General features: G+C 42.3%; 2 protein-coding genes and 1 non-coding gene across 10 annotated transcripts in view; 1 reads left to right on the forward strand and 2 right to left on the reverse strand.

The window, feature by feature from the left end:
- Positions 1-40,828: 40,828 nt before the first annotated feature.
- RCL1 (RNA terminal phosphate cyclase like 1) lies at positions 40,829-98,440 on the reverse strand. Of its 5 annotated transcripts, none has more exons than XM_045840705.1 (9): positions 98,126-98,436; positions 79,484-79,555; positions 76,878-77,053; positions 71,183-71,257; positions 68,749-68,873; positions 59,877-60,002; positions 57,234-57,390; positions 50,986-51,089; positions 40,829-41,154 (listed from the first exon to the last, which is right to left on the reverse strand). In XM_045840705.1, exons 1-9 carry the CDS (start codon positions 98,259-98,261, stop codon positions 41,004-41,006), a joined length of 1,122 nt encoding a protein of 373 aa, XP_045696661.1. In that variant the 5' UTR covers positions 98,262-98,436; the 3' UTR covers positions 40,829-41,003. The 5 variants fall into 5 exon arrangements, with proteins under 5 accessions (XP_045696661.1, XP_045696663.1, XP_045696664.1 ...); XM_045840707.1 differs by lacking the exon at positions 98,126-98,436 and adding an exon at positions 90,464-90,503; XM_045840706.1 differs by lacking the exons at positions 40,829-41,154; positions 50,986-51,089 and adding an exon at positions 53,888-55,572 and having other exon boundaries at positions 98,126-98,440.
- A 6,039-nt stretch (positions 98,441-104,479) lies between these two features.
- Positions 104,480-104,586, reverse strand: LOC123820337. The gene has a single exon (XR_006785954.1). It is a non-coding gene; the product is annotated as a U6 spliceosomal RNA (small nuclear RNA).
- Positions 104,587-128,952: 24,366 nt separating this feature from the next.
- AK3 (adenylate kinase 3) overlaps positions 128,953-144,179 on the forward strand; it is a 20,970-nt gene continuing 5,743 nt past the window's right edge. The window contains exons 1-2 of one of the 4 annotated variants that reach the window (XM_045840031.1): positions 128,953-129,304; positions 143,693-143,812. In XM_045840031.1, the coding sequence (XP_045695987.1) occupies positions 129,154-129,304; positions 143,693-143,812 (271 nt within the window). In that variant the 5' untranslated portion in view covers positions 128,953-129,153. The remainder of the gene's footprint in view (positions 129,305-143,692; positions 143,813-144,179) is intronic. The other 3 variants (XM_045840034.1, XM_045840035.1, XM_045840033.1) reach the window with 3 other exon arrangements.

A 144,179-nucleotide genomic window follows, 5' to 3' on the forward strand; every position in this document is an offset into this window, starting at 1 on the left:
CTTTTCATTTGGATGTTTTCTTTAGCTGTACAGAAGCTTTTTAATTTCATGTAGTTCCATTTATTTCCCTTGCCCTAGAGGGTATATCAGTGAAAATATTGCTGCATAGGATAACTGAAATTTTACTGACTATGTTTTCCTCTAGGATTTTTATGGTGTCATGTCTTATGTTTGTGTCTTTTATCCATCTTGAGTGTGTTCTGGTGTATGGTGTAAGTTGGTGGTCTAGTTTCACTTTTTTTTTTGCATGTACCAGTCTAGATCTCTCTCAGCACCATTTGTTTAAAATGATATTTTTACTCCATTAAAATAGCATTTTCAACAAAAATAGATGAATTCCACTTGATAATGGTGTATGATCCTTTTAATGTATTGCTAGATCTTGTTTGCCAATATTTTGTTGAGGATTTTAGCATCTATGGTCATCAGTGACTGTGTCCTGTAGTTTTCTCTTTTTTTAATATATTTTATTGATTATGCTGTTACAGTTGTCCCATTTTCCCCCTTCACTCCCCTCCACCCTGTATACCCTATCTCACCCATATCCCCCCCTTTAGTTCATGTTCATGTGTCATACTTATGAGTTCTTTAGCTTCTACATTTCCCATACTATTCTTACCCTCCCCGTATCTATTTTCAACCTACATTCTATGCTACTTATTCTCTGTACCTTTTCCCCCTCTCTCCACCTCCCACTCCCCTGTTGCTAACCCTCCATGTGATCTCCATTTCTGTGGTTCTGTTCCTCTTCTAGTTGTTTGCTTAGTTTGTTCTGGTTTTCCTTTAGGTGTGGTTGTTAATAATTGTGAGTTTGCTGTCCTTTTACTATACATGTTTTTTCTTTATCTTCTTTTCTTAGATAAGTCCCTTTAACATTTCATAAAATAAGGGCTTGGTGGTGATGAACTCCTTTAACGTGACCTTATCTGAGAAGCACTTTATCTGCCCTACCATTCTAAATGAGAGCTTTGCTGGATAGAGCAATCTGGGATGTAGGTCCTTGTCTTTCATGACTTGGAATATTTCTTTCCAGTCCCTTCTTGCCTGTAAGGTCTCTTTTGAGAAATCAGCTGACAGTCTGATGGGAACTCCTTTGTAGGTGACAGTCCCCTTATCTCTTGCTGCTTCTAGGATTCTCTCTTTCATTTTTACCTTGGCTAATGTAATTATGATGTGCCTTGGTGTGTTTCTTCTTGGGTCCAACTTCTTTGGGGCTCTCTGAGCTTCCTGGACTTCCCGGAAGTCTATTCCCTTTGCAAGATTGGGGAAGTTTTCCTTTATTATTTGTTCAAATAACTTTTCCACTTGTTGCTCTTCCTCTTCCCTTTCTGGTACCCCTATAATTCGGATGTTGGAGCGTTTAAAGATGTCCTGGAGGCTCCTAAGCTTCTCCTCATTTTTTTGAATTCTTATTTCTTCATGTTTTCCTGCTTGGATGTTTTTTGCTTCCTTCTGGTCCACTCTATTGTTTTGAGACCCAGTTTCCTTCCCATCACTATTGGTTCTCCGTGCATCTTCCTTCATCTCTTTTATGGTAACCTGCATTTTTTCATCTAATTTGTGCCCAAAATCAACCAATTCTGTGAGCTTCCTGATAACCAGTGTTTTGAACTGTGCATCTGATAGATTGGCTATTTCTTGGTCACTCAAAAGGATGAGTCCTGGGGGACTGATCTGTTCTTCTGTTGGAGACGTGTCTCTCTCTGTCTCTCCTCCCCCCCCCCACCCAGTCGCTCTTGTTACGGTGAGGGGCGGAGCCTTAGGTGTTTACTTGGGCTGGGCACCCCTGTCGCTAGATTGTGACGTTGTTTGTGGGGACGGGTGAGGGGGCGGGAGGGAACAATGGCAGTAGTTCTGTTCCCCCCCGGGATCACAGTCCCTTCTCTGGGATCCTGGGTTGCGCGCTCTGACCTGGTCCACAATCGCTGCTTCACTGGGTCCGCCAGCTGCTGCTTCCGTACTCAGGGTCCACTGCTGCAATTTTGCATGCCCCGGATGGCTTACGTGCCGAGTTCACGCCGAGTTTGCACTGAGTTCTCCCTGATCACCATGCGCCACTGCCAACCCGCACCCGCCCAGCTCCGCCCCTCCTACCAGTCTGGATGAATGGGTCCACTTCAACTTCTTGGCTGTCCGACTTCCATTCAGATAAATTCTCTATCAGTTCTGGGTGTTATTCTAGCTCTAAATTGTTGTTGTTCTAATCTTGGTTGTGCATGGAGGTATGGTCCGTCCACCTATGCCTCCATCTTGCCGGAAGTCCCTGTAGTTTTCTTTCTCTGTTGTGTCTTTACCTGGTTTTGGAATTAGGATGATGCTGTCCTCATAACAAGAGTTTGCAAGTCTTCCCTCTTATTGGATTTTTTTGAATAGTTTGAGAAGTGTAGGAGTTAACTCTTCCCTAAACGTTCAGTAAAATTTGCCTGTGAAGCCGTCCAGTCCAGGACTTTTGTGTGCCAGGAATTTTTTGGTTACTGCTTTAGTTTCACAAACTGTTTCCAGTCTATTCAGGTTTTGTGGTTCTTCTTCATTCAGTTTTGGAAGATTATATGTTTATAGAAATTTGTTCATTTTGCCCAGTTGTCAAATTTCTTGGCATATAGTTATTCATCGTAATTTCTTATAATCCTTTGTATTTCTGTGGTATCAATTATAATTTCTCCTCTTTAATTTCTGATTTTGTTTATTTGGGTCCTCTCTCTTTTTTTCTTGATGAGTCTGGTTAAAGGCTTGTCAATTTTGTTTATCTTTTCAAAGAACAAGCTCCTGGATTTATTGACCCTTTGAATAGGTCCTTTAATCTCTATGTCATTTACTCCTTCTCTGATCTTGGTTAAATCCTACCTTCTACTCACTCTGGGCTTTGTTTGTTGTTGTTCTTCCAGTTGTTGTAGATGTAGGGTTAAGTTGTTTATTTGAAATTTTTCTATCTTTTTTAGATAGACCTGTATTCCTATGAACTTCCCTCAGGACTGCCTTCGCTGTGTCTCATATGTTTTGGGCTGTGGTGTGTTTATTTTCATTTGTTTCCAGAAACTTTTTTATTTCCTCTTTGATCTCATTGTCAATCCATTCATTATTTAACATCATGTTATTCAGTCTCCATGAATTTGGATGTTTTTGAGTTTTTTTCCTTGAGGTTGGTTTCTAGTTTCAAGCTATTGTGATCTGAGAAGATGATTAATATGATTTCAATTTGCTTGAGTTTGTAGAGGCTTGTTTTGTGATCTACCATATGGTTTATTTTTGAAAATGTTCCATGTGCATTTGAAAAGAATGTATATTTTGCTTCTTTGGGGTGAAAAGTTCTGTATATATCATTAAGTCCATTTGATCTAGAGCGTGTTCCTTGACAGAATATCTTTGTTTGGAAAATCTATCCATTGTTGACAATGGAGTGTTAAAATCCTTTACTATGAGTGTGTTTCTATCACTATCTTTCTTTAAGTCCTCTAAGATTTTCCTTACATATTTGGGTGCTACTATTTTGGGTGCATATATGTTTACCAGGGTTCTATATTCTTGATGAATTGTTCTCTTGAGTATTATGAAGTGACCTTCTGGGTCTCTTTTTATGGCCCCTGTTTTGAAATCTATTTTGTCTGATATAAGTATTGCTATCCCAGCTTTCTTATCAGGTCTGTTTGCTTGGAATATTTTTTTCTTCACTTTCAGTCTGTATAGATCTTTTGTTCTGAGGTAGTTTCTTGTAGGCAGCTTATATGCAGGTCATGTTTTCTTATTCATTCAGCTATGCTGTGTCTTTGGAGCATTTAATCCATTTACATTTAAGGTTATTATTCATAGGTACTTATTTGTTGCCAGTTTTCCCTTTGCTTTTGTGTTCCTCTCCTCTCCCTTTCACTTCATCTTCTTAAAGCAGTCTCTTTAACATCTCTTGGAATGCTGGCTTGGTGGACATGTGTTCTTTTAGCCTTTTTTTTTTCCTTTGGTCTGGGAAGCTCCTTATTCCACTCTCCATTTTAATTGAGAGCCTTGCTTGGTAAAGTAGTCTTGGTTACAGCCCTTTGCTTTTCATTACTTGGAATATTTCCTACCATTGCCTTCTGGCTTGTAGTGTTTCTGATGAGTAATCAGCTGATAGCCTTATCAGGGCTCCCTTTAATGTTACTAGCTGTTTCTCCTTTGCTGCCTTTAATATTCTCTCTTTGTCTTTAAATTTTGCCATTTGTATTGTGAAGTGTCTTGGTGTGGGCCTCTTTGGATTCATCTTGGTTGGGACCATCTGTGCCTCCTGGACTTGTGTGACTTTTTTTCTGATCAAGTTAGGGAAGTTTTCTGTCATTACTTTTTCAAACAGGTTTTCTATGCCTGTTCTCTTCTTCTCCTCTGGTATTCCTATGATACAGATACAATTATGTTTCATGTTGCCTGCAGCTCCCTTAAACCTTCTTCATTCTTTCTGAGTGTTTTTTGGTTTTTTGCTGCTCTTTCTGGGAATTTTTTCCTACCTTATCCTCCAGCTCACTGATTTGGTCCTCTGCCTCATCTAGACTGGTTTTAATTCCTTCTACTATGTTCTTCAGTTCATAAATTGTATTCTTCATTTCCTCCTGGCTCTTATTGATAGTCTTATGCCCTTTTTCATGCTGATGTAGTTTGCAGTAAGTTCCTACTAGCTTCCTTGTAGTTCTCGCTGAGCTTATTGAGCTTCCTTATAACCATTACCTTGAACTCAATGTCTGACAGTTTACTTGCCTCTATTTCACTTAGCACTCTTTCTGGGGATTTCTCCTTTCCTTTTGATTTCGGGTTGTTTCTTTGTCTTTCCATTTTAGGGGAGACTCTTCTTATTTGTTTGTGCTTTTTAGATTGATCTGCTTTAACTCCCTGTCTTTGTGGTGTAACCTTCTATGGTAGGAGACCTGTGGGATTCAGTGGTGAATTCTTTCTGATCTCCTGAACTTGATGCTCTTAGGATGCCCTATCTGCCATTTATGTAAGCTCTCTAGTTGCAACTGAGTTTTGCTTTTTGTTGGGTCATTCTTTGGTGGGTCTTCCCCTCCAGCTGGCTGACTGAGAGTCACTCCACCTACCACATCTTGTATGCTGTTGTACAGGTCCTGCCAGAACAAAAGAAAACAACCCATGAAACAAAACTCACACCTGCAATATTAACCCCTACCCACAATCACACTACCAACCGCAAATGAGCCAATATTAATAAGGATATAAAGAGATTAAGGCAAGATAAGAAAGCAGAAATGAATATGAGATGACTAACTGAAATAAAAATGATTTTGAGAGAGTAAAGGGATGAGTAATAATAATAGTAGGGAATTGGGGCAAGGTGAAGAGAGAAAGTAAAGTTTATATCATAAACAAAAAAAGGAAATGAAGAAGCTGGAGAGGAGCAAGAGAAGGTAAGCATATAGTATTATGTTTAAACAAAAATTAAGAAAAACATAGTATGAGAGAAAGAAAAAGGAAAAAAAATGAATAAATGAATAAAAAAATAGAAACCAAATTGGAGAAAAAGATCCACCACAGCACTATCAACAAATGAGCTAAGATTAATATAGGTAGAATGGGAATAAAGCAGGGGAGAAAGAAAGAAAAGCTTAAAAGATGTCTAGAAGAAAGGGAAGTGATTTTGAGCTGATGGAGAAGGAACACTAAGCGTGAGGAACAAAAACCAGGTTAAGATCAGGAAAAACTAAACTTTAAAACAAGAAAAAGAAAGGGCAGGAGGAAGGTAGAATGGAGTAGGAAAGGGGAATAGTAGAATCTGAGATTTTAAATACCCAAATAGTGAAGATCTAGAGATAAAACTGAAGAACTGCAACAATAATTACCCTATCTACAACCAATGAGCAAAGATTAATAAAGGTGGAGAGAAGACAAGGGTATTTTAAGAGCAGGAAAAAGAATGTGAGATGATAAATGACAAGAAAAATTATTTTGAGAGGCTGGAGAGGGGAGAAATAGTAAGTGTGGGATGGAAACAAATCATAGCAAGAGAGAAAACAAAATTTAAAATGAAAATAAGAGGAAAGAATAAAATAAAATAGGATAAGAGAAGGGAGGAGCAAAATGTGAGATTTGAAGTAAACTATAATATAAAATCTAGTGACTTAATATGCACAAACTCGAAGGATAAGAAATGAATGTTAAAAAACTTTGCAGGAGAGATAATATCACAAATCATGAAGAAGACTGTGGTGGAATTTGTCTTGGTAGCATCTGGTATTTACCATTTGTTTTTCTTTCTGGATCTGCCTCTGGCAATGTCATTTGGTGTCCCAGTCTGGTCTTATGCAGCCTGTTCAAGACTACCAGGGATTTACAGTCTATGGCTGACTGCTTCGGTTGTTAATCTAGTCACTCTGTAATCAGCAGTCAGGTTTAAGCACTACAGGGTGGGGCAGAGTAATTCCTGTGAGTGGGGCTATTGCTTCCACTCAGGCTGCTGACACTTGGAGGGGAGTGGTCTGCCTGAGCAAGATGGTTCCTGCTGTATAGGGGATGACTCAGTGCCAGGATCCTGGCAGCTGCTTTCTTAGTTCTCTCCCCAAAGCCACCATCCCCAGTCTCTCTTCAAGTATCTCTAGTCCACTTTGCACCCCCTTTGCCAGAGCCCACAATCAGTGGATGCATATGTGTTGGCCCTTTAAAAAGGTCTGTGTCTCCAGCTGTCTGTCCCTGGTGGAGAGAAACCCTGCCACTTTTCACAGCTGGATGTTATCTAGGTTCTTTTCAGTGCCATAAGCTAGGGAGCCCAGCTGTGAGTTTAGACTCCACACTTCTCAATGGGAACCTCCCAGTCACTGAAATATACCTCTGGCACTTCCACTGCTGCCCATAGGAACCCAGCCAGCCTTCTTACATCTCCTCTGCACTCTGTATCAGTCACATTGTGGTGAAGTTGTTTCTTCTGTCTGTCCATGGTTGTTGGGAACCGCCCTGACTGGTATCAGAGGCTGAAACCCCCACCTAGCTAAGGCTAAGGGAACGCCCTTGGAACCGTGAGCCAGCAAGGAGACAAAAGCTTATCTTCCTGGCAGGAATGCTGCTTCCGCTGCTGAACCCCAAAAAGCTTGGTCGGTTAGCCAAAGACGGGTAAGATTCCCCACGGGGGGAACGACCCAAGCCAGGCACGATCACTTTGGGAGGCCCCCCAAAAGAAGGACTTGGGGGGCTGCAGCAAAAGGGGGTGATGGACCCTCGCTCCTCGGCTTTGACAAAGTCTGAGTTCTCATCGTCTGGGAGAAAATCTCCTTATCTCTTGGTTACCTAGTTCCCTTGCTCCACCTAAGCCTAAAACAATGACAGGGTGGTACAGCTCGGTACTGAGAAGTGTGGATTTCCCGGGGTGATCAGGCCTAAGAAAGAATATGTAAATTACTGTGAAACCTTCTTTGTTTAGAATGCTCTCAGTTGAATGAGAAGGGTCTTAGGAGGAAGTTAGTTTGTTCCTCAGTCTTACAGCTCTTTGACCCCCCAACTCAATAGACCGGCAGAGTTCTTTGTTTTCTATAGTTCCTTACTTCCCCAAATGAGTACTGTACTTTACCTGAATTATTATGCAAAATGAGCCCAATAAAAGCAGGTATGGACGGTAAATCAGCGCGCTCCCCACTAGGGGGGGTGGCCATTCTGTCCCTACTTCCCCACAGAAACTAGTCTGTCTCTGTGCATGTGTTGTTTTTTCTCGCGTGTTTATCGTCGAGCCATCCACAGCGTTCCGTGGTCACTGCTGGCCGGTGACCCATGCGCAACACATGGTTATAAGTCTTCTTTTCTGCTATTGTTCAGTTGTTTATTCTGGATGATTTCTCTGCAATTTAGTTGTAATTCCAGGCTGGTCCTAGGAGGAGGTCACTGTGGCTTTTACTTACTCCTCTACCATCTTGGATCTCCTCTCAAATCTTAATTCAGTCACTTTCTGACACTGTGAACTTAAGTTAATCAATTAACTTCCCTGTGCCTCATTTTTCTTATTCATTATGGGTGATAATCATACCTACATCATAGGATTGATGTGAGGATTGAGTGAGATAACATAAGTCCTGAGTACATGGCCCAGCACACAGTGAGCCCTTAATAGATGTTAGCTACTATTTGTAATAAGCATTTGCTTGTATCATACCTAGAGAGTTCTTTCCCTCCCTAAGATTTTTAAAAAGATTTTATTTATTTATTTTTATACAAAGGGGAAGAGAGAAAGAAAGAGAGAGAAACATCAATGTGTGGTTACCTCTTGAGTGCCCCCTAATGGAGACCTGGCTTACAACCCAAGCCTGTGCCCCAACTGGGAATTGAACCCAGGACCCTTTGGTTTGCAGGCCAGTGTTCAATCCACTGAGCCATACCAGCCGGGTCCCTCCCTAATATTGTATGTTCACTCATATTTCCTTTTATGGTCTTATGGTTTACAATTAAATCTTCAAAAATGTTTTTAAATTGTGGTAAGAACATTTAGCATGCCCACTTCTTATCAACTCCTCATTTCCCTCTCCCCATAGCCCTCACAACCACCATACCACACTTCGCTTCTGTGAATTTGACTGTGTCATATACCTCATATAAATGGAAAGATACAGCATTTGCCCTTCTGTGACTGGCACACTTCACTTAACATAATGACTTCAATGGTACATGTTATGGTCTCAAGTTTTACATTTAAATCTTTTATCTACTTGGAATTTATTTGTATATATAGAATAAGGAAGGGACTTACTTTTTGCCAAATGGTTACAAGGTAATATTTTTTTAAAACAAAACTATATAATATACAATTCCCAGAAAAAATAAGGATGGGCAATTCTTTCATACTGAAATTAGTTCAACTTTTTCTTTTAAAAAATAATTTCTGCTTAGGGTTTTTTTAAAGACTATAAATGTATTAGATTTTCTTAGTGCATCCTGGTTTCTGTCATCAAAGATAATAAAGCATTTATTTGCCTTCTCATAATATTAGCTTAAGAAGAATATTCCAGAAGGGAGTGGAAATAAAGTGAGAACACCACTGACATGCTGGTGGCAGGAAAAAGCTATAAAAAACTAACTCCATCTATGGGTGGCAGGAAAAAGCTATAAAAAAATCCATACTTAGGGATATTTACAGACAAAACAACACAATGGAAAGGGAAGGAAGCACCTTACAAGTAAAATATCTGTTTTCTATTTGCTTAAGCCTACTCTGTTTTAATTAATGCGGTTTAATAAAATATATAAAACAGAGAATAAATTAGAAATGGACAAGAAAGATGAGGCCAAGGAAAAGTGAAAGTAGGAGCAGGAATGAAGCTCTGTGCTTTTCCTATGAATAGGTCACAGATTTATCTCCAAGCTTTCAACTGTCAGTGTACAATCAAACATAAGCTCAGCCAAAAAATGCCAAGTACCTTTAAGAAAAAAGCAAGGTAATTTCTCAGAGCATAATACACAAAGGTGGATATTGTTGGTTGTCTTGCCAGAATTCGTTCTCCCCTTCATCCTTCCTAACATAACTTCAACTTTGTTCAGGTGCTTCCTTATGCAGCACATGGAATAGAAGGATTCTGACCCTAGAGGTGGACTGATTAGTATAAGCCAGTCAGTGATTGACTCAAGAATGAGCATATGATTGAATTTTAGCCAACAAGATAACAAGGAGATAGCTGCTAAAAACTAGCCAAGTTCTTTCTTGGCCTTAAGAGACCAAGGAGAAGTTCATATCTCTTACTTGCTGGATATCAAAAGAAGCTGCAGTACTGCTGGAACCATCTTGAAACCATAAGGGAAAGCAGACTGAGGGCAGGCAAAGCGTGAAAATGGAAGAACCAAGACAGTTGAAGAGAAATGTACTGGAAAGCCCTGACCATACTGCACCTGAAGTCTACACTACTGTTAGACATCTACCCATATGAGTCTTATTGTTTACCAACTTGACAATGGTTTCTGATACTGCACTCTAAAACCCACTAATACATATACCCTCCGGTGTATGAAAACATGCCCTTTTTTCTACTGAGAGTTTTCTATTTGTACTTCTATGATGAGAATATTTTCCTTTATCACCATAAGTTGTTAAAATAACTGGTTTTAGAAATTTTGGGGCTTCCGGCCAAGATGGAGGCATAGGTAGACATACTGTGCCTCCTCACACAACCAAAATAAGGACAACAAAAATTTAGAAACAAAATAGCAACCAACACTGACAGAAAATTGAACTGTATGGAAGTCCGACAACCAAGGAGTGAAAGTAGACACATTCATCCACACTGGTAGGAGGGGCAGAGTCAGGCGGAGAGGGGTTGCAGCAAAAAAACAGTGGTGGCTGGTGGACCCGGGCACACAATGCAGCATCTGGTGGGCCCAGTGAGGCGGCAGATTGTGGAGGGGTGTGGCACACAAGGTGGCTTATGGAACCAGGTGGTCCCACATTCACACACAGAAAAACCAGGCAAAACTGGGGAGCAAGACAGACCATGCAACCCAGGGTCCCAGAGTGGGGAAATAAAGTTTCAAAACACCAATTGAAAACACCTGTGGGAGTTGACGTGCCAGGAAAGACTCCCAGCCTGACAGAAGAGTTTGTTGGAGAGATCCACAGGGTCCTAGAACGTACGCAAGCCCACCTACATGGAAATCAGCACCAGAAAGGTCCAATTTGCTTGGGGGAAATGGTAGTGTTACAGGGTACAGCCAAGAGTGGGGACCCCAAATGGGCATTTGAAATGGGGTCCAGAACTTAAGGTGTCCAGGAGATTTTAAGATGTCTCCAACTCCCCCCCCCCCCGCCCCCAGGGTGTGGGTTGGGGGAAGGGACAAATGGAGCAGGGTCATTGAGAGCTGTTTTGCATAGCAACAGCCTTGCAGCTAGGCTCTGGTGTGATCATTTAACATATTTATAGCCTTTGGCTGGTTGCATGGATATGTTAAATAGCTGTATCATCTCTGAGCCAGGGGAATGGAAGTAACTTCCCCACCAACACGTGACTGGGGGCAGATCCCCCAAGCTACAGCGCCTGCGTGGGAGCTCGGAGAAGATTGGCTCCAGGACATGGGCCACACCTGCCCAGACTCAAGATGGCAGCCCAGTAAAGCTGGAAGGATACAGTTCTGGCATGTGAAGCCGAGTGTGGGAGGAGTCGGAAATGAGGCTGCAGAGGAAGATTGGCCGCGGGGATTTAAAACCCAGACTTGCGGCCATTAGGAAGGGAGAACCACGCGGCTTTGGCAGAGTGAGGACTCTCCCTTCCTGCAGCCTTTAGAGAGAGCACCATGCTGCCCTGAGAAGGAGAGCCATGTGCAGCCCTGAGAGAGAGAACCATGCTGCTTTAAGAGGGAGAGCCATGTACAGCCCTGAGGAGGTGAGCCATGTGGCTTTAGCAGAATAGGGAGGACCTCAGCCATTGAGGGAGAACCATGCGCAGCCCTGAGAGAACCATGCTGCTTTAGGAAAGAGAAACACGCGGCTTTGGCAGAGTGGGTGTTACAGGGTGCAGCCAAGAGGGGGGACCCCAAATGGGCATTTGAAATGGGGTCCAGAACTTAAGGTGTCCAGGAGATTTTAAGATGTCTCCATCCCCCCCACCCAGGGTGTGGGTTGGGGGAAGGGACAAATGGAGCAGGGCCATTGAGAGCTGTTTTGCATAGCAACAGCCTTGCAGCTACCCTCTGGCGTGGTCATTTAACATATGTATAGCCTTTGGCTGGTTGCATGGATATGTTAAATAGCTGTGATCATCTCTGAGCGGGGGGCGGGGAATGGAAGTAACTTCCCCACCAACACGTGACTGGGGGCAGATCCCCCAAGCTACAGCGCCTGCGTGGGAGCTCAGAGAAGATTGGCTCCAGGACATGGGGCCACACCTGCCCAGACTCATGATGGCAGCTCAGTAAACCTGGAAGGATACGAATTCTGGCAAGTGAAGCCGAGTGTGGGAGGAGTCGGAAATGAGGCTGCAGAGGAAGATTGGCCGCGGGGATTTAAAACCTAGACTTGGTAACCATAAAAGAGAGAACCACGCGGCTTTGGCAGAGTGAGGACTCTCCCTTCCCGCAGCCATAGAAAGAGAACCACGCGGCTTTGACGGAGTGGAGACTCCTGCATCCCAGAGAGAACCGTGCTGCTTTAGGAGAGAGAACCACGCGGCTTTGGCAGAGTGGGGACTCTCCCCTTCCCGCAGCCCTGAGAGAGAGAACCACGAGGCCTGGACAGAGTGGGGACCCCCGCAGCTTTAGAAGGGGGAACCACCACCTGGTTTTAGCAGAGATCCCGGCTACTCAGCGGAGGTTGCTGGGAACCCAGGGAGGTCTCCCAGTCGGATGGAGGACTAACTGGGAAGAACCAGAGGACTGTCTGAGCCATGGACTTCATTTTCCTTTCCTGAGTTACGGTACTCTGGACTGGGCAAAGGGGGAAGGAAGGAAGGACTGTGTTTGTGGGTGTTTTGGGGGACTTTGGGATTTTTGATAAAGACATTAGGTCACTACTTTAAGTTTGTATAGCATTAAATAAACATTTCCTTTCCTTTTCACGAATCTCTGGCATTGAGAGATGTCTTTCCTCTGGCGGCGGACATAACGGACCCGGGGCCTTCTTTCAATACTAGTATATCGTTCCAGGCCCCCCTTGTTCTGTTCTGTAACATGGGGACTCTCCCCTTCCTGCAGCCCTGAGAGGGAGAACCACGAGGCCTGGAGAGAGCGGGGACCCCCACAGCTTTAGAAGGGGAACCACCACCTCGTTTTAGCAGAGATCCCGGCGACTCAGCCGAGGGTGCCGGGAACCCAGGGAGGTCTCCCAGTCGAGATGGAGGACTAACTAAGAACCAGAGGACTGTCTGAGCCATGGACTTCGTTTTCCTTTCCTGAGATACGGTACTCTGGACTGGGCAAAAGGGGGAAGGAAGGAAGGACTGTGACTGTGTTTGTGGGTGTTTTAAGGGACTTTGGGATTTTTGATAAAGACATTAGGTCACTACTTGAAGTCTGTATAGCATTAAATAAACATTTCCTTTCCTTTTCATGAATCTCTGGCATTGAGAGACGTCTTTCCTCTGGTGGCGGACATAACGGACCCGGGGCCTTCTTTCAATAATAGTATATTGTCCCAGGCCCCCCTTGTTGTGTTCTGTAACAGTAGAAGTGACTGAAAACTGGCAGAGAGTGGAGCAAGTGCCATTGTTCCCTCTCAGACCCCTCCACCACATACAGCATCAGAACCCACTGACTGGGTTGCCCCTCACTATGTAACAAACATGTCAGGATAAAAAAAAATGGCCCAAATGAAAGAACAAATCAAAGCTCCAGAAAAAATACAACTAAGCAACAAAGAGAAAGCCAACCTGTCAGATGCACAGTTCAAAGCACTGGTGATCAGGATGCTCACAGAATTCAATGAATTTGATCGCAAATTAGATGAAAAAATGAAGGCTATGCTAAGTGAAATAAAGGAAAATGGGCAGGGAACCAATAGTGATGGGAAGGAAACTGGGACTCAAATCAATGGAGTGAACCAGAAGGAAGAAAGAAACAACCAAACAGAAAAGAATGAAGAAACAAGAATTCAAAAAAAAAGAGGAGAGGCTTAGGAACCTCCAGGACATCTTTAAACATTCCAACATCTGAATTATAGGGGTACCAGAAGGGGAAGAGGAAGAGCAATAAGTGGAAAAGTTATCTGAACAAATAATAAAGGAGAACTTCCCCAAACTTGATGCGTGGGTCCCCGGCCAGCAGTGATCATGGAATGCTGCGGATGGCTCGACGAAAACACACGTGAAAAAACACATGCACAGAGACAAACTAGTTTCTGTGGGGAAGTAGGGACAAAATGGCCACCCCCCCTAGTGGGGAGCGCGCTGATTTACCATCCATACCTGCTTTTATTGGGCTCATTTTGCATAATAATTCAGGTAAAGTACAGCACTCATTAAGCTGTAAGACTTTGAGGAACAAACTAACTTCCTCCTTGGACCCCTCTCATTCAACTGAGAGCATTCTAAACAAAGAAGGTTTCACAGTAATTTACATATTCTTTCTTAGGCCTGATCACCCAGGGGAATCCGCCCTTTTCAGCACAGAGCTGCACCACCCTGTCATTGTTTCAGGCTTAGGTGGAGCAAGGGAAATAAGGCAACTGAGAGACAAGGAGGTTTTCTCCCAGACGCTGAGAACTCAGGCTATGTCAAAGCCGAGGAGCGAGGGTCCATCACCCCCCTTTTGCTGCAGCCCCCCCAAGTCCTTCTTTTGGGGGGCCTCCCAAAGTGATCGTGCCTGTCTTAGGTTGTTCCCCCCTTGGGGAATCTTACCCATCTTTAGCTAACCAACCAAGCTTTTTGGGGTTCAGTTATGAATAAAGCAGCAGAAGCAGCATTCCTGCCAGGGAGATACGCTTTTGTCTCCTAGCTTGCTTATGGTTCCAAGGGCGTTCCCTTAGCCTTAGCCTAGGCGGGGGTTTCAGCTCCTGATACGAGTCAGGGCGGTTCCCAACACAATCTCACAAAGGAAATAGACTTCCAGGAAGTCCAGGAAGCTCAGAGAGTCCCAAAGAAGTTGGACCCAAAGAGGAACACACCAAGACACATCATAATTACATTACCCAAGGTAAAAATGAAGGAGAGAATCCTAGAAGCAGCAAGAGATAAGGAGGCAGTTACCTACAAAGTAGTTCCCATAAGACTGTCAGCTAATTTCTCAAAAGAGACCTTGCAGGCAAGAAGGGGCTGGGAGGAAGTATTCCAAGTCCTGAAAGGCAGGAACCTACATCCAAGATTGCTCTATCCAGCAAAGCTTTCATTTAGAATGGAAGGACAGATAAAGTGCTTCTCAGATAAGGTCAAGTTCAAGGAGTTCATCATCACCAAGCCCTTATTTTATGAAATGTTAAATGGACTTACCTAAGAAGAAGAAGATAAAAAAACATGTACAGTTAAATGACAGCAAACTCATAATTATTAACAACCACGCTTAAAACAAAAACAAACTAAGCAAATAACTAGAAGAGGAACAGAACCACAGAAGTGGAGATAGCATGGAGGGTTAGCAACAGGGGAGTGGGAGGAGGAGAGAGGGGGAAAAGGTATAGAGAATAAGTAGCATAGATGGTAAGTAGAAAATAGGGAGAGGGTAAGAATAGTATGAGAAATGTAGAAGGTAAAAAACTTGTAAGTATGACACATGGACATGAACTAAAAGGGGGGATGTGGGTGGGAGAGGGTGTGCAGGGTGGGGGGAGTGATGAGAGGAAAATGGGAGAACTATAATAGCATAATCAATAAAATATATTTTTTTAAATAGCTGGTTTTAAAGTCGTTATCTGCCAAATCCAACATCAGAGTAATTTTGACATTGATCTCCACCGATCCTTTTTTCTTGAGTGTGGAACCACATTATCCTATTTCTTATAAGCCTAGAAAATTTGGAATTTATATAGGCATTGTAAATAATACACTGTCTTTGTAGAGGTTCTTGATTCTGATATATGTTCCTCTGAAGAGTATTAATTTTTTTCTTATTTAGATAAACTCATTGTCTAAACTCTGCTTCTCCTGCAGTGAACAGCTAGTCTCCATTCAATAGTTCTCACCTCAGTTGGGCTGGTTGGAATCTACCTCTAGTGAAGATTCCAAGTAGGTAACTGGCAGGATACATGGATTTGGAGCTCAGGAATGAGGTTTCAACTACAGATAAAAGATTGAGAAAAATCAGCATATAGTTAGCAAATGAAGTCATTGGAGTAAATGAAATCACTGAAGCATACAGGTAGAAGAAAGGAGAGTATATCAATTTGTCAGGGCTGCCATAACAAAGTACCACAGACTGGGTGGTTTAAACAACAGAAATTTTTTCTCTTACAATTCTGGAGGTTGGAAGTCCAAGATCAAGGTGTGGGTAGAAATCATAGGTTTCTTCTGTGGCTTCTCTGCTTGGCTTGTAGATGGCTCTCTTCTCCCTATGTCTTTCCTCTGTATCCATCTGTGTCCAAATGTCCTCTTCTTACAAGGATACCAGTCATATTAGATTAGGGCCCACTCCAATACCTCACTGTAGCCTTTTAATTGTCTTTTTAAAGGTCTTATCTCCAAATACATCACATGATAATATACTAGGGGCTGGGACTTCAACATATGAATTTGGGAGGACCCACAATGCAGCCCATAACAGAAAACACTTGCAAAGGCCAAAGCAACCCCAACATTTGAAGGTCAGAAAGTAGAAGAGAAAACAGCAAAAGAGACTAGAAAAAAATTGCCAGAAAGGTAGGAAGGTGATCAGGAGAGTGTCCCAAAGTCCAAAGGAAGAAAATTTCCAGGAGGCCATGGTCAACAATGTCAAATGCTGCTATGAGGTTAAACTTGTAGGACTAAATGATACCCAACGGATTTAGTGAAAGACAAATCACTGGTGACTTTGGTGAGAATGCCGTGCATTGGCACGGTGGAGTGAAAGTCTGACCGAAATACAGAGGGCAGTGATGAAGAGAAGAGAGAGGCATCGAATTTCTCTGGACTTGGAAACTGAGAGGAAAGAATAGGAAAGAGGTCAAGCTTTATTGCATCACTTATTGTAGATTGGCTTGTGAAGCCCCCACTTCAATCCCCTTTTAGCTTGTTTCCTTTACTACATTCATTAGTCCATGGAATTAATATTTATTACATGTCTAATAACAGTGCCATACACTGTTTAAGAGCTTGGTGTACATCTATGAACAAAACAAATATCTCTGCTCTCATGGAGCTTAAAAGAGACAGACTGTAAGCATTAAACACAACAATAATAATAAGTATATTATAATTAAACACGAATAATAAATTATAAAATTATAGAGTATACTAGGAGGTATAAGTACTTTAAAAAAAGAAAAAGTGAAAAGAGAAGGGGGAAGGGGAATTCCAGGAAACATAAAGGGAGGAAAGTTGCAGTATTAAATATCAAATAATACATTTAACAAAAAATATGCAAGGTTTCTACACTTAAAACCACCAGTCAAAGAAATATTAAAAGAGCAAATACATGGAGAGATGTGCCATTATGTGGGTTTTTCTACACCAACCAATTCTCCAAGTCTGTGGACACCAACTGGGTATCCAATTCCCATTGAATAATCTGATTTAATCCTGACAGTAAATGCCCAGAGTTAGTACCTGACTCCACTGCTTAGTGGCTCAGCCTGCCCTGACTTCAGACACCAGTCGAAAGTCCCAGGCCTCCCATACTTCTGACTAACCTGCTATAAATCAGTGGTTCCCACACACCCCTCCTCAGGTTCAGTTATTTGCTACAACAGCTCACAGAACTCAAGAAAGCACTTTACTTACAATTACCCATTTATTATAAAGGATATTATAAAGAATACAAATACACAGCCAAATGAAGGAGTACAATGGTCAAGGTCCAAAAGGGTTTTCAGTATAGGAGTTTCTGTCCCCAGGGAGCTGGGGCGCACCGCTCTCCTAGCAGGTGGATGTGTTCAGCAACCTGGGAACCCTCTGAACCCCCTGGTTTAGGGGTTTTAATGGAGGTTTCATTATGTAGGCATGATTGATCAAATCATTGGCCACTGGTGATCTCCAGCCCTTCTCTCCTTCCAGGAGTTCAGGGGTGGGGGAAAGCCAAGAGTTCCAATCTTCTAATCATGCCTTGGTCTTTCTGGGAACCAACCCCTCTGAAGCTCTCTAGGGCCCCAAGCTGCCAGTCATCTCATTAGCATACAAAAAAGGTACTCCTAGCACTCTGGAGAAGTTCCTGTGGCAAGAACCAGGAATGAATACCAAATATGTACTTCTTACTACATCACACTATCACAACTGTGTTCATGGATTGAAAAACTCAGTATTGTTAAGACATTGGTCCTTCCCAAATCAGTTAAGATTCAATGCAATCACAATCAAAATCTTAATCTAATTTTAAAATGTATATGCAAATAAAAAATTCTGGAATAGCCAAGATAATCCTGAAAGAAAAAAATGCAAAACAAACTTGGGAGAATTTCAAAACTTACTATAAAGCAACAGAAACTTATCTGTTCCCACAGATGTACAGGTCTCCCTCATGTTCAACCAAGATCTGTACTTCAGTTTCCCACACTCCAAAGCATCCTTTTTGCAGTGAGAGAACATCATAGAAATAACCTAAGTTAAATCAAAGCCTTCCCAAAGACACACATTGACTAAATACACTTTCATGGTATCATCTGGGAATTCTGTGGGCAGCATAGAACACAACCAAAGTGTTGAGCTCTTGATCTCAGAGGAAAATTATTGACCTACCGTAGAGTATTTTTCAATTCTCTTTACCTTAATCTAATACTTCCCAAAGTGTTTTACTTGGTATTTGGTGTTTCATGAAAAGGAAGGAAAGAAGCAAGGAAGGAGGAAAGGAGAGAGAGAGGGAAAAAGAGAGGGAGACATTTCTTAACCAAGTAACATGGGGGATTGCTGAGTTCAACAAACTTTGATTTTATTGTTGCAGGACTTTCCAGAAGTTTTAAGATGATAATGTACACCATAGGTCTCCAAGATGGCAGAGAGCAGACTTTTGTGTATGAAATCCTTCTAAAAATAACTAGTGTCCATTGGAATAACATACTTTGAAAAATGCTCTCTGGCCAATGGGGAAATGCTACAAATATAAATTTTTTATTTTTCTCTGACTCAAGAGGAAACAGCTAGTCTTCAAGCTTATTAAGGTAAACTTTATAGTTTTAGTAATATAAATGTCTACTTTCTAACAAAAAAAAGAATAGGGTTAGGAGCTAGCAGGTGTGCTCTCTTCTAAATAACTGTGTGACCTTGGGAAAGGATCACTTTAATCCATTCTAATCCTATTTCTTTGCTACCACTGCAAAAGCAGAAATCCCCTGGTCACAGAGTCCTTTTGAGGTAGCAGAATTTAAATAAATTTGAATAACACTGAATTAAAGAGAATACAAATATTAGGGTGGAAATCCCCAGACTATCCAGTTAGAAATTCCCTCCAATTGTTCTGATTCTTGCTGTTGGCACACTGACCACAGTTTGATGTTGGGCTTCCTCCCAGCGTCCCCACAGGCAGAGCGAGGTCAAAGGTGGACATTGCCGGGGCAAAGCCACCAAGAATGGGGCAAATCAGCAAAGGCAGAGAAAAGGCCCACTTTATAGACCTTCCCACCCACAGCAGTGCTCATTCAAATGTTCCCTTGTCAACCAGTCCTGTGGGGAGAAAGGGGCAGGGAGGGATCTTTAAGAACCTAAAATTATATGCAGCATTATTCACAATAGGCAAGATTTAGAAGCAGCCCAAGTGCCGATCAATAGGTAAGTGGATAAAATAGCTGTGGTACATTTACACAATGGAATACTACTCAGTCATAAAAAAGAAGGAAATCTTAGCTTTTGCTACAGTTTGGATGGACCCAGGGAATATTATGCTAAGTGAAATAATCCAGTCAGAGAAAGACAAATACCATATGTTTTCATTTATATGTGGAATCTAATAAACAAAATAGAAACAGATTCATAGATAAAGAGAACAGACTGACAGCTGTGAGAGGGGAGGGAGTTTGGGGGCTGGGTCAACAAGGTAAAGGGATTAAACAAAAAGTAAAAAGAAAAACCTCATAGACAACAGTATGGTGATTACTACAGGGAAAGGGACGTGGGGTGGTAGGAGGGGTAAAGGGGGGTAAATGATAGTAAAAGGAGACTTGACTTGGCGTGGTGAGCACACAATACAATATACAGATGATGTGTTGTAGAACTGCACACCTGAAACCTATGCAATTTAATTAACTAATGTCACCCCCAATAAATTCAATAAAAATTAAATAAATAAATAAGAACATAAAATCATAAAAATTCAGAATATTCCAGATGATTAGTTGTAGGGGGAGAATCTGGGGTAAAAGGCTAAAGAGCTGATGAGAGTACCTGCTCCAAAAGATCTTTCATTATATATGTTTTCTTCATTTCATCTTGCTACAGCAAATTCTACTAATTAAAGATTCATGTATGTTGATTTTTAAAAAATAGAAATCTCTCTAGGAAGATTGAAGGGTTATTAAACATACACCTGGGCTGTGACTTTGCTCAGTGAGGCCACTTTCCTCTTAATGTCTGAAAGCATTTGCACTCAGGGGACCGGAGTGTGACTGGCAGTGTGAGGAAGGGAAGGGGGAAGGCAGGGCCAGGGACAGGCGCAGATGAGGCATTCACACAGTGACGGAGAAATTCGAGACAAAGTGTGAAAAAGGAAGATGTTAATAAGAAATGACCCAATTCCGAATGGCTCCTAAGGCCTATCCTTCCATTTCTTCCTCTTCCTCCTTCATCTTATGCTCTCTTGCTCAAGGGAACCAGGAAAGTTAGGACTACAGTTAGGCTACATCATGGATAAACTTGGTTTTTCTAAGCTAGTCTGACAAGCTAAAAATCACCCATCATTGTGATGGCCAAATGTATTCCAAATTCCAAAGACCTCTTTTCGAGAGAATCTTTGGCAATATAAGTGTTCATGAGGTTTCTGATACTATCCAGTCAGTATTTACTGGGTGCCTACTGTGTGCAAACAGTGCCAGGTGCTGAAGAAATGATTGTACAATGTAGACTCAGAGGCTTCATCTCTGCCTTCACAGAGCTCAAGGACCATGTTTGCATTTCAAAGTCACTGAAGTGCAGTAAACCGGTTGAAGGGAATCAAGATTGGAGTCACCAAATCGAGCAGGAGGCAGCTGCAGAAATGCAAGGAAGGCCTTGGTCCTTAATCTTCACTGAACATTTCTGAGTAGGAGGACATTAACAAGACTATTATCTTTTGTATTTTAGTCCAAACTTTCCATTATTGGGATGATGGGCATTCTTTGCCTCTAGGTCGATAGTAAATAACTGGTTTGGTTTTAATACTCTATACCAACACCTGTCAGTCTTTGGTTAAGGGCTGCTTCCTCTACAATGGGCATGGCCACAGAAAGCCCCCAGGCATAACAGAGGATGCTGGCAGATGGATATTCTGTCCTGCACTAAAATGATAAGGACAAGAGAGTATGGTTATAGTATACATATTTGCTATCCCCCATTGGGGCAGGCAGTGACTTATTAATCACCCTATAGGCTGTGGGAAGAACGTGGAATCAGGAAAACTGTCGTGGGCTCACCCACTTCCACACCTCTCTCAGCCATCTCTCACCGCTCACCTGGGGATTTCACATGCTCTGGTGACCCACTGTTTGAGAAACACAGTTCCAGTCAAGCAAACAACAAACACTGGTTGAAAGAGTAGATATCCAGTTTGTTTATGGAACAAGCATGTGTTCTATTCTCCGTGGGGTTTGTCTTGGTTTCACAGTTTTAATTGTTTCTCCTCTTAGTACTTCTCCTTCCACACTTAGAAGTCTGGCTTCTGTGTTATCATTTAGCCATCCTTCCTCCAGGTTGTAATCCCAACATTATCACTGGCACTTTGATTCTGTTTAGATAATATTCTCATCTGTAAAACTCTGCCTTGAGTGCTATGACAGCCACAAAGAAGACCAGGAGGAATGTGGGGCCATCCTTCAAAGGGCATTTCTTTTGACCTTTTCTGGCTCCATTGAAATTTTCTTTAATCCTCTATTATTAACTCCCTAGCTCTCTCTAGCTCCTGGTTGCCTCTGTAACATGAATTCCAGGCTCGGATAGATTGTTACCTTAATGGTCACAAATGAATCACAGATCTAATGACTCACACCATTTCCTGAAGATAGCTCCCTCCCACCTTGAATCGGAACCTGGCCTTGTGATGTGTGTTTAGCCTGTGGACACCAGCAAACACAATGTAAGCAGAGGCTTAATAAGTGCATGCACATTGCAGTTTTCTCTGTTGGAACCCTGCCACTGCCAGGCAGACAAGCCTGCCCCAGCTCCTTGAGGAGGAAAGATCAAGGAGAAAGAAGCCCAGCTGTCCCGGCCACCCTAGTAGAGTCCAGCATCCAGAGGATCTGTCCGCTGAATGCAGCCACATGAGAGAGCCCAGGAAAGACCGTCAGCAGAACCACCCAGCCCTGCCACAGCTTCATAAGAAACAATTGTTTAAGCCAAAGTTTTGCTATGAGGCAATCAGTAACTGAAATATATGCCTTATTTTCAAGGCCCTTCTCTGACTGTCATGCAAGTGCTCTGTTTTAGTCCTGAAGGTCTTCTGCCAACTCTTCAAGCTGCTATGCTTAGGCCTACTCTGCAAGGAGGAAGAGCGTGGGCCCGTGAATCCCCTTCTGCCATCAGCCTTCTTGGCTGTGTGGCCTTGGACAATTTGCTTAACCTTTCTTAATTCAGTTTTCTGCATGAGAACAGTATTGTTCAAAACGTGGTCCACTTGCATCAGAATTTGCAGGAGTGTTTGTTTAAAAAAATAGAGTTAAGCAGCTGTTTTCGTAAGAGCCACAAACTGGAAATAGTGTCAACATCCACTCACTGGTGAAAGGATATGATGCATCCATGCCATGGAGCACTTTTCAAACGACAGAGCTACTGATAATGCTTAACGTGGCTGATTCTCTCGGACATTATTTTGAGCAAAAGAAGCCAGACACAGGAGAATACATATTGTATTGTTCTATTTATTTGAAGTCCTAGAATAGGCAAAACTGATTTGTGATTATCGGGCCAAACAAATGGATGGAATCGGAACAGTGGAACATTTGAGTGGGAGAGAGGACAGGCTAGAGAGAGGCATGAGGGGACTCGCTGGCACTGTGGAAGTGCTCTGTATCTTGATGCAGGTGTAGGTTACATGAGTACATGCATTTCAGAACATCAAGCCATACACTTAAAATGTGAGCATTTTTATATGAAAAGTATATTTCATTAACAAATAAAGACATTGCAGGAAACATGCAGCTTTGGGTGGGCTGCATACTTTGGTTGGCTCACTCGAACTCTACTTCATCTCCTACGTGGAGAAACTGGGAAGCTCCTGGATGTGAATTGGTTCTGCCAGTTAGGTGTGTTCATGAGAGCTTCAGAGGTGGAAAGAAAGCAATTCTGCTTCGCTGTTTTTCCATGGGCTCTGGCCAATGGGACTGCTGGCAGGGGCCAGACTCCGTGCTCCACCATCAGGTGGGTGGTGGCAAGGGCAACGGTGACAGAATGATGGTCAGCAAGCCTCCAGATCTCAGCTGTGGTGGAATGACCTTGACACCAAAGGCCCAGTGGCTTCCTCTCCTCCAGCCTTTCCAACGATTTTGTAGGCACCTCATTCCTTGTTCTAAATCCCTTCCTGCTTTATAACTGCCCAAAACTAAATGCCTAGGTAGTATCTGTTTCCTGCACTAAGCCCAAAGACAGAGACCCACCCCAGACCAAACAGGGCAATGACAACACCTAGTTCAGGGGGTGATTGTGAAGCTCACATGAGGTCCTACAGTTTAAAACATAAAGCACTTGGTATACAGTAGGTGCTCAATAAATTAAGCATCTACTAAGTATTGGAATTTCTTAGAATTCATTGATTTTATAGAGGAAGGGAAAGGGAGAAACATTGATTTGTTGTTCCACTTACTTATGTGCTCATTAGTTGACTCTTGTATGTGCCCTGACCAGGGATCGAATCCCTTGGTGTATCAGGATGATGCTCTAACTAACCAACTGAGCTACCTAGCCAGGGCCAAGTATTGGGATTATTGGGTTAAATTATTGAGATTATTACTGGACAATATGTAGGAATCCAGGAAAGCCTAGGTGTCGGGTGCAGACATGGTCTTTCAGAAAAAACTGGAATGAAACTTCTGGGGTCTGGGCTCCAGTTCTAGTGGAGTGGTTACCAGGCCTCTGTGTGTGTAGACAACATGTTGAGTCAGTCTTAACCTTTCTGAGCTTCTTTTTCTTCATTGGCAAAATGAAGGTCCTAGAGTAAGTGATCTTTTGGATAATCCTAGGGACTTCTGATACTTGCAGGAGATTAATGTACAGTTGGGTATTTACTTCTCCATGTATGCTGTGTTTCTGGCCTGTGGCCCCCACCCCCCTCAGCGTAACTAACAGCTTTGGGGGTGGGAACTGACATAGGCTGGGTGGGTCAGACCCCACCCTGGGGATTTTAAATTAGGCTGTTCCCTGAATGAAGAAGGTAAAAACCGGGAGAGGTTGTAGGCAAACCACTTTCTTCTCACTAGGTAGACTAAGAAGCAAAAAAAAAGGAGAATTTCAGAGAGAAGAATGAAGCATATCAGCAGAAGGAAGCTGCCTAGGCCCTGATAGCTTTCAAATTCTTTCCTAAGGCTTAGCTGTATGCCTGCTCTTGCACTCCCTGAGACAACCCCATATCCTTATAACAAAGTCCTCCTTTGGGCAGATAAAGTGCTTCCCAGATAAGGTCAAGTTAAAAGAATCCATCATCACCCAGCCCTTATTATATGAAATGTTAAAGGGACTTATCTAAGAAAAAGAAGATCAAAACTATGAACAGTAAAATGACAACAGATTCACAACTTTCAACAACTGAACCTAAAAACAAAAAGCAAGCAACTAGAACAGGAATAGAATCACAGAAATGGAGATCACATGGAGGGTTATCAGTGGGGTGGGGGGGGGAGGGGAGAACAGGGGAGGGGAGAGGGGAGAAATGTACAGGGAATAAAAACCATAAATTGTAGGTATGAGATAGACAGAGAGAGGCTAAGAATAGTATAGGAAATGGAGAAGCCAAGAACTTATATGTATGACTCATGGACATGAACTAAGATGGGGGGAGGTGCTGGTGGGATGGGAGATGCAGGGTGGAAGGGAATAAAGGGGAGAAAAAAATGGAACAACTATAATAGCATAATCAATAAAATATACTTAAAAAAATAAAGTACTCCTTTTTCTTTAAGCTAGCTTGAAGCCTATAGGGAATCACAGCAATTATAGTGTTTATCTAACAATGTAGCTCCCCATCCCTTCTTTTGATTTTCCCCTTTTTCTTAAATTGAGAGAGTTCCTCCCCCAATCTGCATGAGGTTGTAGGAGGGCAAACCATCACGGGTGCTTCCTCTTAAGGGTGGGCACGATTCAGGCAGGCCAATCGTGGCCCCCAGCCCTCTGGCCACAGTGATTGGTTGGTGTTCAGGTACATCATCCAATCAAGGCCAATCAATGCTTTCCCTGGTTTAATCTAGGGAGTTAGAAAAAGAAGTCTCTTTTCTGCTGAGGCAGCTGCTGAGAAGATGTAATTTTGGGACACTCAGCACCATTTTACCCTCTTTGTGAAGAAATGCTGTCTGAAACCAAGCAGAGACAAGCCAATCCAAGAGAGGGACCTCTGAAGACATCATTTGAGCCTTAGATTCTATCCTCCCTAAAGTCAGATCCATCTTAGACTTTCTGCTTACATAAGCCAATCAATTTATTTAAGCCAGCAGGAACTGGATTTCCATCACTTGCAACCCAAACAGCCCTGACTCATTAAGTTTATGCCTATTACTTGCCACCAAAATTCTAATAGAGCAATATATACAAATACAGGATTTTATGAAGTCTTAGAGTTTAGACAACAATCCCTGTAGAATTAACAAGACCACCAGGGCGACAGGCTTTCCAAATTATGCTCATAATTCCTCCAGGTCCACTTGCTGCAGCTCTGTCAGCCTTGGGTCTTTGTTATGGTTTGAGCTGTGTACTTTCACACCACCCTCCCACCCACTCCATAAAAACAAGAAAAAAAAAAAACATGTTTGAGTCCTACTCCAGTACCTCAGAATGTGACCTTATTTGGAAAGACAATCATTGAAGATGTACTTAGTTAAGATGGGGTCACACTGTAGTAGGGCGGGTCCCTAATCCAATAGGACCGGTGTCCCTGTAAGAAGACAGCCATGTGAACACAGAGTCCAGGGGGCAATGCCACGTGGAGAGGGAGGAGCACAATGATGCAACTGCAAGCCAGGGGACACCGAGGCCACCAGGCCTGGGAGACAGCCATGGCAGGGATTCTCCCTCCGAAGGTACAAGTCTGCTGACCTTGACTTTGGAGTTTTAGCCTCCATCTAGGTTGTGGTAACTTGTTGCAGCCGCCCCAGGGAATTAAAACACTTCCCCAACCAGGAAGCACCATTTGGGTGATGGTGGCAGGTACAGGACTGTAATTTTATTTAGGTCGGAACAACTGTGCTTATACCACCTTCCTGCTCCTCCACTTCCCTTTCACAGTTTGTTTTTCTTTTGCTCTAGGGAAACTGGAGGCCTAGCTGGAAATTCTGATAAGGTGACCCACAGTCCACCCTAGTGTAACTGAGTTCAGAGGTCAGTTTCCAAGGGACTCAAACACCAGAAGAAATTGGCATTCGTGACTGACTAGAAGGTAGGAGAATGGAGGCAGGGAGAGCCACACACCTTGGCAGAGCCAGCAGCAAGACAGGCACCCGCCAGCTGGCACCCAAGGCCCCCCTCTCAGCATCTGCGTCTGGGCAGTGTATGTGGTTGCCATCCCAGAAAACCCAGACATTTCCTTCTCTTTAACCAGCAGCCAGTCTCATGCCCAGCCCTACTGCTGGAGAGCAAACCCAGGACACTGGAAAGGGAGGGAAGAGGGTGCAGAACAAGAAATGAAGCAAGCACAAAGCCTGACCTCTTCGAGGAAAGACCCCAGCTCGCTGCTTGCTCTCCACGGCGAGCTGACAGAGATGGGGTTGACCTGACACATCACCAGCACAGGACAGAGGCGGCTCTGCTGAGAGCTGCGTGGCTCTGTTGGAAATGTAGCCCCAGAGAGCTGCAAGAGAGATTCAGAAGATGAGGGGCTAATTGTTATTCAGATATTTTTCCTCTAGAGTTTTTCTCCTAAAGAGACCATAGCCTCCTTCTTCATCAGCTAGCCCCTCACTCTACCTGCTGGGAGGACCTCCCGCCCTAGACACCCCTGACCCTCCAGCTAATTGTCCGAGCAGCCACTAAGTACAGTTTCAAGTCTCATCAAAGAGAGTCAGTGTGGAGGGGGGTGGAGACATCTTCCTACTGAAAAAGAATACTAATACTAATACTTACTAAAGAGTAAGAAAATGCCAGTTGTGGCTTAGAAAAAAGTTTCCTAGGAGATGTCAGATACTTGATTCCCAGCAACGGCTCCATTCAATTAGATTTATTAATTTAATGTTGAAGTGAGATCCATACCAAAGAGTAGGTCAAACTGTTCTTGTCCTTTACTCCAGACAGGTTTTGGTGACTGAGCTCCCACAGCAGCCAAAGCATCCAAGTCAGGCTTCAGTGTAAGATGAGAGCCTCCCCCAGGCACTATCAGTGAGGGCAGCCTCTGCTCTCTTCCCTTGCCCAGAACTGCCTGGCCCAGAACTGCCTGCCTCCGGGCCCTGCCCCGCCCTGCCCTCTCCCTCCTCTTTACTCTCCTCAGAGCCAACCTGAGCCCTCAGCCTTTGGAAAATGAGAGAACTATGGGATAGGGGCACACCACAAATTTGCCACCAGCTTGAGAAAGGTTGCTATCTCCAAGGCCACCAAGATTGTCTTCAAAGGATGAGGGCTTTTCCCTCTTCATGGAGGAGAGAAATTAAATCCTGGGCCTGGGATTTATTTTTTATTTTTTTGGCATTGCTTTTGGTTTTTGACATACTACTTAAGCATGCCAAATCTGGAAGCTGGAATTATCCTTAAGGACAACCTACCATACCATGTGCCAGCTTTGCTGTAGATCCCGTGGAAATTCAGCCAGAAGACCCCAAGGGGATGCACAGCAGAGTTCTAGGCCAGCTGCTCTGGCCCAAACTTACGTCCGCACTCCTGTGCGCCCATCTCCTTCTAGTGCCCATCTCTTGAAGGATTAGTTTCATCTCATTCTAGGTACCTCTCTTTTGCAGTTCTAAAAGGTTTTGCTTTTGTTGATAAGAGAAAACAGAAAAAAAAGACTCCCTTTTATCCCCCTTCACATAGACTCTATAAGAAAAAACCCAGTGGCCTGAAACTATTAGGTCCTTAGTGACTCAGAACTACAGTATCCATGTACCAATGATGCAAAAAGATATACCCACAGCAACCACCAGCCTTGCCACTCTAGATTTCACTTAGTGCAAGATAAGGAATGAAGTACAGGTGGAGATAGATCCAGGCCCCTCTGGGAAGCAATCATCAAAGAGAGAAGAGCAAGAAGGGGAGTCCCAAGTATAGCCGTGGCCACCAGGCATTCTCAGGTCAGTGATGTGAAGGGCGTTCCCACTCAGGCAAATAGATAGCATCTTCCTCAGGGTAATCACCTGGGAAGATGAGATTCTTATTCTAAAAGCGGAGCCCTTTGTTATAAATACCTAAGAAATCCTCCGCAGCCTTTAGATTTCACACTTTATTATTCTTGATGTCCTCAGTAATGGCAAGTCTTCAGGACACATTTGATGATGAGCAAGTCTAAAGGCATGTGGACTGAAGCTTAACCAATAAGCTGAGCAATTCCCTTTCAGGTCAAACTCGGGCTGTGGCTGGCTCAGTGATTCTCTCTGAGGCCTTGTAAAGTGGCCCAGAGGGAAGGAGGCCAGGCCTGTGGGACGCTGATCATCATGCCCACCTGTCAGCAGGGCCTTGACACCGTTAGGTCCAGTGTACCAGGTGCGCTGTCTAGTGGGGTCAGTGCCACTGAGAGGAAAAGCCCTCATCCTTTGAAGACAACTTTTCTGGGTCTGTGGAAGCCTCATGTTTGAGTCCCGAGTCTTGTCTCCAGCCCCAGCTCTCCACTAGAGGTCCTTTGCCAGCCCTCCTCAGACCTAGCATTCAGGACCATGAGCAACTCCTCCAGATACCCCCCTGCGGCTCAGTGCCTCCTTCTAAGTCACTCCAACAACGGGAACTACCCAAAGCAAAAAGTAAGTGTCCCTTCCCCAACCTCACATGCTTGGCTACTCCTATTAACAACCTAGAGTATATTCTTCCACTTATTTTCTCTCTGGGGACTCAAGCCTGCTCTTATACCTAGACCAGTGCCCATATTTTGCATGCTATAGAGAGTCCACTTTGGTTATAGTCAATGACTTTTGGTTGGGTAAATGACCCAAATCAATTCCGTTTCTCAACTCTCTGGGGATATTGTTGGGAACTGTTAGAGACACTTTCTGTTGGGGCTACTGAGAAGATAAACTGTAAGCCAAGAACTTCACATGGTCTCTCGACACCATCAGTAGGGGACCCTGCTGGAGAATGGAGCATGAGAAAGAAGACCAGAGACACAGAGCAGAAATAATGACCCTTAATGACATCAGTTAAGCCCCTGGATCCAGCTAGGCCCAAAATGAGATGCATCCTTGGACTTTTCCTTTAAATAAGTTAAGGAGTTAAGGAAACACACAGCAACACACATCATAATTAAATGACCCAAGATGAAAGATAAGGAGAGAATCTTAAAAGCAGCAAGAGAAAAGGAGACAGTTACCTACAAAGGAGTTCCCATAAGACTGTCAGTTGATTTCTCAAAAGAAACCTTACAGGCAAGAAGGAGCTGGAAAGAAGTATTCCAAGTCATGAAAGGCAAGGACCTACATCCAAGATTGCTCTATCCAGCAAGCTTTCATTTAGAATGGAAGGGCAGATAAAGTGCTTCCCAAATAAGGTCAAGTTAAAGGAGTTCATCATCACCAAGCCCTTATTATATGAAATGTTAAAAGGACATATCTAAGAAAAAGAAGATGATCAAAAATATAAACAGTAAAATGACAACAAACTCACAACAATCAACAACTGAACCTAAAGAAAACAAAAACAAAAACACACTAAACAAACAACTACAATAGGAGCAGAATCAAAGAAATGGAGATCACATGGAGGGTTATCAGCTGGGAGTTGGTAGGGTAGATAGAATGGGTGTAAAGGTGCAGGGAATAAGAAGCATAAATGGTAGTACAAAATAGACAGAGGGAGATTAAGAATAGTACAGGAAACATAGAAACCAAAGAGCTTACATGTACAACCCATGAACATGAACTAAGGTGGGGTGGGGGGAATGGGGGTGGGAGGGGAATAAAGGGGAGAAAAAAAAGGGACAATTGTAATAGCATAATCAATAAAATATATTTTAAAAAACAAAAAATAAATAAATAAATAAATAAATACTGAATAGTTAAAGAACATCATTTGGAAGGCCACCGGCAAACAAACAAGACCAGTAGGACAGCCTCAGAGGGACCGGGACCTGAGCAGCAGACCCACTGTCATTCTCCCACTGGCATTCTCAGGGCAGCCCCCCTTGTTTTGCCAAAGCTGTTTTCTTGGCTTTGTTAACAAAGGCACTCCTCTCGCCACACGCCACACGCTCTTTTGCTCTGAGGTTGTTTTCCGCTTCCTGTTGCGCTCTTCTTCCTCTCAGGTAGTTGGTCAGGAAGTTCAAGTTCTCTTCATTACTTCCTAACCGGGGTTGCAAATTCACGTCTCGGATTGAACCGTTGTTGCTGTTTCACCTTCTGAACTCCCAAAAGACAAAACTCAGGACTGCAAATAGCACCCCCTCAGGTTGTGAAGAACTGCAAAAGTTTATTTATCGTCGATGTACAGCAGGGAGTTTCAATCTTTTTCAAGGTATGACCTGCTAGACATATTCACATGTCACAGTTCAGAGCTCAAAAGTGTTGAGTTCATGTTCCAGTTTCTCCACAGATCAATGTGGCTTTGAGTGCATTTCACAGTGTCTCTAAACCTGAACACAGTGTATCTGCCTGTGAGCATGAAATGAGAAACGTTCACGGAAGTGTGCTGAAATCCACAAAGTGGCCAGGAAAACCCGAACACATGTCGCGCTGGAAGGATGCTGCTTTGAAGAGAAGACGTCCTGAAAGGAGAAAGCAGCGCTTCATCTCAGAGGGAGAAGGCTCAGTGCAAACAACAGTTCAGCAATGACAGACAAGTGATGCCATTGAACTTCATCTCTCTGAGTGATGACTGAGAATGACTCAGTCACTGCACTGACCTCATCCTCCCCCTTCTTCTCTCGCCTGACTTACCCCTGACCCACCCACACACATAAAAGCAGAGAGTCAAGGTTTGTGACAAGAAGTTCAAACCTTTCAGACCATTCCAGAATGATCACATGGCCAGGGTAGGTAGCCGAGAGGAGACTACTACTGGGGAGAAAATACTTACACAAAGCATGGGACCTCTATCAAACATCTAGAATTCTCATACACTTGTTTTCCACATGATAGAACCTGTTGACTGAGAAACTACTTAATGGAACAAGTATGAATTAAGTAATGCTTTGAATGAATTCATGGATTATTTATAATAGCAGTGGTTCTTACCATTGGCAAAGAGAGTCAAAAAGAATGGAAAAGTCCTATTACACATGCTGTGCTCACAGCCCTCTGGGGTCACATGAGCCCCGGCAAACAAACAAGACCAGTAGGACAGCCTCAGAGGGACCGGGACCTGAGCAGCAGACCCACTGTCATTCTCCCACTGGCATTCTCAGGGCAGCCCCCCTTGTTTTGCCAAAGCTGTTTTCTTGGCTTTGTTAACAAAGGCACTCCTCTCGCCACACGCCACACGCTCTTTTGCTCTGAGGTTGTTTTCCGCTTCCTGTTGCGCTCTTCTTCCTCTCAGGTAGTTGGTCAGGAAGTTCAAGTTCTCTTCATTACTTCCTAACCGGGGTTGCAAATTCACGTCTCGGATTGAACCGTTGTTGCTGTTTCACCTTCTGAACTCCCAAAAGACAAAACTCAGGACTGCAAATAGCACCCCCTCAGGTTGTGAAGAACTGCAAAAGTTTATTTATCGTCGATGTACAGCAGGGAGTTTCAATCTTTTTCATCTCATGGCACACTGAAACTAATTAGTAAACTTCTGTGGCCACAAAAATAAAAACATTTTTTGCCAATCTGACTAAAAAATGAGTGTCATTTTGATTCATTTACACTGGATGGCTATTATGTTGGCTGTTGTCATTTTTAATTTGACAATCTGAGGAAAAAGAGGTCAGCACCCCTGAATAGTCAGGGGTTGCATGTTTTAAAAATTCTTGTGGCACACTGGTTCCACAGTTGAAAATCACTGACATACAGCTTTAAAAAGCACCCATGTTAAGTTCTACATTTTAAAAAAGACACTCAGAGAGTATTTGGGCAGGCTCTTTTCCGGAAAGCCCCTCGGCAGAGAAGTAGGGGTGGCAGGGGCTTGTTTTAAGTGCAAGTCTCTTTTTATAAGCCCATTTAAAAAGCCCAAGCCCTCTTCCCATTCCCAGGTCTGCTGCCTCAAGGACCCTGTCTTTGTGTCTTAGTGGTAACTGGCAGGTGGGGCCCTAGTCAGAGCTCTCAGAAAACCCAGGTGTTTGGGGGCTCGGGCTTGGCCTAAGAAGTACAGCCAATCATTTCTCCATGACACCCCCTCTCCAGGGGTTTCTCCCTGACCCGTTACCAACACTTGGACTAAGCTGCCACAGCACACTGGCACTTCCCTGGGCCTCGCTGCCCCCAGACAACAGAACTTCTACACACACATTCTGACCTCTTCTTGCCGAGAGCATAAGTGGGCTCCACTGCCATCTTAAGGCTCTGAGCCAAAAAGAAAACAATGTGACTCCCAAGAAACTGAAGACATTGTAATTATCACGTGATGGAAACAATAAATAAAGTCCCAGCCTGTCCACATCCCTGACCCCTCTAACTCCTAGAAGCCCAGACAAGCAGGGTGGATGGCAAAGGGCTGGGTGGGCCAGTGGCCATGGGTGTGAAGCTCATGCTGGCAGAGGCGACGCTATGGGGTGGGGCCAGGGTTCGTTAGATATGGGCTTGGGTTTCCCACCAGGTTCCATATAACTGCTTGGCTTCACACAAACTGTAATAAAGAATGAAACAGTTCATCTTCTCCTAAAAACTCCTGTTAGGCCAGGAATCCTTAGAGTATGATCTGCAGAGTAAGAGCACTGAATGCAATTCTTTTGTGGGTGTGTGGGGGGAGCAGGGTATGGAAGCTTCCATGGTCAAGTCAGCTTACGAAGTGGCAGGTTAGACAAAGACAGTTTCAAAGGCAGGACTTCTCGGAACCATGCTAACGTGCACTGTGACTCTCCGAGTCCGGACTCAGGCTGCAGTGTTGTCCACACCTCTATGGAGCCCCTTCCAGGGACAGCGCCATGATGCTCCGGGAAGTGCTGCAGTGGACCCAATGGGCCCTAAACTGGTGGCGAGCACAGTGCTCTGGCCCCTAACCTTGCTGCCAGCCTTGTAAGAGGGCCAAGGTGCAGGAGCCTAAGGCACTCATCCAGCATTCTATCAGGCATCCCCGCGAAATTACCTCCACTGGTGGTACGTCCTTCCCCAGGCCCCAGCTACATCACAAATCACTTGTGTGTTGCCTGTCTTTGAGGAAAGATGCAGAAGAGTGGGACAAAGGGGATATCTGATCTATATTTACCTTGGAGCTACTGGAAAATCACAAGAGTTGTGTTTGAAATTCTTAGTATAACTAAACATGCATGCATTAACCCATAAGCGTATATGTATACGAGGGGGGACCCCAAAAACCTGGAATTATCTTTTGGAGGGTGGGCCTCTTGTAGTACAGGCTTCCCCCACTAGGGTATTCTAGGAACTCATTTGTATCAGTGTACCAACTGGTGTTGCTGTGAGAGGCTGTGGAGAGGGGGTGTCATGGAGAAATGGTTGGCTGTACTTCTTAGGCCAAGCCCGAACCCCCAAACACCTGGGTTTTCAGAGAGCTCTGACCAGGGCCCTACCTACCAGTTACCACTAAGATGCAAAGACAGGGTCCTTGAGGCAGCAGCTTCAGTGAATTGTTTTGAAGACTCAACACAGTTGCCCATTTCATGACGGGGGATTTACAAGCACACCTGCCCACACCATGCTGAGTGTTCAGCAGTTTTCAACCAAAAACAGCATGGCCCTGTGCCCCACCCTCCCTATTCACCAGATTGCACTCCAAGCACCTTTTTTTGTTTCCCCAGATGAAAAAAGTTCTCAAAGGGGAATGTTTTGCCAATGTGGAAGAGGTGAAACAAAAAACAGCAGAAGCATCAAAATCAATGTGTTCAAAACCTGTTTTGAGCAGTGGAAAAAAACATCTCAACAGGTATACTGCATCAAATGGAGAGTACTTTGAAGGTGACTGAAGTTTAAACACATAAGAATAAACACACAATTGTTTATAAATAAATCCTGGGGGCGGGGGTTGATTCCGTGTGTGTGTGTGTGTGTGTTGTATATATAATAAAACCATAAAAACAAAATAATGCAAGTCATTTGAAAATAAGAGCAACCGCAATTGAGCTCCCCTCCTTACACTCTGTCACCACTTATCCTCATATGTTTTCATTGCTCTTCCACAGGCAGCTGTTTCTGTTGTTATCATTTTAATTCTTGTATCCCTGGAACTGGAAAAACAGTCCCGATCTTCACCTGCCACTCCTGAATCTGCCTTTCCAGGGGCTGGGCGAGGAAGAACCAGTAGAAAGTACCAGCTGACCCTGCATGGAGACCCCCTCCTTCCCTTAGGGCGGCCCCCTACCCTCCCCCTGCCCCACAGCCCACAAGCTGCTCCCACACCCAGAACCGGCCACGACCACTTCTCCTCCCTGTGCTACCATCCTGGGTATGCTCCCACTTTTAGTTCAAGAATACCACTGGCTAAAATGATGCACTTTTGCCCAGTGTCCATATTAACCTTGACCTTCTCAATACAAAGATCTGGCCTTTGTTAGGTATTATTTATTGAATTGAACTCATCCTTGTCCACCTAATTCTATACCTTAATGCTGAAGGATGGTGGTGGGCAGGCAGTTATGTGGGAACATCCTTTCAAGAATATTCAGGGAATTGTGAAATGTAACCTACAGTGGACAACTGTTGTCTCTGCCTTCCCAGCGTCTGCTCTCTTCTTTGTACAAGCATTCAACTTTTCCTTTGGAAACCACCTCTTACTCCACATGTCTGGGTGACGCTGACGTCAGTACCAGTGGGTCAGTACCACTCCGGGGAGAGAACAGAACCCATGACCATCAAAGTGCTGCAGTTAGCAGAGGGAGACAAAATTCTGGGATTTTTCTTTAAAGATTTTATTTATTATTTTTAGAGGGGAGGGATGGGGAGGGAGAAAGAGAGGAGAGAAAGATCACTGTGTGGTTGCCTCCTGAGCACCCCTCACTGGGGACCTGGCCCCCAACCCAGGCATGTGCCCTGACAGGGAATCAAACCAGTGACCCTTTGGTCCCCAGGCCAGCACTCAATCCACTGAGCCACACCAGCCAGGGCTTTAAAAAAACTTAATTTTTAAGTATCGGGTAACGAGAATCTGTCTACCGTGGTGGGGGAATAGAATATTAAAGGGAATGCCTGTGAGAGAAGGAAGAGAACACTGAAGAAAGCAGAGCTGAGGGAAGGAAGAGGGTTTTCTGATGACAATGTAGTTTTTTACACAGTACTTGTGGACGACGGCATTGTAGTCTGAGGATGTTGCAGACCCTCAGTTTGGTTCGTACACACAGCAGCTCTGGGCTCTAACAGCCCTGAGGTAGCCCTGAGGTAGCCCTGCCTATGCACTTCACCCTCCGTGGATGGGTCCTGTTGGAACCTGGTGAGCTGGTTGGAGTGTCGTCCCAATGTGCCACGGTTGTGGGTTTGATGCCCAATCAGGACACATACAAAGAATAAATCAATGAATGCCTAATTAGGAAACAACAAATTGATGTTTCTCTCTCTCACTCCCTAAAATCAATAAATAAAAATTTTTAAAAATAAAGAGGCTTTCAAAAACAACTTTAAAATCATGGCTATACCAAACCTAAAAAGATGAACCCAGTTCATACCCGCATAGGTTAACCGGAAGGAGAATTACAGAAGAGTGGAGTGTGGTGAGAACTACCTTACGGGAGGCAGCCAGGGGCCCATGAGAATGTGCAGCATGGTGAGGGCCACCTGGGCAGTGGAAGAGGCTTCGAGCTTGGCAAGGTGGCTCGAGGAGGGGAGCACTCACACGGCTTCGCTCTCTAGGTCTCTTATGATAGCACTACCAAACCACACACTAACATGTATTCACGCCCCACAGTTTTGAAGTGCTTTTTGTAACTTTCCCTTTTCAATTGTTTGACCAGCAACTCATTTAATAGATGATTAACTATGATTCCTTGGCAACTGCGTGTGCCTGGAAATGCTTGTGAAAAGAAAAATTCACACCTATGTTGTTTTCAATACTCTAAAGATTAAGGTGGGAACAACTTATTTTGTGAATATTTAACATAATTATTTTTGCTCTTCTTTTTGCATAATTTTGCATAACTTGAAGCCAGTGCTGTTTTTCTTTTTGCAAACATCCCTATTGGTTTTTCAAAGTTTACAGATCTTAGGCACAGTGCCTTTAATTGCCTAACAGGTAAACGAGCAGAGAAATCAAAACGGCGGAGTATGCGGGCAGGTCCAGAAACTGAGCACATGCAGCACTTAAAATAGCCCGAGGTGGTTTGTCATGACCTGATATTGGATCCCTACATGTAGCAAGCCAGGCGCCTTTTCAAAATACATAGTCCCCACCGATGTCTTCCCTCAAAGACTAGAAATAGCCTCCGAATGTCCTACCATTCCCAGATGCAGCAGGGAGAGGCAGCCACCCCCACACTTCCCTTCCTTTGGACCACCCTCCTCTCCTAAGACGGAGATGGGCCACCAGAGAGCCCAGCAGCAGTCCCTCCACTCCCTTGGCTGTGGTGGCAGCGAGTTGCTGCGTGTATTATTGCTGGGCTGGTTCATTGTCTTTGTCTTTAAGTTGGCTTCTGGTTTCTAGAAATTCCACTACTTTCATCAGTTTGAATAAACATTTCCCAAATCATAGCAGAAAGTATTAATCAATGTGAATATTTAGGAATGGGGACGAAACCCAGAAATAGAGTGCCTGGAGACGTCAGAGAACACATGTGTGTTGAAAAACTACTCATGCCAACTAACCTTCCTGCCGCCCCAAATAAACACATCTAAGAGCAGGGGAGGGGTAGAAGAGGCAATGAGGGGCATCTTTCTTATTTGTCTGGCACCAACTCACACATCTACCCTGATTCCGCATAGGAAACCCAAGTGTGGAGAGGTGAATTACTTAATGTCATAACTGCTAGTCAGCAGCTGAGCTGGGCCAGAAAGCAGGCGTGCCTCACCTGCTGAGACCACCATCACCTCCTTTGCAGACCCAACGGGAGGGTCTCAGCAGAGCAGGATGCACATCCAGAACCACTAGCATGGGATGGACCAGAAAAACTCTGACCTGGCCCATCAACAGGTGCTGCCCCCAAGGCCCACGTCTCAGGCTTGGGGTCAGACTATCGGACAGGTATGGGCCAAATGTGACAAAGAATTAAAGCAGCTTTAAATCCAGGCAGCCCCTGACAAAATGAGCCTTTATTTGCGTGAGTAAAGAAATGATGTGGTTTGGCCTCTGTAAGATGCCAAACATTGATAAGTTGTTCCACTCGAATGTCTTCCTGGAGCTAGCCAACTGGAGTGCAGAAAGACCTGGCTTGCCGACTGGCATTCCCACGAACTATTAGTCACTGCTGTAAAACAGGCCAGAGTGGTCTGCACACGGACACCACCCAAGCATGAGTTACTACTTCTCACCCACTCAAGCCAGGTAAGGAGCATGGGAGCTCCAGGCTGGGCACACCGCCTGTGGCGCTGCCTTCACTCATCTCAGCCTGGCTGCAAGGGTGCACGGGCACCTCTGCAGGTCTCCCACCACGTCCCAGCAGGAAGTCCGTGGACACCCGCATTCTGATCCTCTCACCACGACCAGGGCCCCCAGTAAATGCACTGCTTCACTCCACCTCGGTCTGTCCCCTCACCTCAGGTGAATCTCTTGGGCATAGCCCAAACTGAGGTAATTTTTTATTTCCATGGTGCTTCCTTTTCTCCATGTATTTTTTTATCTTATCCACTTCTTAAGTCTCTCTCCTCCAGCCTGCCTACTTCTTTCCCCGCATGTAGCACTATCAGCTCTTCCCCTCAGTCACCATATAACCAACCACCAGCCTGGGCCCCTCCTGAGTCTCCCAACACAAAGACCGAAGGGAAAATGGCCATTTCGTGGGCTTCGGTGGTAAAGTGACAGTGAAAGGACGGGTGCCATGGTGCAACTTAACTGTTGGTTTCTTTTTGTTTGGTCTGTAATCAGTAATGTCCTTTACCACTTTTTATCAAAAAAGATAAAAAAAAATCATCAACAAAAACCCACGAGGGTTGGCTGTCCTATGAGGGAGATTTGGATTTCAGCAGAGCCTCCGTTTCCCCATCAGCATGTCGTGTTGCAATACCCTAGTTCCTCCCACCCCGTATCAACTGTCCTGATGAATACCGTAAAATAATCTTGATGGAGGCTGGCTGGCTGGCTGGTGTTTACACAGCATGGAGTTGAAGGGTGTTGACAAGCAGAAACATGGCCTGGTGAATGACGGGAAGGCAAAGGCAATGATTCTGCCTTGACCCCAATAAGGTCATGCTTAAAAAAAATCACCAGTTTCATTGAGAGGCCTATCTATCTCAGTGGTCTGTCTCCGTCGAAGGAAGCAAACAAGCCACGGCAGAAAGCCAAGCTCAAAACGCTGATCTCCCACCCAACTACCCCGGGGTAGCTAGACCAACCAGGAGCTAAGCTAAGAATAAGGCAGAGACCATGGGAGCCAAATGTCACTAAGATGCATCAGCAACCTGCACAGGATGTCTTCATCCCAAGAAGTGGTATTGTTTCTCTTGGGCATTTGAGAAAAGGGGCTGGGAGCAGACTGTTTAAATAAATATTAAATTTGTTCTCCTTTTGGCAGTATCATCCCCACTACTGCCAGATGTTCCTACTCCAAACGTAGCTGTGCCAGATAGAAGGCTAGAAACCAACAGACGCTTCCGTGTTCACGGCAGATAGGAGCACACGTACCTTCTACTGCCTGCAATCATCTGCCTGGAGTCTACGTGCCACCCTAAACTGACCAACAGTACCATTGCCACAGCTTCTTCTAAGAGATGGAAAGCTCCTGCAGAATAGTATTCAACATGTGGCCCCTTAGCATCCACATGTTGGAAGATCTGGGTCCAACCATCAGCAGCACTATGTCAGACTGCAGCATGTGTAGTATGCAAAGTTCTCAGATGGCTGATCAAAATTCCCAACTCCTGGCTATACAAACTCTAATCTAGGTTCTGTTGTGATCAGGGGACCTTAAGGCAGGGAGACTATCCAGGTAGGACAATGATGAGTCGTCTAAAAGCAATGTTTTCTTCAGCTGATACCACAAGAGGAAGTCAGATTCAAAGCACGTGAAAAATCTGATGCAACAGGATTTGATGCACCATTGCTGGCTTGAAGATGGAGAGAACCAAGTTATGAGAAATGTGTGCAGGCCTTGTAAGCAGAGAGCTGTCCCCAGCCAGCCAGAAACGAAGAACTCCAGTCCTTACAACCTGAATTCTGCCAGCTGAATGACCCAGAAGCACAGTCTTTCTCAGAGCCCAGCCTGGCTGACACCTTGGGATCTCAGCCTTGAGACCCTGAGCAGGGAACCCAAGCAAGCCCACCAGGACCTCTGACCTACAGAAGAGTGAGATGATCAAAGAGTTATTGTAAGCTGCTGAATTTGCGGTAATTTGTTACGCAGCAACGGAAACTAATGAAGCACATAAAGCTCTCCACAAGTAGAACACACAGTTCAAAGTGTCTGGCCTTCTTCAATGCTAGCCCTCCAACTCCACATCCCCCTGCACTCCCAGCCACAGAGCACAAACTTCCTCCGGCCCAATCACCGAAAAACAACAGGGTACCCAGAGGGCTGAGGCGGCAAAGACTTTTCATACTTCAAAAACCCACCCCAGGGGGAGAATACATTTGGAATTCCCGTAGAAAGAATGAGATCTTCCCTCTTCTACCAACTCCAACCCCGCACACACAACCCTGAGCTCGTGCACATTCTCCCTGGGGAGGCCTTTACCTGCACCCCTCCTCGTAACTGTGTTCACAGCAAGCAGGCCGGGGGATGAAGTAACGTCCGCGTCTGGAGCAGGAGCAGGCGTGCTGTGCGGGGAGGAGTCCCCAAGCACGCCTGCTGCTCCGCTGTGATGCAAACCCACTGTGTGCGTGGCACCTGCCTGGGGCCCTCCGGGTCACCACTGTGGGACTTGGGAAACAGGAGAAAGCAACACAAGAATGGAGCTCTTGCCCCTCGCTGTGCTCTGAGTAAGGAAGTTCACTGTCTCTGACCGAGGCTCTCGTGTCTTCTGCAGCATCCATGGAAAAGGAACAATCTGACTTATTAGCTAGTAAGTAAGGCAACGTCTCAGACTCGGACACTATTATAATTCCATCTTTAAATCAGGAGAGCTAATGTCTTCACATTATAAATTTCAAAGGAACAAAATATCCTTTTAAATTTTACTTGTGGAGATAAAACCTACATCACATGGTTATTGTGAGAATAAAAAGTATGGCACACCTGAGATATAGAAAATATCTGAAGACTTTAATTGGACCCCTGCCCTTCCCAGGCACTTACCGCCTCACCCCGCCCCACACACAGTGAACAGACAGGGAGCAGAGTCTGTCTCCAAGACAGCAGAGTCCATTCCGAAGACAAGGAATGAAATAGTCTGACAGGCCATTTTCTAAAACTTGCATAACACTGAACTACTCATAAAGACTTTCCACCGATACTACCTCATTTAGCCCTTACACAGAAACCAAGGTTCAAAAAGGTCAGTCCTTGCAGAAAGGACAGTGACAGGAGCCACAGGTCTGGAAGACAGCCGCACGACGGAGCCTGTGCGTGGGCTGAGGAAGCACTGCCGGTATGCAGCTGTGGCAGAGGTCTGGCAGCGTGGCTGAATCTGGAAGGCACGCCCTTTGTCCAGGTGAGCCGTGGGGGCTCTCATCACGACAGGACCTCCTAAGGAATGTCACTGCTACTAGAGAAATGGCTGGAAACCACATGATACAAAAATGTCTTTTATTTGGATGTTCTGATTGTTTTTCATTGGAAAACTTTTAAAGGCCTTAATATAAGAGGTTATTCTGTCCTGGATGAATTTGAACTTAGTTCCCTTTGGGTCCTTGGCAGCTTCTGCTTTGCCTGTGGGCGTCAGGGCCTTCTACTCTGTGACAGCATCACTTGAGGGTCTTGCTAAGGTTGGAGAAGCCAATGCCAACACAGGTCATCAGCACTTTATCCCCACCCTTGCGTTCTTCACCACATGGCTTCGTTTCAATTTTAAACATTATCTGGAAAAAGCTCTTCAAATGCCGCAAAAATTCTATCCTAAAAAAAAAAAAAAAGAGGAAGGAATGAAAGAGGAATTAGATTTTTAAAGAAACTCTCCTCTCACCTAGAACCCAAGCTTTTAACTTCCCAGATCAAGAGTGACCAAAACTAAGAAATTCTCAAAGCTGATTAAATTGTACTTATTTATAGCCTACCAGTCTCTAAAGAGGACTTGTATTTGTGTAGAGATGCACACAATACAACAACATGAATTAAATAAAGTTAGGTTAGTACACGACACACAAGTTTTGTCCTATACACTATTGCTGTGGACATAAACATGGTGTTAATCTTTTGAGTGGCTCCTGCAAAGTGAGAAACATGCAGTTATGATTCATAGGTTCGTGCGGTAGAACCAAGCAGAACGACTACTGCTGATGTCAGACAAGCTTGGGTCTCTCTCTTCATCCCTCAGCATCCACAGCACCTTCCATTCACTAAACAAATGTTCATCGACCTCCTGCAATGTGCCAGGCACTGTTCTTGCTGCTGGTGATGTTGCAGTGAACTAAAAATCCCCTCTCACATGAAGTTTTCAATCTAGTGGGGCAGACAAGGTAAGTTAAATATTCTTGAAAAGGGAAATTTAAATAATTTTAAATTATTAAATTTATAATTATTATATTTATAATTCATTTATTATAATTATTAAATTTATAATTAAAATTATTAAAGTAAGCAAGCAGATGGGAAGGAAATGTGGGTAAACAATATCTGTGTATATATGGCAGGAGGCAGTATTAAATAAGGTGGCCAAGAAAGGGCTCACAGGAAGTACAGTGAGAAATTTCATGGGGGCTGTTTGTTGTCATCTTCCTTAAGACAGAGCTATGGCTTCACCTCCAGAGTACCCTGGGAACAGCAGTGCTATGGAAGGACCACGGTCTGGGTATGCAGGCTTCTACTGGTCTCGCCTAGCAGATCTAGCACCGTCCCAGCTACCCTGACCACAACACCCACCTGGAGAATCCATTAAACATGACAGGGAAGGCATGTCCATGTGGAAGAGCCCAGAATCACAGGCCATATGCAAAGACGTCCCCTCTCCACCTTTTCCAGACCCTGCCTTCCTGCTGCACAGGAACCAGGTATCTGTTATTCATAAGCACCCCCAGTGATTTTTATCAGGCAAGTCTGAAAACACTGGTTCAGTTATGAACAGACGTTCTGCATATCTGTGATAAAGTACCAGCAATCCTGTGTGTGCTCCCTGCCCGTTGAAGCGCCCAAAGTCCCTGCCCCAGCCAGACGGGTCTCAGAGCCAAACGCACATGGAATCGTCTGAGGAGCTTTCAAAACACTGATCCTGACATGCAGATCAATGGAACAGAATTGAGACTCAAGAAATAAGCCCACTCATTTTATGTTCAACTCATTATCAAAAAGGGTGCCAAGACAACTCGAAGAGGAAAGAATAACCTTCTCAATGAATGGTGCCGGAACAGCTTCACACAGGCAGGCCCTTTCTTCACTTCACGCACACAAAGTAACTCAGTACGAATCGAAAGATCTGCATGTAAGCGCTATAACAATGACACTCACAGCAGTAAATCTTCATGGTCTTGGACTAGGCAATGGCTTCTTAGAACACAAAAGATAGAGTGATGAAAGAAAAATAAATTGGACTTTATCAAAATTAAAATATTTTGTGGACACTATCAAGAAAAGTGAAAATACAATCCCCAGAATAGGAGAAAATATTTGCAAATCATGTATCTGATAAGGGATTAATATCTAGAATATATAAAGAATTCTTACAACACAATAATAAAAAACCAAATAACCCAATTTAAAAACAGATAAAGGGTCTGAACAGAGAGCTCCCTGAAGACGACACGCACGAAGCCGGGGAGCACATGAACACTTGCTCCACATCACCAGTCACAGGGCGGCGACACCGAAACCGCTGTGAGCTGCCCCTTCACACCCAGCAGAATGGTTACCATCGAAGAGACAGATAGTAACTAATGTGCGGTTCGGGCGGAAAACAGAAAATTATCACCACTATGGAAAACAGCCTGGCAGTTCCTCAAAATGTTAAACAAAGAGTAATCATATGATCTAGCAATTCCATTTTTAAATATATACACAAGATAAATGAAAGCATATACCCACACAAAACCTTGTGTTTTTAGAACACAAATGTTCAATACGGCATTATTCATAACAGTCAAAAAGTGGAAACAACAGTGCCCACCAACTAATGAACTTACAAATGCAGTCCATCCATACAACGGGATATTATTCAGCTATAAAAAGGAACAAAACACTGACACACGCTACAACATGAGTGATCTCGGAAAACACTGTGCTAGGTGAAAAGAAGCTGGTCACCAAGAAGCCCGCACTGTCGGAATCTGTTTACATGGAATGGACAGAATAGGCCAGTCTACTACAGGCAGAAGGCAGACCGGGGGCTGCTTAGGCTGACAGAGAACAACCACTGATGGGCAAACGATTTCTTTCTGGAGTGGTGAAAATGTCCTAACATTAGACTGTGGTTATGTTTACACAACTTTGTGAATATACTAAAAACCACTGAACTGTACATTTTATTAATATCATTTTTTAATTTTTGTAAGAGTTTGATCCAATTTGATGACATACGCCGGGGAACAAGATCTCAAATGTTCCTGAACTGTACAGTTTAATGTGCAGCATATGAATTATACCTCAACAAAGAGATATAACTTCACAAAACATTTGTGAAGTTTAACAAAAGTATTGATCCTGGCTCCCACCCTTACAGTATATACCAAACTAAGTACAAAGCCTAAAGCCTACTGCGATGAATTTTCCCCTTTCCCTATTCCCGTTCCACTTGATTTAGCTAAGGGAGGGAGAGACAAAAAGGAGAAAAGGGGGCCGAAACAATTCCTCACCCCGTCTGGCTGACTGACGTGACCGGCAGGCATGTCAGGGGTTAACAGGAACTGCCCTAGAGAGTAGTTCTGGTAAGCGCTGCATGCTCACAGATAAATTCCTCACTTCTTTACTCCTCTTCCACCTAGGATCATGCTACTTCATCTCTTTCTTTAAAATATAAAATAACTTACCATTTTTCAACTCTTCTGCAAAGCATTCCCTGGCCAATAACCCTCCAGCATTCTTGGCTCTGCTTGTGGCATCTAATTAAACGCTTATGTGTAGTTGTCTCACAATTGCCCCCCCCTTGGTAAATTATATAAGCATCTCAAAGGCAATGACCTTAAGATATCATTGAAACCCACTATAACTGCTAGGCATTCAATAATGAGGCACAAACGAGAATTTAGGAGTAAGGACTAATTTTGAGAAATGACTTCAGCATTCTTAGCAATTAAGGGAAGTCAGTTCTTCCCCTGCTGGCTTTCCTGTCTTACTAACCAATTTTCAGTTTTTTTGCTCTTCACCCCACCCTGTCCTTAGGAAAAAAGAAAACAAACACATCAAACCCACAGATAAACAGTCCACATCTGTGGGCAAAGGGTCCAGCTGGCAGCAGTGCAGATGGACAAAGCCAGCCACCTCACCCACTCCCCTGCACTCCAAGGAGAAAACAGCTTGTTCTCTCTCTCGGCTCTAAGGCAGGCCCGCTCCCAGAGCCGCCCCAGCCCAAGTTACTGTGAATCGTTCAACTGTGCTGGGAAAGCCAGACACCCTCCCCAGCTGGCAGGACTCCTAAGAGGCCTCAACTTGCTTCTGATCTCTTGGAGAAGGACAGGAGAAACACAGGTTTGAGTGTGAAGGCCTACATATTTGCAGCTGTGGGGTATTTGTAGTTTTTGGAATAGTTAGAAAAAGTAAAGTCTGTTCCATTTTTTACATAATGTTCTGCCAACCCCTCAACCTATCTGAGAAAGACCGTATACGGAAAAGGATTAAGGTATGTTTCAGAATGTCCTCCCACCTCCAGCCCCACATTCTCTGTCACCTATAGCTGGGTTGTCAAAAAGCAAATACGCTCAGAAGCGGAGAAATAACCACAGACAATATTAAATCCTAACAAATAGTGTCTTTAAGAAAACGAAAAGCAAACAGAGTAAACCTGCCCCATATGGGCACACAGCCGAACAGTCACATCCAGTGCTGATCCGCAGCCTTCTCTCCACAGCCCCACGGGTCTGCATGGCTCCAGCCACACACGGCCCCACCACACCCCACCCCTTCCCATCCCTCTCCTTCCAAACGCTGTTCTGCAGATCCACACTTGCCAGACACAACCACGTGGCTGCACAGCCAGGTAGCGAGTGCCCCAGCATGCTGAGGGCAGTGCTGCTCCCTGACAGAGAACCCTCGCACAGTGTGACTGGTAGCTTTTCACACTAACCATGTCAGGCAGATGGGACTGTGCAACTCCCCTGTGAAGGACTTAGAGAACTGTATCTGTAGTAAACCACCCCCCAATACAAAGTGATTTATTCAAAAACAAACAAACAGTAACTGACTTCTCATGAAAGCCTCCAGGCCACCCACAAAAGCAGGTTTTGGGGAACCCTGGAACATGGAGATAATTTCTCCTGTGCATCTTCCCAGAGCAGGCTGTTCCTGCCAGCACTGCTGGTCAGCAGGTGACAGCCGCTGGGGTTCAAAGTTGTCTGTCCAGTGAATCCCAACTGCCCAGGACTGGCCAGGTTGCTGGGCCCTGCCCCTTAAAATACAGCCCCTCACACCGAGTTCCTCTTCTGACACCTGTTAGGGGGTGGGGGAGAAAGCAATCCTGGGGAGCTCTCTTCCTCTGGCAGCTCCCAAATGACAACAGAGGGTCCCAATTCCTGCTCCACCAAGCCACTTGGATATTGGAGACACTACTTCTCAGGTCTTGGCGGGGATAAGAGATCTGGGTGGGCCCCCTACAGTCATCACGCCTCAGCTTTTAAAATGTATTGTCAGTGCTTTTTCTGCCAAATAGTGGCTTTTCCAAAGCCCAGCTGGCCTCTGATCTAAAAACTAAGTCATTAAACTGGGTTATAAAGGCAGAAGGAGGCAGACAGGCTGGTGGCACTGTTGGGAGATGTGGGTCCCAGGACAAGTTTGGTTCAAAACTCACTAAGGCAGCAGTTACACACTCACTGACCTCTCTCTCATCTGAAAAGTAAAGACATCACTTGCTTTTACCATATGCCAAATATATTCTGGGGTTCAAACAGCTCAATGAAGGCAACAGGGCTCTGCAGCAATTTAAACACAATTAAATCACAAATGTAAGGTGGCATGGCATCCTGCTGGCTCAGGAGAGCAGTCAAACAACCGAACCCAAACAGCCGCAGGCCCAGCCAGCACATTAGTCTCCCCGCACGGTTTCCTGTGATCTGCACGCTGCTGTGCGACAGGTGGGCAAGCCAAGAACCCCCAGCCAGTCCGTGTTTAACAAGGACCCTGGGCTCTCACTCCCCAGCACTTCTCAAGCAGCAGAAAGGGGTCATTTATTAAAGGGACAAAAATCCCAAAGCAGCACGGTTCATTTTAGACCTCCAAATAAAGATAGAAGGAGATCATTTTACAGCAGCATCTGAAATGAGAACTCTCCGAAAAAATGTAGCATGGCTGCCTGCCTCGGGCGGGGAAGCGTCTGGAGTCCACCAGTGTGGATGGAATCCCAGCACTTACATAAGAGCAGTGGGTCAGGGAAGCATGGACTCTGGACGAGACTGCCTGGGTCTGAACTCCAGGTGCTGACCGCGTGATCCTGGGCCTGCAACTCAGCCCCTCCGTGCCTCAGTCCCCTCACCTGCAAAGTGGAGTGTGTACTAGCACCTGTCTCTGTCACCCTCACTGGGTCATTATGAAAACTAAGTGAGTTCATATTTGGATAGCCTTAAGACCACATCCAGCCAACAGTAAATTCTATTAAGTTTTTGTTAAATAAACACCTACTTTACAGAATACTTGGAGACAGTAAATAAGATGTGCATAGTTTTGTTTAGCAATATGACTGCAGGAAGCTAGTCATACATTTAAAAATTAACAGATATAAATTTACAGATATCTGAGCAAATTTACAGCTGACTCTAGCCCGGAAACTACCCAAAGCAAGTTTACTGGGCCTCCTAGTGTTCAAAGTGACCTTAACAGGAGCCTGGATGTCCCAGACTGCAGCAGGACAAAGGGGTGTCTGGGTGGAAACCGCAGTGGCCAGCATGGCCAGCACTGACCGAGCTCTGCCAGGCATACAGCACTGCTGGGAACACTAAGTGCCTGATCTTATTTAAGCTTCGCTCCATCTCCACAAGCCCATGCCTGCAGGCCCGTTTGCCTTCTCCGCAGACAGGACCAAGGCTCAGAGATGCTCATGACCATGATCTCCCGGGGCCCCAGGGCGGAGCCAGGCCTGAAATCAGACGGGCTGCACTTCAACCTCCACGTACCAACAAAATGTAGAAAGCTCTGGTAACCACAGTCAGCAACCATAATTAATTTGTGAAAGTTGCTATTTTCTTGCTGTTGATTCCATTTTTAAGTATATAAAAGTATAAACCCTCCCTAAACTGTAATATTAAGCTTTCCCAGGGGAAGATAGAACCACTGTCACCAACTGTAAACCCTTAAAATTCAACCAATTGAACGGAAATAGATTCTTCAGGTGATACCTCAAAAAATTAAAAATGGATCTGCCTTTTGACCCAGTGATCCCCACTTCTGGGAATGTAACCGAAGAAACCCACAAAACTAATTTGAAAGAACATAAGCATCCCTATGTCCTTTGCAGTGTTATTTAGAATTGCCAAGACAGGGCAGCAGCCCGTGTCCATCTGTGGGTGAGTAGATAAAACAACTATGGTACATTCACACAATGGAATACTACTCAGTCATAAAAAAGAAGAAACTTTTACCCTTTGTGACAGCATGGATGCACCTGGACAGTATTATGCTAAGTGAAATAAGCCAGTCAGAGAAAGACAAATACCATATGATTTCACTCATATGAGGAATCTAATAAACAAACTGAGCTAACAAGGAAAATGGGGACAGACTCATAGATGGAGAGCAGAATGATAGCTGGTGGAGGCACTGAGCAAAAGGAAAAAGGACTCATGGATATGAACAACAGTGTGGTGATTGCTGGGAAGAGTGAGGGAAAGGAAACTAAATGGTAATGGGAAAAAAAACAACAAAGATTAAATTAGCCCTGGCTGGTGTGGCTCAGTGGGTTGACCACCGGCCTGCAAACCAAGGGTCACCAATTCAATTCCCAGTCAGGGCACATGCCTGGGTTGCAGGCCAGGTCCCCAGTGGCAAGCACGCAAGTGGCAACCACACATTGATGTTTCTCTCCCTCTCTTTCTCCCTCCCCTCCCCTCTAGAAATAAATAAATAAATCTTAAAAAAGAAAAAAAAATATTAATTTTATAAAAAGAGATTCTCCACATACCAGTATGTTATCCAGCACTATTTTAATTCTACTGAAAAAACTCTCTGGATTTTGTGAGGAATTTCATACATAGACTTGCCTTCTCAAGTAACATAGCTGGATGAAAAAAAGAATAACTCAGGAAGCCCAACATAAGCAGGACAGAGGGAAGAATAAAAGGAAGAACCCAGACCTTACTTTTCAGAAAGGGTTTGAAAGCAATATTGCAAGAAAAAGCATCCTCCTTAATCTCCATGCTCTGTTAAAAAAGACACATTTAAAAAGCTATTTAGACAAATCAGAATGTGAACACTGCCAAAACAACAACACATTTTTTTAGCCCAAGGAGGGTCTTGCTTCTAGTTTTCTTGAGAAATTTGAGATTTCAAAAAACGGACCTTTATGACTTTAACCATACGTAAAAATAAATGGTAGTTTGCTCTTCAAACTCTTGAATCCAGCTAGGATAAACTGACCCCCCAACCATGATTATACTGAAGATAGACTCTAGGCCTTTTTTACCCTGAACTGCACCCACAAATACGACGTTAACTTTGCCCACTGGGTTCCTGAAGGATATGTATTTCTTCCTATCTTCATCCTTCATCATTTTGGGCCACTGCAACCTCCCACAATGAGAAAGGGGAAAAGGGTCCAGAACAGATACAACTTTCAAAAACAAACTCCTTATAACCCCCACACCGCCCCCCCCATGCCAGCTTACCAAAGAGAAAGGAAACTTGCCCTTTCCCACCCCACAGCAGCCCCCCTTGCATGAAACCCGGAGAGGCAGGAAATCCAGAGAAAGATAGCCCAAGTCTCACACATAATTTGCGTTTTGCCCCAGTCCTGTAAAACTCCATTCAGAGTACACCACTTTGTTTTCCTGGGAGACGCAGTAATTTTAGGCAACGTTTCTGAAGACTAGACACTACAATTAATGTTTGGTGAGAGAGTATGTCAAGGAGAGCACAGGAACTTAACAAAATAAAATCCAGTCACATCTTGACGATCTCCACAGGGGCTGCTGTCTTGAAAAGGTATAAAGGCCCTATAGCTAAACTGGAAAAAAAAAATCTCTAAGGGCAAAAAAAAAAAAAAAGTGTCAAGGAAAAATAAAAACATGCATTCCATTTCTCACATAATGTTCTGCCAAACCTCATGCCCCACAACTACACACGTCTGGACACAGTCTCAGCGCTGTGTGAGCAACCAGCCCTGCTGCTGCCCCGCAGCCGAGGCTGGGAGAGCAGGAGCAAAGAGAGAGCCGAGAAGCTGATGGGGCCGTGGTGGCCACAGACTGTCGGCCGCTTCCAGCAAATTCCCTGCAGGAAGCGAATCTCTGCACGTAGGGTGCTGTACTCCCAGTCCTCACCTCCCCTCCAAATGCCTTTTAACTGCACAGTCTATTTTAGCAATGCTGATTCCTGGTGCTGGCGTGCCTCGGAGGATTACCCAACTTCAGGCTTCCTGTCCTGTGAAACACTTTACACAAGTTGTCAGCAGATAATGCAGTCCTCATCAGTTTGCTGCTTATCAGTCTTCTCCCATTGCTAACAGAATGTATTTTCTTCCATTTCCTTTTTCCAAAAAGATCTTCACTACCAACACAAAATTTAAAAAACCCCTGCAAAAGAATCTGTCAAGCTCCTGGTCTCCATGCCCCCCAGCAATGACCCAATGGTGCAACGCCCCCTCAGCAGTGCTTGCCCTTTCTCAATGTGATGGCACCACCATTCTTCAGTTATCACAGTACTGTACCTTTCAGATATACAGCATCGGTACCATGATAACCGAAAAAGGACAGTTCAGTCTCTTATCTACCTGAGTATCTCCTCCCACGCAAGGCCCAACCCACCGATGGCCATGTAATGATTTCTGGCACACATACATACAGCCAGATGTCAGCGCTCAAACAGGCTGGTACAGCAAACTCATTCACTAATTCAAGTCTTTGATGAGCTGCTCTTTTTGGAGAGTGCTTGCTTTAATACCTCAGCCGTCAACTTCCGGTAACATCCAACGGCCACAAACTCACCTTTACAATTTCCCTACCAGTCCGACGGCATTACTATACATATTGCCTTGTTCTTCATCTTTCCAGTCAGTTTATACCCTATCATCTTGGACGAAAGGACAGCCCTATTTGCCACAGCTACGGAAAAGAGGGATTAAAAAAACTCAAAAAATCCAAGCTAAAATGGAAATCTGGAGTTTACCTCCAAAATGGGAAAAAATCTAAAGCATAGACAAAAGAACTGCCTAGTATACCACACAACTTCAAGGACATGGAAGTGAGAGATGGAAATGATGAAACTACAGGAGGGGGAGAAAGGCAAGAATCTTGTTAAACACCAGGTTAAGAGCGACAACCTCTGGCTTATTCAAGGATCCGAACAGGCAGGTGTTCACACTGATAAGCTGTGCACAGTACAACACCTCTGTCATTTCATGCCATTGGAATTTCAGCATAACGAGGCTGAAAGAAAACAACTCACGTGTAGGGAGAGAGTGGTCCGAGCAGGACTTTGGAGACATCCTGTTGTCCCAGGGTCATAAACAATAGAGCCAGGCTCTGGTTGGTCGAGTCCACACATCCACCCTATAAATACAAACACTTTAAAGATTAATCGTTACACCAACCAGAAAATGGAAAAACAAGAAAACAGCCACAAATACCAAGGATATCAGAACCACAGAAGAGCAAACTGCAAACTTTAAGCAATTATAAAACAGAATACGAGTCTTTTAAGAGTCATTCCTATATCACTTAACTGTGGGGGTTAAACTAATAGTTAATTGAAACAACTGTATTAGCTGAGACTATCAGAATAAATAGAGACACTGAGTTTACAGAGGTGCATCTAGAGAAAAGCAAAACTTTCCCTTCTAATTAAAGCAGCAGTAGGACATACAAACAAAACAGCAAAATCAGTTTCTCGGAAATGTATAGGTAACTAATGAGGGCAAAGTGAACGCACTTGTAGTTATTTACTTTTGTGGAACACCACAGTCAATGTGACATGAAAGGACCTTTACCTGTAAGACTTAGTCACATTCAAAAACTGCTCGCCAAGTTACATTAGTTCCTCCTCTCTACCCTTTCTGTGTGCCTTAAAACTGAAGAACTATTAAGATTGGCTCCATCCATTCTTATTACTTATGCACTATTTTCCCCACTGTTCATTCCTTTTCTTTCAAACCAATAAGCAGAACAGAATTCTCACGAACTTTCTCCTGAGAAACGTTTTGGTTGCCTTTCTTTCATTTTTTAATTTCCCAACCATTTTAGCTATTCTGCTTCTACTAGATGTATGCATTACTACTGTTTACATGCGTGCCTTAAAAATGTCTTCCTTTCTGATCATTCTTTCTGGGAAAACTTTACTTAAAACAATTCAAACTTACACTGTACACAGTGAAAGTAGGATGACCTTGAATTTCTACACATTTTGTACATGTCACAAAAAGAACCCAGTTTCTGATGATGGCACATCACTGGCCAAGCCTCGAGTCCCAGACTAGAAGCAGAACAGGTGGCCACTCACTGCGGCACACACCTCTCTCCTTTTTAAATGCCTGTAGTGTAGGGAATAAATCGATTCTCAGGCACAGACACTCACTCTTTGCTGTCAGACTTCATTTATGACAATGGCGTAGGAAAATAAAGTGGCTTTATCCTACAGCTAGCCTTTAAGAAAATCTATTGCTCTCCCTACACTTAAAGGGTATTTAAAGGGTATTTAATACCCTACCCTTTAAAGGGTATTTTAAAACACCCTTAAAGGGTATTAAACACCCTTAAATGGTATTTACCCCCACTAAGCAAATGTTAGGACAAGAGCAAGTATAGCATACATATTTCCATCCAAAAAAGAAAGTGTGACCAATAGAAAATATGAGGACCAACAAAAGTGTTTTATAAAACTTGTTGCTTTTCACTTGGGTTGGCTAAAAAGATTGTTCGGTTTTTGTAAGATGGCTCTAGTAGCGCTTAGTTATCTTTAACTTTTTCATTCAGAACAATTTTGTTAGATTGTATCGTGACAGCTGTCATATTGGTACGTGTTTTTAATTGGTGAATTTTTGTGCAGCCATTTTAATATTGAAGATGGAAGAAAATATGCAACATTTTTGGCATATTATGCTCTATTATTTCAATAAAGGTGAAAACACAACTAAAACGCAAGAAAAGATTTGTGCAGTGTATGGAGAAGGTGCTGTGACAGATCGAATGCGTCAGAAGTGGTTTGTAAAGTTTGGTGCTGGAGGTTTCTCGCTGGACAATGCTCCATGATTGGGCAGACCAGCCGAAGTTGAGAGCAATCAAATCAAGACATTAACTGAGAATATCCAACATCATACCACATGGGGACAGCTGACATACTCAAAATATCCAAATCAATAAAGTTACTGGTGCAAATGCAAAATGAATCTTATTTTACAGAAAAAACTAAATGTACTTTTGGGCCAACCCAGTAAGGCGGTCTAAAATTAAGCTGTCCTCTTCGACTTCTGCTTCCTATCACTACGCTGCTATTCCATCATTCTCAACCGACTTGTATCAATTTTGACTATGTGCTAGACCAGCATTTTGCACAATAAATACTTTGGGGGCTCTGTGTACAGGATACCATGGAGGGCGTGGTGGGGTCACCCCTCAGCAGAGGATACAACCCTTGTGGGCTGAATCTCACTGGCTTCAATCTCACTGAATGTGGCTTCAGTCTGGCTAAAAGATGAAATACAAGCAGGAAGCAGAAACAATCTGAGGTGAAGCCAAAGCTCTGCAGCCACTGAGGGCTGTGGACACCGGACGGCCAAGGGGAGCCGGGAGGGGCTGTCACTCACCGCACCAGGGTAAGGCGTTGGGGAGGTGGGGACTTGAACTGACCCTGGAGGGAAGAGGTTTGGAGAAGAAGGAAAAGCAGGAGCGTGAGGGAAATAGGATCTAGGGCCAGCAAGGAACCACGAGGAGGCCAGCCTGAAAGGGCTGTATGCTACTACCTGCAGGGGAGAAGTATGTGAGGGGGAAGAAGGTACAGTGGACACACTGAGGGCTTTTCTGAGTCTAGCAAGGGTTCTGATCTATCTCTGGAAAGTGAGAAGCTACTCAAGGTCTTTTGAGCACAGGAGTGAAAAGATCAAGTAAGTGTTTTAGGAGATTCAGAAACGAAGGGGATGTTGGAGCAGATGTAGAAAGGACTTCCCCTCAGCAAGTGGGCAGAGCCAACCCACGCAATGGTAGGAGATGGAAGCAGCAAAGATGGATAGGAAAGGCAGTTCCAGAGAGCCTGGGACAGAATCAAGAGGACTTGGTAATGATGAGACACAAATAGACCAGGAGGGATTAGAACAGAGGATTAAAACTGATAAAAATAAACAGCGCCTTCCAAGGGGATAAGTTTTTATTACTTATTGAAACCATGTCACAACAAGGGCCTATAAATTACTCACAAAAACATGAAGCATTTTCATCCTTTTAACAAATGAAGACCACAGACAAACAATAAGGAAGTTTTCTTAATGATTTAAAAAAGGAAACTTGGTGCAGGCACAATAAAATGGTTTTTATATAGAAGTTAACTAGAGTAAAGAGAAAAAACAAAATAAAATAACCTAATCCAGACTGCATGCTTTCTCTCTTGTGAACGTGTAGCTTGTGTTTCCACCCTGAGGCCTATAATGTGCTATTTACGGGATAAAACCCCACACTCCAGTGGGGCTGCTCTGTGATGTGGTGCTTCCGGTTCCCCCAGCTCTGCTGGAACGACATGGAAGGGTCCCCAGGGTCAGAAAGGGGGCCTCCAGCCACCACGGATGGGAACCTGAACAGGTCACCAGGGGCTCAGGGACACAGGCATCACACGCACAGCCTGTCTTCAAAGACATCCAGATGACAAACTTCCTAGATGACATGACAACCTCTTGATCGTTTATTTACTTTCAATTTCTGGTTATTACCCACCTTTAAAAAAAAATCACTAAATTAAGCATCAAACATTGAGCTGATTTAGCATCAAAAAAGCTAACACCAAGACCTTGGCTACACAAAAATTGTAAGAAGATTGTTCCCCTTCAGGAGGATTTCATTTGATAGGATACTTCTTTCTGCCACTATCTGCTGGCTGAATGGTGAGCAGAGGGAATAGAGTCACAATACTGAAGACACAATTGTAGGTTCTTTGTCTTCCAGTTTAATTAGGGGAACATTAAAAAAACACCTTTAAGACCTGGATATTTTCATGAACTCTGAAGCAGTTTACTCTTACTTCTTCCACCATGCAACCAAGGAGAGGTACTACTAAGAACAGTGACTAATGGGGACAGCGCTGTGGCTACAAGCTGCTTTCCTTCGTGAGGCCAGCGCAGGGATCAATACCCATGAGCCAAACCAGGCCTCACTCCACCGCAGTGATGAATAAACCACAGTGACAGAAAGAATTAAAAAATAAAATCAGGTCCTGGCTGGTGTAGCTCAGTGGACTGAGCGCGGGCTGGGAACCAAAGTGTCCCAGGTTCAATTCCCAGCCACGGTACATTCCTGGGTTGCAGGCCATAACCCCCAGCAACTGCACATTGATGTTTCTCTCTCTCTCTATCTCCCTCCCTTCCCTCTCTAAAAATAAATAAAAAATATATTTTTAAAAAAATTAAAAAATAAAATAAAACCACCACTGTACCCCTGCCTTACTCATTTTATTTCACTGAGATCACATATGATTTTTGCTACTAAAGGGGGCAAAGATTCCTTGGAGACCTCAGGAAAAAAACCACAGAGATGTCTACTAGCTGAGAATAAACACACAGAAATACAGAGATGAAAACTCTTCAGCTGAATAAAAAAAACAATTCACAAACATTGTACACCACACAAAAGCAAATCACACAGAGTATAGTTCTTGCTAGTGCTCAGCTCAAGACTGCAGGCCTCACACACACAGCGGAGAAATGACCGTCCCTGGGAGTCTGCCCTGGATTCTGCGTGTCAAGGAAACGGCTTCACCTTCCCAACACGGATCCAAGGCAAAAGACAACACAACCAGCGTCCTGGAAACAGACTGGGGACTTTCTTCCAGCCAAGCCTATAGGATTTAGAGAATGTGTTTTCAGGCAGCTTTATCTTATTTTCCCGGCCATCATCTTTGCTTCCCTCCCAATTTCCTTACTTCAGGTCACCTCGACTCATTTTGGGAAGCAGAGTAAAAGTGCATGTACGAGAGGGAACCCAAAAAACTAAAAAACTTATTTATTTAAAAATTCTTTATTTTTACATGTTTAAACTTCAGTCACCTTCAAAGTACTCTCCATTTGATGCAATATACCTATTGAGACATTTTTCCACCGGTCAAAACAGTTTTTGAACTTGTCCATTTTGATACCTTTTAGTGCTTCGGCTGCTTTTTGTTTCACCTCTTCCACACTGGCAAAATGTTTCCCTTTGAGGACTTTTTTCATCCGGAGAAACAAAAAAGTCCCTTGGGACAAGATGGGGTAAATAGGGAAGGTAGGGCCCAGGGGTCATGCTGTTTTGGGTCAAAAACTGCTAAACATTCAGTGCAGTGTAGACAGATATGCTCACAGATCACCCATCATGAAATAGGCAAAAGCGTCAAAAGACTCTTCAAAATAAAATTTACTGAAGCCAAACACAGCCTCTCACAACAACGCCAGCTGGCACACTGATACAGATGGGTTCCTGAAACACTCACCTACTGGGGGAAGCCTGTACTACAAGGGGCCCAGCTCCCAGAAGATAATTCCAGCTTTTTGGGGGGTCCCCCTTCATATGCCTATGTGTATGTTGCTTATATAAATCGACAGAGAAAAAACTGTGGCAACTTACAGGACAGGTTGGTCCAGGCTGGTCTGAGCCATGGCCCATCCACAGAAGCAAATGGCAATCAATGAAGTCTCACCTTCGGCTTCATGTCCCTTCTCTTTCCTGTGTTCTCATCTTTCCAAAGCCCCTGCCATGCTCTGACACAGGCCTGCCTTCCCTAAACATTCTTCCATGTTCTAAAACAGCAGTCCCCAACCTTTTTGGCACCAGGGACCAGTTTCACGGAAGACAATTTTTCCACAGACTGGGTAAGGGTGGAGGACAGGTGGCGAAGCTCGGGAGATAATACAAGTGAAGCTTCACTCGCTCACCTGCCCACCGCTCACCACCTGCTGTGTGGCCCTGTTCCTAAGAGGCCAGGGACTGGTACCGGTCTGTGGCCCAGGGGTTGGGGACCCCTGTTCTAGAACACACTGCAAATTCTACCCTGTTGACACTATTTTCTATCTGAATCAACTGTCACATACAAATCCAAATTTCCCACTTCTCATGAAACACCTGAAAACAAGGAGTCCGCACCCTCACGTGGCAACGACTGGGGAAGTTGAGAGCACCTGCTTTGCTCCTGGCCATGCATTCTCTTCAAGTGGCCAGTCACCACCTAACCACCTTCATTTTTTTTTACCTTCTCCTTCCTGTGTATCACTGTTCCAGATCTTTCCTCTCCCAACTGTTCAAGCTTACCTGTCCTGTAAACCAGGAGAGGCTGGATCTCTGCTCACTGATTAGTTTAGCTAATCTATTAAGCTAGTCATGTTAAACTGTTTTTAAATGGGTAAGAAGAGTTTAACTCCTTGGCTTAAGCCCTTGGAAAGGAAGACAGTTGCTTAGGATTAAAAATGAGAGGCAGTGAGCTGCTTCCTGGTGGCCCCTCTCCCCAGCCAGCAGAGGCTGAAGACATACCCTATAGATTTCTTCAAGCAGCAGCTTGGCACAGTTCCTGCCCAGGTCCTCGGGAAGCACTGCTGCTCCCTGGCCCTGGGGGTTGGAGGCCAGTTCAGCACTGAGGAAGGTGCTATTGGTGGTCTCAGCAACCAGTGACAGCCCGAAGCCTGGAGACCTGGGAATTCAAAGGCACAGACACTGAGTAGAGTTAATGAAGCGGGGTTCACATTCACCAGCAAAAGGAAAGAAAACGCGAACACCTTTCTGATGGCATTCTGGTTTGTTTCATCAAGCCTTATCAGAGTTCCTACCAGCTTACACAGGAAATATACACGACGTCGTGAAAGCACACGCGGCAGAACCAAGGAGGACCCAAGTTTGCATTGCTTTTCCTGTCAGCCCTCCCGCCCCCACCCCCTCCTCCTCCCTCCACACTGGGGATACTGGAAAATGAGCACTAGTTTCTGCCCCTTTCTGAGCTGGGGGCTTTGACACTACAAACCTGCAGAACAGATAGTAGTGCCCATTTTACAAACGAGAAATTGGAGAAATTAAGCAACCTGTACCAAGTCCACAGCTGACAGATGTGCACACTGGTCGAAGCACTGACACAGGCCACCAGCAACTGCCGGCCCCAAGGTTCTGGGCCGTGCCCGTAACATACACTCTCACGCCTGGATTTCATAAGCCTAACTGACATAGATACTTCACCGGTTCAGAAGAGATTAATAACCACTCATGACTTTACAATTTCATAACAGAGAAGGAAGATCACTATGTCATCGGTAACTTAAGATTTAGAAAATTAAACAACCTTATCATGCATTGGTTTTAATTTTCTAAGGGGAGCTTGGAGTTGATGACCCCCAAGTCTACATACAGCTTCATCTTGATCCACGTGAGCTTCCTATAGTGTGACCACAAACGGGTCAGCTAAGCAGTCACTACGAAAAGCTGCACTATTGCTGGTGGCAGTGTGGCCTTCAAGCCTGCTCTGCTTCACCCCTAGCCACCCTTTGGTGAAGAGGCCAGACAGAAAAGGCTCTATCCAGATCAGGCCATGCGACAGCTGCCCCGGCTGTTGATCCGCCCACACCCTCTGTAATCCCCTCTCCCCTGAGAACTGCTGACAGTGACTCCAGACCTGTGGCCAAGAAGAGAAGAGAAAGGGAAGAACAGCCTTAGCAGCTACCATTTCTGTTGCACCTATTATGTGCCAGGCACTGCCTTACTGGTTGGCGTATGTCACCTTTCACCTTCACAGTTACCTAGAAATGCAAGCAGTATCACACTCATGGCATGAACAAGGACAGCACTGGTGACATTTGAGCAATACCCAAAGGTTTGGGACCATCACTGACCTTTCTGACCCACCCCCAAAGAGCCAGCTTTGCGCACAAACCCTTTCCCAACTCTAACCTCTGGTACGAGCACCTCTGTCACTGGACTACAAGCCACTATCGTGTTTCTGAAATCACCTTGATCTTTCCCTGAGGCCTCAGGAAGGCCAGAGATCCCGTGACACCCTTACCCCCTCTTCACGCTCCCTTTCCTTCTTTTGCTGAAGTTAAAACAAATCTCAAATAGAACATCTATGAAAAAGGTTAGCTGTAGCACCACTTAGAAAAAAACTGATTTCTTAACACACCACTGTCAATCTTAGACTCTGATATTCTTATTTTTAGGAGACGTTCAAAGTACAATAATATTATTATTCACACTGAAATGTTTCAGCAAAAACAAACAAACCCACATAGGTAAAGCAAATTTAGCAAAATACTCACTGTTAACTACAGGTAGCAGGAATATATGGGTGCTCACTATACCATCCTTTCAATTTTTATTTTATTTTATTTTTCAATTATAGTTATAGTTGATATTATTTTATATTAGTTTCAGGTCAACTTTTCTTTATGTTTATCATTTTTAGAGTAAAAAGAAAAAAATTTTAAGAGAGGAAGGGAGAGAAACATCAATTGGTTGCCTTCTGTACATGCCCGGGATGGGGATTGAACCCGCAGCTTTTTGGTTACGGGACAATAGTCCAACGGTCCAACCAACTGAGCCACACCAGCCAGGGCAAATACTGGTTTTAACTGCTTCCCTAACCTACTGGCTTCTAAATATACAACGAAAGCCTAAAACAGACACTTTCATTACACAGATTATCATTAACTTTTTATTTTCTAAACTGAGGTTTTCCGCAAAGGCTTTAACTAAATGAAATTCGAATTGCAATAACAGCTTTCTCTGGCTCTAGGGGTGTTCCCTTGGTGGAAAGAGAATCTAACTGGCACTTAGTCCAACAAAGGGTTTTTTACCCCCTTAAACTGTTATTTACACAGGACGGAAGAACTTGTTTAACTTTTTGTGGGATTAGAGAGCAGATGGGATTTAAAGCTTAAAGCACTGTTTATAAATAGCCTAGGGGTCCTAGGCTAGGGACTGGACCCCTCATCTCTCAGCACTGGCCACTGAGGTGCCTTCCATGCGACAGGAGTTACTGGTGACTTTGGCAGTTAAGTCAGAAGGAAATTAAACCTGAAATTATTCTTCTTCTGGCTGCCCAACCTCAGAGCTGACAGCTTTAACCTCAATCAGAACAGGAGCGTGAAAAAGGCTGGGTAGCTATGGCATCAGGCCCCAAAAACGCACACGTACTTCCCAGAGTTGATTCCCTTCACGTGGTCTGTGTAAATGTAGATATCAGGTATAAACTTGTTGAGGATGCTCCTCGCAGAATCCACAATCCGGTTCGCCATCTGAGGTGATACACGTACGGAGTACCTACAACCTGGAGTTAAGGTCATCATTCTACTTGGACTTCAGAACACAGAAAAATCAATTATAAAGCTAGCAAATATTTGTGAACCTGCAATAACATCGGACTGCATTTGATTTTCTAACGGTAGTTCATTACTTAACTGTATAGTACCATCATCAGTTTTTATATTATTATTTTTATTTATACATAATTTTTATACTATATTCGTGGTGAGAAAGCCAAACATAAGTTGGAAAGTAAAACCTCCCAACCCTGATCTAGACTTCCTACCCGCACCCCCACCCTTACAGATGATCAACTCAATTCTGGAACAAATGAAGGCAACCGCCTCTTGGTAGGGTGTGAGCCAAGCTCCCTTTGAAGTATTCCCTGATCATTCCCACAGCTGCCACCACCGAGTCTTTCTCTTAGAACCTCAGACCAGAACAGATTCCGCACTGGGGATGCACAACCCACCTCCTCCAGAAAAAAAATATAGAAAGAGCATGGTAGCTGCTGTATACAAAGGTGTAAACAGGTTTTTTCTTTGTTAACTTGCAGAGCCTATTTTCAATTATTTAAGTATCACTCACTCCATTTGTGGATGGTTCAGACTCCTCACAACAGCTACTTTATGGTCACAATACTGGTAACCAGACTTTTATAACAGGGCACCACCAGAAAGGAAAGGAGGAAGATGTTAGCAACTCAAATAAAAAGGCTGGTGCTTGAGGAAGTAGAAACAGAGACTGGCTCTCCCCAGCCCCATGAGTCAAATAAAAACTAAGTATGTACTGAGTACTTTCAATGTGCAATGCATGGCCATAAGCTAGCTGCACATGCGGGACGAGGGGCTGAAGGAATGGAGAAGTAATAACACATGATCTTCCCACTCCCCTTACAGAGACCTCATGTGGCAAGTCCAACAGGGAAAACCAGGTGTGTGGTGGTCTGCCCATTTCAGCTCAGCTCTTCAAAAACTACTACCAACAACACACTAAATTTTCATTTGAGCTGCAAAACATAATGCTCTGAGTCTGTATGAAAAATTGACTAGCATCAAGCTTCCCTTTCTGACCCATCCTGCACATTCCACTCAAAGATAATCTTCCTCAAGCTAGTCAGAGTCTGCCAGTAACTCTGGACCTGGACCCTCCCATTTCTTGCTGTCAGATCCTCTGCCTTGCTCAGTGTTTCTCCCCAACCCAGTAACAGCACACTGTCCACCCATCCCACTTCTCCAGATTCTTCATCCTGAACTGCCTTCCTTCATTCTCCAAGTCCAGAGTTCCCTCTCTTCTGAAACCCCCCGGGCAGCACCCAACTGTGGTCTGCACTTAGACTTACCACACGCCTCCCTTCATGTACGCACATGTTCTTCCTCGTCAACAAGACTGCACACTCTATGCGGAAAGGGGCTCTGCTGCTGCATCCCTCACAACTCTCTAATACACTACTTTTGTACTCAGAAATATGTGATAAATATTTGACTTGACTCAAAGAGCAAACCTGAAATGAGGAAAGAGCAAAGAGGGATTTTTCAATACACACACAGAACCCAGTTACATCACCACCTCTGCTGTCCAGAATGTACTTTTGACCACAGGCAGCTAAGACAAACAGTCCCAGGTCTCACAGCCTTTGGACCAGGTAGGTGCTGCCCTTCCGAGGCCTGAGGCTGCTCACTCTCCCTAGGAGAGCACAGATGTCACTACCCTGACACATAATCCCACAGTGTCCGTGGTTCCTAAAGTTATTTTAGGTACATTATCAACTTATTTTACGTTCAAGGTAACCCTTTGTCAAAGGCTAAGGATCCCCAGTTCCAGGGCTTACACTGAGGACAAGTGGGTCACAGAACTAAGGTTCAAAATCAAACAGATCCACTTCCCAAAGACAACCTCTTCCCCTACCCCTCCAGAGCTATGGAAACCAGGAAGGAGATGGTGCCCATTCAGGGTCAGTGAAGAGGGAAAGGAGTTTTAAACTGGCTATATCCCAGAGTCACTATGGGGCTACCTGGCTTGGCCTGGAGGCCCTACCAAGGGACAACCAAAGAGTTCTACAATCAGACTGTACTGAAGTCCCGGCTCCAGCAAACCGCATCACACCGGGTCTGATGTGCTACTCTCTGTGCATCCATTCCCTCCTCAGTAAGAAAAGGATAATCATAACACTCTCCCTGCAGGGTTTGGAGACTCACATGAAATAATGCATGCAAAGCAGTCAGTGGTGCCTGGTACATGGTCAGAGCCCAATAAATGTCAGCTACTGCTTTTCTTACTGTTAGTCCAAGATTCAAATCCCAAAGCAGAGGTTCTTATCCTTTCAGGAATCAGAGACCCCTCTGAGAACCTGATGAAAGCTATGACAGTCTCTCAAGAAATACACGAGCACACATCATTACAGGTAATTTGAGGGTTATCAACGTCCTGAAGCTCATTCATGAAGGCCATACTAAGAATTCATATCCAAGAGACAAGTCCATACCAATAGTCCATACGGCTTGCAGGTCAGAGAAACCCAAGGTGTGTGCGTGCTTGTGTGCAAGCATGTGGGCGTTTGGGGCAGAAGGAAGAGGGAGAGATTGGTTCTCTAAGTACCTTCCCTATAGTCAGAAAAAGGAAACCAGACTGTCCCACAAATTCCACCCCACGCCCTTCTTCTGCCTCTACCCTCATATACTCACTTAACTCTTATGTACCAGATCATGAGCTGGCAGGACAACACTAGAAAACTGAAATGGACTGTTCTCTTCTGTCTCTCCCCGTCGGGCAAGGGGAGAATGAGAATGGGTGGCATTAAATAAATGGTAACTGCACCATCCAGTGACAGCTGCTGGCAGGAACAAACACCAGCCCCCTCCCAGGCCCTGGCAAGTTGATCGGAAGGGGAAAAGATGCACTTCCGTGCATCTTAATGCTCTTTTAGGTGCTGACCTGGGCTTCCAAAAGCTGCATTTTCTTTGTTGTCCTCTCAACTCTGACTTTCCATAGTCTCCCTTTCTGGGAGCACTTACTTTGCTTCTGCTGTCAAGTCTTAGTGGCCTCCCAGGGTTCCGTCCTCCCCTCTTCCTGTTCCACAGGGCAGCTGACTCTAAAGTGTTTATTTCTAGTCCTCACCCAGCCCCCAAGTTACAGATCTACATTTCTAATTTCCTTTCTAGGTTTGTCTCCCTGTAACCATCTTAAAAGACCCTCAAACCCAACATGAATTAAAACTAAACTTATCTTTACTTCCCCACTCTCTGCCACGTATTACCCCACACATTTGTGACTACTATAAGAACAAACCTCTCTACCCATGTGCCTAAGTGAGAAACATCAAAATTGTCCTCACAATTCCCTGTTCCTCTATTATAGACACAGATAATCACTGTGTCCTATTCATTCCACTTCTAGGATCCTATAAACTAGCAGGCCTCACCTGTCCTCCAGCCACTACCTTTACTGTCCCTTCTTTAGAGCAACATAATTCCCTGTCATCTTTGCCTGTAAGTGGTCATTACCAGCTGATTTTTAGAAAACTTGTGCCTTCCAAAAGGTGTACAATGAGCCAAAAGTTCTTTCAGTACCACCAGGGTTGTCCTCATAATATACAAATTCATTCTATAGAAGAAAACTGCTAACTTTGGAATGAAGAATAACGCTTCAACTTTCACTGGTCCTGGCCATCTTCATGTCCCTTCTTCTACTGCCAAACACCACAGCTGACCTGCACTTGGGCCACACCACACCACTCGCCACTCCCCAGAGCCACTGTACATTTGTCACCTCTACACAGTCCCACTTTTCTGCCTGAAGTGCTTTTCCTTCCTTGCTCCACTTTATAAGTCTCTATTCTTCAAGGCTCAGTCCAAATGTCCTATCTTTTCTATAGGAAAAAGCAGAGGTGAAAAGTCGGGGCTGCAGAGTCAGACAGATGGGGTTCAAACCCTAGCTCTGCCATTATGAACAGTATGACTTGGAAGCAAATTCCTTAAGCTTTTTAAGCACCAGTTTCTTATCTACAAAATAGGATATAAGTAAATTCAGTAACTTTGAGGCTTAAAAATAAAGCATATAAAATATAAATACATTAAAGTTCCCAATCAAAAGACAAAGAGTAGCTGAATGGATAAAACAACAAGATCCTACTGCATTCCGTTTATAAAAGACTCACTTTAGATTTAAGAATACGTATAGACTAAAAGTAAAGGGAGAGAAAAAGATATTCCACACAAATGGTAACCAAAGAGAAGAGACAAAATACATCAAACAAAACAGACTTTAATTCAAAAATGACCTTAAAGTCACAAGAGACAAAGAGATCATTATATAGTGATAAAAGGATCAATTCAACAGGAAGATATACGGATGATAAATACGTGCATACTCAACATCTGAGCACCTAAAACATATAAAGCAAGCACTGCCAGATCTGAAGGGAGAAATTGCAATACAATAGTAGTTGGAGACCTCAATACCCCACTTTAATAATGGATCTAAGAACACCCAGAATGAAAATCATTAAGTAAACAACAGACCAACAGACATACACAGAATGGACCTAAAAGACATACAGAAAATTCCACCTGGTAGTAGTAGAACATACATTCTTCTCAAATACACACAGAATATTTTCTAAGGTCACATGCTAGGTCATAAAACAATCTTAACAAACTTAAGATTGAAATCACTCCAAGTATCTTTTCCAACCACAATGGAATAAAACTAGATATCAATAGCAGAAAGAAAACAGGAAAGTCCACAAATACATGGAAATGAGAGAGTTCTGGCCAAAATGGAGGCATAGGTAGAAACCCTTCACTTTCTCACACAACCAAAAGGAGGCTAACAACCAATCTAAAAACAATAAACAGCCAGAAGTCCCAGAAAATCAAACTGCATGGAACTCTGACAACCAAGAAATTAAAGAAACAGTCAACCAGACTAGTGCGAGGGAGACGGGCGGACGGAGAGAATCTGGAGCAAGGGGGTGTACTGCACAGGCAGGGCTAGCTGAATGGGAAACTGAGACTCAGAACTGACTGGACTATCGCAGTGGTTGCCACAGTGGGAAAAACTCCCAGTCTCACATGAGAGTTCATTGGAAAGTGGGGCTAGAGCCCAGCAAGCCAGCTTCATGATTCCCTTTCTGACTCCTCCCCCATAGACAGCACCACAATGCAGCAAAGACGGTTGCCTGCCCCCTTACAACTTAACAGGTGCGCAGAGACAAAGAAATATAGCCCAAATGAAAGAACAGAGCAAAACTCCAGAGAAACAGCAATGAGGAGCTAAGCAATGAGCTGATGTGGAATTCAAAACATTGGTAATCAAGATGCTCACAGAACTGATTGAGCTTGGTTGAAAAATGAAAGGAAAAATGAAAGAAAAAATTAAGACTACCCAAAGTGAAATAAAGCAAAATATTCAGGGAACCAACAGTGACAGGAAGGAAATCAGGACTCAGATCAACAATTTGGAACAAAAGGAAGAAATAAACATCCAACTGGAACAGAATGAAGAAAACAAGAATTCAAAAAAATGAAGAGACACTTAGGAACCTCTGGACAACTTTAAATGTTCCAATATCTAAATTATAGGGGTGTGAGGAGGAGAACAACAACAGCAAGAAATTGAAAACTTATTTGAACAAATAATGAAGGAAAACTTCCCCAATCTAGCAAAGGAAACAGACTTCTAGGAAGTCCAGGAAGCTCAGAGAGTCCCAAAGAAGTTGGACCCAAGGAGGAACACACCAAGACACATCATTAAGTCACTCAAGATTGAAGACAAGAAGAGAATCTTAAAAGCAACAAGAGGAAAGGAAAAAGTTACCTACAAAGGAGTGCCCATAAGACTATCAGCTGATTTCTCAAGAGAAACCTGACAGGCAAGAAGGGGCTGGAAAGAGGTATTAAAGGCAAGGACCTACATCCAAGATTACTCTATCCAGCAAAGCTTTCATTTAGAATGGAAGGACAGATAAAGTGCTTCTCAGATAAGGTCAAGTTAAAGGAATTCATCATCACCAAGCCCTTATTATATGAAATGTTAAAGGGACTTATCTAAGAAATTGAAGAAGTACAGAAACTATGAACAGTAAAATGACATCAAACTCAAAACTATCAACAACTAAACCTAAAAAACAAATAAATAAACAAACAACCCAAAAACAAATACTAAGCAAACCACTAGAACAGGAACAGATTCATAGAAATGGAGATCACATGGAAGGTTTTCAGAGGGGAGAGGGAAGGGAGAATGGGGGGGAAGGTACAGGGAATAAGAAGCATAATTGGTAAGCATAAAATAGATGAGGAGAGGTTAAGAATGGTACAGGAAAAAGAGAAGTCAAAGAACCTATATGTATAACCCATGAACATGAACTAAGGGGGGGGGAATGCTGGAGGGTTGGGGGTTACAGGGCAGAGGGGAATAAAGAGGGGAAATTGGGGAAACTGTAATAGCATAATCAATAAAATATACTTAAAATATATATGGAAATGAAACAACACACTACTGAACAAACACTGTGTCAAAGAAGAAATCAAAAGGGAAATTAGAAAATATCTAAAGGCAAATGAAAATAAAAACACAACATACCAGAACTTATGGGATGCAGCAAATTCAGTACTAAGGGAAGTTCAGAGCGATAAACATCTACATGCTTTCTACAAAAAGATCTCAGAAGACCTAACTTTACACCCCCAAGGAAATAGAAAAAGAACTAAACTCAAAATTGCAGAAGGAAAGAAATAATAAAGATTAAATCAGAAATAAATGAAATAGAAAACAGAAGACTCTAAAAACTGACATAACTACGAGTTGGTCTCATAAAAAGATAAAAATCAACCAATCCTTAGCTAGACTGAGAAAGAAGACACAAGTAAGTAAAACTCAGAAAGCAGAGACATTACAACTGATGCCACAGAGATGAAAACAGATCATAAGAGATTATTACAAATAATTTTACACCAACAAATTAAACAACCTAGAGAAATGAGTAAGTTCCTAGAAACATAAAACCTATTACCAAGTTTATTGAGAATAGAAAGCTTGCACAGACCAAATAACATGTGCCAGACTGAAACAGTAATCAAAAACCTCCCAACAACAAAAAATTGCACAGGACCAGATGGCTTCATTGGCAAATTCCACCAAATAGCTAATCTTAAACCTCCAAAAGCTGAGGAGGAAGCACTTCCTAACTCATTTTATGAGGCCAATATGAGCCTAACACCAAAGCCAGACAAAATTAGTTCAAGAACAAAATCTACAGACCAATACCCCTGATGAATACGGATGTGACAATCCTCAACAAAATACTAGCAAACCAAATTCAATAGCAGAATAAAAGGATCATATACCATGACCAGGCGGGATTTATCTCTGGGACACAAGGTTGGTTCAACATGTACAACCACTGTTATACACTACATAACAGAATGAAGGATAAAAATCACCACGATCATCTCGATACAGAAAAGGCATTTGACAAAATTCGACATTCTTTCATGATAAAAATTCTCAGCGAATTAGGTATAGAAGGAACTTACATCAATACAGTAAAGATCATGCATGAAAAGCACACAGCTAACACCACATTTAGTGGTGAAAAACCTAAAGCTTTTCCTCTAAGAACTGAAACAAGGCAAAAGATGCCTACCCTCACTACTTCTATTCAACAAAGCAATTAGGAAAGAAAAAGAAATTAAGAGGCATCAAAATTGAAAAGAAGAAGTAAAACTGTCTGTTTGCAAATGACATAATTTTATACACAGAAAACCCTAAAGGCTCCACACACACAAAAAACTACTAGAATAAATTCAATAAAGTTGCAGGATACAAAGTCAACACACTAAAACCAATTGTACATTGGTTTATTTCTATACACTGAGACCATAATGCCTATGGTTAGTGACACTGTACTGTGTGCTGCAGTACTTAAAAATTTGCTAAGAGGATAGATCTCAAGCATTATCAAAAATAAATTAATTTAAAAAACTTTAAAGAAGATGAGAGGAAATTTTTGGAAGCGATGAATATATTTTTGGCATTATTCTTCACCAACTCTTATTTCCAAAGTTTCATCAAGTTGTATCATTAAACATGAAGTTTTCTGGATGTCACTCATGTTGTACTTCAGTAAAGTAGTTTTTTAAAACTAAATATATAAAATAATTATCCTTTAAGTACAGAGTAAGCACTTAATGAACAGTAGATATTATTTCAGCCCTCCTACATCCTCCAGACAAAATTAACCACTCTCTACTCTTAGCTCCCCCAGCCCACTGCACACGTGTCTATATCATCTTACACATTATATCAGAACTATGTGCTTACGTATTTGTTTCCTTCATCAGATGATGAGCTCTTCTGAAGGCGGGGCTGCAACTGCATGGGTGGCCCCCAAACCAAAGCCCTCAGGAGAGAATCATATATATGGGAGCCATTTAAGTGTTAACCAGGAAAGAAAATGGTAAAGATTAAGATAGATAGACAGATAGATAGATAGATAGATAGATAGATAGATGATAAGAGGAAGGGTGGGAGGGAGGGAAGGAAGAAAGAAAATAAATGAATCAATCAATCTGGTCAAGGTAAGGCAGATAATAAAGCATCATATCATAGCCAACCATTACAATTTCACTCCTAAAACTTTTCCATGATTGTTATCTAAAATGCAAATAACCCTGGGAAGAGGTAAAGCTGTTATGAGTCACTCTTATCTTCATAAGGTAAGAAAAAAATAAGAAATCTGAACCAAATGCAAAAAGGATACGCCATTCCTCTGATACGTTTGATTTTTCCTGGATCTGTGAGCTGAATGGGCCTCAGGAACTTCCTTACAGGACATGAGAAAAACACTTCACCTCCTCCTCCAGGAGGCATTCCCCGTCGCACAATCTGCACACATGGTGAGAAAGAAGAGGCAAGGATACAACAGAAAGTAGTTGACCCAGACACCCAACCCAGTACAGTTTACACCAAGGGGCTCTTCCTTAGAAGGGAAACAGCTCTTTCACATTTAACTTGGCAATCCTTTCAAGGTCAGCAGCACCTGATGTTAGCTCTAAGAGGGCACACGATGAGCAAGGACACCCTACAGTGTCTCAGAAATAGCACAGAGCCAGCATGCCCCAAAGTCAAGTGGGTCTTCATCCTTAAAATGAGGGACTGGCCTAGTTCATGCGTTAATCCCATTTCTTAACCGTTTTCTCCTATGCAATTAATTGATCTATCAGAACTCTAAATTACAGTCATGCACCTTACATCTTAATTATTACGTCTTAAACAGTATATAATTCTCCGAACAGTAGTACTACCCCACTGCACTGACAACAGTAATTCAGGAAGGTATCGTGGAAGCAGAGCTGGGTCACGCAGGACTTCTTTACACTGGCAGGGGCACTTACTGGTAGGCTGAAAGGCCTGTGGGTCCTCACTGTGTGCCAGCTACTAAGTATTTCAGTGTGTAACTGCAACATTGCCCCTGAGCAAGACAGTCATCCTGTCCTTAAAAGCCTGGCACTGACCTGGCCTCCTTATGAACTCAAAGTCCTTTCAGGCTTATCTGTTTCCAAAATAGGGAAGTTCAACCCACACTGAATATTTGTGCTGGCAAGTAATTTCCCTCCACAATCAGCTTATCCAGCATGTCCCAAAATTCCTCGGCTCCCTTCACATCAGCACTCACAGACCCACCACTCACTTTCACACTATAATGAATAACTATTCCTGAATCATTTAAACCACCCAGAGTGAGCAATAAATTAACACTGTAATCGAGTCCAGCCCCTTCTTTCAACATCACAAACATTTTGCTTTGGCTGCAAGTGCCATAGTGCTGAGAGGGATAAACAACTGCATCACGTCTGGAATCTAGGTCATTAGAAGTCTCTCCGTGCCTGATAGAGGCCCTTCTGTAATTTTTGTTGGTTTCATTGCCTTTAATGAAGCAGACCCTTTAACAGCTTCCATGACTTTGTTTTTGCTCTTCAAGACCATAGCTATCTATGGTGGAATGGAACGTGCCTGATGGCAAGCAACAACCATTACTGGTTTTCCACCTGTGTAGTCCTTAACCACTTTTTAATTTGTTTCCAAGTCAACCACTCAACATGGCCTCTTACTGGCAATATTAACAGTAGATTTTTGTTTGCTTAGGGGCCATAATGAGAAAAAAAACCCACAAGACTGAATCAAGCACAAAAGAAAATGAGACGTGGTAAATATATATGAGGCGGCTACCACTGTAACACAGCATGTTTATAGCCAAGTTTTTTCCCCAAGTAGAAAGAATACACTCTAAAATATGATAAATAGCATACTCTAGGCACATAAACCAGTAACACATTTATTACCAGTATCAAGCAATACATATTATACATCATCACATATGTTATGCTTTCATATGACTGGCAGTGCAGTAGGTTTGTCTACACCAACCTCACCATAAATATGTGAGTAGTGTGTTGCATTATGATGTTACAACAGCTATGTTACCAAGTGATAGGTATTTTTTCGTGCCATTACCTTATGGGGCCACCATTGTATATGTGGTCTGTCTTTGGCCGAAATGTCATTATGCAACACATGACTGTGTTGCAAATGACTGTATTAAAAAAAAAGTCATTTGCCCTGTAAAAAGTAGAAATGCTAAACAGCTTATGACATCCAGTATTATCATACCAACCTGATATAATTCCTTCCAAGTGCAAATAAATAGATGCTTATATTCCTTCTACTAGGTTTGGAAAATACTGAAAATTCTCAGGGGCATCCAAGTGGGAAGGCTCTGGACATATATGTAGATGATCCAGATTAGAGAGGCATTATGGCTAGAATCCTGGCTCCACTGCTTATCAGCTGCGTGACACAAATGGTGTTGTTATGAAGAGTAAAGAATAAATATATGCAGAATGTCTCCAACAGTGCCTTCCACAAAGGTAGTGCAATATAACTGTCAGCTACTATTGTCATTACTAAAAGCCCCTTTTGGCTCAAAGTCTGTAATATTTAGTTCATGTCCTGTGGGTCTTCTCATAAATGGTGACTTCAAATGTCTGTTTCTCTTTCTCTCTACCTCTCCCTCACCTTCTCCCTCTCTCTCTCTCACACACACACACACAGTCATGCAGCTCTTTCAATGAACTGGTAAGGAAATGGTTTACACAGATATACGCGTATACAGGTAACAATTCATACATTCTTACCTTTAGCTCAAGTGATTCACCATCAATTCCAAACTGTTTCAGAAGAGGGAGGGCCGTTGCCCTAAGAACATCAACCTATAGAATTGTTTCAGAATTAAAAAAAAAGTTTCATTAAACTTTCAGCAAATGGGAAAGAGCTCATGAAGCAGGCTGAGGCATAGCAACCAGGCAGCTAATGTGTGCCCTGGTCCAGAGAAAGGACGCTGGCTTACAACTGAGGGCATGGAATGACTGTGCTCCCGAGTAAAACGGAGATTTTATAAGCCACCAGCTCCTCCAAGTCCCTTTCCTCACGTACAGCATGGAGACTTACACCTACCTTACAAAGACATCACCGTGAGCATCAAACAAAAAGCTTAAGAAACTGTCGGGCTCAAACAGAAAACAAACTGGGATCTCTGCTCATTCTTTTAGGTAAAAACACTTTGGAAAAAATATCAGATTTTTGAATTAATCTTTCCCCAGCATGATTGTTTAATCTTTAAAGCTTATGGCAGTCCAAAGGCAAAGGGAAAAAAATCTGTGACAGCTACTTAAGAGCCTTGCTGATGCCCACCACACAGGCAGTTAAAAGGTAGGTGGTGGCTGTACAAGAAAGTGAAGGCAATGGGGAATGAATGGCCACTTCAAACTACTTGAAGCAGGACTCACAACTGCAAAATTAACGGCAAGACGACACCAAGTATTACTGCTATCTCCTCCCTATTCCAAACTCACAGGAGGCCTGGGGTCCTTTCTTGTTCATTTGTGAAATCCTCAGAGTATAAGGATGACATTCAAATCATGCTGACCTAACACATCAGTGAATGAATGCTGCCTCAACTGCAACATGGGAAAGAAAATTACTCCCTTACTTGCTCCCAAAGTGCAAAGGGCCGCTCCTCAGCACTGCAGCTGACTCTAGCAGGAGGCCGTGGGGGCAGGCAGGGAGAGCACAGGGTGCAGGGGGAAGCGCCAGCCCTGGCTCCGCCTCTGCCTCTACTGAGCAGCGTGACCTCAGACAAGATCCCAACTGTCTGAATTTCCTTGTCTCTAAGGGAAGGGTCTCAGACTGTCTGGCTCCAAGCTGCTCCCACCCAACATGCCAGGATTGAACAGAATGATACTCCAATAAGGTTTTACAGCAGAGAATAGGCCCCAACTACATATTCTGCTATCGGAAAATGAACCTGAGGTAGAAATGACCTATGAAGCCTAGGAACATACTGACAATGGATCAGGAGACGTAGCAGCAGTTACTAGGAAAATTCATTGAAAATTAGCTAATTTCAATCTACATATTAAAGTTAAACATACGCAAATACTAAACATATGCACATATGCACTTGGGATTGCCAGAACCAAGAAGTCAGTCTAGGCTAGTATTAGAGCAGCTGGGGAGATGGCCAAGCTAGATTCTGGAAAAACCAGGGGATACAGGATGTGGGTTACTCTTATCTACCTGATTGCCTGGAACTAGGCAGCTACCAGCTCCCCTGGGGACAAGAAAGGCAAGAAACAGAACAGTCCTTCTGGCTCATCCTATCTATACCTGGAGTCATATAGGATAAAGTCAAGATTTACTCTGAGGGTCAGCCAGAAGCCTGCGTATCACTTCCGGCATGGTCCCATCTCCTAAATCACCCTTCACCTGAGCTGAAGGGCAGGCAACTCAGTGTGGTGGGGTGAGGGCTGGAAAAGCGCATGCGGGCGTGAGTCCCACTCTGCCTCTTACCAGCTGTGAGGCTGCACACTTCCCTCTCTCCCCAGGGCCCTGGCTTCCTGCTGTGCAAAACAAGGGGCTGGACTACATGTGTTCCAGTCTCCGCCGACTCTGCACACTAGTTTTAGCTGAGTGGGGGTGGGCTGCAAGTTCTAGTTAAGGGAAACTGAACGGTCACTCTGTGTTAGGGAGTAAAAGCGAAAGTCTGACCCCAGGACAAAGGTGTCAGTCATCCTGACAAGTTCAGTCAATCAACCAACAGGCAGAAATGTCATCAGATCCATGCAATAGAAGGGAAGAAACCGCTCTCCGTTATCTTGTCTCAAACAGGGACAAGAACACCCACCTCATGGTTTGTACAAGAATTGAAAAAATATGGATACATTTTATCTACTAGGACAGGGCCCAGCACACAGCAGACTTTATTCCCCTTCCAGGGCAGGAATAAAAAAGAATGAAATCTTCATTAACCACCTGACCAGGGTGTTGGCACCCATAAACATTTACAGGGGGCTCTGGTGCCAAACCACTGAGATTCAAAGGAAACATCTTGGAACTTTGCTTCTCAAAATTTCTCCTCATTGTCTATCCTTTTGTCTATGAGGAAGGGGGGAAAATGTCCCTACCTTTAAAGATTGTGGCACTCCAAAGCCAAAGAAAACCAAAAACATCACTCAACGGCTATGTTATAACCTTGCTGATGCCCACCACACAGGCAGTTAAAGGGGAGGTGACTCAGCACACCACTTCTGCTTTCCGTGCCCATCCCCTCTGGATTTCTGCCAGAGTCACCCTCATTAAATCCCCTACCCTCCTCAATTCTTCCTTCTCAATTACAGCATCTCCTCAGCCCACAACAGGCGTAAGTCTCTCCTTATCTAAGAAAGTATTTCCAACCTCAGCTCTTCAGGAATCACTATCTAACCTTCTGGATCACCTAACTTGCCATGGTTCTCTTTCCTGCTCATTCCCCAGCCTATGACTATCCTTACACTCCAATGACACTGCTCTCTCAAAGGTCAGTAAAACGCCTCATGGCTGCATCTCCCTGCCAACCCCTAAATCACCTCCTGCAGACACTGACTCCCTGGGTCCTCCCTGGCTTCTTCAAACATTTCTTTCTCCACAGTCACTGTCTATGGCTCCTCTTCCCCTCCTTATACCTTAAACATTCATTTCCTCTTCTTCTGTTCTCAGTCCCTGGGATTATCATGGAGCAAAAACTCTAATGCTCAACACAGGCCAGAAAGTGAATTTAAATGAATGATGAGATCAGCCAAGACCTCCAGCTAACTGAAGCTCATGCCTCTTCCAAAAAGGGCAGCTGCTACCCAGCTCCAATTGGTGGCTGTCGGGGAAGAACTGCTGTCCAGTGCTGCTCCATCAACCCACTATAATGCAAAGTCTGGGTTGCAAACATGAACATTCAATTCAGATATCCACACCACCACACTGTGCAGGCCAGAGGAAAAACACCGGCAGGGTCGGTTCAGCCAGAAAGCCGACAGTGTTCAACCTCAGCACTGGTCAATCTCATTTTCCTCAGGACTTAACTTCCTGGGTAAGATGCTGACAACCTATCTCTGAGGCTCTAGACTGTAATTTCCAGCTGCCAACTGGACAACCACCTGTGGATACCCTCCCAACCTACTAGGAACAGGACCAAAACCAAACACATCGCCCATCATCCAACCAGTTTCTCTCTTCCCTGTGTCAAACTTTCTGATCTCTAGCCTTCAAGTCAACCAGGACAGTCCCTCCTATTCCATCTCCAATTAGCTGTCAAACTATGATGTTTCCCCTCCACAGTCCTTCGTATCTGTCTCTTCCTTTCTACTTCCATCTCCATTATGTTCAAACTACCTGGCAGCCCACTTCAATTCATCCTTCTCTCAGCCTCCAGAGTTCTCTTCCTCCCAAAACCAGACTGATTCTGTGGCTTCCCTTCCTTTAGAAAACCCTCCTCAATCCTCAGTGCTTTGCTGGTACCTCTATTAGAGCCCAGAGGTACTCAGCCTTATAATCTCCCCAGATGTGTTCACACTGCCCACCCCATGAGACAGAGTTCCCTAAAGGAGGAACTCATCACATTCATTCTGGTGCAGAGTAAATGTGGACAGTAACTGATGGGGAAACCTCATATTAAAAAGAAAGCTCAAAATGAAGGGACCACAAGCTGAAGAAGTTACCTTTTACCCAAGATTAGGTATATTTATTTTATTCTGGGTTGGAGCCAAGTACTACCCAAGGTCATTTTAATCTTGCAGCTAGCTAAAGCAGAGAGCCCTGTAACATGTGAAAATGGATTTCTTTCATAATACTCTGCATAAAAGAGTTAAGTACAGATACTACTTCTGGGGAATTCATCAACTAATCTTTGTTAGTATATAAACCTTTTTTAAATATTGCCAGTGTTAACAGCCTTTAAGATCACCAGCGATTACAAAAAGAGCACAAACTGGGACACACGGTGCCAAGGTCTGCCGTGTGCTTCGGGCCCATCCCACTGCTCAGGGCACCTGCCCCCGTCCACGCGTGCGAAGGCCTCCTCCCACGCACACTTTTAACTCAGGGCCCACTTCCCAGGGTCTTCCAGAAAAATGCAGGAAAAAGGCAATCCTTTGAAATTAGTTTAAAATTCTAAACAGTTTATTCAACGTTTCTTTACAGTTAAGAATTTCAGATCATACAATGTACTCAGATTCTAGGAAAAGAGTTTATGTACCTGAATTCCCAAGAATTGGGAAATAAGTCTTTTACTGCCTAATAACACATTAACTAGGCTTATACGCTTATAAGTGCATTGGTGAATACCAGCACTCTCCACTTTGCAGCTTAATGAACCACCTAACTGGTCTTCCCCGGTTAGAAAAGTTACACACTTCACATTCTGCTTTAGAAGCCACCCCTTCCATTGTTTGTTTGTCTGTTTTCAGATTTTTTGTAAATTTAAAAAATTTTTCAATTATAGTTTACATTCAACTATAGGTGTTTTTTATATTAGTTTCAGGTGTATGGCATAGCAGTTAGACAATCATATACCTTACAAAGTGTTCCCCCTGATATTTCCAGTACCCACCTGGCATCATACACAGTTATTATGATATTACTGCCCCTTCATCAGTCTCAGTTCCCTGTCGGTAGAGGTAAAGGTAAGTGTTCTCAGTCAGGGCTTCATATCATGGCCCTAGGCATTAAGATCCCTACTCTGACAGCAGAGCGTCCAAAGGTAAGGACCCCTCACTCCATGAGAGGTCTAAGGCAGGTCTGGACAGGACTATTCTAACCTCTTTCTCTCTCACACACACACACGCACACACACACACCCTACACTGGCACTAAGACAGTTGTGGTGGCCACAATGAAAATGCCACCTGAATATTAACTATCCTCCCCATACATGCAGAAAATTAGCCTGTTTAGTAAGATTGCCGATGCCCACAAACTATCAAAGTTCCTTAGTAAGATTGCTGGTGCCCACAAACTATCAAAGTGTCCCTATGCCTTTATTCTAAATCTGCAAGTTCTTCTCAGATGAAAAACACCCTCAAGTTTATGACCGAAGCCCAAATAAATCAAGATTATGCTGCAACAATACCAAGAAGATAATATTTTCTGTCTAAAATTTTGGGCTACTTTCCAGTCTCTGCTGTCACATGACCTTCCAAAACTTCCCCTCTCACACACTCCAGCCGGCAGAGCCTATTTCTTGTCAACCACGACGAGTCTGCAAGCATCTGTTCTGAAGGTTCTTACGCACCACAATGAAAGGCACCTTGATGAAGGGTAACAATCGTCACTCAATTTGATTGATTATGAATCTTCATCCATCTGCATCCTGGAATGATCAATCTCTAAATCTCAAGGTAAGTAACAACAACAAAAATACACTCAACAATAAACCTGTGCTTTATTAGGAACTTGTTTCTCAGAAGTTGCGTTGTAGCAAGAGACAAAACAAAAATCACACCATGGTTTGGCCTCTCTACTCACCGAAGGGTCAACCTGGTCATTGGTCACTCCTCGCAGAACTATTCTTAACGGGTTCTTCATAAATGGAGCCAGGCAAAGAAGACTCTCCAGGTAATAGCCAATGCTGCGAAGGACGCTACAGTCATGTTCCACGGATCCACCATACAGGAGGCCAGGCTGGTAATACAAGGTTGTTCCTTACACAAGAGGAGAGAGCCACATTCAGCACACACAAAAATCAGTTTCACGAAAGAAACAAAGAGGCCCGCACTGGGCAGCTCAGTGCAGTGTTGGAGTGTTGTCCCAATGAGCCCAGGTTTCGGGTTCAATCCCGTCAGGGCACACACAGGAGTCAACCAATGAGCGCATAAATGAGTGGAACAACAAACTGGGATCTCCCCCTCCACGCACACATTCCTCTCTTTCTCTAAAAATCAATAAATTAAAAAAATTAAAAATTAAAACAAAAAGCAACAAAGGTAGTGAGTCCCAAGGAGAAAGTCTGGCACGGGTATCCAGGAGACTTCAAATGCCATTCCTACGAGCCTACGCTTCAATCCAAAAGCTGACTCATTACTGTCAAGTCCCTGTAATAGTAATAAACTGTGAGTTTAACTTAACAGTAATAAATTAAGCCCTTCCCTAAACCATCTGAACTGCCGAAGTGAAGTCACGGTAGGGCACAGAGAAAAAACCCGAATATGCATCTTAGTCTCCCAACAGCACATTCCCAGACTGCGCTGGAGAAGGGCATTTACAATGATGCCCTGAAGCCATCACACCGGCAATCAGCTTCTTCTAGGCCCAGGAAATAAGGTTTCCCACATTCTGCACTCACCAAAGAAGACACACAGTAAAAGCAGGTACTTTACGGTAATTCCATTAATAGCAGCTATTTTAACAGTAACAAATGAAAATACCTAAATTTACTTAATAGTTTTATTAGAAACTCTTTATTATCTTAATTCACTTCTCCATATATTCCTATCATCCAAAAAGTTTCTTACCAGATTAAGATATTAGAGGAAAACCAAAGTAACATACTTAAGAGTATCCTGGGTGTACAAATGAGTAAACAAACTCCTTTTGCTGCTCCAATGTTTTACAATGCCTTCTGGCACAATTTATCAATAGACAAATTTAGCAACAGAGGAATAAAATATGTTCATTCACTCAAAAGGAAAGCAGCTTTCAGGAGTTTCACCAAATAAATTTAGGTTTTATTATACTGTATTAAAAATCAAAATCCCAACAATCACAATCAGAATCAATCAAAATCAGAATCATATCCTCCTACACTTCTCAAAGGGAAAGGTTTTATAGATTCTACATTAGTTATTATAAACACTATGAATGAGTCACAAAATCAATCCTTGAGGTCAAAAGTCAAAACAGAACAAAAGCTATACAACCACTAAACGCCACAAATATGTTTATGCCTGCAAATCAACCAAATGAAACACTGACCAGATCATCAGAATGAAATATTCTACTCTGGGGTGGTGTTGGGACGGGGGAGATAGGCAGAAGCAGGATGGTGTAAATGTCTTCTTCCCAACCTAAGCTGCAGATGTGACTAGACAAGAACAGAATTACCTGCCCTCTGAATCACCAATATAATGTGCTAAAAAACATCTCTAGCAATTTCAAAGTAAACAAGCCAAGGAAGTCTAATGGAATCAGCTTGCAAAGGGCATCTGAAGCCTCGTGCCTAAAAGCTGTTCTCTGAATGCAGCTACAGATGAACAACTTCAGTGTGGTGTCAGGCCACTTATGAAGCCAAGCTTGTCTTCTTTCCAAAAAGAGACAACATAGGGGAAAGTCCAGAGTTTCTTTTGTTGCACATATGCAAAAACGTACACAGTCATGGAGCTTGTCAAAAGATGTTTGTGTGGTCTCCTCCCTATACAATGTAGATAAAAGAATTTCTAATAGCAAACAAAAAACTAGAAACAACCTGAATGTTTATCAGTAGGGAGCCATTAAATAAATTACTATGCATTCATACAACAGAATACTATATTAGGCCTATGGAAATAGTTGAGATTAACCTGCGACATTTGTGCTAGTGAAGAAAAAAAAGAAGCTGGCTGCAGAGCATGCAGCGAGCACAGCCCTGTCGATGGTCTAAGAAGTACCCATACAAGCAAATGTGCCCACGGCTGTACCTGGGGAGGGAGCGCAACAGGAAACAGGCGAAGGGACTTTCATAATTTTTGCATACACTTATTGAACCTTATTTTTAAAGACAAAATAAAAAAATAAAATTCAGCACATACAATTACCTCATAGAGTCTGCTGTAAGGTTTTGTTGTAACAAGGTAAGTAAATGCACTCTGACAAGTTGCACATTAATGTTAGGTATAAAATATTTTTACTGTTAAAGAAAGGGGGCATGCTTGTTTGTTGATCTGAAATTTTCATTCTTCTTACTTCCTTAAATCAAGTGTGTGCTCCTTAAAATGGCAGAGTTCATGTGTATCTCCAAACAACTGAATCACAAACAGGAAACTGGACTTTTCCCATCTGAATACAGTATTTATACTACCAAAAGGAGCAAGAAGCACAAGAATGTTTAAGTAGTGCATGTGTAGATGCTTTCGGGAATGGGAAGAAAAGGAGCTTACCTGTTTGGTTTATTTCAATTCGAGAACCATTTGTTATTTTGTCCAACAGCCTAATGAAGCTGGCTTCAAAATCTGCAGGAGAAAGAAAAAACAGATTGGCCTCATGTTAGGTCACCATGGCCAGACAGCACGGCCCATTCAGGCCCTGCCATGGAGGGCGGGTAACTTCCTGCATCGTGGCTGGGGTTTTTTTTTCTCAGGATCTGGGTGGGTTCCCTGGTTGAGGAACCTGAAGCAGTTGAAAAGCACTAACATATATGCTTAGTAGAACTATTATAAACAGTTCAGCTTTCATATTCCACAAAAACCAGAAACTCTACCAGCAATCTAATGGAATAATTTTAGCAACATTATCAACCATAAGACCTGTTCTGACCTCGAGGAGCACATGCCTAATAAGGGAGAACTAGTAAAAAGTAGGGAAGAGTTTTAAAGTCAAATTCTTACTTGTTACAGAATACCTGAGAGGGCAGGTTAATTTGAGGGCTACCCTTCAGTCCGAGACAGTATGAGGTCACTGTCTCTTCTGTTCAACAGCGTCCCTTCTCCCTGCCTCCACCATCTTATTGATTGCTCTAGAGCTATCTAACCAGTTCAGTTTTTAATTTCATTATAAAAGTGCTTGATGTATAGTACTATTGCCAAATATTTTTTTAAATTCAAGGACTATTTTTTTTAATGCATGAGAAAAGACTGGAAGGAAAAACATCAAATGTTAATAAATGAGTTTCTCTTCAGGACAGGACTTTAAACAAATTTAATTTTCTTGTTTAAATTTTAACATTCAAATTTGCTTCAATTCACTTTAAGAACAGACAGTTATCTAAAATATAAAAGCTGGTCACACTGACCAGTGTGGCTCAGTTGGTCGGGTGCAGTCCTAAGAACCAAAAGGCCACTCACTGGTCAATTCTCAGTCAGGGCATACGTCTCAATGCTGGCCTTGCAAGGGGAAACTGATTGATGTTTCTTCTCTCCATTTTTCCCCTCCCTCCCCCTCTCTAAAAATAAATAAATTTTTAAAAATCTTTAAAATATAAAAACTGGTCATTCTTTAAAAAAAGGGTGGTAGAAGAGCAGGAACTGATTTTCAAAGTAAAATATGGGAGGAGGCAGAGTGAAGATTCAAAAGAATACAAGGTCCATCCAGAAGGTATCCAGGCATGTACTATGAAAAATAGAGACATTTACTGAAGAATATACAAGATACAAGAAACATTGTACATGGGACAATGACGCCTCAGTCTCCTTCAAAGTAGGCACTTTGGGACCTCACCCAGTTCTCTCAATCACCATCAGTTGCCCTGTTGTCTTTTCCTGAATCCAATCAAAGGTCTGAAATCTCTTCCCTTTCAAAGGTGATTTTGGTTTTGGGAAAGCAGAAGTCTTCGTTGATTGCAGCCTGTACATGTTCAACATTCTTAGGTGTTCTGCTTGTTGCAGGCCTTCCAGAACGTGGACCACTTTGAAAGATTCTCAATCACCTTTAAAGCATTTGTGTCACTTTTATTTGCACTGCACTCACTGCATCATCCCCAAAAGCCTTCTGAGTCATCCCAATAGTTTCCATGGAAGAATGTTCAAGCTTCACAAAAAATTCCATGCACACTCGTTGTTCTACTTGCTTAGTCATTGTGAATGCACCAGCCACACAGCACACATGCTCACTGAATAGTGTCTACCACCCCCCATTGACTAGTATAGTGGAGTCCTCACGGTCCATGCATGCTCATTCTAGTCCACTTTCCTTGGCTGCCAGGTTACATCCATGTCGTGCAAACCATTCTCATTATATTAGCAATGCCTGGACTTTTTCCTGACAGACCTCGAATATGTCCTCTGGCCTTTTTGACTTGATCTTACACACATACACATACTTTAGCTTTAACCTCCTGCCCATGAACAAGAACAGGAAGTCCAACTCTTCTGCACTGAAGGCATTGTGACTGCCTGGCATCTTCTGCAGTTCCCACTCCCATAATAAACTAGCAGATTTGCAAGCACAGACTCCAGCAGCCACCTGAACTGATTCCAATGGGTCAGCAGATCAACTAAGCAATTCCCATCCACCTGTTCTGTTACTTAACACTGTCCCATAACTCCTGTCATAGTATATTCTGTATCTGTACAAAAACCACTGAGCTAAAAAGTCAGAGAAACTCCAATTTGTCCTGAAACAAGTAATAAAGGCTAATAACAACAGGTGTTTATTAATGCTTACCTTACAGAAACATATTCTCTCATTTAATCCTCAAAAGCCCAAGTTGGAAGTGCTCTTCCCATTTTATAAAAGGCTTAAGCTCAAGAATACCTACTTGCTTGTGACTGGCAAGTGGTAGGGCCAGAAGCTGAGCAAAGTTCACACTCTTAAGCACACACACCATGACTCTAGTTTGCCTAACTCCGTTTAATCCCGCGAAGCCAGCCTTTTCCTCTAGAAAATCACAGCACCTTTCCAACTGCAAGCAATGACCTATTAAAGGATCCTGCAGACAACTTAGCAGGGCAGATGCCTTTCAAAAATAAATCACCATTTATTTTTAATGAAATTAGAACAGAACAAATGATATCAGAGTAATTAATTATATATAGTAAAAGTACTGTTTGTGAAACTTTGGCACACACACACATATATTTGTATGTGTATTAGGTTGTGGTATAAGCACCATCACAAATTTTGTGAGCGACTCAACTACAAACTTAACTAGAAATTACTTCTATGGTCTTTTTATATAGAATAATTCTTTTTTTAAAAAATCACACATGATCTATATACCATTGAAAAAGCTTTGATTTGCTCAAGCTTCCAAGGTCCCTAAATGAGACAATAGGATTTATGAATAAAGCCCTAAATTAAACTCCAATGCTCTTACAAATTAGGAAACAAAAAAGCATGGCTTTAGAAAAAATTTGTCTTTTTGTGTGTGTGTGTGTGTGCAATCCACAGGGAATGGGCATATAAAGAGAGCTCCAGGGAGGACTATGCCCTGGTCACAGCAAGTAAGTGCTTAGGAAGCAGTGCTTCAAAGCACCAAACACAAAACCAGTTCCAGAATCCAGCAACAGTGAAGATATAGCTCCATCACCTGGTACAAAAAAGATCTCAAGTTCACCTAATAATACTAAGACTGAGTCCCCCATGCTTCATTAAGACAACATATATAGAATTCCTTGCCCCTTCACTTCCCACACACCCTCTGTGACTCTTCAAGCCTGCTCTTGGGGGTACAAATTTTCAGGTATCTAAAAACATTAGGGAAGAGTTCCAAAAATAAGCACAATTTTACTACATTGCTTAAGAATGCATAATGAGGTTATAAAGTTATGAAGACAATTAACATGAATGCAATAATGGTCAAGAAAGTGGCCACCACTGGGGACGTGCAAGGAGCTATAAATGAAAAAGGCCCCACAAGCTTAGGCAATGTTGTTTGTGATCTGAATGGGGTCATACAGGTGTTCATTTCATAATCCTTTAAGTACTACTTTTCTGTCTTATGCATGTTATTGTATTTCACATTGTAAACAAATGTGAAATATTTGTACTGTTGGGGTTTTCAATCTCAGGATTCCTTAAATACCAACTCCAACGCCTAATGCCCCTGTTTCCCTAACCCCCTCAAGGAAGTAAGCTCGGCATTTCTTTACAGGGACAGTAACTCCTGTAAGAGGGCGGCAGTCATCAGCCTGACCCATTCTTCACTAGCAAAACCACGTGTCAAATAAGGGGAGTGAGGGAAAAAATACACTCTGGAGATCTACACTTTAAAAACAAGGAGGAAATCTCAGTAAATACACTTTAATTTAAAAAGTGTTAGAACTTTAATATCTAGAAATACTAGTCTGCTTAAATAAATTATGACACATGTATATGTTGGAACACTCTGCAGCCTTAAAATTAATGAGGTGTTTTTACACACTGATGTGAATCCTCTCCATGGTATACTGAGTGGGAATAAAGATGGTAATTTCTGTGAAAAAGAAAAAAGTACATATGGATTCATCTACTAATTTAAAAAGCAGGAGCAGCAGCAGCCCTGAAAAAAAACACAACTGATAACACTAGTTAGTTCACAGGGAAGAAAGATTGGAGGACAGACAGAAACAGACTATGTAAATCCTTTTGTTCCCTTCGGATTTCAAGCCATGTGTGTGTGTTTTTAAAGATACATAAAATGTAAAGATACAAATAAAGTTACTACAACACTATTTAAAAGGTCAACAAAATTGCTCTCATTAAAGTCTATAAAAGATGTTTATAATACTATGCAGGCATTAAAATCTTTTTAAGTAATTATTTAATTACATGAGGAAATGCTTATATTAAAGAAAAAACTAAAAATATATAAAATGTGATTTAAATTTCTTTAGAGAAGTAACTAGAAGATGAGACAGCAAACTATGTATTAACATGCAAAATTAGGAGTCATTATTTTCCTCACCGAATTAAAAAAGATAGAAATTACAAACACATACTCAATACTCACAATAAATTAAAAGATGTCCACCCACTTGGAAATAATGTATGTATAAAATATGTTCATATTATACTTTAAGACATAATTATAGTTATATATTGTGTATATTATTAATATGAATACTGTGATATAATATTTTAACTTGAAGAAATAACATCTTTCTTAAATTATAACCAGGTCAAGAAAAACAGTGATTGACATACTAAAAAATATCAATTTTATCAAAATACATAGAAATCTACTAAAGAAAAATTTACCACTCTATGATAAATAACTAGGAAAAAGTTGAAATTCTTCCAAATCAAAAAGTATACAGATTGAAAAAAAGGGTATCATTCTAACTGAGTAATGAAAAGGCAAGAGCAAAATAAACTGAGATTTTAGAAATGTAATAAAATTATAAGACAAAAAGTAAAAATAATCTCAAAAGGAGAAAAGACAAAATGGAAAATATAGTAGAAAAATTAAGCTACTGAATTTTTCAAACCATAAGACGCACCTGTTTTTAGAGAAGGAAAATAGGAAAAACATTTTGAAGCAAAAAAATGTGGTAAAATATTTAATAACATACACAACATAATATTTCACCAATGTTAATGTAAACAGAACTCAACAGCAGTATGAACAACCATTATTCACCCCAAATCTGGGGCAGGGGGTGGGGGGGAAGAGGGAGTGCATCTTATAGCACGAAAAATACGGTGATTCATTGAGAAAATACAACACAATTCAACAGCCTCATTCATTTTTAACGGAAAATATGTGAATAAAATCATAAATAAAAATAATATAATCAACAAAAACGATTACAAGATTTTGTGGTAAATTATTCTCTATTATTTACAAATACATTTGGAATTAAAATAGCTATGTACAACAATGACAAATCAAAATAAACAAAAAAGATACAAGATAGCCCAAAACAAAAGGAATGAGAAAATTTATCAAGTAAACAGAAAAGAGCACTAGTGAAATTATTGGAAAATTTTTCTAACACTAGAAAATTCTTACGTTACACATTCCAAAGAACAAGGAAGAATGTGCAGAGATGGTTTCAATTGAAAAACAGTTAAAAGCACCACACACAAATTATTAAATTACAAGCTAACCATATTTAATGAGGATAAAACCTCCTAAACAAAGTCTCAGGGAAACACCGTAACACATTTTTGACTGCCCAATGTGGCTAAGAAGGGTGCATCCCAAAAATGGACTTCAGATAAAGCATAATGAAAACAAGAACATAATTAAATACAAAGTTAAATATATAAACAGGGAAAAATATCAAGTAACGCGCTCAGTTGCTACCGAAAGGACATCTGTTAAAATTCAACATAAATTTTTCAGTAAAATTCTGTTTTAAAAGTATAAATAAACTTATTTAATGTAACAAGAGTTCACATATAAAAACAGAAGCCTTAAAAGTTCAAGGAGAATGTCTTTCTAGCCCATGGTAGGCAAAGATTTCTTTAAAAGGACATAGAAAAATTTATAAACACGACTACATTAAAAGTAGTAACTATTGTTCATCAAAAGACACCATTAAGAGTGTGAAAAGTCACACTCTTCATAGTGTGACTTGCAACACAGAATACATAAATTGTAGCATATTAAAAATGTAGTATCACAATATAGCAAGGAAAGCCAACAAACTACTACAACAGAAGAATCTCACAAACACAACACAGAAATAAGGAAGCCAGACACACACACAAAATACACACTCAAATTGTGGTTAATACTTTTTAAAACCCAGTCTACTGTGTAAAAAGTCAATTTACTATTTATGTTAGCAACAGGAAGAAACAGGCTGAGTGGGAGGCAGCATGAGAAGGGTTTTGGGGTACACTGGTCATGTTTTATTTCTTGACATGGGTATATCCACGTAGTAATAATTCATCAAGCTATACATTTATAATTGGTGTACCTAATGTGTAGTATACTTTAATAAAAGATTATTTGAAAAAATGAAAAATCAAGTTCAAAGAAATAATACCTTTAAAATACAAAAAAAACAAAGAAACCCAATCATCTCTCCAATTTACCAGGACAGAAATGCCATTAAATGTATATTTTTAAATGACAGAAGGTGTCAATACAAGAAATTAATTAGCCCTGGCTGGCTAATTAATCAGCTCAGTGGATTGAGCGCGGGCTGCGGACCAAAGTGTCGCAGGTTCAATTCCCAGCCAGGGTACATGCCTGGGTTGCAGGCCATGACCCCCAGCAACCACACATTGATGTTTCTCTCTCTCTCTATCTCCCTCCCTTCTCTCTCTAAAAATAAATAAATAAAATCTCTTAAAAAAAGATTTAAAAAAAGAAAAAAGAAATTAATTAAGGGAAAAGTCATCTCACCAATTAAGCATGAGACTTTCATATGCTTTGATTTGACCCCACACTCCCAGTGTTTTTCCAAAAGCATAGTCTTTGACCCAGCAATTCTACATCTAGAACTTTACCTTGCAGAAATAAGAGGTATCCTAGGCTCTATGTACAAAAACTTTACTGCTGCTTTATTTATAATAACAAACATTGAAGATTACTCTTATTGTCCCACACCTTCAAATGTTCCTATATATTGTGTTTTGCTTATATAAAAACCTGTAAAAGGAATAAAATCAACAAAGGTCAACTTAACTCTGATTTATGCTGTTTTTACCACCTTTCAAGTGTGTGAGGGATCTAGCACTTTCAAAGTTTTCTATTTATATCCAAATTATTCAGTTCTACTCCTTTTCTTTACAAACACAGTGGGAGGAGCTAAGCTTTCTGTAGCTGGAATTCACTAGAGCACCAGTGCCCAGCCTTTTTGGAACCAGGGACCAGTTTCATGGAAGACAATTTTTCCACAGACTGGTGGGGTGGGATGGGGAGGAGGCTTTATAGCCTGCCATCAGATGCAGCTTAATTGTCACTTGCCACTCACTGATAGGGCTTTGATATGAGCCTGCAAGCAACTGATTTATCGTGATCTCTGTACAGTCAAACCTCTCTGCTAATGATGATCTGGATATTTGCAGCCACTCCCTAGTGCTAGCATCACCACCTCAGCTCCACCTCAGATCATCAGGCAGTAGATTCTCACAAGGAGTGTGCAACCTAGATCCCTCGCACATGCAACTCACAGTAGGGTTCACACTCCTATGAGAATCTAATGTTGCAACTGATCTGACAGGAGGCAGAGGTAACGCAAGCAATGAGCAGTGGCTGTAACTACACATGAAGTTTAGCTCCCTTGCCTGCCACTCGCCTGCTATGAAGCCCTGTTCCTAACAGGCCACAGACCACTATGAGTAGCCTGAGGGCTGGGGACCCTTGCAGTAGAGCATTTCCTCCAGCTCAGAAAACTATTAGAGACAGAGAAAAACAACATTATATAATAATAGAAGAGCCAATTCACCAATCTTAGATGCACCAAACAACGAAGCTACAAGATATATGAAGCTAAAGCTGTTCAAACTGAAAAAAGACAAATCTACAATTATAGTTGGAGACTTCAATACTCCTCTCAATAATTAATATAATAACTATACCAGTGATTTCAACCTTTTTCATTTCATGGCACACATAAATTAATTACTAAAATTCTGCGGCACATCAAAAATATGTATTTTTTGCAAATCTGACCAAAAAAGGGACGATTTTGGTTCATTTACACTAGATGACTATTGTTATGTTGGCTGTCATCTTTGTATTTGACAAACTAAGGGCATAGAGGTCAGTGCCCCTGACTAAAAAGTCAGGTATTACATGTTTTAAAAATTTTCATGTCACCCCAGTGCGCCTCTTGCAGCACACCAGATGAAAATCACTGAACTAGACAGAAAATCAGGAAAGGCAAAGAACTCAACAATGCCACAAACCAACAGGACCTAATCAATATTTAATACACTCCACCCATAACAGGAGAATACACATTCTTCCCAAGTGTGCATAGAACATACGAGGTCTGTCCAGAAAAAGTCCAGCCACTGTTAATATAATAACAGTTTGCACTACATTGATGTAACCTGGCAGCCAAGGAGAGTGGACTAGAATGTGCGTGTGTGAACAATGACGACTTCACTGTACTAGTCAGTGGGGGCTGTAGACACCGTTGGAGTGAGCACACATTCTGTGTGGCCATCCCATTCAAAATGAGCGAGTACAGCGATGAATCTGCATCCAATTTTGGGTTAAGCGTCAACATTCCTCTGTGGAAACTATTTTGATGATAACAGAAGGCCACACCTATGGGCAACTGGTGACTGGCAGCTTCATCATAACAACGCACCCATTCATACATCGAGTCTCATGCAGAGTTTTCTGGTAAAACATCAAATTACCCAGGTGACTCAGCCCTCCTACAGCCCAGATTTGGCACCCTGCAACTTCTGGCTTTTCCCAAAACTAAAATCACCTTTGAAAGGCAAGAGCTTTCAGATGGTCGATGAGATTCAGGAAAATATGACGAGGCTGCCAATAGTAATTCCAACAAAGGATTTTGCAGAGTGGAAGAGATCTGGGAGGACCCAAGGTGCCTACTTTGAAGGGGACTGAGGTATCATTGTCCTATGTACAGTGTTTCTTGTATCTTGTATCTCCTTCAATAAATGTCTCTATTTTTCATATTACATGGCTGGATACCTTCTGGACAGACCTCATGTACCCAGATAAACCATATCTTGGACAAAAAAAGAAAAAAAATCTCAACAAATTTATGATTCATATTATAAATTGAAATCATACACAGCATGTTCTCTGACCATACTGGAATCAAATTAAAATCAATAATGGAAAGATAACAGAAAAATATACCCGTACTTGGAAACTAAACACACATAAATAATTCCTGGTTCAAAGAGGAAATCACAAAAAAAGAAAGAAAAAAAACCACATTGAACTGAATAAATATTAAAATATGACACAGTGCCCTAGCCAGGTAGCTCAGTTGGTTAGAGCATCCACCCAATGTGCCAAGGTAGCAGGTTTGATCCCCACTCAGGGCACATACAAGAATCAACCAGTGAATGAATAAATAAGTGGAAAAATATATCAATGTCTGTCTGTCTCTCTCTCCCCTGTCTGTCTCTCTCTCCCTCTTCCTCTTATCTATAAAAATCAATAATTAGCCCTGGCTGGTGTAGCTCTGTGGACTGAGCATAGGATGAGAACCAAAGGGTCGCTGGTTCGATTGCTGGTCAGGGCATGTCTGGGTTGCGGGCCTAGTCCCCAGTGGGGAGCACACAAGAGGCAACCACACATGGATATTTCTCTCCTTCTCTTTCTCCCTCCCTTCCCCTCTTTCTAAAAATAAATATTTTTAAAAGTTGTTTAAAAATCATAATAAAAATTTAAAATACATACATTAGAAAAGACTAAGTTTCCAATAATCTTAGCCCCACCTCAAGAACCCAGAGCAAGCAAAGAAATAACAGGCCTGGCTGGTGTGCTTCAGTGGATTGAGCACTGGCCTTCGAACCAAGGGTCTTGGGTTTGATTCCTGGTCAGAGCACATGCCTGGGTTGTGGGCCAGGTCCCCAGTTGAGGGTGTGTGAGAAGCAACCACACATTAAGGTTTCTCTCCCTCTCTTCCCCTCTCTGTGAAAATAAATAAATAAAATCTTTAAAAGAAAAATAATAAAAGAACATAAATAAAATAATAAAAGAACAGAAATAAATATAATTGAACAGAAAACAGAGGCCCCCTAGCTAGAGGCCCTGGCCAGTACCTTAGTTGGTTGAAACATCATCCTGTACACTGGTCTGGGCACATCTAGATTGTGGGTTCAACACCCAGCAGGGGCACATACAGGAGACAACTGATCAATGTTTCTCTCTCTCTCTAAAATCAATAAATATATCCTTGGATGAGGAGAAAAGAGAGAGAAAAAGGGAGAGGGAAGGAGGAAGGAAGGTCAATGAAAAAAGAGGTGATTCTTTTAACTTAAACTTTTAGGAAGACTAACAAATATAAAAAAGAGAAAACATAAATCATCAATATCAGGAAGGAAAAGGGGGTATATCACCAACATTAATAGGCTAAAGAAGAAAAATTACATGATCACATCAATTAATGCAGAAGCATTTGACAAAATACAATACTCAATCACAATTTAAAATAAACCTCTTCAAAAAAATGTAAGAGCACTTCTTCAACTTGATAATAAAGCATTCTAAAAAATATATGTTGTTAACATTATATTTAGAGGCAAATACTGGACACTTTCCCTCTAAGACAGGGACCAACACATGGAGGTTTGCTCTCATCAGTCTTATTTAACATTGCACTACAAGTTCTAGCGAGTGCAACAAGAAGGAAATAGGAATAAAGTTGAGAAAAGAAGAAATAAATAACACTGTTCTTATTTGCAGATGACATGATTGCCTACATAGAAATCCCGAGTCTACAAAAAAATAGAATAAGTAAATTCAGCAGTTGCAGGTCACAAGAAAAAAAAAAAAAAAACTGAATTACATTTCTATATACCAGCAATGAATACATGGAAAACAAAATCACCTGGCTGGTGTGGTTCAGTGGTTGAGTGCCGGCCTGTGAATCAAAGGATCGACGGTTCGATTCCCAGTCAGGGCACATGCCTCGGTTGCAGACCAGGTCCCTGTAGGGGTCATGTGAGAGGCAACCACAAACTGATGATTCTCTTCCTCTCTTTTCCCCTCCCTTTCCCCTCTATAAAATATAAATAAATAAAATCTTTAAAAAAATGAAATAAAATAAAAAATACCATACATAATTGCTCAAAAAAGTGAAATATTTATGTTTAAATCTAACAAAATATGAGTAAGACGCATATGCTGAAAACTACCGATATTGATGAAAAAAATAAAAAATCTAAATAAATGGAGAGATATACTACATTACAGATAAGACTGAATATAGCCCAGATAACAATTCTTCCCAAACTGACATATAGGTTGAACATAATTCCTGTTGAAATCCTAGCAAGATTTTTTAGATGTAGACACAATTATTATAAAATTTATATAGAAAGTCAAAGAAACTAGAAGAACTAAAATAGTCATACACACACACACACACACACACACACACACAAAGAATAAAGTTGGAGGGATTAGTCTGCCTAATTTCAATACTTATTACACAGGTACAGCAATCAAGACTGTGTGGCATTGGCAAACGAATACACATATAGATAGTGGTATAGAATAGAGAACCCCGACCCACACAAATATGCCCCACAGGTTTTTTTTTTAAAGGTACAAAAGTGATTAAATGAAAGACAGCTGTCAACAAATAGTACTAGAGAAAGTTGGATATACACAGCAAAAAAATGAACCATGACCTAAATTTTAAAACTTGTACAAAAGTTAACTTATGTATAAAACATAAAACTGTAATACAATTGCGGGGGGGAACCAGAAAATTTTCGGGATCTAGGAAGAGGCAAAGGGTTCTTAGATTTGACTCCAAAAGCACAAGCAATAAAAGTATTTCGATAAATTCTATTTCATTAAAATTAAAATATTTTCCTCTGCAAAAGACCATGTTAAGAGAACGAAAAGACAAGCTATGGAGTTGATACAATATCAGCAAACCATATATCTGACAAAGGACTAGAGGATGTAAAGAAATCTCAAAACTTAACAGTAAAAACATAGAATCCCACTAAAAAATGGGCAAAAGATAAGAAAAGACATTTCACCAAAGAAACTATGTCAATGGCAAATAAGCTAATGGAAACATGTTCAACATCATTAGCCATTAGGAATATGCAAATTAAGTTACAAAATAGTACCACACACTATCAGAATGGCTAAAATTAAAAATAGTGACAACAGAGGAGCATTTTCTCAATCCACTGAGCTTTTCCTTCCCAGCAATTATCATCAGTCTATCTCAAATAAACTCATAAAAATTCAAAAAAATAAAAATAGTGACAACACTAAGTGTTGGCAAGCATACAGAGAAACCAAATCACTCATACATTACTAATGGAAATATGAAACGGTAAGGCCATATTGAAAAACAGTTTGGCAGCTTCCTAAACATGCAAACTACCATACAACCCAGCAACTGGACTCCTGCACATTTATTCCCAAGAAAGAAGGACTTATGTCCTAAAAACCTATACACACATTTTTATGGCAGCCTTATTCAGAATAGCCAAAAAACTAGAAACAATCCAAATGTCCTTCAACAGGTTAATAGTTTAAAAAAAAAAAAACTGAGACACTTTCATACAATGAAATGGTATTCAGCAATAAAAAGGAACAAACTTGGTAAAAACAACTTAGATACATAAATCTCCAGAGTATTATGCTGAAAGAAAAAAGTCAAACACACAGGATTGCTTACTGTATGATTGTATGTATAGAACACATGATGAAATTACAGAAATGGGGAACAGGTTAGTGATCATCAAGGGTTAAGAGGCAGGTGGGAAAGGAGGAAAGTGAGTGTGTCTATAGAAGGGCAACCTGAAGAACCTTTGTGATGGAAATGCTAAATCCCTTCACTCTTACCAATGTCAATATCCTGGTTGTATTACTACTACTATAGTTTTTCCAGATGTTATCAATGGGGGAAACGGTAAAATACAGGCAGATCTCTCTATATTATTTATTACAATTGTGTATGAATCTGCAATTATTTGAAAATAAAAAGTTTAGATGAAAAAATTGTGCATAGTTTCATCTGGAATAGCATTTTACAGCTTCTAAGCAAAAGCAGATCTGAAAATAGACCATTAGAATTCTTGGCATTTGCCTTTAAAAGATGAGCTAATAATCAAAACATGGGAGCAAACTTTAACTGTCAACAGAGGCACAAGGGCAGGTTCCTAAGTAACAAGACAATATTCAATCTACACTTACCATTAGTAAAGTCACCGACCTTTCCCAAATCCACTTATCAACAACTACACTTCCTGGAGCACAATGGCACATTCTGGTGGTAGAAGAAATACAGCTGCCCTATGTCCTGGTTTCCTGGCACAGAGCTCCTAAAATCCTTGGAAGTGTCCAGAGTGATAGAAAATCTTTTAAAAGTTTTTCATATGGAGCCCCTTTCAAACACACCTGAGTTTATGCTGATGAAGTGACTTAGTATGGGGCCCCAAAAAAGCCTCAGAATGGAGCCTGGGGGCTGGTCACTAGAAAGACCAAATGACTAAAGGGTTGGAACTTTCAGCCCCACCTACTGACCTGGTTGGGTGGGTGGGAAGTGTCAACCAGGGAGATTAAGCCCTTTAAAAACTTTTGAATAAGGCGAGAACTTGCAGGTTGAAGAAGGAATCCAAGTTTTGAGAAGGGGCACACCCTGCTTCAGGACCCTCCCAGACCTGACCCTATATAACTCTCCACCTGGGTGTTCATCCCTATCCCTTTTAATGTCCTTTATAATTAAACTGCCAAATGAAAGTACATGTTTCCCTAAGCTTTATGTGCCATTCTAGCAAATTATCAGAAGCAGGGAGGGGGCTGTAGAATTCTCCAACTCACAGCTGGTTGGTCAGAAGTACAAGTGACTCAGACTTGGGATTAAGACTTGTGATTGGCATTTGAGGTAGGAGGCAGTCGTGAGGGAGTCCTTAACTTTTAGGATCTGAGGCTATCACTATACGGAGAGTGTAAGAGTTGAGTTAAATTTCTGGATGTCCAGTTGGTGTCTTCTGAGAACTGGAGAACTGCCTGATTTAGGGAGGGAGGGGGCACAACATGTCTGGTGTCAGAAGTATTGAGAACAAAGGAGAAAAACAGTTTTCCCCTACAATTCTTTGAGAAGATCCAACTTATGAACAGCCAGACTGACCCATAAAACAATATATCAGTTTAACCAAAAGATGATTTTACCTTTCAAAGAATTGCTATGTAGCATCTTTCCTCACCATATTTTAAAGGATCTTTTGATTAAAATTCCACTTATCCCTCCTTTTTCAGAATCTCAACTGGTTAAGCCAAGGGCAGCACTCCAATGGGACTAAAAAGAACCTCCTCTAATTTCCCAGGGGAAGACAGTGAGGCTTGGTCACATGACCTGCCCCAGGAACTTAGGTGTTGCAGCCCCGTGTCCTAACTACTAAAAACAGTGTTCTTGCCCAAATCCATCATTTCTGTATTCTCACTTTAAACAATTATCATTCTGGTGAAATTTTTTCCATTTAGACCTCACCTTACCAAGAAAATATTAATTCAGCTGAACCCTGCAAGACAGACAGCCTTGAGAAATCCGGAGACAGGTATTCTGGACAGCCACTTCACACACAAGTCCGGCACGCAGTGAGACCGGAGAACAGGCCCTCCAGGCTTTCCAGCCCTGTGACTCAGGGGATGCTCAACTTCGCTAGCTATCTTACTTAACTATCTTGGCTTTTTCACTTTTAGAAAAACAACTACCAAAAAATATTTACTTCCTCCTCACTGACAGAAAAAGCCTAATGAGACAACATAATTAAGAGTGAAGCAAAAATTATACCATAGCTATGTAATAAAAACCACTCCAGGGTCATATTTCTTTGCAGTTAAAATTCTCATTATTTATAATCCCTCTGCATTGGAAGGAAGCAGTTTTATGTAAGAGATTAATCAATCTGCCAGAAGTCACAGTTTGAGCTGTGTCTCATCCCCCTTTGAATCCCTGCACAGTTTTCTTGGTACCACATACTGTTATTCCCAACTTTTAGGGACTGGAGAAAAGAAAAGGCTGATAATTAAGTACAGAAGGTCAGAGTTTTTCAACATCAGCACAACTGATATTTTGGACAGAATAATTTTTTGTGTGGGGAGCTATCCAGTGCATTTTAGGCTTTTTAGTGGCATCCCTGAGCTCTACCCACTAGATGCCAACAGCAGCCTCCCAGCTGGGACAACAAAAAATGTCTCCAAACAGTGCCAAATGTCTCCTGGCGAGCAAAACTGCCCCTGGTAAACAACCATGACATTACACATATAACACACAAATACTTGGAGGCTGTCACCTAAAAGGAAACCTTTAGACCAAAAAGAGAAAACAAAGAGAAAGTCATGATTCTCTATAAATATCTCAAGTTTCCATACAGGTTGGGGAACAGATTTCGGATGCCAAAGAGCAGAACTATTCCCATTGGATAAAACCATACATAACAAAACTAGCTAACATTTATACTTACCACATGCCAGGTACTGTTCAGTGCACTTTCAAGTGTTATTTAATTCTTACAATAACCCTATGAAGCTGGTAGTACTGGCCCCACTTTGCAGATGACAAAACTGAGGCTCAAAAATGTTACAGAATTTGCTGAAGGCCCAAGAGCTAATAGCAAAGGTAGAACCAGGACCCAAACTGGGTCCTAATTCTGAACCCAAGCTCTTAACCACCAAGCTACTACCCACCCCTATGACAAATTAAGGATTTTTCTTCAACATAGTGATTTTTTTAAAGAAAAAAAAAAAAAGAACTTTTTGACTTAAAAGCTGTTTCTTTCACCCCTTTGATTCTTGCAGCCACATCTCAATCCTCTATGTCCATCCAGGCCAGAAGCAGATCCAGAAACCCTTCCTTCCTAACAGCCTCCAGGGAAGTCACACTCTTAACTCTGCTGAGCCCCTTTACAACATTCAGCCCTTCCTACTTCAAGTTACTCAAGCTACTCTGTCAAACTCTTCCTTGAAAAATTCCTTGAGAGCAGGGCAACCACCTTCTCACATTTACACCCCCACAAACCCTTGCACATACAGGGGCTCAATAAACCTTTTCTGAATGACTGCATCACCCTCACCCTCCAAAGCTCACACAGCAACAATGTTTTAAGCAAGCATTTTTGAGAGATGCACAGTAATACCTGCACATAAGCTGAAGATTTTATTGGAAATGCTCTGAGTTTTTCCCAATTCTCACAGTCTGAGTACACAAAAGAGCCAGAAAGGAAAAGATGACTGGTAACACAGCCCATTGGCTATATTGTCAATCAAGCTCACAAGGACTTGCTTGACTACATCCAGATAACATGGATCAGGGGCTACATATATCTGTATATGCATATATACACATACACTTATTTATGTATATGTACATATACAAATATCCATGTATATCTATGTATGCATGTACAATGATCCCTGGCGTCGTGCGGGATTGGTTCCTGGACTCTGTGGATACAAAACTCTATGGAAGCTCAAGTACCTTTTATAAAATGGTGCAGTATTTGCATGTAGGCTACAGCAGGGTAGGCCTACACATCACTTCATTCACATAGACTCAGCATAATGTTTGGTGAGTAGCAAATTCAAGTTATGCTTTTTGAAACTTTCTGGGATCTTTTTTCCCAAATATTTTCGACCCACAGTTGGTTGAATCTGTAGATGCAAAAACCATGGATATAGAAGGCAAACCATGTTTACCTAAACCTCAGTTCCCTCTATAAGAAATTAAACAATGTCTATAAGATTTTTGAGGTTTTCAAGCCAGCATAAAGAGATCTAAATTAGAGGCCTCTTTCTTCCCCTACTATATTAATAAGGTAAGACAAATAATGCTATGCCGTTCCTCAAAAAATATCAGCACATCTGCCAACCAATTCTACCTCCCCCAGATATCCTCTCAGGAAAATGCCAAGTAGCCAAGCCCTGTTCGCATGCGTGGCAGTGAAGAGATGCTCATAAAGAGTGGAAGGGGGAGGCAGGAAAGCATCCTTTGAGACATTAAGCATTAGTTTGCAAGCCACCTGTCAAGAGACAAACACTAAATGTAGCTTATGGGCACTATACTTGCATTAAAAATTCCAATCTCCAGGTTATAGTACTTCTATTAAAAAAAAAAAAAAAGGCAAGCTATGCCCAGTATCCATAGAAATAGAAACCTGTCTTCTTACCATATCCAGCTAGTGGTGAGTTCTCTAGACTAACCTGGGGGACTCGAAAAGGAAAAGCTGGCTGGGAATACCAGAGTAGGCCAATCAAGCAATTGCTTTGCCCAAGGGCCAATCTCAAAATAAGGGGAAGAGATGTTCAGGAGGAAGAGCACCTGACATAAACCAGGCTAGCAGTCCCTCCTTAATTTCAGTTACAGCAAGGGCAATAATCACGCACCAGCACAAGCCTTTCCTACTGTCAAGATTCCTTCCCATGGTATGGAGATCTTTGGTTCTTTCTTTCCTAACCTTGTACCTCCATCAATGACATGGCATTTTCTCCTTAATGTGCAACCAATCACCATTCAAGAGAGGCAGAAATGTAACTGTCCAGAAAATGCAGACAGATGATGAAATGGGCTGGCCACCTAGTACAGGAGCCAGGGCAAAATTAAACACATCAACACGACCTAGAAATCTTCCAGGACCAACCACCAACTGTATCCTTCAATGTGCCGATAGGTTTTTGTTTTTTTTTCTTAACTGAGCCTCCCAATTTAGGATAATCATACTGAAGCTTTTAAATGCATGCGTCTTACTCCAGGGGACCAGCTGAAAATCAGAGCCATTTAATCTGTGTGTGTTCAAATGGGGCCTACTTTTAATCCAGCTACCTTTGTAGGGCAAAAAGGGAGCTTGGAAGCCTACTTTAGCGCTTGTCACCAACCATTTACTCAAGTCAAGGCAATTAGGCCCATGACTGTTAAAAATTTATCTAAAAGCTGCTGTCCTGTGCACATCAATCACAGTCACGGATGAGAACAAACAGAATTTTTAAAGATTCTTTAATCCACACTCAAGGGAGAGGTGTGAGGACAGCCGAGAAATCATGGCGACAGGGACAGCCAGTATCCAAGGGGGCAGCTGCGTCTGAGACCTGTTTTGGGACAGGGCACGGAACCAACTGGTGGTACTTTTCTCTCCAAATCTCCCTCCATCTTTTCATCTGCCCATTCACCACATTTCGGTCCAACAAACTGTTTTCTCCTTTTAGAGATTTATAGAGAGAGCAAGAGAGACTGAAGACAAGCGAGGGGGAGAACCTTGGGGCTTACGACAACACGTAATGCTGGAAAACGTGCAGCTGTTTACTACCGGCGCCCTGGAGACGAGGAGCGCAGCACGCAGCAGAGCTCACTCTCTGGGCCCGACCTCGCCTCCCCCACCGCCTCGGGCGCATCCGTGCTAGGGGGCGGCGCGCCACCAGTGTTCCCCAAAATGCCCGAGGGACCCCGAGACTCTCGGCGCGCCGGTCCCCGTAACATCAAAGCGGTCTCCCGGTGGCCCCGCGCCCACCCCTGTGCTGCCATTACCTCGGAGGCCCGGGTTGTCGTCTCTGGCCCGAATCTTTCGGATTTTGACTGGGCGCCCGCTCAGAGTAGACAGTACCAGACGCTGGCGTAAGAAGTTGCAGCCCGCGTAGCTGAGAGAGTGCGTCTGAGTCGCCATGTGCGCGCTCTGCGCAAGGCGTGGGCACCCGGGGGGCGGCTACTTCAGACACGCGCCGGATAGCAACCTCGGTAGCGGCGGCGACAGCAGCTGTGGCGACCGGGGTTCCCTCCCGCAGCCCTGCAGCCCCGCAGCCCCCCGCGCGTCCACGTGGTTTGGAACAGGAAGAGGCAGAAACGAGACACCGGGTCAGAGGGGAGCAGGGCGGAGCCGGTGACCGCCTCCCCGCCTATCCGCCGGAGTGAGGGCGGCCCCGTACCGGGCCACGCCGCAATTGGCCGTCGCTCGATCTGGGCGGTCCCGCATCATGTCGCCATTGGTCCGCTGGAGCTGGGCGGAGCCCAGGCCTGTTTGCCATTGGCCCGCGCTGCAGTTGGGCGGTGCCCGGACCCCGGCAACAGCGCGCGGCCAGACGAGTGCGGGGGGGTGGGGGTGACCTGGGAGCGGAGTCGTGGGAGCTCGCTGGCCCCCGCAGTCTGCGCGGGGTTTCTCCCAGAGTAGGAGCGAAGGGAGGGAGTGCATGCTACGGGTCAGCTACTTAGTCCCTACTCAAGGCAACCACTGGGATGTGGATGGTATTATCTCCCCCGCCTTTCTCTTAATAGAGGAGAAAAGGGGTTTGGCGCGCTTACCCTGTTGCGGACGCTGTTCTGAGCGCATTGCTGGCACTGTCCCCTCATTCCCCCTGTTACACTTCCAGTCCCGCCTTACACCTGGGGAAAGACGTGAAGAACATTGCAAAACTGGCAGTGCCAGCATTCACTGGGACTCCAGTCTTCGGACACCAGGCCATTGCTTATTTTATTGTGAGGCGCCAAGTTTTTCTCCTTTCACATTCGTCTGTTAATTTCCACTCACAGAGCAAAGTCGGGTCCTCCCATCTCACATACCTAAAAATGGGTTGTGATAGCTTAGAACACAAACACATACTCTTTTTTTTCCCCTCTTTCCTGTCCTCTTCGAATCCTGCACACCAAAATCTTACCAAAAATTGGATTATGTCAGACCTTGGTTCAAAACCTTCGAGGATGCGCAGTTAACTATTAAATGACCACAAACTTAGAACTTAGTAGTCCAGTATCATAATAACGTGGCTTTACAACCTTTCTTGGACAATGTCACCAGAACCTGAGTTCCAGAACACATTGGGGGGGGGGGCGGGGCGGGAATCTAGAAAGGTGGGAGCTTAGGTTAAGATTAACGAGGGTAGCTAGTCTTAGGTGGATAAGTCTCAGTCATGAGGAACCAACCTGAAGTTCTGAGCTCCTGTAGGGTGACAGATTATTAGAGATGTAGATAGAATTTAAGAGAATTGGCAGTGAAGTCCACTGAGCGAGGGAGGGAATCCATGTCTATTACTGCCATTTCTTCAGACTACCCTTTAGGAAGCTGACAGTGGTGATGTAGGAATGTTGAAAACTCCAGGACCTCTGGGGGCCTCCCTTGAATTTTGCCCTGTGGGATACCAAAACACGGGGAGGAGCCATCTCACCAAGAGTGGATTTTTTTCTAATATATTTTATTCATTATGCTATTACAGTTGTCCCATTTTTTTTCTCCCCTCTATTCCCTTCTGGTATACACCTCCTCCCACCATCCTTCCCCCACCTTTGTTCATGTCCATGGTTCATAATTGTAAGTTCTTTGGCTTCTCCACTTCTCATACTATTATTAACCTCCCCTTGTCTATTTTGTACCTACCATTTATGCTTCTTATTCCCTGTACCTTTAACTCCAATCAGAAGTGGATGTTTTTTATATTATCTAATTTTCCATACTCAACCACCTTATCTGATTGGTGTGGCTCAGTGGATTGAGCATTGGCCTGCAAACCAAAAGGTCACTTATTTAATTCATAGTCAGGGCACATATCTAGGTTGCAGGCCAAATCCCCAGTTGGCGAGCATAGGAGAGGCAACTGATTTCTCCTCCTTTCCCCTGTCTCTAAAAAATAAAAATAAATACACTCTTTAAGTATTCAATCATCTTAAACAACAACTAATATTCTCTGTAGCAAAGCCTGTCAGTTCATATCCCTTCAGCTCTTAACTATTTTCAGTGCAAACCTGCCCAATTTTTATTTATTTATTTTTTGCTAGCAGTACCTATATCTCTTTATCTGGGACTTTTTCCCACCTGTATGGAACTAAGCAGGGCAAAGGTACTGAGGAGTTAATGCCCCCCACCCAGTCATTAACCAATGACTGATGGGAGGTGATGTGTAAATATCCCAGTTCCTCCACCATTTGGGCAAGATAGCTCTGAGATTCTACAGTGTTTCCCCAGGGTTCCCCAGAGGTTTTAGCTACAGTTGCCCACAGGGTAACTTGCTTAAGTACTTTTTACCGACTTCCCTTCCCTGTATCCTCCCCAGCTCCCTTCTGATAACTTCTGGGATTAACTCCCAAATAAACTACTTTCACTCAAATTATTGCCTCACAGTCTTCTTCTGGGCAACCCAAAAGAAGTCCTGATTTTTAAAATTTGAGAACTGGGGTTCAGAGAGAATGAATGACCTGCTTAAAGTGACATAGCTAACAAATGGCAGAACCAGAATAGAAAGTCTCCCTCTCCTCCCTTTCTTTCCTCTCTCTCCCTCTATCTCTGTCTCTACATTGTTCATTCATATTCTTTCTCTCTCTCCCTCCCTCCCTCTCTCTCTCACTTTCTCTCTCTCTCATCAGATATCTTTGGAATCCTGAATTTCTACCAAGAAGTCTGCCTACCATGCAGCTGCCACGTCAGAGACCACACAGAGAAAGAGAGAGCCAGCTGTTCCTGCTGACAGCTAACATCAACCACCAGACGTGGGAGTAGCAAGTCTTCAGATGACTCCAGACCCCAGCAAGCCTCTGACTAGTCTTTGGAGCCACCCTAGTTGATGCCTTATGGAACACAGATGAGCTGTCCTCACTGAGCCCTGCCCAAACTGCATATTCCTGAGCTAAAGAAATGATTATTACTGTTTTAAGCTATGGATTTGGGGGCAGTTTGTTACACAGTATATATAACAGAAACTAATGTCCCTAAGCTCCTTTCCCTGCATAATTCTGGGTTGCCAAGCCACAAGAAACATCTTTCATGAGATTTGGGTGCCAAAATAAAGTCCTAGACACATTTTTTTTTTTTATGTTGGTAAGTCACTGTAAGGTACCAGGCTGTTTTGTAGCTCACATACTTAATCTGATGCTGACCTTATTGGTATGGGGTAGCAGCGAAGCCCACGTCACCTCTAACTCCCATCTGGTTCTACTTTAGCAACTCACACTGCTGACTCAGCTATACATTTATCCCCATGATAAAGAACACCATCTTTCGCTGGTCATTCACATCATTGAAATTGGAGGTTTACAAACAGTGATAAACACACAGGTTCTGGCTCATCCTGCTGATTTTGGGCTCCATCTCCAGGCACAAAGACAACAGCCTCGTAGACTGTGAAACCAGTCCCCACAATTGCAAGAGGTCAAATCTGTATAATAAACCTCTAGTTAGTGGTTCTTCTTCAGGTGAATATTGACTGGTGCAGAAGTCCTCACTGAAAGCTAACTGAGTTCAAGGATCTATGCTAAAGGCTTTCTATACATGATCTCACTTGGTCCTCATGCCTGCTAGCTCAAAAGTTGGATTATGAGTAATAGAAATTGTTTATACAATTCTTTTTACCTTTGTTTACATTTGAAATTACCCATTACAAATGTTTAATCTGCTCCTATTCTTTCACACTAAATGATAAATGACATACACATTTCCTTGTAATCACTTCCACAGATACATTCATTTTAATAAGGATAAAAGCATACTTGGCTCAGCAATGGGACATTGGACTTAGGGGCCAGAGTAGAAACTGATTCTCCCCAGTCCATAGAGAAAGATTCTCAACCCCCTACTTTTACCAACTCTTGGAGATGAAGTGATGGTGACATTTTGTCTGTTTTCCTATAATTCTTAGCGGTAAAAACACTGATAAAATTTGAAAAAGTTTGTGTGCTTGTTTCAGAGCCTTTAGGAGAGGGGCAGAGTGAGGAACAAGCATCTTGTTTTACAGACGACCATATATATCTTCACTGACTGAAAGTGAAAGAAGTGGATAATCAGCAGGCGATAGACACTCAGAGCAGAATTTTTAAGGCATCAGTTGCAAACATTAAAGCCATCATAGCATAGTTACGAAACATCATGATTTATAATTATGAAACTTCAAATATGAATTGAAGCCTAATACACAAATGCAGCCGTGTTGCACAAATGTTACATCATTTCTGATGTTGCAGTTTTCTCTGAAGTTCCCATAGCTTATTAAACTGTCTCCATCAAATTGCACTCATCACTTATCAGATCACATTCCAATGTTTGATTTTGAACTGTCTGTATTGTAACTCTTTACTATTTTAAAGCACTTAACCATAAAAAGGAATCTATTGATCCATTGAAGGTCAAGGGGTATCCCCATATCCATTAACTGATGAATGGATAAACTAAATGGAGTATATCTGTACAGGGGAATATTATTCAACAATAAAAAGTAATAAAGCAAGGTACTTGCTACCTCACGAATGAACCTTGAAAACATTATACTAAGTGAAAAAAAATCCAAAAATATCCACGTATTAAATTGTTTATATGAAGTGTCTGGAACAGGCAAATTTCTAGAGACAGAAAGTTGATTAGGTAGGGTCAAAGACAGTCATTAGAAAATCCAGACTCATGTTCCACCAGCTTAGCAAACCCAGGATGAAGGGGCCACCTCTTTTCTAACAGCACCATTAAATCTGGGGTTGAGCTCTCATTGGGTCATGTACCCATTTCTGAACCAATGGCTGTCTACTGGGAGAATATGTTCTCTGATTGGCTTGACCTGCATCACATACCTCCTTTGCAGAGAAAGTAGTCTTAGTATCTCTCAAACCACAAGAATGGAGCATGAAAGAGGAGCGGCTCTCCTAAGGAAAAATAAAGTTTTATGAATTATTACAAGAAATAACAAACACTAGACAAGCAAAAACAACACACGATGACCTCACCAAACCCACACAAGGTTAAAGAGTCTCTTATCATATCATGATTATGATTTTGTGGAGTTAAAGCTTCATAATATGCAGATATTTTTCCAACTTCATTCAATGCTGTAAACATGTATCTAACACTAACTAGAGTGTTAGGGTTAGCTATGCCAGAAAAGATAAAGGGTATATAATGAGAGACCAAAAATGCAAAGATGAGTAAAACTCAGATCCCGTTCTCAGGGTGTACACAGCCTAATCCAGTGGCTATTGAACCTTATCACAGAATTCACCTAGGGGTGGGGCTGCAGCAGTCTTTTCAAAGATACACGTCTTGGGGCTACAATCCAAGATTTTCTGATTTCATTGGTGATGTCTTGGCTCTAAAAGTGTGTCTTTAAAAAGACACCCCAGGTGACCATACTGCACAGGGTCCAGGAACTACTCTGAGAGTCTCTGATATGATGGAGGAGAAAAATAAGCAAAAAGGAAGAAGCAGGACATCTGAGAGTTGCTACAAGATCGGTGCGAATGTCCAGGGAAATGAGGAGGAAAAAGTGCTCTTGTTTAGCTTGTCAGGTACTTTGCACAAGAGATGATTTCCAATAAAGGAAACTACAGGATTATATCCAGCCTACTGTGAAAATTTATGATTATGATGAACCTGGGGATATTTGGAAAATAAGAAGCTAAGATTTGTCCTTTGTTCATTTGCTTGTAGCAATCCTGTACATCCACTCTCCTTTTATCCCACTGAGAATTTTTAGTGACACTACAAATTAATTTACCCTTCAGAATTTACCCTACCCTTCAGTATTTTCTTACCTAAAATCCTTCACCCTTTTATTTCTTTTAAATTGTTTCAATGTGCCCTAAGTAGCTCTAAGTTTAATGTGTCTAAGTAGTTCAATTGGTTAGAAAGTCGTCCCAATACACCAAAGTTGCTGGTTCAGTCCCTGGTCAGGGCACATATAGGTGACAACCAATGAATGCATGGACAGGTGAAACAACAAGTAGTAGTTTCTCTCTCTCTCTCTCTCTCTCTCTCTCTCTCTCAAATAAAGTTTTTTCTTATTTCTTTTTAAAATTTAAATTATTTTATTATTGTTCAATTACAGTTGTCCGTATTTTCTCCCCACCCCTCTCCTCCTTCAAACCCACCTCCCTCCCTTGCTTTCACCCTCCCCCTTGGTTTTGTTCATGTGTCCTTTATAGAAAAATATGGAATGCTTCATGAATTTGTGTGTCATCCTTGCACAGGGGCCATGCTAATCTTCTCTGTATCGTTCCAGTTTTAGTATATGTGCTGCCAAGATGAGCACTCAATAAATGAAAATTTTAAAAATTATTTCAGCCCTGGCTCGTGTGGCTCAATGAATTGAGTGCTGGCCTGCTAACCAAAGGGTCACTGGTTTGATTCCCAGTCAGGGCACATGCTTGTGGCGTGGGCCAGGTTCCCAGTTGGGGGTGTGCAAGAGGCAGCTGACTGGTGTTCTCTCACACATCAATATTTCTCTCCCTCTCTTTCACCTTCCCTTCCCCTCTCTCTAAAAATGAATAAATAAAATCTTTTGTTTAAAGATTTTTATTTATTTATTTTTAGAGAGGGAAGGGAGGGAGATAGAGAGAGAGAGAGAAACATCAATGTGCGGTTGCTGGGGGTCATGGCCTGCAACCCAGGCATGTACCCTGACTGGGAATCGAACCTGCGACACTTTGGTTTGCAGCCCACACTCAATCCACTGAGCTACGCCAGCCAGGGCTATTAAATCTTTAAAAAGTTATTTCAACATATTGTTTTCACCTTTAAAAATAATTTATTCTATATATTATTAGTGTTCCCTTTAGTTTGACTCTCCTAATACTAAGTAAGAAGGTACCTTAATTTCATTAGAAAAATGTAGATACAGCCGTTCAATATATTAAAAACTGACTCTGCATTCTATTTTATACTGTGATAAATTTCTAAGACTAGAGTTTCTATCACTTTAGGATGTCATAAATCAGTAAAATTAAAAGAAAAAAAAGACCAATTGTGGTGATTTTAGAATATGTCTACCAATTCTTCAAAACTCCCTTAAATGGGTTGATCATAATTTTCCTCTCATTGAGGGTAAGTTGGACTTAGTGACTCACTTCTCATGAATAATATGGCAGAAGTGAGAGCATGACTTCTGAGACTGGGTCACAAAAGGCAAAGCAACCTCCTGCTCATTCATTCTCTTGGATTACTGAGCCTTTTTGCACGACTCAAGTATTCCTTGACAACTTTCTTGCTTTCTTAGATGTCATGGTGTTCCAGGCTCAACCTGTTTGTTTCCTGTCTCTGATCTGGAATCAGCCATTTTTCCAAGAAGCTCTGATTTCTTTCAATGGGCAGTGGTAATTACAGGCTGTAATTGGGGCACTCATTGCTACTTTGTTCTTGTTTCTAGGTCTTTTCAGTAGATAGAGCAGGAAAATACATTTTTTTCTTTTTTTAAGATAAAATATACTGTGAGTTTATAGTAGTTCTTCCAATTCAAACTCAGGATTCAGGGCATTTAAATTAATCTCATCATTCTTACATTTGTATCTCTTTGTCTCCATAGCAAAAATCTTGGTTCCCAAATACCCCAACATAATTACTCAATTGCTTTATCCCACAAAACACGCACAAAAAAACGGTTCCAGAATAACAATACCGACACTACCGCCACCAATACGATAACAGAAAAGAGTTTACAATATTTTTTTTTGTCCTTAGGACACATTTCACAAGGGATATGTAGTGAGGTTAATGTCTTTTTAAAGTACTTAAAATAATTCCTCTCTGTGTGGTCATATCTTCTCAATGTACAGTTAAACTCATTTGTTTCATTTTACTTCCAACTTATAGGGATTTATGATTTTTAATTTAACTTTATTTCATAACTATATAAAATTTACAAAACAAGTCATATTTACAAAATATAGTATATGAAGAAAAGAATGTAGTTACTATCCCTGTCCTCTCTACTCTGTCCTTCTCTTCCTCCAGAGAGGGCTAATTTTTTTTATGTTTTGGGTTAGCCTTAATTTTATTAATTTATTTTTATGTTTTTATAAAATTTACCTTTTAAAACATTTTTAAAAGACTTTATTTATTTTATTTTTTAGAGAGAGGGGAAGGGAAGGAGAAAGAGAGGGAGAGAAACTTCAATGGGTGGTTGCCTCTCACACACCCACCACTGGGGACCTGGCCTGCAACCCAGACATGTGCCCTGACTGGCAGTTGAACCAGTGACCCTTTGGTTTGCAGGCCAGTGCTCAATTTACTGAGCCATACCAGCCAGGGCATTATTTTTTAAAAATATAAATATATATCTGTAATTTTATTCCTTCTCCCTTCAGCTTTCTTAGATAAGTAGTAATGAGGCAGGAGACAGCATAGGAAGAACTCTGAGACTGCACTGCTGTTTGTTACTGGCCAGCATCTAGCATCCTGGTTGCCAGGAAACGCCTTTATCACTTAGGTAGAATGAATAGTAAACTGAGGCAGGGAGGAGGAGGGAGACATGTCTCACACAATAACTCAGTAGTCTTGAGCCTGGTCTGATAATATTTCCAGGTATTCCAACATCACAAGAAACACTATGTTAGCAAGAAAGGAGGGAAGTCCTTGAAATTCTATGTAGCATTTCAATTATCTGGGAAAGAAAGCCTTGAAACTTTGTATTCATTCCAGGGCCTGGAATGCAGGAGAAGGTCCATGGTGCCCAAAGAAGAAGCCCATAAAACAACTTTCATTAATTGGCTACCTCTGGTCACTATCTGTTTTATGAGGGAGTCTCTAATGCTTACAGAAAGAGCCCATAAATAACTTTGGAAAGTGCCCTAACTTTAATTAACTGCCTCCTGTCATGTATTTGTTTTATAACAAGATGAACAAATGGGGTCTGGAGCAAGAAAAGGATTCAGGCTAACAGACCCCCACATACATCCCTAAGTTTGGGTAGTCACATCCCCCCAGGAAAGCTGGCACCACCTCTACCTGCCAATCAATATGTAACATTTTTCTTCTGTTCCACCAACTATGTAAGTCCTCAGAACAAAGGACTTGCTCTCTCTCTTTGGGGCTCAGGGAGCTTGGGGGCGCTCTTGGATCTCTGGCCACTGGGCTTCTGCGCACCCGGACTCAGGCCATCTGGGGGCTTGCCAACCTGGTCTTCAGCTGCTCTTACTTTTGCCGCCCTGCTTTGCCCTGAAACTTTGGCTTCCATCCTCCACTCTAACTAGTCCCATTCTCTTCCATGGGAACGGATCACTAATAAACTGATCGCACGCTAGTAGATTTGCTGATCTATAATTCTTTACATGCCTCAGCAAGAAGAACCAGGTCTCTCCTGTCAACAATATCGTATCACACACAACTTTCTTCATGTTAACTTCCAATGGAAAAAGCATATCCTAGAATTCACTCCATAGCAGTTCATGCAGTTCTCATTTTCTTTACAGCTTTCTTGTGTGTAGATGGGCCAAATCCTATTCAACAGCCCACGAAAAAATGGACATCTCCAGTGTCTTGCTGTTAAAACACTAAAGCAATTAGTAGCTTCGCTCATATATATTTTCAAATTTCTCCAGTATAACTTAGGGATATACTTCTAAAAGCAGGGTGCTTAAGTCGAAGAGTAAATACATATGTAATTTTTCTAGATACTCCCAAAGTCCCGTACATATGAATCATATTATTTTGCATCCCCACGAGCAACATATAAAAGTGCCTGGTGCTCTATAATCTCAACAAAAGAGTATATTGTTAAACGTTTGAATTTTTGCCAATCTGAGAGGCTGTAGGCAGTATTTCAGTGTATTTTTAATTTATAAAGAGGTTTGTTTTCTTTTTGGGGGAATGAAATTAGGTTTGTTTATTTTATTCTTTTACAAATATCTGCTGAAAACAGGAGGAAGCCGGAGGTGCTAGTGGCGGTTGTGGTGAACAACTTGGAAGACCTAATCTTAGCCTTATTTAATTTCCGTTTTTCCAGTGCTCCTTTTCAGGAAATACCGGAGAATGACCATAAAGTTCTAAAATCCCAAAGAGGATGGGGTGGAGGATGGTAAACTGAGTAGAAAAAAATACCCCTTTCCCACTGCAGCAGTTCATGTCGTTAATCACACCCTTCTTGGATTCTGTTCCACTCTCTTGACTTTTCTCCCACCTCATTAAATCAAAAATATCCAAAATATCTACTAGTGATTTGACCTCATCTGAGGCTCTGCTTCCTCTCCTCATCCCTTAAATTGTGTTTCCTAGAGTTGTATACAATGTTTCTCTCACTCTACTGTTTATCTGAACCACCTTCTTCATTCCTATGGCTTTAACTATCATCTGTATGAGTACGGATCCCGTATCTACAATTGCGGTTTTGTAGTCTTCCCTGAGCAGCAAAACGTAAGTTGTTTACTGCAAACTTCAGCCTCATTGCCCCATGGGAACCTCGAAACTCAGTCTATACAAGGCTAATTGTCTTCACAAAATTCACCAGCCTCCTTCTATAGTCTTTCCTCTTCACATCTTGGTTAGAAGAATGTCCCAGTACACTCACTTGCTCATGCAGAGACGTGGTCATTAGCCTCTACTCCTCTCTTCCTTATCCATTAGCCACTCAGCCCCATTAATTCTATCTCCTGAGTGTTTCTCAAATCTGCTTTTTCCCATCTTCATTGCTATAGCCATAGAGCCTTGTTTCAGTCCCTCATCATCTTTTTCCTGTACCAGGGGACCATTTGGCTACTCATAACCCCAACCAAACTTTAAGCTCCTTCAGGAGACAGTTTTCCTCATTTTTGCTTTGTGCCTGCCTTTCTCCCAACAATGTTTTTGGGCACAAGTACTTTGCACGTTTGTTGAAGAATCAATGGAGGCCCTGTGAAGTATGATTACATACAATCTGCAGTTTCAGCACTCTGGGATTTGTACAAAAACATTTATTTTCTCACAAAAATGGTAAGGACATAATTTCAAAATAAAATACAACCCTTTGAATTCAAAACAGATTTAGGCAACCCTTACTCACTGTTTTAGTTGGGGCTGCTCTAACAGATTTCCTCAAATAGAGTGGCTGAAGCAATAGACATTTATTCCTCACAGCTCTGTAGGCTGGAGACCGAGGTCAGGATGCCAGCACAGTAGGGTTCCTGGTAAGTGCCTTCTTCTGGGCTCACAGACAGCCATCTTCTTTTTCTTCTGTCTTCACATGGTTGAAAAGAGCTAGTTAGCTCTCTGGCCTGGTTTAATAAAGGCACTGATCTCGTCCCTGAGAGCTCCACACTCTTGACCTACTTATGCCTCAAAGACCACCACTTCCAAATACCATCACATTGGATCGAGATTTAACCATGAATTTTGAGGGAAGGTAAACATTCAGTCCATTGCACTCATTAAATATTACTTATTTTTCTCACTCTCTCTAGGTTGGTACTTGCTTATACACCACCAGTATCAGTCTCCAGAAGTACTTCTTGCTTGCACATACAAAATAATGATGTTTGTAATTATTATTATAAATAGTACTCAGGAATAAGAGAGTGAAGCTGGTCATTACCAAAGACAACAGGCTCAGGAGTTTCAGTACCCCCAGACTCTGTCCAGCCACCCCAAGCATGCACAAGGCCTTTGATATCTCCAGACACTTGAAGCCATACCTGTTACAAAGCTCTGTATTAAAAAACTAACCCCATACATGATATATAGATTCTTGTTAGTTTCCACCTGTGAAGGTTTGCCTTTCCCTAACCAGTGAGTTGGAACTAGATCTTAACTCTGGAGCCTAGAGCCTTTTGTCCTCTACCTGCAACAATGTTGTAACTACTTAAGAGAACAAAGAAAAAAATTGTTTTCAATTTCAGTGAAGCCTTTCAACACTTCTAGCCACATCTAAGTTTTTGTTTTTTAAAATTATAAATTATATGCTCTTATTTTTTAAGTTTAAGAAAATTATTGATTAATTTGAGAGTGAGAGAGAGAGAGAGAGAGAGAGAAACAATGACTTGTTGTTCTACTCATTTATGCATTCATTGGCTGATTCTTGTATGTGTCCTGACCAGGAATCAAACCCCACAGCCTTGGCATACCAGGACAATGCTCTAACCAGCTCAGCTACCCACCCAGGGCTATACACTCTTTATATTTTAAATCATTTTTGTTTGCCCCTTAAAATAAGGCATGTGCGTTTCACTGACCACCTGATTTTAGGTGTGACCATGCCTTTTGTTCTGGCCAGTGAAGTGTGAGCAGAAGTTACATATGTCACTTTCAAGGTGAAGCTCCTCTTTCCCTTTGTCATGGTGACCAGCATTTTTCCAATTACAGGTGCTCCATAAGCCTGGATCCTGTAGTGGAGACAAATATGACACTGCAGTCAATCCTCCACGGACATATAGCCTGAGTGAGAAATAAACCTGTGTTGTTTTAAGCTACTGAGATTGGGGATTGTTTGTTATTGTGACACAACCCAGCCTGTCCTATTACATCAAAGAGTCTAAAGTGGCTCTATATTATGGACACCTGAGGTTCCAATGCAGTTGAAGACATTGGAAAAATGTACCTCTGAAATCACACACAAGTAGCAAATGATTGCTCTGTAACTAAAAGAACAATGTATATCATCTGTTTGATCAATATGAGTTTACAGACTAATTAAGTAATTAATTATTCATAGCATCACTGGTTTTCAGAGCATGATAGGATCTTAGAGATGACCAAGTCCAATGCTATATCCAACACACAGCCCCCTATACAATCCCCAGAGAGCAGTCTTCCAGGTTCTTCTTGAAAACCCACATACGGAGAGAGTCTATGTTAAACAGAAGCAGTGTGCTCCATTTCCCAATAACTCTAATTGTTTAAAAGTTCTTCGTATATCATGTTGACTTCTTTCTCTCTCTTACTGCAATGCTTTGGTTCTATGAGTAAATTTAATCTCTCTTGCTACAAAGACCTAACATATTACCTTCTTCTTCTGGTGAAATATACCCAATTTTTGCACTATTCCTCGATGTCATTATTTCCAGACCATTCTCTTTCCAAGTCAAGTACCTTTGGGCCCTTCTTCAGCCTAAGAGGACTCTGAACTTGGCATGCACTATTTTCTAACCCCCTCCCCGCTGCCAGGCTCTCCACATCCACTGCCGCCACCATCCCAAGCCCGTTGCTGCTGGAATGAAAGCCCTACTGTAGTAAAAATAAACTCATAAAAGACACTTCTGATGTGACAGTCCTCCAAGAAATCAAAACCACCTTGAGAATAATAGTTAATAGTTAAGCCTGGGACTATAATGACAACAACAAAAAAGATGAATCCCCAAGTTTTGCCTTCAGGGAGAAGTATTGGAACAATGGACTTATTGTATAATTGCAGACCGGTGATTTTTTGGGACCAAGACAGTCTGAAATTAGAGAAGGGAAACCAGCTGCAAGAAATTCCAAGAAACATCAACATGTGTGTACTTCTTGGAGGGAAATGTCCAGTGATTTCTGGGAACATTTAGTAACTTCTGTGCTTACATACATTCGGTGTGTAAAGGCAAGGGCTTACCCCAAAGGTTTTCATTCAAAAGTTGACACAGTGAGTCTTTTATTTTCTTGTTTAAAAAATGTGTCCCACTTTTTTTGATTTATAAAAATACTACATATTGCCACAGAAAATATGGAAAACACACAAAAATATGCATAAGTAAAAATTAAATAAACTCTGACAGGTACTCGGACAATTAAAACTTTTGTGTTTTTAATAGACAGACAAACCTACGAATTGGTCATGTTTGATGTAACAAAATTACAGTTCAGAATTATTTGGCTGTGTCATTAAAATGTGCTTAACAGGATTTTGAAGTGTAAAGTTTACTCCTCTGTTTTCTGCTACTGCTATAGAATTTATTTCAATTCATTGCCTTTACAGATAAGGAAATCAAGAATAGTAAACACCATGACTACTTCACGGCTGAACAAAGTGTCAAAGAAGCTTCCCAGTTTGGTTGTTTTCAGTAGCTCATTGGAAATATTTATCATTTTAAACTCAACATGTCTAAAAACTAAGCTCATTTTCCTTTCAAAGCTGAGGTTTTCACTAGTTGAGCAACTCCTTTTTAAAGAGATGAAGTAATGGTATTTTTCTGGTTCACCAGACTCACAACATCAATGCCTCTTCTCCCCAACACATTCACAAAGAAGCAACTGCTCCTTTAAACTCGCTCTAGGCTCCCATCCCTGCCACTTGAATTTTATGCCACTACCTTAAGCCCCATCAACTGGGAAGCTGCTATTAAGGAAGACTTTAATTAATGTCCATCCAACTGCCTTCATGCCCTCCACTATGTCTTCATGGTCTATTTTTTATCAGTCCTTTTTAAAAATATATATAATTCTCATTGCTTATTGACTCGAATTTAAATTCTTTGATCTAATGCCATTCTTTTGAAACTATTTAGTTTTTATTGCTTACTGATTCATTGTTTATTGACTTAAAACTAAACTCTTTGGTCCAGTGCCATTCATCTAAAAACTACCTCGTTTCTGCGGTGCGCTGCTAGGAAGTATACAACGATGCAGTTTGCAGACAGGGTTCCCTGCTCCTGGTGCCACAGTGCAGTGGAGGAGACAACAATAAAGTGAACAAAATAAAGACGTAACTTGTGACAAGTATGCTGAAGGAAGAAGCAGGGCGCTGTGCCGAAGAATCACAGTTGGTGGGTGAGGTGTGAATTGGAGGGGGTGACTAAAAGAGGAAGTGAGGAGACCAATAAGGAGGCTCCTCTCATGGTCCGAGCAGCAGGTGAGGATGGTCTTGATTATTGTGGTGGCAGTAGGGAGGGAAGTGCCATATTTAAGAAGTAAAAATGAAAGGACTTGCTAATGGATTTGATATGAAGGGGTAGGGAAAGGGCTGAATCAATGATCATATCCAACTTCCTGGTTTAAACCATTTGGTAGATGGTGGTGTTACCAGGAGAAGTGGGGCTCTTGCAGTGTTTAAAGGAAAAGAATTTCCTGAGACCCACACAAGAGCATGTGGTTCTGTGGTATGGTTTATTGATGATGTACAATTAAGGGGGTTCCCCTCCTGACTTCCCAATGTGCCATCTCTGTCTATCTCACCATGGAAAAAGTCCAGTCTCATCTTCAGTAGGGCCAGGAAGAAGGCCACTGCCCAGAGTTTATGCTCCATATTAAAGTATAGTCCAGCCCAGCATCCAGCTAGCTTAGCGTGTGTTTCCAGTTATAGTTCGCTTCAGGCTCCCTCCTGAAGTCTGTGTGTGGACTTGCACAGCCATGGGCCATGTGGCTGCCAGGTCCATAAGGCCATGGAGAGGACAGGTGAGTGCACAGTGAGAGGTGAAAGGGAGAGGGACAGGGAGAGAGAGAGAAATTTCTTTGTTCCCCTGGAGTTTTATAACCAGGAGCTTGGGTTTGGGATGGGCCAAGTGCCTTTCAGAAGAACCAGTCAACTTCCCAGGCTTCCATGGGCTTCTGATGAACTCACCTCCCAACTAATCCCTTCTTCCCAGGCTAGACTGACAGGCCTCTTTGGTCAAGCACCTCTTCCTGTGCCATTTTGATTTCTGTTTTTCATGTGCCTGCCTTCCCCTGCTCCCACCTGGCAATGTCGTGCCAGAGTGGGGAAGAGAGGAGTGTTAATCCTTTTGGTGGAGCATATGCTATGCTCCCCTGGAGTGTGAAGCCGTAGTTTCCAGGTGAAGCAAATAGGCTTATGTTACTCATTTCATTCAGCTCAATGTCTACTTCTTTTTTGCTCCCCTTTCCCAGCTAAATACCCATGGTAACAGTGGCACCAGTTCTGAGATGAGGAATATGAGAGAAGAGTGGATTTGAGGAACTGAAAACCATGTTGGATCTAACAAACCATCTAAGAAGGAGGAAGAACCAGCCCTGGGCTCACAATAATAACAGCACCAGAGAGCTGGCTCCTCTGACCCAGGGCACTGGTTCTCCCTGAGAGAACCCAACCCTCTGGGCACCAGTGGGTTGCCCAGCTGAAGGCCCAGCCCAGAAAAGCTTTGACCTTGGCCTGTTGAGTTATCTTCTACAGCCTCCAGGGCAGGAAAAGTCTGGCCACAGCTTTCCCCCAGCAGCACCCACGCCTAACCCTCTGCCAGCTTGAGCAGAAGGGACAGAGAGAAGGGGATTCTCCCAAAGACTCCCTCATCTTTCAGGGCTACCCTCTCTAGACTGCCTGAGAAATGGAAAGAAGGGGAGCTTCTCTTTCCCATCCCTCCAATGGTAGGATCTCTTCCAAGGGGCAGAGAGATCCTCCACTTCCACCCCCACACACACAATTCACAGTGGACCAGAAGGAAGCAGATCTGCCTCTCTCTGATCTGGAGGATGTGTTCTCCCTGCTATGAGCAGAGAGGCAAAATCAGCCCCTCCCTAGTCTATGGCCGTTCTGAGGCTGAGTCTTGGCATCTTGTCCAGTCCAGCATTGCAGGCTAGGGCCTGTCCTGTGGGGGTGGGACCTCTGGCTGGATGGCTTCCTGTTCCCCTCCATGTGGCCCTTCCTGAGCAAGCTGAACCAGATCTGCCTCCCTGGTCACCTAACATGTATTCTGTGGCCTGTGGAACCTGCTCTCAGCTGGCTACTGTCACCTCAGCCACCCAGGTGAAGCTCTTGCCTTCTTGGAGACGGATATTACTGCATTACTGCTGGTGCTAGTGCCATTATTTCTCAGGCTGCCCAGACTGTGCAAAATGCTTCCTCTGAGTGCTCAGTCTGGCCAGAGACCATGGGTGCTGCCTGCAGCTGGGGCAGTCTTGGCTCTCCTGCTCCCAGGGACAGCTCCCTCAGCCCCAGAGTAGGCCTTCTTCCCAGATTGGGAGAAGAGACATTGGACAAAGACAAGAACATCTGCCACCTGATACACTCGTGCCTGGTGCTCCCCAATATCCTGGCCACTGACCCCATTCAGAGGTAGTGGTGAGCCAACCCCTCATCAAGGACGAACAAACCACATGTGGAGAGCCCGGGAGGATGCCCTGTGCTGCAGCTGTGACCAGGAGCAGGCCATGAAGTCCCAGCCTTGTTTGGTCCCCACCTAATAACTTTTGAATTTGATTGCTCAAGAAATAAAAGGAAATGTAGGGGAGGGAGTGTTGGGGACTGCCCTGCCTGGTCTTAGGAAGCTGTAACCCCCTGTGACTTAGGCTAAGTGAAAGACCTCCAGACCAGGAGCCACTAAGGAGACAAATCTTATTTCCCTGGCATGAACGCTGCTTGTTCTAATGCCTGGCTTCCCTTTTGCATGATCGGCAGTCAGTGACGGGTAACAATTCTCTAAGAAAGAGAATGAATCTAAGACAGATGCGATCACGTGAAAATGCCTAGGGAAGAAATTCACGGGGCTGTGGAAATGAAGGGGTGATCAGCATGAACCTCTGCTCCCTTTGGCTTTGTCAAAGCCTGGGTCTTTGTTCTTAGATGTGAGAAATCCAAGTCTCTTGGCTGCCTCTGTCTTCTGCCTGCAGGGGCGGTGCAGCCCAGACCAGAAACGGTGGGTCCCGGGGATAATCAGGCCTAGGACATAGAATATGCAAGAACCTGTGAGATCTGTTTGCTAGAGGATGTTATTAACTTGAAATTTAAAGGTACAGACAGGAAACCAAAACTAACCCTTTGAGCCATATGTTAAAACGCCAAACCTTTGCCCAGAATCACAGCAGGAGTTCTGTCTGCACCTTTGTAAGTTACCTACATCTTTTGATCTTTTCTGCCAGACTGTGAATCCACAAACTAAGTCTGTTTTCTCAATAAAAATCTGCTTAGGTATGGAGTCGGGGCGCTCTCCCCACTAGAGAGAGGGTGGCCATTCTGTCCCTATTCCCCCACAGGACCTGGTTGTCTCTGTGTATGTCTTTCTTGTATTTCGACCGACGAACCGTTCCGCGCTCACTGCTGGGAGGTGAGCACGCATCAAGGGAGGTGGGGAGGAGTGGGGGGAAAGGCAGAAAACTATAATTGAACAACAATAAAAAAATTGTAATAAAAAGAGAAATAAAAGGAAATGGAAATGGGAATTGTATCTTCTCTCATTACTTTAAGGTACTTCCTTTTTGTTCATGGTCATTCAGGACTTGATAGTTATTTGTACCATATATTGTCCTTAATGTGTGTGATGCCTTTATTGTTTTAAAGATTTTATTTATTTATTTTTAGAGCAAGGGGAAGGGAGGGGGGAAAAGAGGGAGAAAAACATCAATCAGCTGTCTCTTGCATGCGCCCCAACCGGGGTGCTGGGCCTGCAACCCTGACTGGCTATCAAGCCAGTAAACTTTCACTTTGCAGGGTGATGCCCAACCAGCTGAGCCATGCCTGTCAGGACATGTGATGCCTTTAAATGCCTTCCCAATAAGAGTGAGACGGGTCTGAGAGCAGGGGTTTTGCCACCTCCTTCTTTGGGCCTACCACCCTTTTCATTTTACCTAGAGCTGGTAAGGCTGCAAGCTCCTCCCTGGTTCCCTTCTGAAGGCCTCTGGCTGAAAGCTCCGCCTTGGGAGGGAAACGGCTCAGCTTTAGCTCTGGCCTTGCCTGATAGTCTTCCCAGCATCCCAGGCCAGTGCTATCAGTTATTTGCACAGGGGTGCCTGGGGGGAGGGGAAGAGAGGGGAGACTCAGAGGGGGAGGGAGAGTTGTCTATGGGGCCCCTGGCCTTTAGACTGTGAACTTAGTTCCAACACCTCAGGAGAATAACGTACTTACCCCAAGAGGAATACCTGGGCTTTCAGACTTCGGTTTGTAAGGAAAATGATTTTAAAAGGTTAATCACTCTGACATTTCATAGTGCATAAAGGAAACAGTTGATGACTAATAGAACTTACTGGATGGCTCCACCCTCTTGCTGAAATGACATATTCCTTTGAACGCTTTGGGTAATTTCACAACACGAGTGCTTGCTGGAAGCAGCTTTCTATTGCTGAGGATGGAAAAAGGAGTAATTAGAATATCCTTCCCATCTCCTTCATTACCTGCTGAGCTCTCCTCTGTAACTGGTCTCCTTCCACTTGTTTTTCTTCTTGAAGTCTTCATGTCTTCAACAATACATTTATTTATGCAAGTAGGACAATGGTAGACAAACTGAATAGGAAAAAATAAGTTTAATTATGCAGCACTTGAGGCTTGAATTCCTGTAAAACAAAACTCTTCCTCTGTCCCTCACGGGAAGAGCATTTATGTTGACACAGTGTCATCTGCTGGCTTCTGGATCTCTGCAGCTGAATCTGTTGGCCTTCTATTTGGTTGTCCTTGACCAGTGCTGCTCATTTAACTCCTTCACTCAGAACACATTCATTGTGTGCTTACTTTGTGCCAGACACTGTGCTAGATGCTGGAGGTACAAATAATCGCCACTTCCTTAGCTAGTGTGGTGGTTCTTACACTTGGTACAAGTCAGACTCATCTTGGGAAATGTTTAAAATGCAGATTCCTAGGCTCTGCCCCACAAAGATTCTGAGTTGGTGGGTCTGGGATAAGACCCAGGAGCCTGTATTTTAAACACACGTCACAAGTGATTCTGAAACAGGAAGGTCATGAATCACATTTTCAGAACACTAAAGATGAAGAAGCAGAGAATGGAATTCATTGTTGCAATGTAGTCTGGTGAATGCCACAAAGTGTGGACAGGGTCTGCTGGAGGCAGAGAAGGGACATTGTCAGACTAGGGAGAAGCTGGAGACTTCCCAGAGGTAAGACTCTAGATAAGTAGGAGCTCACAAGGTGAAGAAGGGGAGCAGGGGATGCAGACAGAGGGTGTGGCACGTGCAAAGGAACTGCACAGGACTTGCAGTTCGTGTGGAAAGCTAGAGAAAAGTGAAATGGAGTGTTAGAAAATGAAGGCCTAGAACACTAAGCCAACTGTATCCTATAAGCTTTGGGGAATGTGGAAACTTTGAAACAGGAGAATAGCTTGTCCAGGTCTTTGGAAACCCCCTCTGATAGCAATGATAAGGGTCAGGACTAAGGATGGGGGATTCTTTGGGAAAGAAGCAGCAGGGCAGACAGAAGAGGGTAAAGGTGGGGATAAGTGGTGACAGAAGGAGGCTTGACTTCAGTTGATGAACATACAATACAGTGTACAGATGATGTATTGTAGAACTGTATACCTGAAACCTGTACAATTTTGTTAAATATAATGTCACCCCAACAAATTCAATAAAAAATTTTTTAAAAAAAGACGTGGAAGAGCAACGACATAAAATGAAGAGGAGGAAGCAGGTGTGGGAGGAGTGAAGGAGGTACACACGGTAGAACTTAATACACCAATACTGGGACAGAAGGCAAGTGAAAGGGGCCTCACGGCGACACTCAGTGTTCTGGCTTGGGTGACAAAATGTCACAGTTTCCCAAGACCAGGCACATAGAGGGAGGGACAGGGTTGGGGGAGGGCAGGGAAGAGTAGGAGAGACACAAAAGGGAAAGAGGAAATGGACAGTGATCCTTTCTAATGTAATTGTCATTGTCCTCCTCGGCCATTAGTAGTGTGATCTTAGTTCTTCCTTAACCTAGCTGTGCCAGGGTTGTTTTGTCTGTAAAATGTGGATCACAACAGTATCTACTGTACAGTATTGATGTGAGAATTAAATGAATTAATACATGCAAGGTACTTAACAACAGTGCCTAACACATGATAAGACAATAAATATTAGCTGCTGTTTTATTATTTTTAAATGTTACTCATAGTAATGTTTTGTCAGATTACTGACTGATTGTGGTGCTTCGGACCATTGTTTACAATGCTTCACTATCTCCATGTTTTAGTGTTTTGCATCTGTGCTCTTCACTAAATGACTTTGCAGATCCTCCCACTAGCACAGAGTACATTCCCCTGTTTGGTATCCATGACTTGCTCTGGTCAATGCAGTGTTAATGACCCTGTGACACAAGCAGGCTTTAAATGTGCTCATGAGGTTTGGCTTGCTCTTTCGAGCTTATGCCATTCACCAACCGTGACCAAGACTAGAATGGTGGAGACCAGGCAGCAGGCCTGGGCTAGACCTCCAGCCTCAGTCCAGAGGGGGCCCAGACAACCCATAGTTTTATGAGCAAGAAAACAAATGTTTTTGGTAGTGTGTCAATGCATGTTTTTATTTCAGAGCATTATTGCAATAATGGCCAACGAATATGCTGATATAGCCACATTTTTACACTGATTCAAAGGCTCTTGTGTCTCTATTCTAGGCTTGTTATAAGCAGAGGCTGCCTAGGCACCCTAGATCTCTGACAGTATGCCTTCTAGCCCTTGTCAAGAGCAATCATTTTAGAGGATTCCCGACTTGTGGCCCCTGAAGGGTTACTTTGGGTGTCTTCATATCCCTGAGAAGAGAGGCAGGAGCTGGAAAAATGGCAGGTGCCCGACCCACTTCTGCTTATACCCTTCCTTCCCCTTGAGCAATCTCAACTCATGGCCCGGACCACAGAATGACCCAACAAAGCTAACTTTAATGATAAGTTTGAAACCTAGGAGCAGGTTCAGCTTGACCTCCAACCATCCTGAGAGCAGCAGTTTTCCCAAGGCCATTTTCTGTGTGGAGTGGCTCCCAGAGCAGGTCTCCATTCCTTTTGTCTCAGAGGTCTTGGGTCTCCGTCTATTTCTCAGTTGTACCTGACAAACCTGCTTTATTCTTGATAGCGGAGTGGGAAGGGCACTGACTCAGGAGTCAAATGACTAGCTTTGCTGCTTGTCTGATATGAAGTCACTTAAACTGGCTCCCTTTCAGCTTTCTGTCTGTAAAAGGAGAGAATAAGACCTGCCCCTAACCATTATCTAGTTGTTTTAAGGACCAAATAAGAAACACTGTCAAAACTGTAAAATGAAATATACCTAAGTGGTAAGTCTTACCACTAGGCACTTCATTACTTAGCCAGAAGAATACAGGAATGGCTCCTCCTTCTGTTTATTTCAGGAATTGCAACACACCACTGTGGACTGCCTTAATCCAGAATGGGCAGTCAGAGTACTGCCGGGTGTTGTCCTAGTTCAGGTTCCCTCTATCAGTTGCTTTACAACTCACTCTCCCCCTCGTTGCATTTGCACCACTCTCCCTTCTTGCAATTTGATATTAGTCTGGGCATGGGATCTTCACAGCAGCTTAGAATTCTCCTGACCTGCGATGAATTCTCATCCTATAACAGGGCTCTTCATCACTGTGGGCCTTCCCTGGAGAAAACTTGTGAAATTTTTAGAACAGATTAGATTCTAGAAGAATTCATCTTTTTCCTTTCTGCTTGTCAATTAGCTTGATGAAAAATATTTTTCATCTGTTTATCCACATATTCTGTACTGTTCTCCGGACTTGTGAACTATAAGCCCAAGGCAAAACTGGAAAGACAGCAGGGTTAGTCTTGAGGGTCCTTCCACTCACCTTTCTGTACAGCTGGTTTCCTTTAAAAGCACCAATAGCCTGGAAACAGATTGTTCTTGAAGACCCTCCCTTTACATGCCAGTCCTCGCTGTGCCCCCAGCCATCAAGTTCTGCTCTCTGCCAACACTCATTTGAGTAATTAATTTTTTAAAAAGGTATCTGCATAATGATAGTATCTTAATGTGTTAATACATCTGTGTTTTAATAGCAATCTTTAAAATCTTGAGCTTGGCCCAGCCAGGTAGCTCAGTTGGTTAGAGCATTGTCCTGATACAACAAGGTTGTGGGGTCAATCCCTGGTCAGGATACTTACAAGAATTAACCAATGAATGTATGATTGAGTGGAACAATAAATCAACGTTTCTCTCTCTAAAAACAATAAATTTAAAAAACATGCTGAGATGTGATTGAGACTATTTAAACCTATAGATGATTTTGACATTGTAACAACCTTGAGTGTTTTGATACATAAATATGGTATATGCCCCTCCATTTATTTAGGCCTACAATTTTTCTCAGAAACATTCTCTAGTTTCCAGTATTCAGTTCTGGCATTCCAATTTGTTAAATTCACCCATAAAATTTTTTAATTTTGATGTTATTGCAAATGGCATTTAAACAAATCTTTTTTACTGGCAATTACCAGTTGCTAGTGTATAGATAGATATACTATCATTTCTTTATATGTGACCTTGATTTCTGCAATTAGAACTCATTAGTTTTAGTATTTTTTTTTTGGTAGATCCTTAGGATTTTCTACTTACATGCTCATTTGTGAATAAGACAGTTTTATTTCTTCTTTCCCAATTTCCCTTGCCTTACTGCACTAAGACCTCCAAAAGAGTATTAAATAGGCCTCATGAGAGTAGACATCTTTGTCTTGTTCCCATATTTGGAAGAGTATATTCACCATTAAGTGTGACATAACTTTAAGGTTGTGTTTGTTTTTTTCTTTGTATGCTAACTGTTCTTGGGCATCTTGTTGAATCCTGCTGTGGCTTAGAACACAGTCATTGTAAATATTCTTCAGGTGCATGGGAAGAAAAATGTTTAGAGCAACAATGTTCATAATAGGTAAAAGCTAGAAACAACACAAATGTACTTCAACAGATGAGTACATAAATAGAATATAGTATTTTCATACAATAAAGTTTATTTGGTCATAAAAGGAATGAACTACTGATATATGCTATCAGGATGGATGAGCACTGAAAACACTATGCTAGCAAAAGAAGCCAATTACAAAGGACCACATGTTATACAATTCCATTCATGTGTAGATCAGAACAGGAAAATTTATAGAGACAGAGAGTAGATTAGTGGATGCTTAGGGCTGCGGAATATGTGGGGTGGAGGGAGGATAGACTAGTAACAGCTAAAGGGTACAGAGCTTCTTTCAGAGATATGAAAATTCCCACGTACTGCTGGTGGAAATGTAATGCAGTGCAGTCATTTTGGAAAACAGTCTGACAATTTCTCAAACAATTAAACAATCATGTACAAATTTTTGTATAGACATATGTTTTCAATTCCTTTGGGTATATTCCTTGGACTGGAATTAGGTTACATGGTAGTTGAAAAATCATCTCACTGTGGTTTTAATTTGCATTAAATTCTTTTATCGTAAGTATGATAAGTATGACTGAACATCTTTTCACATATTTAAGGTTCTTTGTTCTCTTTTCTTTTTTGTGAACTGTGTTTATAGCTGCTGCTTATTTCCCATAGAACAGTTTTCCTTTTCTTCTGCATCTTTTGAAGCCCTTTATGTATACGAGGGATATTGACAGCAATGTGCTAGAGCTTGCTAGCGCCAGCTTACAAGTGCTGTTGTTAAGTTTTCAGGAATTTTGTGAGCCAGTGGATATCATATCGGTACAGTTGATGTCATCTTGGCAACTTAAAACTTGCTATGGTCATTACATAAATGTCTAATCACTGGCTGGTAGACCTAAAACTAATATGATATTGTACATCAACTGTAATTAAACAAGTAAAAGTTACTTCTTAAAACAAACTTGCCATGGTGAGAACACTTATACCATGGTAGTCAGCAAATGCTATGAATCAGGGCTTCTCCTCACCCTTCCTTCCAGAACACACCACTGGGCATTAATCCTTTGTCCATAATATAAGCTGGAAATTTTTTTTCCTAGTTTGTAATCTGTCTTTATTTTGCTTATAATGTGTTTTGCTATACAAATATTTAGTTGTTGCTGTTTTATTAATTTTTAATTTTTTTTATTGATTAGAGAGAGAAAGAAAAACATTGATTTGTTGTTCCACTTATTATGCAGTCATTGGTTGCTTCTTATATGACCCCTGGCCGGGATTGAACCCCCCACCTTGGCACAACGGGATGATGCTCCCATTGCTGTTGTTTTGTATAATCCAAATTTCGGCCTTTTCCTTCATTCCCTCTGGACTGTGAATTAGTTAGAAAAGTTCCCCCAGCTCCTTGGCAATCTGCTCATCATTTTTTCTAGTATTTTTTGAGCTTTTAAAAATTTAAATATTTAATTCATTTGGACGTCATCTTGTGTGGAGAAACCGATATGATTGTATTTCTCTCCACTGACTATACTTTTACTCCCACAAGGTTTTTTCCTCCATTGAGTTCAGATGCTACCTTTATCACATATTAAATTTCCAAATGCAATTAGGTTTATATTTGGATTTTCTATTCTGTTTTATTGATGTATGTATTCATGTGCTAGTACCAACTTCTTACTGTACTGGCTTTATAATGTTTTATTAATTGGTTGGGCCAGCCTCTGCTCATTTTCTTTTAAGACTTTATCTATTTATTTTTTAGAGAGAGGAGAAGGAAAGGAGAAAAAGAAGGAAAGAAACATCAATGTGAAAGAGTCTCATACTTGGACATGAGCCCTGACCGGGAATCGAACCAGTGAGCTTTCGCTTTGCAACTTGACACTCAACCAACTGAGTCACATGGATCAAGGTTCATTTTCTTGTTTTTCAGAGTTTTCCCCTACATTCTTGTTTATTTATCTTTTTAAATATGTTAGAATAAGCCCTAGCTGGTGTGGCTCAATGGATTGAGTGCCGGTCTGCCAGCCAAAGGGTTGCCAGTTCAATTCCCAATGAGGGCACAAGCCTGGGTTGCAGGCAAGGTCCCCAGTAGGGGGCGGCACGTGAGTGGCAACCACAGGTCAATATTTTTCTCCCTTTCTTTCTCCCCCTTTCCCTTCCCTCTAAAAATAAATTTTGAAATCTTTAAAAACTGTGTTATAATAAAATGGTCTAAGACTCCCTCTTCTGTTGCTTTTGCAAAGTGCTAAAAATAATATGGCCTTGTATTTCCTGCCTTCAGCCTCCTCTGTTCAGTTCCCATACTTTTGTCTAGACTTTCTTTCCCCCCTAATGACCTTGTTCTGGACAGCATGAATTCTCCTGCTTATAATGTGTTTTTTACATTTCACCTAGAGTTTTCTACATTTCAGAGAAAGCGTTTTCTACATTTCACCTAGAATTTTTTGAAATCACTAATTCAGTTGCTGAATATCTATCGGATTTTGATCAAAACTATTCTCAGATTTTGTAATCTAAACATTGTAAATGAAAATAATCTATTTTATAGGTTTTGTGGGTCTTTGTTTTTACAATTGGAAATAATTGTCAGTCGGGTCTCAGTCCTATTTATCAGCAGAATCTACAGAATTACTCCCCTAAAACACCTTCTTCATCGGATTTCCACGACTCCACATTGTGGACCAAAATTGGGCCACACACTAAACCTGACAAGCTCAGGGGAGGCTTGTATGGGGGGCGGGGGAGCGGTGCACGGGGAGGCAGGGGTGCTTACAAACTCAGAGACCTAAAGTAACTACAAAGCAGGGTCTGAAATTAAAACTTTCTAACTAAAAGTGGTTCATGGCAGGTAATCCTGTCCTGGGCCAGTATTTTTCCCTAACAAAGGTCAATGTTGACCTTAACTGAGCTTCTGTTGTCTTTTTGCATCTAAGATAACATAACTGATAACATACCTTTGGAAAATCAAAGTAAGCCACCCCCCCCAGCACAACCACCCCACCAGAGACCACAAATCCCCTTGTTGTTATAATTATAATGTTAATTGTTAACTGTTAACTATCTTTATCAGTTTACATAAAACTATGCATCTACCTTTTACTTTTTATCCAATCCCAGAGATTCCTCCCCCTTTGCTTTTTCCCACTTCCCTAATCTACCAACAATGGATTTCCTGTAACCCACTTCTGTCTCTGCCATTTTTAGAGTATTTTCTCAGCTGCTTGAGATGTTGCTTCGGGGCAGTTGTCATCAGCTTGGCTCAGATACTCAGAAATTCTTACAGGCTGGGATGCTTCTCACACTGACAATATTCACCCATTTTTTCTTCCTAAAGAATTAGCCTCTCTTGTCAGGCAACTTTAGTGTTTGCTCCTTATCCTCTAAATGTAGAAGAACCCCAGAAGTCAGATTTCAGACCTCTTCTTCTCCCATCTAAACTTACTCCTTAAAGTGAGTTTATACTATTTCATAAATTTAAAAGCACCAACAACTCCCAAGTTTTACAGCCTGGACCCCCTACTATGTACTCAAAATCTGTAGATCTAACTGCTTCCTTACCAACTCCCTCTGGATGTCCCAAAGCTGTCTTCAACTTAACTTACTTCAAAACAACTCTTAATATTCTTCCCCAAACCTGTTTCTCCTATAGTCTTCCCAATCTCAGTTAGTGACACAGTTCTCTTCCAGTAGCTCAGGCAAAAATTCTTTCTCGACTCTCTAATCCACCTACCCTTGGGTTTCATAGGGAAACTCAAGAGTTAAAGATTTTAGCTTCAGTCATAGTTGATAGGCTTAAGTGATTAATGAGGTGGAAAGCTGTTATTCCAGGAACTGGAATGCAGGGCCCTTGTGACTCCAGGAGGTCAGGAGGTCAACAAGCATTCAACCTTTGTGCCCCAGGGGGTCTGCAAGGATGGAGATGGTGTCTGAGCCATTGTGTTCCAGGGAGTAAAAATCTGGTCCATCTTGCAGATAAAGAATTGTAGACCAGCAGATAAAGAAATACTAGGAAAACTGCTGCTGGACTGCAACTCTTTGCCAACTTTTTTACAAACCCCTGATCTACCCTTTCATTTTCCCTAAAAACACGGTCGGCTTGAGACGAGATGTTAAGACAGTTTTTGAAGGCACATAATCAGTCATCTTCTCTAATCGCCAGCACGTGAATAAAGTGCCCAGAGATTCAATCCTTGTCTCCATTTACTGGTACTTGTAGTGACCAGCAGCACAAATGCCGACTTTTCCAGTTTCAGGTGGACTCCTGCGACCACAACGGGCAGCTCAGCTGGATGTCTGGAATAACTCTGGATGTCCTTTACCTACTCGGACTGCAGGGCTTCTCTCCACAGGTCTTCTATCTCAGGCTTCTTCAGATCCTGGCTTCTTCATAATTCCTAGAGGGCAAGTCCCAACATACAAGCCCTTCTAAAATCTCTTCCTGACTCACACTTCCTAATGTATATTCATTTGGATTCAGTGTCTACCATTGGAGCAAGTTAAATAGTGAAGAACCCACCCATACAAATACCTCCGTGTGGTGAAATGACTGTGCTAGGCAGAGCTGCCGGGAGATTTCCCAGTTTGGCAGTTACTTACTCATTCGTGATCCACAGACTTTAGCAAAGCTGCAGTTAGTCGGCATTTTGTGGGGCCTGTTGATGTGACCACAACACTCAGCTTTTCCTCCTCAATGACAGAATGATTCCTCAGCTATTTTTGTTTGTTTCAACATTCTTTTCCAAGCCAAATTTCCTCGGGATTTTCTTTCAGGTCTCTTTTGTAGCTGAAACTGCAAATGTTCCCAGCTTTGGAGATTGGAAGCACTTTCCCTATACCTGTAGGTTTTCCAGTGCTTTGCAATTTGTTAGTTCTGTTTCTTAAATTTTCCAGTCCTTTTGTTTTTGTTCTTTTCTTTACTTAATCCCTTTCTTTGCTTTCATTGAATTATTTTGATGTTATTTTTCTATGTGAACTGAATGTTTAATTCATTTATTTTCATTCTTTCTTAGAAATGAATATGCATGAGCTATTAATTAATTTTAATCTTCACACAAGGATGTTTATTGATTTTAGAGAGGGAAGAAGGGAGAGAGAAAAACATCGATATGACAGAGAACCATGTCTCTCACATGCACCCCCAACAGGGATCCAACCTGCAAACTAGGTATGTGCCCTGACTGGATATCAAACCTGCAACCTTTTGGTGTACAGGATGGTGTTTCAACCAACTGAGCAACCTGGCCAGGGCTGAGCTACAATTTAAAAAAATTTTTTTAGTTATTGATTTCTAGTGAGAGAGAGAGAAGCAGTGATTTGTTGTTCAACCCATTTATGCATCCATTGGTTGATTTTTGTATGTGCCCTGACCAGGGATGGAACCCGAGACTTGGCTATCAGGTCAGGACAATGCTGTAACCCAACTTTAACCAACTGAGCTACACAGTCAGAGCTAATTTTTTTTCTAAGTATTGCACTGTCTATCTATTAAATCCCTTCACATAGCTCAGATTCACCAGGGAGCAATCTTTCCTTTACCATTCCTTTCTGAAATAATTTCTGTCTTTGAAATCAATAGCAGTTTTTTAAAAAGATTTTTATTTATTTATTTTTAGACAGAGGGAAAGGGAGGGAGAGAAAGAGAGAAACATCAATGTGTGGTTGCCTGTCACATGCCACCCACTGGGGACCTGGCCTGCAACCCAGGCATGTGCCCTGACTGAGAATAGAACCCACCACCTTTTGATTCACAGGCCAGTGCTCAATCCATGGAGCCCCCTCAGCCATGCCTGAAAGCAGTTTTGATCTACTCATCTGGCAACTTTTGAGGAGGATGGTACTGTGTTCTGCCTTGGAATTGTGTCCTACAACAAATAAATGACAACAACAATGAATAACCTTCACTCAGTGCGTACCCTGTGCCTGGCATTATACTTTATACACATCACTTTAACAATGCTGTGCTAATATTCCATGGTCTCTTTACAGAGGAAATAGGTACCAGAAGTTTGTTTTGTGTTTCTATTTCTGAAACATGCCAAACCTTCAGTTTTAGGGCCTTTCCCCCTTACCTGTGCTGCTGTCCTTCCATGTTCTAATTCAGTACTCAGAGCAAATGCCATTTCTTCAAGGCCTTACTGATCATGGGATGGATCTAAAACAACCTTCCTCCACACTTTCATATATCATCTTTTACTTTGTTCATAGCACTAACTCATATTATCTTGCTCATTTATTCTTTTCCTTGTTATGATCTGCCTCCTCCCCTAGACTTTAAACTCCAAGGAGTAGAAATTTTGTCTTGTTCATCACAGCATTTCCAAGTCCCCTTAGAATAACAGCACATAATGACCACTGTGTAAATATTTATGGAATGAATGCATTGTCGAAGGCAAATAACGGAATCTGAGCAGCCAGTACTCTTAGGCTGTGCTGAATAAACTTAACAGCTACTTTTGAATTTGAAAGTGTGTGTGACCTAAGGCCCCTCACTCCATTTCAACAGGGTTTCCTCCCTGTGAAATGAGGAGGAAGGCTCTTTCCGCTCTTTTTCACCTACTGGAATTCCGCTAGGAATAAACCTACCTTACAAACCAGCGTGAAAGCATGAGGGGAGGAACTGGTTCTTTTAAGGTCGCTCAGCAGCCGAGGAGGAAGAGAGGGAGGAGAGTGGAGCGAGGTGGGTAGGATAAGGAGCGAGGGGGACGGTCTGGGGACTCTGGAGAGCAGAGGGGTCCCGGTGGTGGTGGTGACCGGCGCCCAGAGGTTGGGAGAGGCACAGAGGGGGCGCGGTCTACCTAGCTGGGACTGGCACGGCAGCATGTGGCCTGGACGAGAGGTGGGGGCTGCGCAGATGTTGGGGGTGTGGTGGGGAAGGGTGGCATCAGGTAACCGCCCTGCGCGGTGGGGCAGCTAGGGATAGGGAGGGGACGCACCGGGGTTGCCAAGGGCGCGATCTATTCCACGGGACAGGGCGGGTCACCGACGGGGCTGGGGGATGGTCCGAGGAAGGTGAGGTGGAGGACTACCAGGGGTCGCCGAGAGGGCCCCAGGCAGCGGAGGAGAGCAAAGAGGGTGCGGCGCAGCGCCGGGTGGGAGCGGACCGAGGCAGGTAGGTGGGGAGCAGGCCAGTAGAGGCGCACGTGGGTACCCGGTTAGCCCAGGAGCTCGCGGGGGTGGCGGAGAGGGCGCGGCTTGGCGGGCCGGCCTGGCCGGACGTTGGGGAATAGGCGCTCGGGTCACGGAGGGGCGGGCGCTGCCGCGGGCCGGGCGCGGGAGGGGCGGCCCCGTGGCCGTCGCCTCACTTCCGGGAGCGCCCGGGCACTGCGCCGCCCGCCCGCCCGCTCGCAGTGCAGCCAGCCCGCGGGCCGCGGCCGCAGAGCCGGGGAGCGCACAGCCAGGCCGAAGCCGCACAGCCCGCACAGCCACGCCTCTCCCTGCCGCCATGGGGGCGTCCTCGCGGCTACTGCGCGCGGTGATCATGGGGGCGCCGGGCTCCGGCAAGGGCACCGTGTCGTCGCGCATCACTAAACACTTTGAGCTGAAGCACCTCTCCAGCGGGGATCTGCTCCGAGACAACATGCTTCGGGGCACAGGTGGGAGCCCAAGCTGGAGGGGTGTCGTGCGCTGTAGCCGGGGTTGGGATTTGAGGGCGGAGGGGCCGTGGGTGGGTGATGCACGCGTCCCGGGTATGCGGATCCACAGATTTGGGTGCAGGCGATTTGAGTCCGGGCGTGCGAATGCAGCATTTGCTTCCCGCTGTCCAGGGGTGAGACCTCCTGATGCTGAGCGACTGACTGCTTACCGAAACCTCTGACCTCCGTGGACAGCTTCAGGCGGGTTATTAGGGGAAGGAACTTGGAAGTTAGGACACGTTCGAAGTTCAAAGATTAAAGGAAACTGCTTGGCTTTGAGAGTCAAGTTCAGCCCCAGTCGCAACTGCCTAAGAGTCCATAGAACTGTGGCTTGTTCTCCACGTGCCCTTCAGCCTAGCAGGGGTGTCCAACCTTTTGGCATCTCTGGGCCACACTGGGAGAAGAATTGTCTTGAGCCACACATTAAATATATAAACACTAACGAAAACTAATGAGGAAAAAAAAGGTTTTAGGTACACTTATGATTTTGTGTTGGGCTGCATTCATAACTAGGGCCGCATGCGGTGGGCTGCAGTTTGAACACCCCTGGGAGAATTGTTTGCTTCCTTTTTTCTTGTTTTTTTTCCTCCTTCTCTTCCTTCCTCTCTCTCTCCTTCCCTCCCGCCCCCTCCCTCTTTCCCTCCCCTCCCTCTTTTAACTACGGGATTTTCTGGTTCCAAACTTTCTCCCATAATCTTAAGGTGGAGCATTATTTACCCTTACTGCAGCCACACAATTGGCATAGATCTTGGACACCCCTAGAGATTTCTTAGACACAAAAGCTGTTCTTGTGCGTAGTTATCTGAAAGATTGTTTTGTTCTCATGCCAAATAAATTTCTGTAGCTCAGCATGAAATCCAGTCAACAAGCTGTACACTTTACAATGAGTCGATTTTATGTAAATTAAATCTTAAAACTGTTTTCCAAAAGTCAACAAACATTAGAGTGAGGTTTTCTGTTTTTTCTCAAAAGTGCTGATCTTCATTTTCCAAAATGGAATTCATTTGAAGCTCATTTTTATTTTTTAAAAAGATTGTACTTATTTCTTTTTTAGAGAGGCGAAGGGAGGGAGAGTGGGAAAGAAACATTGATATGTGAGAGATACATCTATTGATTGCCTCTCACTCACTTAACTGGGGATCTGGCCCCCAACTCAGGCATGTACCCTGACCAGGAATCAACCCGCAACCTTTTGGTTTACAAGCCTGGCACTCAATCCACTGAGCCACACCAGCCAGAGCGAGGGTCCCTTTTAAATATTGTAGAAGTAATGCCTGAATGAGGTTAAAAAAAAAAAAGTATTGGAAACAGGACGGAAGTACATAAAATAAAAGTAAAGCCCTTTCTCATGACCTGACTCAGTCCCATTCTTCCAAAGGGAACAGTGTTACGTTTTTCGTTTTAGAAATTTTTGTATGAGCACAAACATGTATATGCCTTGTTTTATTAATATATAATCATGCTATATATGTATTCTGCACCAGTGTGTTTTCACTTTATATCTCGGATGTCTTTCCACATGAAAACATGGAAATCCCCTTTATTTTATTATATTTCTCAAGTATCTATTTGCTGAATCTACTATAATTTATTTACTCAGTCCCCAATTTATGAGCATGTAAGTTACTTCTAGGTGGGGTTTTATGTTTGTTTCAAAAATACTGACATTTAGATGAAGAAAAGAACCACCCCAGTGTTTGTACTTTGTGTCTTGGAGTTCTTTGGTTTAGCACCTAGTTTGGTGTATCACTACTTTCATTTTTCTCTTCTAACATTGATCTTTAAAAAAAATCATAAAGTATTTTGTAGTTAACTCAACTTCTTCAAAAGGTTGAATTGTTTTGGCTCCCTTGCAAAGTGTTCTTGATGCAACATATTGAAGTAGTTAGGCAACAAACAGCCTCCAGTACTGCACCTAGTTGGGTAAGATGATTCAAAACGGAAAGGAGTAAAGAACCCTGAAGCAACTCTGAAAAATAACTCAGCAGTGATACATAACTGTGGTTACAGGACACCTTCAGCGAAGATTTAAGGATCTTAATTTGTTAAGATCCTTAACAGTGTTAGTTTGTGAAAGCACAAAACATTTAAAATATTAATTTAAAGCGAGTAAGGAAACTTTTAAAAAAAATTCAGGAATAATACTCTTTGTTCACCATTAGCATCCCTGACAGGCCGCGGTCCTCTTTCAGTCTCCACAACCTGAAAAGAGAAGCTAGAGGGAGGGAAACACAGTCAATTTCTCTCAGGCATCCGTTCTTTCTGTGGTTTTTACAGGCGATTCTTTAACAAGGAAAACAGAAAATGGAGTTTATAGAGAGGTCATGAGACTGTTATTACAGATGTTTTGTATCTCAGGACAAAGAATATATTTTCAATAATAATTGTGAATAAATTAGGTATTTCCCACAGGATCAGAGCCAAAAGAGATATGTTATTATTTATTTTAAAAATATTGCTTAGTGTTTTTGATACTAAGAGTAAAGTATATTTATTATAAAGGAGGAAAAACATGTCATGAGAATATAAAAAAGAAAATGAAAATCCTCTGTTGAGGTCACTACCTAGAGACAATTATAATGAACCTTTTGCTGATTTTTCTTATATTCTTTTTTTCTCTGTTGCTATTATGTGTTTGCAGTTTGTTATATTCTAAACTATTGCTTAGATATATTTTACCTCACTTATTGTGAGCATGTTCACACATCATTAAGAATATTTAGTCTCATCAAGACTGCACAATTATTGGCCCTGGCCAGGTAGTGCAGTTGGTTTAGCACACCATCCCGATATGCCAAGGTTGCAGGTTGGATCCCTCCCTGGTCAGGACACACTTACAAGTATCAAACAGTGAATGCATAAGTAAGTGGAACAACAAATCAGTCTTTCTCTCTCTCTCCCTCCCCTACTTCTCTCTCTCTCAAATCAATAAACCCTGGCCAGGTAACTCAGTTGGTTAGAGCATCGTCTCAATATGCTAAGATTGTGGGTTCAATCTGTAGTTGGGGCACACAGATGAAGCAAACAGTGAATGCATAAATTGTGGAACAACAAATTGATGTTTCTCTCTTTAAAACCAATAAACAAAAATTTTAAAATCAATAAATACAATTTTTAAAAATTACACAATTATTAATTTAACATTTATCTGTTATTGGACATTTATGTTGTTAACCATACTTTGCTATAATAAATGCTGCAATGACTATCCCTGTACATGAATATTTGGCAGCATCTCTGCTTACTGACTCCCGATAAATTCCTGAGTGTGGAATTTCTATAAATATGGTATGATCAAATAGGATCAAAATAGTAGATAAGAGCTCAACTATGGCAGAAATTGTGAGGTTGCCATGTGATTGCCCAAAGTTTGAGAGACTGCACTGCAGCTTAGTGCTTCTCGAAGATGTAACCCTGGACTGGATGGCTAGCCCTTTTGAATGTTATTCTCATCTGTAAATTGAGGAGGTTAAAGTCAGTAGATATCTTCAAAGCCTCTGTCAGTTCCCAGGATTCTGTACGTCTAACAAACCTTTTGCTATGTATGCCCAGGGAGGACAGGTGTGCCTAATTAGAATGATACTGACAGCAGGGCAAACTATTTTTACAATGGCAAAAATTTGATTTATAATAAGCATTGCATTACCTGGTTTGGAATTCCAAAATATATAAGACAGCATTTAGTGAAAAGATCTGTCCAGGGCTATTTCATGCACTTATGACTCTTTACCCAGTTTTCCTGTTTCTTCTCCCCACAAAGAATCCTCATACCCATTAGCAGTCACTCCCTTTCTGTCTCTCCCCACCCAATCTGTGCCATTGGCAACACTAATCTACATTCTTGTCTTTATTTTCATACTTGAACATTTCATGTAAATGGTATCATACAATATCTGGTCTTTTATGTCGGGCATTTTTCACTGAGCATAATGTCTTCCAGGCTCACCCATATTGTATTGGTACTTCATTTCTTTTTTTTTGCTGAATAACATTCCACTGAATGGATATATTGCCTTTCTTTAACCACATGGACATTTGGGTTGTTTTGCCCTTTTCTGTTATTTTATGAGTACACTAAAGTTTGTTTAAATGATTTAAAGAGTACTCTGACCAGTATGGATTGGTTGGTTGGGCATCGTCCCACAAAACAAAAGGTCACTGGTTCGATCCCCAGTTGGGGCACATATGAGAAACAATCGATAGAGAAGCAACTGATAGATGTTTCTGTCACATTGATGTTTCTTGCCCTCTCTTTCTCCCTCCTTTCCTCTCTCTCTAAAAATACATACATACATACATACATACAAACATACATAAAATGTTTAAATAAAGAGTATTTTAAAAAGATGAACCTGAAAATTAATATAATCTCAAAGAAGGTAGGCTTTTGATAGATTTTTTTAAAACAAAGTAAGTTAGGCCTTTTAAAATTCCATTGCAAGAGGGAATCCAGGCAACTCATCTCTCCATCCATCCACCCAGCTCTCCATCCATGCATGCATGCATCCATCCATGGCGCCATCAAGCACCTAGTGTATGCTAGGTGCTAGAGAAACAGAGACAAATATATTTCAGTGGGGGTGCTCACATTTGGAATGTAGGAGTGGAAGGCAGGTGAGTGGGTAGCCATGTGTGTTAGTCTGCTCAGTTTGCCGTAACAGAATACTACCTACAAGATGGCTTAAGCAATAGAAATTTATTTTTCATAGTTCTGGAGGCTAGAAGTCCAATATCTAAGTGATGGGATGGTTGGTTTCTGGTGTGGCCTTTCTTCCTGGCTTGCAAAGGGCCGCCTTCTTACTCTATCCTCATGGGGCTTTTCCTCTGTTGCATATATTCCTGGTGTCTCTTCCTCTGCTGATAAGATCAGTCAGATTGGATTAAAGTCCCCTATTTATGAACTCATTTAGCCTTAATTACCTTCTTAAATGCCCTATCTCTAAATACACCTACATTGGGGTTTAGGACTTCAACACATGGATCAGGGGACACAGTTCAGGCCATAGTAACACATAAACAGATAGTTTCAGCAGTGTGATAAGTGCTCCAATAGAAACAAGTCCAGAGGAGGAACTTTTAGTTGCCTAGGAAGTTGAAGGACACCTCACTATGAAGGTCCCTTTAAGGTGTATCTTGAAAGATGAGCAAGAGCTTATGAGGCAGCAGAGAGGAGACAGAGACATGTGCAGAGGCCAGGAGGAGGTCCTAGAGTATATGGAGCTCCCTGCTAAGGGGTATGGTTTGAGTGTTTGGTGCAGATGGTGGGAAGAGGCCAGGGAGAGACATGTGATGAGGCCAGACCCAGTTTCTTTATACAGTTTCTGAGTTGTGTTTCTATCCTGAAGCTTCGTGGGAAGGGGAGGAGTATAGACCTGGGACTGGAACTCTCACTAGGTGCTTCACTGAGGAGGAGATTGGGTGATGGTCGGAGAGGGACCAGTGGTCAAGAGAGGTTTTTATATGTGTTCGTGCTCTCTTTTCTCCCTCTCTCACTCCTTCCTGCTCTCCCTCTCCTCCTCTGCTGGCTTCTCTTTCTCACATCCAAACAATTCCCCTTTCCTTCCCCCAAGTACCTAGATCCTTTCTTTCTCCTAAGTTCCAAGGGCCCCTTCTTGTGCATCTATAACTCATTTTTGAGCCCATGCAGCCCAGCTGGCTCACTTTGTCTACTTCTGTGACTTTCTAAATACACATTTGCTCATAGAGAGAGAGAGGTTTTTATTTTCAACATAATCTTGTTACCTATCCCATGGATGAAGGTATTATAATTTTTATGAATGGTTAGAAGAAGAAAATGAATGCCTATTTACCCCAGGCAGAAAACCTGTACTTAAGGGGCCGCCTGCTGTAATCCCAAGTCACATCTCCTTCCTGCTATGGTAACTACTATGTTGACCGACTATTATTTGAGAAAGGTTTTTATAAAAAGCCCTTGATTGGGTGTAAAGTTATTTATCTCATTCCCTTTTACTCCAGTAGTTTAATTTTGTTTTCTTTTGACAAGTTCTTAAAGTAAGTTTCATGTAGTTTCCTAAGAGGAATTTTGGCAGGAACTAGGTTAATTCTCTGTAGCCCTTTCTGTCTCTCTGCACATGTAAAAGACAACTGTTACTTACAGGTTGGCCAGGCCTGCTTTTGTGCTTCACAGATGCTCAAACTGTTTAGAGATCATTCAGATAAGAGGTGCCATTGGCTTGGGTAATGTTATAAGAATGGCCAAACTTTAAAATGAGATGTACAACTACAGATGGCTTTTTATATAATACAAAGACTCATCTCTCAAATTAATGTCTGTGTTTGTAGAATTGCTGATAATTTTCCTTAAAATTAAAAGGTGGCTTTAACTTCCTTATTTTCCTCTAAATTTCCTTTTCTATTTTGATTTTTTGTGTATACCTTTGTAGAAAATTAGCTTATTTTGAATAATTAATTTTTAAACTACCTGTTTATATTTTGTCAGTGTGGAAGCTCCCATTTGTTAACTTTTGAGTCAAAACGAAATAGTATTTTTATGAGGAGTCTGTTCAGGTACAATATTAAATTATAGGCAATCAAGGGAAGAAAAATTAACCAATTGTGCAAAGAATATACTGGACAAGTGTCCTTGCATTTAATTTTGGGAGGAGATAAAAATTTGAAATATAATAAACAATCTGTTTAGACTTTGACATAGGAAGTTGAATTGTTTTTTTTTTCTTTTAAATAAACTCCAACGGGAGCATTACATACTTTAGATTTTAGTAACTATTGTACACAAATGTTTATTGATATAGAAAGTTGTTAGTGATAAATGAAAAAGATGATAAGACTATGCATGGGACTATTTTTCACAAAACACAATATTTGGAGGTTTTTCTATTATTAGTTTAAATTTATTATCTGAACAGTGATAGAATTACTGATTACAATGAATCAGTAATTAATCAAAGAAGTAAGTCAAAGAATTACAAATGACTTTTTGTTTTGTTTCGCTTACCAGGCATTTCCCATCTTTCCTTAAAAAAAAAACTTTATTGCTATAATTCACATACAGTAAAATTCCCTCTTAAAGTATATTGTTCAGTGTTTCATATGACATTCAAAGTTTGGCAACCATCACCACAATTAATTTTAGAACATTTTTATCACCTCATAAAGAAAACCTATTCCCATTAGCAGTCATTCTGCATTTTCCCCCAATGTTCCCAGCCCTACATAACCACTAATCTTACATATCCGGCTCTTCTGAACATTTCATATAAATGAAGTGATACGTGTCTTTCGTATCTGGCTTCTGTCAGTGTGTTTTCAGAGTTCATACACTTTCTATGTGTCAGTACTTCTCATCTTTTTATGGCTAACCAGTATAATTTTGTGTGGGTATGCCACATTTTACTTATCCATTCATTGCTTGATGGACATTTGGTTGTTTACATTTTTTGGCTATTGTGAATAATGTTGCTATGAACACATGTAAGTTTTTGTGTGGACATGTTTTTTTTTCTCTCGGGTATATACCTAATAGTAGAATTGCTGGGTAATATGGTAACTCTTTAACCTTTTAAAGTACTGCCACACTGCTTTCCAAATTGATAATATCATTAATTATACCAGCAATATATGCTCAACATTTTTGGCAACATTTTTATTTGTCTTTTGATTATAGCCATCCTAGTGTGAATGAAGTAGTATATCATTGTGGTTACCACTTGTTATTTCCCTAAGGACTAATGATGTTGAGCATTTTTTAATGTGGTTATTGGCTATTTGTATATCTCCTTTTTGTATTCAAATCCTTTGCCCATTATTGAGTTGTAAGAATTCGTTAAATATTCTAGATACAAGTTCCTTATCAGATACATGATTTATAAAAATGTTCTCCCATTCAGTGGATAGTGTTTTTACTTTTGTGATGCTGTTCTCTGAAGCATTTAAGTTTTTAACTTTAATGAAGTGTCCAGTTAAGAGTTTTGTAGTTTTATACCTACATTTAGGTCTAAGAAACATATTGATTTAATTTTATATATGGTATAAGGTCCAACTTTATTCTTTTGTGTATGTCTATTTAGTTTAATCCCAGCACCATTTGTTTAAAATAATATTTTTCCCTATTAAATTGTCTTAGCATCCTTGTTCAAAATTATTGACTGTAAATTTAAGGGGTTATTTCTGGACTCTCAGTTCTGTTCCATTAATTTATATGTTAATCCTTATGCCAATACCACACAGTTTGACGGCTGTTTTAAAATCTGAAGTGTGTTCTCCAACTTTGTTCTTTTCCCAGTTTGTTTTGGCTATTCTGGGTCCCTTGCTTTCCACATAATTTTACAATCAGTTTGTCAATTTCTGCAAAGCATGAGCTGGGATTTTGTATTTGTGTGTGTGTGTGTTTGGAGAGATTATATTTATTTATTTTGAGAGCAGAGAGGGAGAAAAATATTGATGTGCAAGAGAGACTCTTGCAAGCCCCCAGATGGGGACCTGGCCTGCAACCCAGGCATGTGCCCTGACCAGGAATTGAACCTATGACTTTTATGTTTATAGGACAACACCCAACCAACTGAGCCACACCAGGCAGGCACAAGCTGGGGTGGTTTTGATAGGATTGCATTGAATCTGTCAGTCATTTTCATGCAGTATTGAATTCTTAATAGTAACTTTTCTAATCTTAAATATGAGCTGTCTTTCTACTTAGTTAGGTCTTCTTTAATTTCTTTTAAAAATACAGTTTTCAGATTAACAGTTTTGCTCTTTTTAAAAAAGTGTATTGCTGAGTATTTTAATTTTTGATGCAATTATACATGGAATTGTTTTTTGAATTTCATTTTCAGATGTTCACTGTTAGTCTTCTGTATATTGACCTTGTATCCTGCAACTTTGCTCATTTATTAGTTCTAATAGCTTTTAGTGGATGCCTTAATATTTTCCATATATAAGATCATGTAATTTGCAAATAGAGATAGTTTTACTTCTTTCTTTGTGGATGTCTTTTGTTTCTTTTTCTGGACTAATTGTCCTGGCTACAGTCTCTGGTACAATGCTGAATAGAAATGGCAAGAGCAAGTCATCTTTTCTTAAGGCTATTCTTATACTGATGAGATTAGATACTTTTTCAGTTAGTCTCATCATCTCAATCCATTTATTGTCAGTACTTGAGGGTTCAGAAGAGGGCTTGGCCTGAAGAGTGAGGGGTGAGGGGTGTGACTGATACCAATTTTAGGGACTCAGCCCTGGAGGATTTCAAGTTTTTACATCTTCTCCAAAACACCGTTGAAGTTGTGCTCTCCTTTCCCAGAGCAGTGGTCAAAAGCCAGGGAGCAGAGAGGTGTGCACATATGTATGTGGACCTTCCCAACAGGTTATTGTAGTGAATCCTGAGTACTTTCTCTCTGAGCCCAGTCCCCCTTCCAGATGCAGTTGGTAAACCCAGGCAGTATACCTGGCAAATGGCTGCCAGTTTCCAGGCAGTTAATGTGCTTATTTAAAATCTAAAGTTCATGGCAATTTACAATATGCTCTAGACTTCTGGTCAAGATGGAGGTGTGGTTAAACACAGCTCACCTCCTCGCACAACCACATCAAAATTACAACTAAACTATAGAACAACCATCACTCAGAACTATCAGAAATTGAGTTGAATGGAAATCTGACAACTACGGAATTAAAGAAACCACATTCATCCAGACAGGTAGGAGGGTGGAAATGCAGAGACATGGAATGGTCTGGTCCCACACACACATGTGATGGAAAAAAAATGGGAAGGATATCTCGGGAGCAGGAGTCCAAGCCCCACACTAGGCCCACAGCCCAGGGTTCCAGTCCCAGGAAGATAAGTCCCCACATCTGGCTGTAAAAACCAGTGGGGATTGAGTTGGCAGAAGAAACTGTTGGGAGTCCCAAGCAGTACCTCTTAAAGGGCCTGCACAAGACTTACTAAGATTCATTCCTTCTGAGCTCCAGTACCAGGGTAGCAGCTTGAAAGGCACCAGTGGCATACGGGGAGGACCTGAAGTGCTGGGCATCAAGGCAAGAGCCGAAAGACAGCTTTGTCCCAGATAAAACTGTGGGTAGAGACCATTATTCCTGTTCTGAGCCCTCCCCCAACAGAGCCACAGAGCCTGAAGGCAGGTGCCATATCTGAGACTCCATCAACCTGGCTCACACTGCTTGCCCCCAACCCCCTGATTCCCTGAGATTGCGACCCACCCAATTTATGGGCCCACCCAAGCTGTTAACAGTGGCTTCTCCATATGAATGGCTTCTCTTGGGTCATGCTTTAGATCTTTCTAAATTCTCTCAAACAAGCAACAGCCAGTCTCAGCAAGCCCTCAGCCCCTGTACCTCTTGCTGAGTGGCTCCAGGCCTGGCACTAGCAGCAGCCAGCCTCAGTTCAGAGCCTGGGCTCACTTGGGTACCTACCTCCAAGCCCAGTACAAGTAGCAACTATCTGCAGATGCTTTATCTCTTCTGCCAAGTGACCCCAGAGAAACACAGAAAGTGGATGACCTTGGCCTGAACCACCCAGAAAACCCCAGAGCCTGCACACGAACTGGACAGCTACAGACCACACCAGAGCACCACCACCCATCCATCCCCACAAGAGACATGCTCAGGGAGGGAGTGGATGCAGTGGGCTCCAGAGCCCTACTGAAGTTCTGCTCTGTGGTGTGGGCCACTGCACAGCTGATCTTCCACGGAGGGTGAAGGTTGGTGGTCAGTGGTCACAGCCAGTTCTTGCAGCTGACTGGCCTGGGTAAATCCCTACCAATTCCTACCATTGTCAACAACAATCAAAGCTCAACTAGAAGAGGAGGGTGTACTCAGCCTACACCTTGAGTGCCCAGCTTGGGTGATAGGGAAGGCTGTGTCACTAGACCCTATGGGACACCTATTTCATTAGGCCACACCACCAAGACAGGGAGTCATAGAAACTCCACCTATTATATAGAAACAAACACAGGGAGGCTGCCAAAACAAGGAGACAAAGAAACATGGCCCAAATGAAAGAACAGATCAAAACTCCAGGAAAGAACTAAACAAAATGGAGATAAACTATCAGATGCAGAGCTCAAAACACTGTTTATAAGGATGCTCAAGGAACAAGGTGAGGACCTCAACAGCCTAAAAAAGATCTAGTCATAAACAAAGAATACACTAAATGAAATAAAAAACAATTTACAGGGAAACAACAGTAGAGTGGATGAAGCCATGAATCAAATGAATGATTTGGAACAGCTGGAAGCATAAAACAACCAATCAGAACAAGAAAAAAGAATCCAAGAAAACAAGGATAGTGTAAAGAGCCTCTGAGACAAATGGGTAGTTACAGAACAGCCATGCGGATGTTAAGTACAGTATAGGAAATGGGGTAGCCAAAGAACTTATATACAAGACCTGTGGACATGAACATTCACGTGGGGATTGCCTGAGGGAGTGGGGGTGCTGGGTGGAGAGGGGCAAAGGGCAAAAAATTGAGATAACTGTAATAGCATAATCAATAAAAACAACTTTTAGAAAAAAGAATATGCTTTAAAGTCAATATGGTAAGTCATACCAAGAATTATGAAAACAATCATATATTTTTGACCCTTTAATCTGACTCCTGGGAATTTATCCAACAGAATTAATTCAGAAGAAAAAAAAGAAATAGAAAGTAGGGGAAAAAAGAGTATTAAAATGTTTAAAAGTAGCAGTAGGGAAAAACCAAGACTAATTTATATAATTTAAATGTCTAAGAGCACTAATGTGAGAGTGTATTTTTTATATATCAAATGTGAGTATATGTTGATGGAATGAAATACAGTTACAAAAAATGACTAAATAAAATCACTGAAAATAGCCCTGGGTGGTGTGGCTCAGTGGATTGGGCATTGGCCTGAGAACTGAGGGGTCACCAGTTTGGTTTCCAGTCAGGGCACAAATCTGGGTTGTGGGTCAGATCCCCAGTTGGGGGCATGCGAGAGGCAACTGATTGGTGTATCTCTCACACATTAATGTTTCTCTCCCTTTCTTTCTCCTTTCCCTTCTCTCTAAAAGTAAATAAATAAAATCATTTTAAAAATCACTGAAAAATATTTTTAAAATATATTTTATTGATTATGCTATTACAGTTGTCCCAATTTTTCCCCCTTTGTCCCGCTATGTCTGGTGTTCCCCCTTCCCTCCATCAGTTTCCCCTTAGTTCATGTCCATGGGTTGTGCATATAAGTTCTTTGGATTCTCCATTTCCTATACTGTTCGTAACATTTCCCTATTTTGTACCTACCAATTTGCTTCTTAACCCCTCCACCTTTCTCCTCATTCTCTCCCTTCTCCCTATCAAGTGATAACCCTCAAAATGATCTTCATATCTATGATTCTGTTCCACTTCTGGTTGTTTGCTTAGTTTGTTTTTTTAGATTCAGTTGTTGATAGTTGTGAATTTGTTGCCATTTTTTTTTTTAAGAGAGGGAGAGAAACATCACTGTGTGGTTGCCTCTCGAGTGCCCCCCATTGGGGACCAGCCTGCAACCCTGACTGGGAATCGAACTGGCGACCCTTTGGTTTGCAGGCCAGAGGTACTTAATCCACTGAGCCACACCAGCCAGGCCTGAATTTGTTGCCATTTTAATGTTTATAGTTTTGATCTTTTTGTTAAATAAGTCCCTTCAACATTTCATGTAATAATGGCTTGGTGATGTGATGAACTACCTTAGCTTTACCTTATCTGGGAAACACTTTATCTGCCCTTGCATTCTAAATGATAGCTTGCTGGATAGAGTAATCCTGGATGGAGGTCCTGGCCTTTCATGACTTTGAATACTTCTTTCCAGCCTCTTCTTGCCTACAAGATTTCTTTTGAGAAGTCAGCTGATGGTCTTATGGAAACTCCTTTGTAGGTAACTCCCTGCTTTTCTCTTGTTGCTTTTAAGATTCTCCTTGTGTTTGTTTCTGCATCTTAGGTAGAGCTGCTTAACTACCTGTCTCAGTAGTGTAGCCTATTGTACAAAAGGCACCAGTAAATTCTGTGGGGCAGAGACTTAGGTAATTGCCAGGGTGGGGCAGCCTGCTTCACTGCTCTGTGGCTCTGTGTCAGGGGAGGGCTCAGAGAGGGGACAGTACCACTGTCTGGCTTCTGGAGGTTTGCCCAGCGCTCACCCCATTTCCAGTCACTTAACTCACTCCCCGTATTTGACTGGCACCCTTTCAGCTGTTGTTCTGGTGCTGAATCCCAGAGTGGGTGGGTTTGCATATGTTCTAAGACCGTGTGGGTCCTTTAGGTGGAGTCTCTTGAAAATCTGGCACTTTCTTTCACCGCCCCTATCCCCAGTGATTTTTACAGCCAGAAGTTATGGGTGTTTATCTACCCGGCCCTGGAACCCTGGACTGTGTGGTTTGGCCTGGGGCTGGGATCGCTTGCTCCTAAGGTATCCCTCCCGGTTTTTATCTGCCACATGTGAGTGTATGACTGCCCCTTCTACCACCACCGGCACCTCTCCACACCACACCACGTCTGTGCATCTCTCTGCCCCTCCGCCACACATCTCCGCCCCTCCTACCCGTCTAGATGAATGTGGCTTCTTTACATCCTTGGTTGTGGAACTTCAATACAGTTGGATTTTGGACAGTTCTGGGTGTTACTTGTTTTGAGGTTTAGTTGTAATTCTTTCTGTGGTTGCTCAAGAAGGTGAAATGTGTCTGTCTACCTCCTGAAAACTATTTACATAATAATACTAAGGGAGAAAAGACCACAAAACTATATGTACACATTTTACAATGGTATTATAATTCTGAATGTATATAAATAGTTTGGAAAAAGATGATGAGAAAATTAAAATACTGTTGCATAAGAATGATGTATAATTGGGTAATATTTTTAAATTGGTCATACATTTTTTCTGGGGTGTTTTATTAATAGAAATGTAATATAATCATAGTGTTAATCTGGTCAAAAATTGAGTTGTGACAACAGCATCTATTTTAGTGATTAGAAAAGTCTCTAGAGCACTTGAACCAACCCACTTAAAAATCATGACTATTTCAAATTCTTACTTAAAGAGAAACTAATTTCCATAATTCTGTATACTTTTTCTGATAGAAAATTTAGAAAATATAGAAAAGTGCAAAAATGTAAAAAAAAATCACATAATTTCTTTATTAGAGATAGCTTCCCAGTATTTTTCTGCCTATTTATTTATGGTTTTCCATAATGGATAATTTGAAATAGGCATAGGTTATTTTGTAACTTCTGTTTTTATCAAAAAAGTTGATGAAGCACATTTTCAAATGAGTGTGCTATCTAGAGGTCTTTAGGCACCCAGTTTCCTAAGGGGCCTGGAATGGGATAAAACTGATTTGCTGATTTGCTTTTCTCCCCTCATTCTGCTGTAGAGATTGGTGTGTTAGCCAAGACTTTCATTGAACAAGGGAAGCTCATTCCAGATGATGTCATGACGCGACTGGCCTTTCATGAGCTGAAAAACCTCACCCAATATAACTGGCTATTGGATGGTAAGTGAAGTGTCACTAGCATTTCAGCTGCTCAAAATGAGTGTGGGCAGGAGAATGAGCCTTTCGTGGGCTATAGACGTCACAGATGGTGGGCAGGGAGCCTGGGTTCTGCCACTAATTACCCTGAGGTCTTGGGCCAGTCATCTTCTCTGCCTGCATCTTCTTCTTTTAAAAAAATTTTGTTTATTTTAAAGATTTTATGTATTGGGTTTTTGTTGTTGTTGTTTGTTTGTTTGTTTGTTTTTTAGAGAGAGAGTGGGAGGGAGAGAGAAAGAGAGGGAGTGAAACATCAATCAGTTGCCTCTAGTACAGGTCCCAGCCTGGGATAAACCTGCAACCTAGACACGCTCCCTGACCAGGAATCAAA

This window comes from Phyllostomus hastatus, unplaced genomic scaffold, assembly GCF_019186645.2.
Source record: "Phyllostomus hastatus isolate PE091 unplaced genomic scaffold, TTU_PhHast_1.1 phas_contig_34, whole genome shotgun sequence".
Lineage (NCBI taxonomy): Eukaryota > Metazoa > Chordata > Mammalia > Chiroptera > Phyllostomidae > Phyllostomus > Phyllostomus hastatus.

Excerpts from the sequence above, each read along its gene's own strand:
- RCL1 (XM_045840705.1), bottom strand. The coding sequence starts at position 98,261 with ATGGCGACTCAGACGCACTCTCTCAGCTACGCGGGCTGCAACTTCTTA. Across the intron at positions 68,874-71,182 it reads GTGAATCACTTGAGCTAAAG|ATTGTGCGACGGGGAATGCC; the intron begins GTAAGAATGTAT and ends CCATGTGTGCAG. Across the intron at positions 51,090-57,233 it reads TGCTTGAAGAAATCTATAGG|GGTGGATGTGTGGACTCGAC; the intron begins GTATGTCTTCAG and ends TTGTATTTATAG.